This window comes from Hydractinia symbiolongicarpus, chromosome 2 (genome assembly GCF_029227915.1).
Source record: "Hydractinia symbiolongicarpus strain clone_291-10 chromosome 2, HSymV2.1, whole genome shotgun sequence".
NCBI classification, from domain to species: Eukaryota; Metazoa; Cnidaria; class Hydrozoa; order Anthoathecata; family Hydractiniidae; genus Hydractinia; species Hydractinia symbiolongicarpus.
Genome location: NC_079876.1, coordinates 11,558,276 through 11,662,231, shown reverse-complemented (window position 1 = coordinate 11,662,231; position 103,956 = coordinate 11,558,276). Strand labels below are relative to the sequence as shown.

Genomic DNA, 103,956 nt, shown 5'->3' with positions numbered 1-103,956 from the left:
ATTCTGCAGTTGTGTGGAAAAACCTTCCAGTGGCAAAAAAATTTTCTTTTTAGAGGTTTAAATGATTTCGATAACACTTTGCAAAAATTCCAGACGGATTTATAGAGTTCAGAAAACATCTTCGGCGAGTATTGAACGCCATTTGCATTATGGGCGTAACGCTGACACACAACCTCGATCCCAGGACGCGTTGTCTCTTTTTTGCGATCGGACGGCGAGTATTATTAAGCGTTGATGAGAGACAAAAAACCCTGGGAACGAGATTGGCTGCCACAAACACCCAGAGAGCGGGAAAAGAGAACAGCAATATATAACTAGTAATATATTTTCTATACGAGCTTCGTTTTTATACTATTTGATTCTGTTAAATGTAAACATAGCATTTTCTAGACATAAAACAAATAAGATGTACGCAAATGAGATTGTTAGCAAGTTCAAATATTTATCAGTATGTTGCCACACATCAATCAACATAAGGGAGACATACACATCAAACTGTTACTCAAAAAATCACATGTAAATAAAAATCTATTAAGATGAAGAATTAAATTTTTTTCTAACAAATTCAACGTGCTTATTGTTTCTTGAAATATTCTTCAGCGTTGTCCGTTTTGATCTAAAGAAAAAAGAGAATATTATATTACGATATTGCACGATCGCGAACAATTTTCCGTAGACGCCGAAATATTTTTTTAAAAACCAATGATTTTTTCGCCGACATCTTTTATTATTAAACCCGATAACTGGCAACGTCGATGGAGGTGGGGGGGCCTGAAAAGAAGCTCCTTTATATGGGTCTTCATTTTGATATTTTTAAAGTTGAGTGATCGCTAGTCATGGCTAATGGATGGCGTGTATTTCGGTCTTCTTTGACGAGAAGGTGAACTTTGCGTAATGGTTAAGATAATTCTCTATACAATTCTAAATTATAACTCCAACTTAAATTCGCGTTTTCGATCGCAATATTTGCTTTCCACAACTGAATGGACAGCTTTCTTTGAAACTGATGGAGTGTCAAAAATATTTTTTTACGATGCGTGAAGTAAGAAACAGTGACTTACAGTATCTGCACCTGGCTTCCATCCAGCAGGACACACTTCACCATGCTTGTCAGTATACTTCAAAGCTTGTACAAGTCGCAAAGTTTCATCGACTGATCGACCGACAGGTAAATCATTGATAGTGATTTGTCGAAGAGTACCTTTGTCATCGATGATAAACAGGCCTCTAAACACGGAAACTTTTACATTACTAACATATCACGGATTTAAAATAATTTTTGGAGGTGAAATTTTTTGGGGTGAAACTTTAGCAGCTCAATTATATGTCAGGTTACTTAGGAGATATCAATATTTTCTATTCTAGGAGGTTCTCATTTCTTAAAGTTACTTTAAGAAAACACGCGGAGAGAAAATTTTGCGAATTTGTCCTCAAATTAAAAACCTGCGAAATTTTATTTTAATTTTTTTGTCTGAAATCTGAAATCCTAATATAGTTTACTTACAGGAGTCAGTGGGTCGTTTATAAGGAACTTATCAAAAGTTGAAAAAATTATTGATTATTCAGAACTGACAACTTCTAAAAAAATTATACCTGAGCGAAATTCCTTGATCTTCCAAAAGCACGCCATAGTCACGTGACACTTGTTTTGTCAAATCTGAGAGGATTGGAATTTTCATTTTACCCAGACCACCTTTGTTTCGAGGCTGCTCAGTCCTGAATATAAATAAAATATAAAACGTGTTTTTTATGTTCTGCAAAATTCTAACCGAAAATAACGTGACCATTTGAACAAACATTTCAATGACAGTACTCTATGTAAAACACACACAAATAAGAAATATTTGGACACAAAACACAATGAATCAAGGTGTCTGAAATTACGAAAAATGTTTGTGTATTTTGCGGATTGCCTTGAGTAATTAAATTCTGATAAATATTTTTTGTTCATTAAAAAAATTTTTGCCAAATTTTAAACTGATTTATGAGATCAAATCTGCAAAATCTATATACATCTATATGATAGTTAGGTTCAAAGCTTACGCAAATTCATTTGTTTTTATGCAAAATTCCAACCATCATTTGGTAACGGAAAAGGAGTATTTGCAAAAAAATCCCGTGAAATATGTAATTTCGATTTATTTGCAGAAATTTAAAAACATGTTCATGATTAGGAAGCTATACTGACCATGCTAAATGTGAAAACTGTGAATCAATTGAGCAAGCCAAAACTTCACAACCAATTGCTTGAAACTCTTCAACACGGTCACTGTATGCAATAATTTCAGTGGGACAAACAAACGTGAAGTCCAGTGGATAGAAGAAAAACACGAGATACTTCCCTACAACATAAAGCAACAACTATACATATGTGGAGGAGAGTGTTACAGGTTTAATGGTGTTTTTGTCCTTTTAATACTTACATCTTTTTTTTTGAGTTTTTTTGTGTGTGTTGTAAGAGGAAAGCTAAGCGAAATTGTAGGCACAGTCATGCAGGTTCAGGGGCACAGGCATGCAGGTTTAGGGGCATAGGCTTGTATGCAGAGGTACTCAAAAACTGCAGGACACAAGCATTCTTTTTTGGTTAAATAGTGAGCATCAATCAGATCTTTAAATTGGTTAAACAGATAACTAGATATTGAAGAGAATCAATATACATCAATATCAACAACAATAAATGGAATAAAGACAACATTTTTTTTTCACCATACGTTTTAAAACGGCTTTTTTTCTGAACGCATGGTTTCTGCACAACTACATTCAGCATACATTAAATTCAAAAAGGTTCCCGATTTTTTTTTTCTAATAACGTAGTTATGAAATTATTTGTAATTATATATATTTATTTCAAAAATGCATATTTTTTTCTTTCTGTCGTCTTAAATCGCACTTTTTGCATTTTTTTTGGTTCAACCATCTCTTTTTTCAATGGATAAAAAATTATTAATTTATGTTGCAGTGTAAGAATCTACATTAAAACAAATCCCTATACAACAAGAAAGTGAAACTTGTGACATAATTAAAAAAACTATCCCTCACAACCACACAGAATCTGAAACTCGTTTCACTAATTCTCTGCCACTTAACAAGACATTTGTGGACATTTTGTGGAAATCTTCTATCATAAAAGATAAACAGAAATGTTTTTACAAACCAGAAAAAGTAAACAGAAAACTTTTACTTAGAAAATCACGATCACTGTTTAGTAATACTCCCTTAACATCTTGAGTAAATAAAGCAAAAACACAAAATCATACCTTTGTAATCTGAAAGCTTAACTGTTTTGAATTCTCCTTTTTCTGTCACAGCAGTGCCTTCGAAATCAGGGGCAGGTTTTTGGATAAATGCCTTGCTCATTTTTACACTAAAAAACAGTATGAAAAACCCTCAAAAGAATGATAATGATCAGGCGGTCCTTCAGGTTTACTCTGGATAACAAACAGGCTTAAACAACACTCAACTAAAAACAAATATATACCGAATATGCATATGTATTTCTTAACTACTGTATTCTCTGTTTAAGAAAGAGTTTAACGAAATTTATTGTTAGTTTTTTTCCCTTATATTTTCCAATCATTGCAGTCTGTTGTTTATACTTTTTTTTACCTGTGTATATTGTATATATGGTAATATTATGTGAAAAACAGAAGTAAACAGAATACAAAATTTTCTTGCAATTTAAACTTTTCCTCTTAAAGTTTCAACTAAGGAGTCACTATAAATTGTGTATGGCATTATACGAAAATATATGTATTTAATTGGATTACTTTTCCTTGTCTTCTTTTTTATGTCACGGGTGCAAATTAGAACCTATTAAATGTTTAAATTGTTTTAAGAATAAAGGCACGAAAATTTATATTATATTTAATGGCAGAATTTAAATATTTAATGGCAGAATTTGCCAGTATTTTCACCTAAATTAAAATTTATTAAATATAAATTTAATGTATATAAATGAGTTTTACATACGTACTTATTAGCAATATTGATGTAAAATATATAAACAATATATATATATAAAAAACATAGATACATCATTTTGAAGATCCAGCAGCTTATAATGGTTTCTTGTATACAATTAGCATATGAAATTAGCTCTACTTCATAACACAAGAATTGGCTGCACAATCTTTGAAACGGTTTATTTGATATAGAAAGATCATTGCTTAACCAAGTTTGAAAAAAAAATCCGCTAGGGATTGAGATATTTCAAAAATTTGTTTACGGCCTGAAAAGTCTTTATCGTTTGTGAGCCTAATTCCTCTTGTCATCAATTCCGATAACTTTTATCTACAAAACACGCCCCTGAGCCTTCCAAGATTTATCCAAACGGACGGAAATCTGCTAAAAGAGGGGGGAGGGGGTTTGAATCTTAGCAGCGATATCACGCTAATGGGGCCCGAAAAAAAATTTCTAAAACCCTTAAGAAAATATCATTTGTCTTTGTAGCTTATATACAATCCAGCTAGCTAGGTTTAAAAATTATTCTGCCCATAACAAATCCAGTTCAAAATAAATAAAAAAAAACAGTTAAACAAAATGTAAAAAGCTAACTATAGCTCGCTAGCTCAGCTAGCTACACACCTGCACATGTTACTTTTAAACAAAATCTTATTTTAGTATTGATGATCAACATGAGAGCACAATAAATTAATAATGAGAACTGTAAAATTACTTGTAAAAGCTTGTTTTTTGCTTAAAAAAAAATATTGGTTTCACACGTTTTCCAAAAAAACCGTACAAACAACATTGGACTGGCCTGGTCCGGCTGCTTTATGCTATAGATAGCAGATAGCTAGCTAGAGCTGCTATCCATAGCGCTAAAAAACCAATATTTTAATATTTTTATAATTACCCAGACAACAGAAACACGAGTAAAACATGTTGCTTTTAATTTTACCTTGTCTATAAATGCGCAAACAATCGCTTTAATCGTTTTGTTGCTCGGTGAATATGAAACTTCCCTGTGGCTGTGGCTTTTATAATATCGTGTAGTACATTTTAAGATCACGTGAAAGACATGAAAGCGAAAATTACAGAACTTACAATACAAAATACAGACCATAAAGCCAAGTCTACCCTGCGCTCGAACACGCAAAAGTTTGTGGAGCCTGACCTTGGCGTCAATTTATTACCATCCTTTCTTCCAACCTCGTCCCTAGGGTTTTTTGTCTTTTTGACACCAGGTAAGCGCTAGCGGGTTTGGCATAGAAAATAAACCCTGGGGACGATTTTTTACAATTTCGCGATAAACTCTTACAAACTTCTTCCTTATAAAAGATTGTTTTTTTTCCTTTTAAACAACATGCTACCAGTATCACTAAAAATTTAAATAAAAACGGGCAAAAGCCTCCTAAATATTGCACAATAATGAGCACAATGATGCGTTCGCCTCCTTGAACCGACGGCTAAAGGTGCTTTTACCTCCTAAGTTAAAAACGCTGCGTCGTAAAAAAAAGTGTCATGCTGCACCAGAGAAAACCTCTATTTTAAGTCACGCGCGCATAAACGGAATATGCTTTGGTTGCTACATGATATTATAAAACTTAGCTGCATCTGTTTCGTTACATACACACGAGGGTTTGTAAAAGTTTCTTCCGTGCATGGTTTCTTGGTTAAAACCTAAAGGCACTATAATACAATAAGCGAGAAATTTGGCGTAGAGAGGTTTTCTCTGGCGTAGCATTGGCACAACGTATGAGAGATTTAGCAGGGCATTTTTGCATTTGCATTTTTGATTGACGTCTAGAGTGAAGCTTCAGTGGCCTGTAATATATATCACTTAGATTTGGGTTCAAAAACAAAATCCCTTCAGTTTCGAATTTTGTGAGTATTTGTCAATTTTGCGAAAGTTACTTATTGCGAATATTTTTGGAGAACTTACCATTCGCGGATTTCATGAATATTAATTCTCGCGGAATCGCTTTTTCTTCATATTTTGATAAAACCGATTTAAACAACCGTTTTGTTTTTTCATTTACCAAGCACTTATACTTCAATCCGAGAATTTAAGCGAACTTTCGCGGGTGCAGAACTCGCGAATTTTGTGGATAAAACTTAGCAATTCGAAGGTAATATGAAAATTCATTATTAATCCTTTCGTGGATAAACTTTCGCAAATCGATTATTTAAAAAGTTTGTACTAAATAAACTTTCGCGAATGAACACTTTTGAAAGTTTCAAAGTTTCGAAAAAAGGTCAAAAATGCTATAGCCTCAGCCTAAGCCTTAAGTTAATAAGTAACATTATGTTTCTTACGAAATCAGATGTATATTCGAGAAAATAGAGCTGTTTTGGTACCACGCATTGTCAAAATTAAGTTGCGCAAAAAATTTCTTCATAATTTGCGCTCTCAAGGCAGATGAAATGTTGAATATACTAAATTTAAAAAGTTGATGTATATGAAGATCTTAATGTTGATAGTTGGTGTATATGACAAGCTTAATGATGGTAGTTGGTGTATACGAAGATATTATTGGCAGTAGTTGGTGCATATGAAGATTTAAATGACAGTAGTTGGTGCATATGAAGATTTAAATGACGGTAGTTGGTGCATATGAAGATTTTACTGTTGATAGTTGGTGTATATTAATATTCTAATCTTAGTAGTTTGGTATAATGAAGATTTTACTGTTGGTAGTTGGTCTATATGAAGATTTTAATGAAGGAAGTTGGTGCATATGAAGATTTTAATGAAGGTAGTTGGTGTATATTAATATTTTAATGATGGTAGTTGGTCTATATGAAGATTTTAATGAAGGTAGTTGGTGCATATGAAGATTTTAATGATGGTAGTTGGTGCATATAAAGATTTTAATGATGGTAGTTGGTGCATATAAAGATTTTAATGAAGGTAGTTGGTGTATATTAATATTTTAATGATGGTAGTTGGTGCATATGAAGATTTTAATGAAGGTAGTTGGTGTATATTAATATTTTAATGATGGTAGTTAGTGCATATAAAGATTTTAATGATGGTAGTTGGTCTATATGAAGATTTTAATGAAGGTAGTTGGTGCATATGAAGATTTTAATGAAGGTAGTTGGTGTATATTAATATTTTAATGATGGTAGTTGGTCTATATGAAGATTTTAATGAAGGTAGTTGGTGCATATGAAGATTTTAATGATGGTAGTTGGTGCATATAAAGATTTTAATGATGGTAGTTGGTGCATATAAAGATTTTAATGAAGGTAGTTGGTGTATATTAATATTTTAATGATGGTAGTTGGTGCATATGAAGATTTTAATGAAGGTAGTTGGTGTATATTAATATTTTAATCATGGTAGTTGGTGCATATAAAGATTTTAATGATGGTAGTTGGTGCATATAAAGATTTTAATGATGGTAGTTGGTGCATATAAAGATTTTAATGAAGGTAGTTGGTGTATATTAATATTTTAATGATGGTAGTTGGTGCATATGAAGATTTTAATGAAGGTAGTTGGTGTATATTAATATTTTAATGATGGTAGTTGGTGCATATAAAGATTTTAATGAAGGTAGTTGGTGTATATTAATATTTTAATGATGGTAGTTGGTGCATATAAAGATTTTAATGAAGGTAGTTGGTGTATATTAATATTTTAATGATGGTAGTTGGTCTATATGAAGATTTTAATGATGGTAGTTGGTGCATATAAAGATTTTAATGATGGTAGTTGGTGCATACAATTTGTGAAATTTGTCTATTATTTTTATAAGTAAAATTTATTACCCATCAAATTAATGCTATGTTAGTTTTTAAAGGCATTAATCAAATTGTTCTTAAGTATATGCAGTAACAATTTCTATTAGCGAGATATAATATCAATAAAAATGCCATGATAAAAAGTTGCTCATTATTATTTTGGAATTTTTGAAAAATCTCGTTGTCAAACTTCCAGAGTTCTGTAAAGGTGGAGAATAATCTTTCAGACTAAGTTATCTAAAAGCTGTCTAAATATTTTCTCTCAAATACTTATCTTTTTAAGCTTTTTCAGAATATTTATATAAAGTTGATATATACTATGTGCTAAGGAGAAGGCAATAAAGGGTAGGTTTTTGTATGAAGCCATACTAACCGATTTAGGTAGCTATTATTAAAGTGGTAACATAAAATCGTAAACAAATAAAAAACATTTTCAAAGCACACAAAAAATATAAAAGTAGGTTACTTTCTTTTCGTTTCAATTCACATAAACAATGTTTCGAATTTGTTTTGTGTACTTACAAACTTTTAAAATCGAATGATCATGAATTCGAAAAGTATTACAATCGAACATGTGTTTTTTTCCTTGGTGCCTTGAGAATAGCAACTTAAACATAGCTTTGTTTATTTTGTTCATAAAGAAATATTTAATTGCAGACTAGATACAGTCAGGTAATAAAATGGATACTGATGATACCTCCAGGTGGACAAAAGGACCAGCTAAACATAGACAGACAGACAGACAGACAGACAGGCAGACAGAGAGACAGGTAGATGTGCATATATTACAAATATCGAGGGATATACCCTCTCTATTATTTCCAGGAGGGGCCATGCTAATCAGATTATAAAGGATGTTGCTATTCCGAGTGAGTGGCAGTCGAGTATAATAGTGAATTGTTTCAAGGGCAAGGGTGATGCATTAGAAAGGCGTAACTATAGAGGTTTGAAGTTGGTTGGTCAAGTAATGAAAGTTATTGAAAGAGTAATTGATAAGTTACTTAGAGAAAGAATTGATATAGATAAGATGCAATTTGGTTTTGTTCCAGGGTGTGGCACTACAGATGCCATATTTTTACTCAGACAGCTCCAGGAAAAGTATCTAGGAAAGAGAAAGAATCTCTATTTTGCCTTTGTAGATTTAGAGAAAGCTTTTGATAGAGTGCCACGTAAAGTTATTTGGTGGGCAATGAGAAAATTAGGTCTGGATGAGTGGCTAGTTACGATGGTACAGTCTATGTACAGCAATGCTAGAAGTCGTGTCCGGATTAACGATTCACTTAGTGATGAATTTAGTGTAAATGTTGGTGTACACCAGCGTTCTGTACTTAGTCCTTTCTTGTTTGTTCCAGTCTTAGGAGCGCTGTCAATAGAGTTCAGAACAGGTTGTCCAGGGGAGTTATTGTATGCGGATGACTTGGTTCTCATAGCAGAGTCGAAGGAAGAATTAGTTGAAACGTTTTTGAAGTGGAAGAAAGGACTAGAAGAAGAGGGGCTAAGTGTGAACACAGCAAAGCCTAAAGTCATGATTAGTAGCATTGCAGGCAAGTGTGACCTTGTAGTTGGAAAGTGGCCTTGTGAAAAGGGGTTGGTAGTAACTCAATTTATTGTTAGACTTGCAAGCATTGGATACATAAGAAGTGCAGTAGTATTGGTGGAAGGTTAAGAGCTGACATTCAGTTTGTATGCAAGCGTTGCAAAGGTGAGATTATAGAGAATGAAGTATTTTCAGCTTTAATATAGTACAACAGTGTCTTGTTAGAGATAGTTATGAACTTCTGTTACTTAGGTGAGATGTTGGGCAGTGAAGGAGGTACTGGAAGAAGTTTTACTTGCAGGATAGGTTCTGCTTGAAAAAAGTTCAGAGAGTTACTTCCTTTGTTGACTAGGAGAGTCTTGTCAATTGAGGTAAAGGGTAGGTTGTATGAGGCCTGTGTAAGAAGTGTTATGTTGTACGGTAGTGAGACATGGGCAGTGAAGCAGGAAGATCTTGACCGTTTAGAAAGGAATGATATGAGAATGGTTAGGTGGATGAGTAACGCCACTCTGAGAGACAGAAAGAGTTCAGATGAGCTAAGAAGCAGGCTATGTATCCGTAAAATTAAAGATGTTAACCAGATAAGAAGATTGAATTGGCTGTGGCACTTGGAAAGAATGGAGGAGGATAATTGGGTAAGAAAGTGTGTAGACTTGATAGTTCCTGTGGCAAAGCCCAGAGGCAGACCGAATATGACTTGACAGGATGTTATAAGGACAGACTTGATACAGAGGAAGTTGAGTTTAGATCTAACACAGTCCATATCAGATTGAAAGAGGGTCATTAATATACCCCGTCCAACCCATACTAGCATGCAAAACGGGTGTTAAGCCAAGAAATGATGATGATGACTAACCAGTTTTGAAATTACATTGTAAAATAAAATGCCCTTGGTCAAGGGTACTTTTGACCTCAGGCTTTGTGTTACAGTACAATATCAAAACCGGTCAGTATCCTTCAACTATTACTTGCTTCTTGTTTGCAGGAGTCCCTAGTAAGTAAAAATTATGGTTTTCATGGTTTCTGGATAAAACACTTTCATAAATTAAAGAGATGGTAACAATTACTTACTGATTCGCAATTCTGGGGTTTCCCTATATTATCATAAAAATTATTATGTTATTTTAAAACAAAATAGCTGAATTGATAAAAGACTGCAGGTTTTAAGGTAGCTGAAGGCTTTTTACATATCCCTTTGGGCGCAGCCGCTTTATCGAAAGTGAAAGTAGCTCATCCCACCACCACGTGGGCATTTTAAAAATTAAGACGGGGGTAATTAAAATTATTAAATTATTACCTGCTTATTGAAAAACATTTCCGTAGTAAAGAACTTGATGCTGAACTTTTAACAATTGGTGGAGATAATATGCTTCTTCGTGTCGTTTTAGCCAACAAATTAGCGGTCTGTTTCAACAAAAAAGCCATTTTGCTTAGCTACGTCCTCATCAAAACACGTTCGAAACTTCTTGTACCTTTTTTGTAAAAAACGACTTTGCCTCTGAATAAATCACAGAACAGGTCAGCACGGTCCACAACAAACTTGATATTTTTTCAAGATGGTAAACAAAACATGGTACACTAGTTACGTAAAGGACGAAGTACCCTCTCACTTAATCTTTCAATTTCTTTCTTAAAATCAGAATTCTTAGAATATGTTTTTTTTTTGCTTGATCCAGGTGGCCTGTCTATTAACTAAAACTTTTCCTGAGCTGGTATGAGGACCATAATATATACTCACAATAGCAAATAGACATGGTCTGCACAATCTTTGGTCTGTTTCTCTTAGTCCCTGTTATTTTTAATTTATATAAACGATCTACACTCTTCAATTTTCCACTCAGATGTTTACCATTTTGCAGATGACATAAGTCTTCTTCAAGTAAACAAATCCTTGAAGAAACTCAATGCCCTAAGAAAACCATCAGTGAACACCTCACTTTTAAAAAAGAGGGTGCCGATGCCGCAAACGCCCGCACTTTTTACGGCGTATGCGGCTTATTGGCACCCTCGTTTTTAAAATAAGTGGACAGAAAATTCTTCCAATTAGTTACACAAAAAGATGAGCCTCAGTATGAGAAACATAAATACACACACCTCAAACCTTAGTTGAGCCGTCAGTATGTTAGCTAAAATGAGGCACTTTGTCTCGCAAGAAATTCTCATAAATATCTTTTATGCAATCTTCCAATTGCATCTAACTTTCAGACTTCAAGTTTGGGCACAGATTAACATTATACTCAAACAAAAACTATATGTTCTTCAAAATAAAGCCCTAAGAATAATACATTTTTAAAATCAATGAAAATCATCCAATCCACTGTATAAATAATCAAACATCTTAAAAGTATCTGACTATTTAACCACTCTAAACTACTTGCATATACATAACCTTTTCAATAACAAGCCTGCTATTGTATTTAAGGATTTTGCACAACCCATCTCAAGTTTTCATTCCTGTGGCACCTGATCTGCCCTCACAAATGTTTCTATTTCATATTCCAAAACCATTAATTATGGCTCAAACTCAATCACACATAAATGCACTCATGACTGGAACAATCTGCAATTAACCAATAAGAACTTTAGGTCCTTGTCTAAAGCCCAATTAAAATCTCTTCTCTTTAAACATTATCTAAGTAACTATTTATAATTCTGCTTTTTTCTGCATCCAACTTTGAAATACCTCCTTATTACCATCAATACCATGACTCCTAAGGGTAACTATTGCCATCACCAACCCTTCCTTGTACTGTGTCAATTTCCTGCTGAATCGTTGGTTCATTTTGATTTATTGAAAATCCCATCGGTTTCCATGGGCTTTCTAGCCCTGCTAAATCTATGGTTTTCCCTGTGTGGAGCTTATACAGTCCAGTCCAGATGTAAGCGTACGCGTACGCTCAACTTGGAAAGTTAGTTGCTTTTATTCAAAAAAACAATAGGATAGCGAGTTCCTTTCAAATTGCGCAAAAATAATTGCTTCGTGTTAAAAACAAAAGCATAGCAAGAAACATTGTTTATAAACAATACTCTGCGCGAGAAAAAATTAAACGCGAAGGCCATTGAATTTTTTTATTTTTTTTAACAAAACGAAACTAATTATAGTAACGCGATTTTAATCTGATATATTTAAAAAACACAAGCTCTTTTAAAAAACAAGAAATGCAATGATCTTAATATTTAAAAAAAAACTAATGCTACTTTTAAAACTTTTAGTAATATTTCTTTATTGTCGAAATATATTTTTTAACATGCGAAACTTTTAAAAGTTCTTTTTATAAAAAGCAATGTTTAGCAACGCAAACGGGAAACCCTACGTTCGGGACTTTTCCCTTCGCGATAAGATTTCGAAAACAAATTAAATTTTAATACCGAAGAAAGAAAAAATCTAAAAATATAACTTTTGACGTTTTATAGTATCACCTAAAATCATCTCTTAAAAGATTTAAACAATGCATCTCGCTGTCTATTTAGTTTTCGCGCAAATCTTTTATTTTATAAAACTATCAATTAATGGATCGCCATGTCACATTGATAGAGTTGATAACATTTTAAATACTTAAAACACTATCTAACGAAGCTTTCCTATCGCCGTTCTTCATTATTAAACTTTTAAAATGTGATATAACGAATCTTTTCTATCACCGTTTTCCGTTTTAAAACTTTAAAAATGCGATCTAAAAAAACATTTCTATCGCCGTTTTTCGTTTTTAAAATTTTTAAATGCGATCTAAAAAAACATTTCTATCGCCGTTTTTCGTTTTTAAAGTTTTAAAATGCAATCTAAAAAAACATTTCTATTAAAATTAAAGTTTCAATCTTTGTTAAAATATAATAATTTCTATCTCTTAAAAGCTTTATTTAACCCGCGCAACCAACAATGCCTTCTCGCTAGTTTATTTAATTTCCACGCAAAACATTTGTTTAATAAAAATATTAAACAATGGCTCTTTGTGTCACATTGATAGAGTTGATAACATTTGCAATTATGCTATTGGGAATAGTTATGTTAACACTATTTAACAATAGTTACGCGCAGTTATAATAAGCTTTTTTTCTTCGATAATCTTTTTTTTATTACGCGCAAGTTAATGACTTATAAGACTCGCAAGATAATTAATAAGAACAAAAGACAAACAACTACCGCCTCCGAGAAAAAGGTGTATAACTTGAGCGTACACGTACGCTTACATCTGGACTGTACTGTAGTTAAATTATGCTTAAAAACTTTTGTATTTACTACTAGCATATTTACTGATATTATATATACATTTTAAATATAAAATTTTAATTTTTTTCCAAAAAAAAAAAGTTTTGAATGGACTAGTCCACGGTTTACCACCTCCATTGTTTTTCCTGTCGATTTTTGTAAGGGGTCTGAGATTATAAACAACTTGCGCCACAACGAAACTGTTTTTTTGATTGGGTATCCCTACTCTCCAGTGAAGGATCCGAAGTATCGTATGTAGAGAATGTTGTGTGGGTAAAAAAGGCATGACCTAAGAAACAAGGGCTTCATCAGACGCCCAGGGCTTGCTTCTTATACCGCTTTCCACTCGTGTGTAGTGAAATTGATCCATGATAGAATCAATCCACCCGACCTGGCATAAGGGGTCGGTCATTATGAAGGGTCTGTTTATAACGAAAGAGTTACCTTGATATAAGTTTTTCTTGACTTGTTTGTTGGCCATGCTTAACAGATTTGGTTAATGATGATTGATAACAAACCACATGCGATTATTAGTGAGGTGAAAAAGGAAAGGGAAATGTGTGCTATCTTGTTGCTAAGGAAGACTAAGTCACATGATTTTATGGGTAAATATAATTGGTAGGTGAAAGACACCTGTAATGGTAAGATCATCATATCATTTTAAAGACGGTCATATAAGAATTTGCTTATCCAAAGTTAGTTTATTATAATTGGACTATTATCTAAAGTCTTTATATTTCAATGTTTTAACAATTATAATGTTCGTTTTCAAAACAGCACAAGAATAATTCTTGCTGTATATAACTTTCAAACCACACCAGAAAGACTCTTGAGCATAACTTAAAAACAAGTTTTTGAGCATGCAAGTATTTTTTTACCTTTTCACCTTGGTAGCTAGTTTTTTTTAATAATTCGAAACAAGAGAACAAATTTATCTAAAAAAATTTTGGTGACATAAATTATTATTTTTCTTTCAGAACAAAAAATATTAACTGGATGCATGATGCCAAAGTACATAAAAAATAGGCTTGTCGTAACACCCTTCTCCATGGTAGACACGTATTGAAGAATTAAACTTAAAATTATTTAATTCTAGTGCAAGCAATATGATTTAAACTTATTATTTAGTTTTCATGGAATAAAGTTTAGTGTTTTTTATAACAAGATGCAATAAGAGTATTTTGAAAGTTTTTTTATAATGAGCACAAATAATATTTGTTAAACGAACTTGGTAGTATGTGAAACGAACTTGTTAGTATGTGAAACGACTTTTGCCAGTAATAAAAAATATTTGAACATAAAACTTAATAAATTCAAATAAAATAAACGAACTTTGTATATACAGCAAGATATACTTGCATGTTCTTTTAATGTTTTTTGCACAGTCTGAATTGAAAATCAAAATCGAAATGCAAAATGATTTCACGGACTATAGTTTAGTTGACAATGATTAAAGTCTTTCGCAGCATTAAAATTACAGATTTGAAATTAATAACGAAGGAGGATGTTACGACAAGCTTGTTCAACCTTGTTTTGATTATATATAATTCTTAAATGGTATTAATTATAATGTGTTGTGTATTGTACGTAATAGCAGATGTTCAAGATATAAGTGAATTGTAAAAGCAGTTTGGCTGCCCAATGACTCTTGTATTGCCTGTTATATAAACTTACATCTGCAAGTTGGTTTCCAATAAAAATTTGTCAATAAACACCTATATGATCTTACATTTTAGAAATTTAGAAGGTTATGAGCAACATATATATTCAAGAACCTCCAACAAATGGAAAGGTACATTTGTTTTGTTTTTTTTACCAGAAATAATCATGCTTGTGTCCTTGAACTTGGTAGATCTGTTCCTTACAGCATTTAAAGATCATTCAGGTAAAAATTAATATAAATAATGACAGTAGGATCAGAATTTACTTCATTTAAGGACATATGGTAATGATAATTAGTACTGCTTATATGTAACTTACATGTGCACAATATTTATCACCTTCACACAAACCTTCGTTAGCATCAAAACCTTTGTTCTTATTGTTAACCTATTGTTAAATACATGCACTATTTTTAAATAGAGTTCAATTCAATAGAGTTAATGTGTCACATGCAAAATATAATTAGCTCATGTAAACTTCCCGTAACTCATTGTTATATTTAATTGCTACAGCCATCAAGGGAACAACAGAAAAAAAAATTAACAAAGCCTTAGGTTTTTATTGTTTCTACTCATGAATGACAATGTATTGTTTTTTGTTTTTACATGTGAATTATTATGATACTTTGATAGAATCTCGTGCTTTGCGCACAATTTTACTGTTTTTACATAAACCTAAATGTTGTATTTTATTTAGGGACCGTCTCCACCATCGTTTTACATTTTATACGAATTGAAACGATCATTTCTACGATCCCGATTTTTAAACGATTTACAGTGATCTTTTCGCTTCTTACAATTCATCTGTAACAGTTGCTTGAGTCGATAATAGTACTTCTTCAGTTTCGTTTATCTCAACAACAGGTTGCCAGTCACTCACACATCTTTTGAAATCTAACCAATTTATTTCACCTGTGTCTTCATTTTGGACATTTAAACAGCTACCATACTGTCTGCCTTCTTTTCCTTTTCTGCTCACTTTTCCTGCTCTGCTGTGGACTAATCCCCTTGTCCATTCACTGTCGGGAGTTAGCTTGTAAACGATTTTTGTCTTCAATTTTGCTATTCCTTGGACTGTTGACGAATTGCTAACATTTCGATTGGTTGTGATTTCATTTGTTGATATCTTGTGTGTTGTTGTTTCATTCATTGAGGCACCGTCTGATGTTGTTTCTTTTGTTGTTTGCAAATTTGTTGTTTTCTCATTTTCTGGTTCTTCTGTATTGCTACTGTCAAAATCATCTGCACCAACATATTCACCAAAAACATCATCGCGTTCAAGCGGAATGCAATTGTTCACTTGTGTAGTTGTCACTTCAGTACTCCTTTCTGTGTCTTGTAAAGGTTTTTGTGAATGCAAAACTTGGTCCAACTTCTGCAAGCGACACATGTGTACTCTAACATAACTTCCACCATGTTTTACAAGGACTTGCTTATTCTCCTGTCCAATTACAGTGCCTGGTCCATGCCATTTTTCACTGTCTTTTCTCTTATAAAAAACTCTATCTCCATTGATATATCGCTCATCATTGTAACACTGAACATTATGTCTCAATGCTCTTCGTATACGCTCAGAAGACTCTGCTGCTATAAAGGCTCTTCGTGATGCATGCATTACAGCAAGGTTATGGGCCACGGTTTTGCTTGAAACTGTGTCATTCATAGCTGGCAAATGATCAGTGAGGATGCAGGGATAGTCGTGATTTTTACCATAAACAAGTTGATTTGGTGAGAATCCCTTGTTGTTTGATAAAGAATTCTTTGCACTTATAGCCCAGAATAGTGCCCGATTGTGTGTACATTTTGTGTCTTCAATAATTTTTTTCAGCATTTCCTTAATCATACCATTGTGTCGTTCACATAGTCCATTTGACCAAGGACTATGTGAACGACATTTCTTCATACACTTCATACACAACATTTCTTCATACACTTTGTTAACAAATTCTCCACCATTATCAGCTTAGAAACTTCCTTGGTTGACCAAATCGGGCTAACCAAATTTCAAAGATAATATCTGTTATTACATCTTTGTCTTTCGTCTTTGTCAATTTTGCTGATGAAAATCTGGTAAAAACATCTATGATATGGATAAACCATAATGATTGCGAAAGTTGCACAAGATCTAGAGCCACACACTGGTTAAATTCTGATGACATTGGTAAGCCAACAATAGGGCGCGGTCTTGGTTTTCTGTATTTGATGCACATTTTACAAGAGTTTGATACTTCATCGATGACTTTCATAACTTCACTTCGGTCATTTAAGAAGGAATTAGATGCTTTGATGAGAGATTTTAATTTTTCAGCACTTGGATGGCAAAATTGACGATGAAGTTTGATAATCTTACTTTTTCTTGATTTTGTACTTGCACAAACAAAGGCAACCTGGGGTAACAAGTGGTCATGTTTCTTTTCTTTTCATCCATCTCTTATGTTGTTGTTCAAAGGTATGCAATAATGGCCTGTAGTGGTAAATTTTAAAGGATGGTATTCTCCAAACATTGTAACCGAATCGTTGATAAAATCTAAAACTGCCTCTGCTTTTTTCATGGAAGCTTAACTCAGTAACAAAGGAATTTCGTTTGGGACAATTTCTGTCTCCAGATAAACTTCTTTTGAGCCAATAATTACAGGTAAGAACACTCTTTTCATAGAACAAACTGCTTCACTATCTCCAAATTTAAATCTTATTTGGCTGGGATGCTCTTCGGGCAATCTATCATTTTCAAGATTATCAATAAAACATTGATACCAAGTATTACCACAAACGGTCTTTGTGCAACCACAGTCTAAAACTGCACATGACAGAGTTTCACCGACCAGAGATTGCATTTCATCTTCTCTGATTTTTGCAAAAAACGTAACCTTAGAATGACTGTCATCTTTTCTAACATCCTCAGGTTCCTGGTTCTCATAAGAGTGTGGACAGTTTGAAGCCCAGTGATATATAGATTGGCAAATATTGCATCTTGATGGACTTTCAGATTGATCGGATGGATTCATTCTTCTATTGTTAGGTCTGTTTTTTTTTCCTGCATATCTCTGATTTGAAGCAGTTGCAGGTCTTCCTCTTCTAAACCTTGAGCGTTGATATCCCCCTCTTTGAGTGAAGTAATTTTGCTCAATTGTATCTGCACTTGCCTGAAGAACTGGTTCTATCTTTACTTCAGTATTTGTTCCTAATGAGGCCACCGTATCCCCAAATATTTTCTTTAACTGCCGTACCATTGCATCATACCGTAGTTCATTTAAAGTTGCTCTTGCTAACTGTTGCTGCTCTGGTGTAAGGTTGGCACTTTGTAGAACTCTATATGCCAACACTCCATCAGGAAGTACCATATTATGTCCTTGGATCTTATGGTATAACCGTTCAAACTCTATAAGATAGTCATTCATACTCATCTCAGGCGGTCGCTTAAATCTTTCAAAGGTTTCATAAGCTAGGTAAGCAGTTTGATTCTCATCTTTTAAATATATTTTGTCCAATCTGTTAGTAATGGCTTTTACTCCAGTTGCTGCACTTATCTGTTCAATGTCTAATTCTAGAACTGATTCTTTAGCTTTCCCTCTTAAGCCCATGAATATAGCTGGCCCTTGTTTTTCTGCCTTTGATTCTGTCAGTGCTTGCCATATTTGCACTTCTTTTTTCCAATCTTTGTAACTCGTCTCTTTGTCTAATGATGGTGGGGGGACCCAACTTTTTGACATTTCACTTTTATTCCTCTGCTACCATTGTTAAATAGGAATATATATATATAAGACTAACCTGTAGGTTATCTTCACACTAGTTCTTTACTGTGTATAACGCAACGCTAAATTAGTGTGATTGATTCAACTCAACACTATTGAACATCACTCTGACTAAACACAACGAATTACCAATGATACTGGTTCAACACAATTAAAACCCCACCACCAAGTGATTCTTATTAGTAATCGCCTAGATAGAAGATCAACATTACCTCTTCCAGTCTGATCTAGACTGTGTTAGATTTAAACTCAACATCTTCTGTATCAAGTCTGTCCTTATAACCTCCTGCCAAAGTCTTTCTCGGTCTGCCTCTGGGCTTTGCCCCAGGAAAGTCACGTGAGTATCAGGAAAGTCATGTGAGTATCAAAACAGTGCTCTCAAAATAGAAATAATAAAACAGGTAGCAATGCACAATGTACAAAGCTATCATAAAAAGTTTTAGTAAATTCCCTTTGATTTTACATTCTAGCCATAAACATGATTTTACATTAAACACAAAATCTTCAACACTATGCGTGTTCATTTTTTCTTTTTTTAAATATATATATTTTTGCTTTTGTCATCGTTAACACTTTTAAACAATAGCATGCAATTTACATGTAAGAACAAAAGGATTCATTTTATTGTTATGACTTGCACACGATGATAACAATAGAAAGCAATTCAGTTCATGCATAAAAAAAGGTTTGCTAAGGTTCTTTATGTAGGCATGGATCTTTACACGATGTCATAAAACTCACGTACACGTAAAGTTACATTTAAGTGGTACTGTAACATATAAAAACCATTATAAAACACATGTTTGCCGTTTTCGAAGTGCAAAAATACAATAACCTTAAATTTAGATTTTATCTACTGTAGAATAATACAAATTTTTCAGCACCAAATTGCAATTAAAAAAAAAGGTTATGGCTAATGAAAGAGGGTACAGGCACTTTATTTGTATCATGTATTGTACCAGTGCTTACACTCTACAACACATGTAGTTTCACACCATTTACAGCCTTGCCTATGATGACTGATAAATCTTGTTGTGGGTTACCCAATCAGCGTAAATTTCAAAATTAAACAGAATTTATTTATTAGGTTCTTTTGAAGACATCACTTGGTGATATTGATATTGAGCTGTGGTCCAAAGAGGCACCAAAAGCATGTCGAAATTTTGTTCAATTGTGCATGGAGGGGTATTATCACAATACTATCTTTCACAGAGTTGTAAAAGGTGAGTGCGTTCAGCTGTGCATGAAGGTATATTAAATACTTTAAAATCTGACTATTATTATAATATTATTGTGACATATGCCAAGTACATATAAGTTTTAAATTTGTGCCAGTAAATTTGCAAGCACAAAAAGACAGAGAGGTGGTGACAGGATAGTGATCTCCCCCTTCCAATGGTTTATGTACTACAGGCCCAATCTATATTAAAATTTTTTATTGTCTGTCTGTGAGCCAATAGTAGCCTTGAGTAGCCATGTGAACATTCCTGTGGATTTTACCACACAGTGGTCATTGCCTGAAAAATTTGAAAAAATTGATTTAGTTCCTGATTGATTGATTTAGTTTTAGTCCTAAAAGTACTGAAGAACCAGTCTTTTCAGAAAAAAGCCTAGAAAACTTTTAAAGAATCTTTGTCAATACCGTTTCTCCTGTGTACATTTTACACCTGAATGTTTAAACCAATATTGTATTGTGACAACCTGAATCAGCTGTTAATTCACTTGGTTTAAAACATTTATTTAAACCTTGTCCTTGAAAATCACAAAATCTGCCTGGTCTTTTTAGTGAATTTGTCTAAAAAGTCCTTGTAGGTTCTGGATTTTTTCTTTTTACGCTTACAACTTACAACATACTAATCATCCGAAAGTTCTTGCTTCTTTTAAAAGCATCCCTGTTGAAAAGCCTCTCTAATTCCATGCAAAAGGATTAATTTCACTAAAATTACATTATTATATTTTAGGTTTTATTGCACAAGGAGGTGATCCAACTGGCACAGGAACAGGTACGGTTTTGGTATATGGTTTAAAAAGGAGATTGTACCAGATGCAAAAAGATTTATTAGCTTAATCTATCTTATCTGAATTGAGGTTGAAGCTCGTCAAATAAATTTATTGTTTCTAAAGCGATTTAGCAATTATAAAATTTAAAATTGTCATGCCTTTTTAAAAACTATGCTTATGTAGTTACATGTAAAAATAAGTTTAAGCGCAACATTTGTTTTGTCTTACTCCGAAGCATTGTTATAGTGGTTTGTCTCAATTGGGTTTAAAAACAAAATAAGTCCAATATGCTATATTTTAAAATTATTTCTTTACAAGGCATCGTAACCATTAGAAGTTACACTTTAAACACAATATTAAGATGTTTACTTACAATTCTGTTTCTTTTACTCATTCAGGTGGAGAGTCTATTTATGGAAAACCATTTAAGGTAAAAGATGTATAGATGCCATGATGCTAAAATGTAAAAAACTTACATCGCTTATTTATCAATGTGGTTGCGATACATACAAAACATTTAAAGGCATTTTTTAGTTTTTGCTATTATGTTTATATAATTTATAAAATGCAAACATGTGGATAAATTCACATGTTCGCCTGTCTTTTATGCATCAAGTTTCATTTTTCTGTGGCACAACTTATTTCTCAAATACAAACAGACAGAATATGGCTATTATTAGAGAAATGTTGTTTTTAACCGCTGTGTAAAGTGCTATTTCCTTCTGTTCTAATTTGCGTGGTTCACAATCATTTTTATTAGGATGAATTTCATCAACGACTTAAATTTAATCGTCGTGGTTTGGTTGCTATGGCAAATGCAGGTGCTGATGACAATGGAAGTCAATTTTTCTTCACACTTGACCGAGCTGACGAACTTAATAAGAAACATACAATCTTTGGAAAGGTAGATTTACTTTTTTGTGAGAAAACTCAAAAATCTATTATTTGAATTTCAAATGATTTAATGTTTTGTTTAAATCAACAAGGTTTATTGTTACCTCTTCTTAAGTCACCACTTTTTGCTTTTTTTATAATTTCATGTTATTGATTACATTTGTAGATTTTTTATACTTTCTTATACAGGTTACAGGGAACACAATCTATAATATGATACGCTTTAACGATCTTGATATTAGTGATGCAGATGACAGACCATATGCACCACCCAAGATTATTAAAACGGAGGTAGACTATTAATGTGCATCCGTGACTTTGTTTCTAAATAAGTGTCCTTTTATTGCTCCTTTCCATATAGCTTTTAAAATATTTGGGATTTTTAGTGAAAGGGAAACAAAATTATCATCTGGAAAAATTTGTTGTGGTCTTGTTACGTCTTATAAATAATAGTTTTGTGGTTAATTTTATTGTTTTATATAGAGATACCGCCTTTTTACCCGATATTAAAAAGCTTGCATCATAGATCTAAAGTATTACATGCAATTTCTTAATCGTGCACAAACTGATTAAAATATTTTTATTATTTTTATTGAAGCTCCTTTTTACAATCCATTATCATGTTTTAACATAAATGCAAACTTTATTTTCTTTAAATTCATAAATCTCTTAATTTTTCTGTTCAGGTCCTTTCAAACCCGTTTGATGATATACAAGCAAGAAAAACGAAGAAGCAATTGGAAGAAGAAGAACAAGAAAAACAAAAAGGAAAAATTAAAAGCAAATCAAAAGCCACAAAGTAATTTCTCATCTATTTGTTAACAGTTACAATTTATTTAATGACTGGATTACCTAAAATAGAACGAGAAAAACGTTTGCTTATACAATAATCAACTCTTTACTGCTGTACACAATAGTCAGGGAAGTTAATCTTGCATATCAGGGACACAAATTTCATCTAACACGCCAGCATGTTCTAGGTCATTAAAACCCAAGGTTAAAAAAGTTGGTCTTAGCCATTCTAAAGTTTTTCGTAGGTGTGTATCTTAAGGACCGTTATAATAAAAGTTTACTTTATCTACTCCCCCCTGTATAAGTAAAAGTTTGAAAGTCTTTTAAATCAAATCAAAAAGCTACTTTTACTAGGACAGAGCTTGAGGAAAGGGTGAAAAAAGAAATTACCGTAAGTACTGACTTACGGTAATATCTAAAAACTTCTAGCATATTAAAGAAAGGTTTCGCCTTTAGATTTAATTTTTTAACTCAACGAGTTTTTGTTTTGTGTTATTGTGTATATTTTCAAATGATAGTCTACCCTTGCACATTTTTTAACTCCTCCTTCCCTCTAATAAGCCCCCCCCCCCCCTTCCAGTAAACCAACACCCTCAAAATCGCTCCTGGAGACTTGTAAGTTTTCAGAGTGTATATAAAAATTACTTGCTGCTTTACAGAAGAATAATTTTTTTCCTAGAAAACAACCACCCACTGAGTTAGTATTAAACAACATGTTATAAAATTCTAAATTGTTCATTTATTTTAGAAATTACAAGTTGCTATCGTTTGGAGAAGAAGCGGAGGAAGATGAAGATGAAGCTGATCAATTTACAAAGGTAAACACACCAGTTAAATACATGCAGTAGCCTTTTTTTAAAAACACTATTACGTATTATATCTCCTTTATAACTCCACCACCGCAAGTGTAGTGGAAAGTATAAACCTTTAGTAACAGTGCATGTGAATATGAGAACAGGTTGGATTCTAATTAGCTTGCTGATTTTTTTTTCACATGGTGGACAGCCTTCTTCAACCTCCTTTGGAATTTGCTTTAAAACTCCCTGAATTACCTAAAAGTTTTGGACAAATCTCAAGGCAAGAACTTTTTGCAGAAACAAATGTTTGTGGAATTATTTTTGCGTTTGAGTGTCTGGAAATAAAAGGAAATATTTGTAGAATAAATTTTTGCTCAAAATCTTAAATAAAAATTACATAAATATAAGGTCTGGAAAAGTTTTTTACTATAACAAATTCTTTCCCTAAGGTAGTGACATCCCTAAGGTTTTTTTAGAATTACATGGAATTTGATTTTAGGAAATTTGATTTTGACTGTAGTAAATCTAAGAAAATAACATGTCTTTAGATTCATGTTCATCTGCTTTAAATTCGTTTTAAAACTTACAGATTCTGCGAGGAATTTTCGTAAAATTCTTCTCCTTCAATATTGTATAACAAAAAGCAATGTTATAACACAATCTTTCTAATACATTTTTTAAAGTCAGAGGATATTCTTTTAATAACAGCTAGAGTGAGAAAGTATACTTTTCAGAAAACATAGAAGTAATTTAAGTTCCTGAATGCAAAGTCTTGACACAAAGCTAAGGAAAATTTGAAATGATCAGACATCTTGCATACCTTTATCATCTGATATTTTCGTTTTACTGCAACATGTATTGAACCTGAGACATATTGATTGAAAATCGTTGAGTTAAAACACCATAGGTTCCTGTTGTGCTCAGACTGTAAATGAAACAGTTGATTGAAGCAGCTTTTCTCAATTTTCTGTTCTGCTTTCGTGTTGAGAAATAACATTAAAATAACAATCATTTTATTAATTGTTATTGGCTTTCTTTTTGTACTACCTTTCAGTTCAAATCAGGTATTTTTTTATTTCCTTTCTGTTAAAAGTATGTTAAAATCATGTATAAGTATAATGAAAATCTTGGTTTGTTAGGAACATCACATTAAAAGTAGCCATGATGTTTTGAACGATCCAAAGTTGAGTTCACAGCCAGCGATTGATCCTACGGAAAAAAGGAAAAATGTAAGTCCCTTTGTTTTTCATTATGCTTTTTATACAAGTCATAAAACTCCATTTTATTGCACACTCCCTAAAGAATTGTAGTGTTTGCACGTTTATCGTTTAGTTTTAAGTCATATTATGCCAGCCAACACAAATTGTTAATTATTTATGGAAATTTGCTTCTTTCCGAAAAACTAATTAAATTTTCGAATAGAGTGGGATTCAAACCCACGTACTTTAAACTTCCCGGCTTCAAGGGGCAGCTTCTCTAAGACTTGCGCCTTAGACCGCTTGGACATCTATCCATGGGACGAATCGTCATTCTGACCTAGCTAACGGATCAATCTTTGTTGACCATGCCACTTCGTCAAATTTTTTATATTTGTGTTTTATGACATTAGTGATAATATGCGGAAAGACGAAATATGTTTCTCTTGCTCTTCTTCCTCCCATATCAACTTATGGCTGTAGAAATTGTGGTAACTTTTTGATAACGCGATACTTTTGATATGTTTTATACTTATGTACCAAAACAAAAAATGACAAATGTATTGAATCAGTATGAATTAGAAACAGTGGTAAACATGGCTGCCTTTTGTGTGAAGTTAATATTTCAATATTGTTACTGCTGCGTATGTTATGATAAACTTTTCACAAAATAAATGAGAAGATGTACAGCCACTCACACTGCGTAGTTGACAGGTAAATTTTTTATTTATTTCAGGAGAACAGTGAAGTATCAGACAGCATTCGAAAAAAGCTAAAAAAAGATGAAAAAGAAATTATTCAGAAAGAAGAAGAACTAGAAGATATTGAAGATAAAAAGAAAAAAGAGCGAAGGTGCTTTTAACATTGAATAACCAGTTAACTGTTTGATAAAAACTCACAGAGAAAAACCAGGGGCAGGGCAAGGCGTATTTAGATTTTTCCTAAGCTTTCATAATGGGGGTCATTACAAATTGCTATCAAAGGAGGGGGGGGGGGGAAAGGGCGGGGAGAGAGGGGGGGGGGGGAGATTTTAAAATTAGGCAAAAAAGAGTAATTATTTAGCCCAACATTGGTTTTTTTCGCTGTCATGTTGAAATGCTTTGTTACCCTTCTTTGTTTATGAAGCTACTCTTCTATATCTGCGTTTAGCAAGCTACTCTTCTATCTTGCAAATAGTTTTAGGAAAGTTACTATTTTCATACAACAGCCAGAGTAAATTGAAAACATGGCAATATTCAAAGATAACTTTCACGATGGCGTGTAGATATAAGTTATACTTATATATTGCAGCTATAATTTCTAGTTGATATAAGTATGGCTTGTGTGTAAACATTCTGTTTGAGGAAATTTGTTAGTCAAGATTGTTCTTCACTTTATTTCTATTTAAGGCGCGCATTACAAGAAGAAGCTAAAAAGTTAAAGAGAGAATTAAAAGCAAAAGATAAAATAGAAGTTGATAAAAAAGAAGAAGTTGAAAAACCAGGTTAGTGGTTGAAATGTGTTTGTAAATCTGCTGGTTTTATGTGATTTTATTGACATGAAAAGAACAGTGAATCTTTTTAGTAAAGTAGAAAGCAGACTAAATATTCTTTTTAAAAGAATATGTTTCTACCCCCTTCCCCCTTTTCTTTTTTTGTAATATTAGAAAAAGAACCGGTGAACGATTTGATGCGAACACTCCTCGACGAGCGTAAAACTTTCATAGAAAAGAAGAAAGAAAATGTACTACTTAAAAAAGGCGGTAATCGAGAAAGCCAGGTGAGAAAAGAACCCAGATATGTTTATAAAATTACAAAATGACGTGAAATTTGTACCTGGTAGAAATTTTTTGGAATTGTGTTATGGAGGATTTCATAAAATTGGCTTTTAAGTGAATTAAGTTGGATGAATCAACTTTGCAGTTATGTCATTTTTACAGACCTTGGAACTGCTCGCTGGTTTTGAACAAAAGCTTTCTAATATGATTGCAGCGGAACCGCCTTCCGATAGTAAACAGAAGGAAACGAAAAAAGATAACGATAAAGAAGATGATGAGAATGATGAGGGATGGTATGTAGTCTTTTAGTAATGCAAGTTTGTTCTGCGTTAAGATTCCTTTCAAGATTTTAATCCTAAATTTTAAAGAAAAACGAAGTTGCTTGAATTTTAATGTGATTACTGGCGCATAAAAAAACAGAGTTCCCACGCCTTCTTTAATCGCCTTAAATTCACAAGGTCTCCTCAATTCTCCTCAAATATCCTCAATTTTTTTCGAAATTTAGGTTTTGTTCTCAAATCTCCTGAAAGAAATTTAACATTTGGTTATTTTTTATATATGCTATTTTTATACTATTTATTTCGAATCACCACAATTTGTGGTTGCTGTGGCCAGCAAACATCAAACTTTTTTTGTTGTGTTTGTATTTGAAACAAAGAAAATATTGGGATGCCAGGTTGTATGTTCCTTCATTGTTACAAGTGCCAGTATTTTACCTTAACTCTTCACAATTTTTTTAACAAAACCTCCTCAAAAATCACAAAAATCTCCTCTAAAGTCCTCTTCTCAATTTTGTTTTTAAAAAAAAGTGGGAGCCCTATAAAATGTCTATATATACGCTTTCTAAAAAAGAAAAAAGTGTTGACTTGAAATGTTTGAACTGTAATTTGTAAAAGTTACAAGATTATCGAACTTTTTTTGTGCTGAGCAACCTACTAGCAACTTGAGAATCAAACAAGTTTATAGTTTACAGACAAAATAAAACTATGCAATTTTAAATCACTTTAGAAATTATTCTCAAATAAACTCTTATGAAGGGAAAAAATGTAATTGAATACCCAAAAAGTGTGCTTTTTTAACTATCGAGGAACTAGAAAAGCAAATTTGTAAGTAAGTATCAAAATCTTTCATTTTAACCTTAAAACAGGGCAATCCGATATAGAAGACTCAAGGAAATTTACCTAGCAATCCCCAAAGAAGTCCATTAATAAATGTGCCTATGTATGATCAACAAGATGTGGCATGCCAAAATATATTTTTTTCTTTCTAAAACGATTTGTATTTTATAGGATGAGCCACAAACTTGACTTTGAAAGCGAAGAGAAAGCGAAAGATGCAAACATGAAGGGTGACGATTGGTGAGTCGAACTAACATTCCATTTTTGAAATACTAATGTTTCATTATTTGCCTGAAAGAATTTATTTTCTTATAACATGACTGCGCTGACTGAAACTCATCCCCTTTTTTGACGAAATGTATCACACAAAAAAGTATACTGAATATGATGGCGACATCAAAAATTATGACCTTTTTGTGATCCACAAGCCAAAATTAGTAACACTAGTCGTTAGCCCGTGGAAAATCCACGGGTTCGCCCTTGCTTTTTATACCGAATTGCGTGCTTCTCGTTGTTGCGCAGCTAAGCTACCATTTTGCGTGACAGACAGACAGACGTATACGGGTATTATAATATAGATATTTCTCCTTTTCACAACAAATACTATTATTGCTTCAAATTGGGCCAGTGTGTTTATTTTTCCAATTGTCGTTTCCTTATTTGGATATTCGGTAGAAATGTGCGTTGGGTTTCGTCGGTGTAACAAAATTGCGATTTTTCGTCTACCGGTGTATTTACAAATTTTAAATGGGGATTTTAGGCGGCGGTCACACTCGTTCGACTGATCACCAGCATAATCTCTTCTCTTTATCTACTCTTTTATTTTTCTAAAATTGACAAAAAAAATGGCAGACCAAAAAAAAAGAAATTAAAAAAAATATATTTAAAAAAAAGGGAAAAAATGTCAACCACATGGTTTAAACCTTTTTACCTTCTAAGCAAGAAAATAAACTACTCGACCACCAACCACTTCCACCGGAGTGGTAAAGTTGGAACTTTAAAGTGTTGTTTTTCCAATATTTATAACTTTTCATACACATAATTCTTTTTATATTTTAGGTATGACATTCACGATCCCCGCAACCCAATCAACAAAAGAAAGCGAGAAAAATCAAAAAAAGACCACAAGGAGAAGAGATAACATCTAAGAAGGGGCGTAAAAGTGTTAGCAGGTGAATTGACCACTGAAGATGATTAGCGACCTGGATAGAAGAAATAAACTTTCCCGCTGAAATGAAATGTCCCGATGCTTGGTTTCACGTATCACGCAAACTTCGCAGAGTTAATATTGTGACTGGACTGTATGGAGAACGTAATTCATAATCACCTGAGATCATGATATCATATAGATGACGCCTTGCGTGATGCATCTACCGACGGTGACGTTATTTTAAATTTCATGTAAATACGGTGACGATTTATACATATATGTCCTCTATTATCTTTGAAAAATATGCTGACGTAGCACAACGCAAGTAATATGTCTTTATCTATGATGAACAAAATCTTCAACTTTAACAAACAAACGATGAAACGCTACTTATTTCCATGTTTGCTTTTTAATAGCGCCCTGCTTTAATAAACGGCCTCCTTTAATAAACGCCCTATTTAGAAGAGATTTGAAACAAAAGGGGTTTTTCATAAAGATTATTCAATATGTCCGATGAAGATATTGTCAATGCTGCAGCAGCTTCTCTTAAATAAATAGTCGGAATCTACTCCATCTTTTTTTGAGATAAATTGCTCCTAAAAAATTAGACAAGCTACTATTTTGAAGTACGCCTGTGAAAATCATTTAGCCGAAACACGTGCACTCCTTCACAGTGCATGTGTTTGATTTGCGTGCTTGATTCGGCTCTGTTTTTGTTATTACTGGACTGGAAGTTTCAAAGAATACGTAAATGAATTCTGGTTATGTCATTTTTTGATGGGGTAGCATTACCTGGAGAAAAAAACGTCGCACGGATGCACGCAAAGCTCTTTTCCAGGATATACTGTAGCGGTTATAGTGTCACGAAGAAGAAGAAAATAGAGTTTTTAGTTTCGAAAAGTTTTTAACAATTTTTAACAATGTTTTTATTTTTTTGCCTCCTTCATCTTTCAGCATTCGTTTGCTTGCCTTAAACTACGTACTAACGATCATAATGTATCAATTGACAAGTGCACGAAAATCTCGTTCCAACACGTGTGATTTTCTCACCTTCGAGCAAGTTCTATACTTATCCAATTGATTTATCCAATCTCTATTCCCTCGTCCAAAAAGTCAATTAATAAAATAAAAACAATACAAGAGTTTCGGGACATACTTCATGTATAACCGATAAAAACATCCCTATACACAGTATATTCTCCATTGATACTATGTGAGAGAAATCCCTGAGATCAGCACCACCTTTGTGTTTTTAAATGTTTTCTCTATTCATTGCTGTTTTGACAGGTTATCAACAAATTACTTTTAGATTATGTGTCTGCATTTGCAATACTTTACCGTCGCGTATATATATATATATAAAAAACAATGCTAAGAAATAAATTAAAATTACCAAACGCAAAATTACGCCTAGGTAATTTTTCGTAAACAAAGAATAGTACAGATAGCGATTAAAAATGATATGGTTAATGTGAATAGGAGATAAATATTTAAAAGCAAAATTTGGCTGCGTTTAAACGCTTTTTTCTTTACTTGTTTACCAAGAAGTTATCAAATTTTATATCTTTTATATAATTTTATTTTTTCATGCAGTTTTAAATGTCCTATATCTTCGTGTCGCAATGATAAAGTTTGTTTGATGAATAAAAAACATCTTTTAAGAGTAGACTTAACCCTTAAAATGAGGCGCAATTTTTGGTACGACTAAAGAGCAAAAGAGCATTCCCTGGTCAGAATAACTCAATCTTATTAAAAAATTATTAGACGCAGTACCATAGATATGAGAGTAACTGGTTGGCGCTTTTACAGCTTTTGTTACAGCATACGTAAAGGAGATGCCAGAAGGGCATAGAACACGGATTTGTTATATTGTTTTCCTAAAGCGTTCAACCCGGTATCTCTCGTGAATAATCTATATTAAAATACCCGTATACGTCTGTGTGTCTGTCTGTCACGGAAAATGGTAGCTTGGCTGCGCAAGAAGCAAGACGCAAGCAATGCGGTATAAAAAGGACGGGCAAACCCGTGGATTTTTCCACGGGCTAACGACTAGTTTTTAAATATTTACGTTACTCTTTAGAACAAGAAAATGCTGTCCGAGTGTTTCTGCTTTGACTGTGCTTTTTATTTTAACTGAAGATGCGGAAAAGTTTTTTTAAATAAATTTGTTCCACCCGAAATGCTGTATCGCTGTGAGCGCTTCTTTGGATCTGCCACGTACTGTATACCCGCACTACAGCGTTCGACCTGGATGTGCGGTATGATTAACCTGTTTAAGCGCTCAACCTTGGGTTCAACGCCGGGTCACTCGGATATTTCTTAACAAGTAACCGTATATTATATTTTCAAAATGGCTACGATAGCTTTATTCCCCGGGTCTCCCGCAGAAAAGATAATTTGTGGGCGACCCCGTGAGTTTTTTCACGAGTGTAAATATGTACAGAATAGAATACATTTTTGTGTTAATAATATTGCATTGTTTAAGCACCAGGGAGTTGCCAAAGAAACGGTACTATTTAATGGTTGATAAGTTACTTCCGTATTATTTGCATGTTTACTCTTACTAACAAACCCAAAAAATATTGAATGTTGTGACGGTTTTTTCTTCAGTCATTTGCATTTGACATCTGTCGCCTCCTCATTTTCAAGCGAGTGAGCTTTCTGCGTTATAGCGAAAAATGCTGTCAAATGGAAACGAACTTTAGTGTGTCCACATACTTTGGGTAAAAAAGAAGGACACGAAATGACGTCCAATTACACAAATGCGTGTTGCTTTATATATGTGATGCAATATACCGGGAAACGTTTCTGACAAGCCCGTTTGTTGAAAAGGTATCAAAACGGAAAAAGTTTCAGCTCATGTTTTTTTTATTAATATCATGACACGATTTTTTATAGATTATTATTTTCGCAATTTCGAAAATCATTATGATATATGTACATTTTACAGATCACATCCCCTGGACAGCACACCATTAACTGTGTAAGCCCAGGTGGTTTTTTACAAAAACTCTTTTATTTTAAAAAATGCTAGCTATGCTATAATAAATATATACAAAGAAAAATAGAACTAGAAAAATAATTTATTTAGTCCTAAGATCTCTTTTTTTTGTTAGATTCAAACGAAAATATAAGCCGGTGTGGTTGATATGAAACAAACTGGTATCCAATTTAACAGAGACGTTTGCCTTGCTTGTATGTTTCTGCAAGTACTGAATAATCGGGGCAAAGTATCCTATGATGTAAAAAATGCTAGTCAAAAAATTAAATACTAAAAATATGCGAATAAGGATATAACAAACAAACGAACAATTCGTCACCAGGATCTCTTTTAAGGCCTGCAAACGAGACAGGGGTTAAATCTGCGCGTGCGCGTATAGACCTCTGTGATGCAAAATAGTGTAAAATAAATATGTTTATGAAAAAAATATATATGTGTGCAAGTAAACCGAACGACACACATGATTGGTTGTCAATCAGCCTTAGCAACCAATCAAATCTTACAAGAACAGCATATGAGAAAATGTAGTAAGTGAAAAGTATTCAACAGTTTGCCAAATGTCGTTTTGTGTGTAAAGATAAATGATCAGATCTTGAGAATGTTCTATGACAACGTAAACAACGAAAAGGTCTTTGACCAGTGTGTTTTCTGAAATGTCGAGTCAGCTCGTCTGAACGTGCAAATCTCCAGGAACAGCCAGTCCAAGAACATGCGTATGGTTTTTCACCTGCAGAGAAGGGGAAAAAGTTAGAAGAAAAATAGGGTTTAATGTGTTTGTCAGATATTAGGTTCGTTTGAAATACTCCCCAGCTCTGATTTCGAATTCCTCTTTTGGCAGGCATTTTGCATTGTTAAAAAGCTGGGGCTGGGGACTAAGGTGCTAATTAACATTTTCTTTTTTTCAGAGAACTAAACATTTGTATTACAATAAATTTGAATTTGAATAAATGCTTTTGTTGAAATTTATTAAAAGCGCAGAAATTTTAGCAGTAGTTAAAAATCTAAAAAACTGTATTCTCTTGTCCTCAACTTAAATGACGTCAGATTTTAGACCGAAATAATACATTCAAAAGGATTGTGAAATAGATTGTACAGTTGTACCGCAAGTCATTTGTTGAGAAAGATGATCTCAATGTTTGGCGCAAACTCGAAAGCATTGACGACAAAACATATTTGCAGGGGAAGAAAACAAGTCAAGATACGCAGTCAGTGTAGATAAAAAAATAATTGCGTAACAATTTCAACTCTATCTTCAATAATGTTTAACCGGATTAACTTATTGATAAACAGTTCACATTGTTTTGGCTTAATTACAATCGCTACCATTATTAAATTACAAATTTTTATCCGATTTGATAACGCTATACCTAGAGATTATTGGCTCAATTTGATCCAATCAGCAGGCAACAATGTTGAAATATTAAGAACGGACGTACATAGACAAAGTCGCTGTTTGTAAACAAAACACAGACGTAAAAAAAACAACAACACAATACCATATAAGGAAATGTGTGTTATGATGTCATTATTAAAAACTTTACTTAAATTTTGTCTAAAACAGTCTTGGATGTAAAATCTGTATTCAATTTTTAAAATTCTATCCTCCAAAGTTTTGCTAATTATGAGGACAGCCTAATACGAACTTTTGCCTTGTTAGTAAATTTGATAGCAGCCGCGCCGTAATAACGGTTCAGGGGCCACATGACCCAGGAAGGCGAGGTTGCGCCTCATATTATCGAGCTTTTACCTATCTTGAAACGGTATTGCTTAGTAGAGTAAGAGGAAACCAATGAAACTACTCTTATGACATACCTGTATGAGTTCTTTGATGAGCTTTTAAGTGTGACGACTTCGTGTAACTTTTCGTACAGCCTTGATGCGTACATTTGTGAGTTCTCGCTGCTGCACGGCGCACTTGATTGTTCGTATTAGCCTGGGCAGTTGTACTTATTGTTCTAGGTTTGGTTGTGTATAAAGCGCTCAGTCTAGTTTGCTGAGGTGATCGTATTTGAGTTAAATGTCTGTCAATAAGATGCGGGTCAATATCAGTGGGGGAGATAATTAACGGTCTCGCATGGTTTTCCTGAGTGACCTGCGTGACATGAGTAAACTCCGACAAGTTTAACGCCACGGGGCCACGGTTGGTCATGATACAATAATTCTTGGGTGGATAACTATCAAGGCGTACAGTACTTTGTGGCGTCACTATCTGATAGCACTCAGAGGGACCAACGCCAGGAGTAACGGTGGTTAATATCAGTTGGGGCGGCACGGCTGCTAATGAATTCGTGCACGTTGGATTTATGTTCAACAAAGTTTGTGAATCTTGAATCACTGTTGTTACGACTGGTCCTTCGTAGTTCATCGAAGAGGTGTTCACGTTAGTCCAATGATTAATACTGTCTAAAGCAGATGCAGTTTCTAACTTTGGTTCAACGTAATACGGTGTGGGTGAGGGTGGTAACCCGTCTACATTACTCTCCATCGTATTGCATCGATCGAAATCGTCGTCCAAGTTTTCCGTTTTTATCCGAAACGGTTTCATTTCATAGTCGTCAATAATATGAACCGTGGGCGGAGGGTCATCGATGACTTCTTGTTTGATTTTTGCATTCGGGAGAAACGTATCCTTCGAAAAAATTTCATCAATGTTGGCTGTAAAGTTATTTTCAACGCTATCTGGAAGAGATTCTTCACTAGAAGAACCGTCGAACTCATCCCAAAGCTGAAACAAAAATTAAAATTTATTTACATACACGTAATCTCTTTTCACGGTTGTATGGAAGTGGTTGTTTTGAGTAATAAATTATAGCGCTCTGAAAGCATGTCTGATATTAGCGTATAGGTTGTTTAAAGAGCGTGTACCGAACATCATGTGCAAACCTCGTACTTATACTCCTTTTTCATTCGATCACCAAGTCAAGTCAACTATAATGAGGTGTGACTTAGTCAAAATTTATTTTCCGTATTAACAGCCCTCACAATTTTTTAAAACCAACATTAAGTTGATTTTTGAGACTGTATGTATTAAAAGTTATACAGTGCTGTATAAAGCCCGTAGTGAAGGTTTTTTAGCCAACCAACGCAGCGAATTTTCCGTATAAACCGGTCAAACATAGCTATTAGTGTATAAAGCCTAATTTAGACTGTATAGCCTAATTGCCTAGTCATTTTTAACTGATTCTGTCAAAAATGCGACATAGGTTTATCACCATAGATTTTTCACTGGTTAACGATTTCAAATCACCAAGAAAACGTACATATGTTTTTCTACGCACACAAAAAACAACGTGCTAAACGAAACGTTTCCAACCGTACAACAAATGTATGACTTGCTTGGCGTGTAAAGAAACCGGAATAAAATATGGCAGTTGCATGTCTTGTGGCAACCGCAAATCGGAAATACGGATATTTATTACGGATACTTGAGAAGAAGATATTGCGTTTTGTAATCCCTTACTTAGCTGCATAGAGGGAATCGCCATTAACCGCATGCCCGAGGAATCACCAATACTTTGTAAACAAACTACAGTCAAGGCTACGGTATAAGTCATTTCTAAAGCTGTATATACACGGTGTTTTTTTAGAAACCTGACAAGGAGAGTTTAATCGCAGTTTTATAATTTTTAAATGAAAAAATTTGGCTTGTGTTTTTTTAGTTCTGTTCAAAACTGTGTTATTTTTTATAAAATCGAAACTTTGTGAAGTGTTTCTTTGCTCACATATTAGACAAGATAACACTTGGAAACATCTCCACGACAAATTGTATCCTTTTAATGCTGACGCGACTTAATGAATTTTTGTCAGTTGTTTCAAGCCTTCTAAATTAAAATTGCACTCCTCTCGGAAAACATTTTAAGAGCTTGCGATAACTTATTGGATATAGAATTTATATAGAGTTCAGAATCTTGTTTTTGTTTTAACGAGGGATGAACTACGATAAAGAGGATTTTTTTCTAATCAAGTTTAAGGTGTTCTATTGTGCTCTCCAAAATTACCATGTGACCACGTGCTTCTTAACTTCTTGACTTAATATCCAGAAATTCGAACGGGATATGTTCGCAAATAAATGGTCATGTGAACCTGGAAAGTGTCGAATATGTTCAACATGTCTGTCCTGTTGAAGCCATCGTCTCTAATTATTTGTTTGTTTTAAAATAATAAAATGTGGTAAGTGCAACCAGGTATAGGTTAAGTCTTCGCTTCAATAGATTATTATAAAAATTAACCATTTATTGTCATTAGCATCAACCAAAAGATTTCCTATCGGATGATATAATTTGGTCGTGTAGCAACCACTTAACATCGATAATTAAAACAAACATATCCTTAGCCATTTTGCAAAAATATTACCATATATGGGCATATTTGATCGTTGATAAGACAATCTGATTACAATAAATTGTTTTATTTATTTATCAGATATAAAGAAGGCTGCAGGATTACATTTACATGACCTGGTTTCCATATCAGCCGATCTCTTACAGCCTGGTTTCCACAATTACTAAGCCTTATGGAGTTTTCGTAGGAGCATGACCTTACCCTTTTTCTAAGTAAATTTTCCCTTTCTACAACGAAAGTTAAAAACACACTTTAACAACAAAATTGTGTCTTTCATTATTAATTGTTCTCTGTACGGAAATACAAATATATGAGCACGCTTAGGGCAATAATTACAGGTATATATCTCAAACTCAACACTTCCTCGCTTAGGTTAAAAATTTTGTTTTAATTAGTGACAAATGAGCGTACATAAAGAGAGCATGTCATCTGAATAATCCAACATTCTGAATGTGCAACCTGCAAGCACCGATTCTATTAGATATAGTACAGCCCTAATTTTTTATTTCTACTTATTTCTTGTTAATTCTTTGTTAAGCAAGTAAGATAGAGCTTAACTGACATTTTTAATCTCCATCTCTTAATTTTTATGTAAACAAAACTCCCACCATTTGCATTTAGAAGAACATTATAACATTCTGAAAACAAAATTAAGTTTTAAGTTCTCTTTTAAAAACTATTAACAACTGAACGACTCTTAATGCCAACCTCGTGCCCAGGTTAGGCTTGCTGTTACGTAACTGTGAAGATACTGCGTGCAAAGGAGACAACCTGCTTTTTCACCTGTAAATATTTTTGAACAGCATTCTCCCGTTTTTTAAACAATATTCATATGTTTGCTGTGACGACTATGTGAAGGACTAACTACAAATTTCACAAGGAAAATATTTTGTAGCATCATTGTGTTAAAAGGGTGTATCTTTATGAGAAATAAACACTTTTTAGTAAAGCCGCCTTTCTTTTCTAACATATACATTTAATGTACATAATTTATCAATCGTATGTTTGACCACAGAAATTCCGAATTTCAATTTTTATACAAAAAGTTTGAATATCATTCCTTCTATTTCGGTTCTTAATGTAATGCTTTCTCCAGCGGGTGTCACCGGCATGGAGAAATGTCCACTTTCTAATCCATAGGCAAACAGGTTATTGAAAACGCCATGAACACCGGTTTATAAGGCACCAATCAAAAAAGCCAATTGTAGCTTGCTTGTGTTTTATGTTCAATTTTAAAATTGAAGTATTTATATTATAAATCGATGTAAACAAACAAAATGATTTTAAAATTTAAAATGGCCACTAAACTTGAAAGACACCGCAACAAAGTTGTTCTAAGTTCTGTTCTAAAAAGAATATTTTTTTTCTCAGAGATATTCTTTTCACGAGTGCAATGTCTTCACAGGTGTGTCAAGATGAATGCGTGGAAAGGTAAACACACTTAATGTTTTAACTTGTCGAAAATATTGTTGTGATACAGAAGCCATAACAAAAGGGAGTGATAAAGCTTGCCATCATCTGTTGTCAATATGTTAAAAATCTCCAAATGAAAACGAGGACACAAACCCTGACCGTTGGGAGATAATAAAAAAATCACTCGCTCAAAAATCTCTCAAACTCATAGGTCACAAATAAAATAAACAAACAACCAAATTAAGATTCACTGATCTTGTTTATAAAATGATTTAAATCTTTCTTTCAAACGTCGAAATGGTTTCTTCTTTACTCCTCACTCTCCCCTTCAGTTATCTCTTCAAAATATTTATTCCAAGTCGATAGCAGAGAGGTAAACACAGGAGGGGATAGAAAAAAAACAAGATTCAAATCTGAACGTAGTGAATCGTACTGTATGTAAACTTGCCGCTGTGAGTTTCTTAAGACAACTTAACAAAACACTAAAAAACAGATAGATACTTGTTTTAACAGCTTTGAAAGCTGCATATAACATTACACGGATTAGTGAGGGTTAAACAATGTTTTTATATCAAGGTTAGACATAAATTCCATTTCAAAACACGTGACTATATTGTGAATTAACAAAATATATAATCACATATTGAGAGAAAGGCTTTAAGAAAATTCCAAGAAATTTGAATTTTCTTGGAAATTAGTTTTTTGCGAAATTTATCTATCATATGATAATAAAAAAATACTTTAGCATTAATCTATGGCTTCATTTGCTAATCAAAACCAACAAAATATAAAGGGAGAAAACACAAGAGATGCGCGCAACCAAGGTTCGCATGTACAATTATTGTGACGTCACAATCCATTATAAATGTGGTCACGTAACAAGATCACTAAAATAGCACGTAGTTATAATAGGTGAGTTTTTTATTGCTTTGCTCATTTCACTAAACAATGTGACAAAAGGCGGAAATGACTAGATAGGAGTATGTGCCTGAATACAAAAGTTATGTGCCCATACAAGTCGTTCACGGTAAAATTGCCATATCAAGCGTGAAATCTAACCTCTGCTGCTCGAGGGAGAATGCGAGAAATTATTAATAACACTAGACTGGTGGTTGTGTAATAAGGTTTTCCTGAAAGGCTAATTTTAGCATTAAATTGATCCGTACGAAGTTCAAAATTAGGTAAATTAAAAGTTGATGAGCAAATAAAAATTAGTTTCCGTTGTTATGGTGTAATTATTTTACACAAGAAAAGCGTTTGTTCACTGTTACACATTCTCGTGTGTGTTTTAATGTTTGTTATGATAAAACGTTGGCCTTAGTGACAGCGCGACAGGATAGCGCGACGGGATAACGCAACGTGACGCTACATTTTTCGTTTGCTCGGAGTTAAAAACTTTGTTGTAAACAAGAGAAAATCAAAAACATAAACACCAAAGTAACACGTTGTTGAAATATTTTACAGAATGGTATTCAAACTCGACATAACTCTTTGTTTGTCGATTTCTATATTCATCATCGGAGCCTTGTGAAGTTTTTTTTCTTTATTTTTTCATATATAACTTCTAAGTTTTTCTTCACACACTTCTTAACAAACAAGACTTTTCAATTCTTGGGCTTTTGTTAAAAAAAATATTAAAGGAAAAAATAAAGTGAATATTCTAGCACCTGGAAAATTAAATGAAAACTTACAGCTTAAAATAAAAACACATTTTCTAGTAATGAATTTTTAAAGAGAAACTACACACTAACCTCCATCCCAGGAAAAAAGGTTAAACTTTGGATAACCTCTTGGGTTCATAACCGAGTCACCCATGTATTACAATGACACGAAGAATCCGAACGGATTAGATTGAAGTTTGATGGTGGATGTATTATCATATTTAACTTATTCGTACCCAGACTCTTTCGCTCAGACGTGGAGTATGGAGAAAGAAACTTTATTTCAGATTTTTGATTTTGTGATTTACCGGCTGAGTATGGGAGCCAAGTTGGTTCAAAGATGTTTGTGTTTTTATTTGTTTTAATTTTTTAGCAAAAAAACAAAAAAAAAACGGCGAAAAAGTCAGACATTAAAAAGTCAGACACGCTACTATGTAAACCGAGTCAAGAAGTTTGCAAAGTTTAATTGAAGTTGATTTTAAATGTTGATTTTTTAGTCGCAATCTGATCTCTGCTGCTAAAATAATCAATTTCGAAAACAACAATCCTTTAAAAATGGAACAATGAAACTGATATTTATAATTATTAAACAATTTTAATTAATAATAACATGTTTAATTGCTTATAAGTCCCTTTTTTTATCGAATTATATATTTTATTCATAAAAAAAAGTTTAGCCAAAAACTATCGAAATTTTATTTGTTTTGATAATGTTGTAAAACTGCTAAAAAAATATTAGTTCATAGCTTTACTTTGCGTCATAGGGGGAGTGGTGTACAGAAAAGTTTGAAGCTATGTTTTCTGTTAAATTATCTTTTGCAAAAAAATCAATCTTTCGAGTTTTGTTTAAAAGGAAACATGACTAATTAGTCAATTACCCCAATTTAGAAATGGGATCAAAAAAAATAAAAGTAAGAAAACAACAATAAACAAATCAAGAAAAAATATATACCGGAAATACAAAGAAACAATCAAACAACAAACAAACAAACAAACAAACAAACATATAATCCAAAAAATATAAAAAATGTAAAAGCAATTCACGTTTAGTACATCGTAAACAAAAAAAAAATTAAAACATGCGACTCTTTCGGGAATACAATATAATCGATAGCTAAACTTAAATTTTTTTTTGATTTAACAACTGTACATACCGCTTGAAAATCATAACCCCATTCCGAATCTTCTACTGAATGTTTTCGTTTTGTAAAAACATTAGCTGTTGAAGCTAGAACTGGATCAGCTACGCTGTTCATTGTTCTCAATACTTTTCCAAAACAAGAAATTTCTTTAATCGATGATTACTTTGTTTACAAAAATATCTGTTGCAAAGATTATCCAATTTTTGTAAAATTATCTTGTTCTTGTTGATGTAAAATCTGTAACTTGCAATTATTCTTCCTCTGTTGAAATAAAGTTGAAGAAAGTTGTACAGAGATCTGTCTGTCCGACTAAGTTATGATGTAAAGTTAGATGAAAGAAAAGTCAAAGATAAAGAGAAGATTCGAAAAGGAAAATGTATAAGAATATATTATTAATGTTGAAAGAAATCTCCAAAAGTAGCTCTAACACAAAACGATGCCAAGTCCGACCATTAACAAGGCCTTGAGAAAGAGGAATGTCAAGAAAGATAGAATGTAGAAATTTTCTATACTATAGCGATTAACTGTGAATTGTTTTTAATGGGGGAATCACCATATTAAAACAATGAAACCCAAGCGTCTGAACTTCACCGCAGTGCTTTTTTACACTAAGCGTTTTATTTGTTATTTATTGTAGCAATTAATGAGAAGGAGGAGAGTTTAATGTTTTTCCGATAGCACAATAAAAAAGATAGAGAAATGAATGTTTTGTTGTGTGGCTGTCTGAGAAGTATTTTTTAAATTTTTTGTGTTGGATAAACACCCGAAATTCTACTTGTAACCATAAGAAAATAAATAAAAATGGCTACCTGAGAAGTAACATTTATATTTTGTAAACAAACTGTTGAATAATTAAAAAATATTTTAAAATCATTTATCTTAAAATTAGACAAATCCCTAGCATGAAAAGAACTTTAATTTAGATTGTGTTCTTCAAAATAGATTCTTTGTAAGATGTAATTGCTTTGCATGGAGATAGGACCTTGCATTGATGCACATGTATTTTTGTGCGTTTTTCTGATGCGTTTAACCATCAATAAATGTCTGGTATCATGTTTGAAGTAACGTTTTTATGAATATCGACAAAAAGATAAAATAGAATAAATCTGACGAAACTAAAAAAAAGGTTCAAGCGTAAATACTTTTAAAACTTTTAATATATTATTTTTCTCTATTATTCTTTCACTACTCATTATTCTTTTTCTTTCTTTTCAGAATTTTTAATTCAAATTTGTTTTTATACGTTTTGTATACAAAACATCTTCAAAACACCTTCTATGGGAAAATATCTAAAGTGTTCTGAATAATCGAGCAAACTGGTGTTACAAAGGTAATATATTTTACTCTCAGAAGAACTGTGAATTGCTTGACAATTATAAGATAATTATGACATTAAGTTAAAAACTTACACGAAATGACGTATGCCTTATAATGAAAATTTGAACAGTCTCTCCATGACCTCTGAAAATGGATTTTAGAACAGAAATAATTTTTGCGAAAGTGAAAACTTAGGAGCATGTTAATAGAAGTATTGAGTGCCTACAAAAAAAGATGACAACATACAAGCAAACTAGGGTCCCTAGGGTTTTTTTTAGATAAAGCTGATGTTTATTTCAAAAAGAGGCTTAGGGTCGAGAATGGAAACAATACAAAACTTAATCAAAATTGTTCCAACATTGTTCCAACATTGCAAAAATGAAACAACTATTGATACTATCATGGGCACACTTGTGTTGAATGTTATGGGTATTAACATAAATCGATAAAGAAACCGATGTGTAACCAAGCCTAGTCACAAAATACGTCAAAAAAATTCATGGCACAATTTATTTGTTGTGGTGTACCAGCATTGAGACAGGGTAACCTCACCCGCTGTTTTGTTTGATTCTAATAATTGTCTTGGGGACGGGGTTGAACATACTGGAGAAGAATCACCTAAGATAAGGTTTAAAAAGGAAATATGATATATTCAAAATACAAAAAACCTTTTTTTAACGGTTTCTTTACTAAACTGAAACGTCTCGTGAGGTTAAGTTCATCTCCAATGAGATTCACAGGTCAAAGTTTGACATTTCGAAATTCGTCCACTAAAGTTTTTTATGGTCAATAAATTTGTCGTTATATTTTGTCGCTTAAATTTGTCGAGTAAAGTTCTACCTAGAAATTCTATTTTCACTCATTAGTCAAATTGTGAGAAAGGTAAAAGTGATTTTGTGTATCAATGTTTTACTTGTTGTACTAGTAGATTTAGCAGATAAAAAGTAGGCAGGCGCTTCGTACAGCGTTACCAGGTGTGCACGAATAAAACGTATTTTCTGTCAATATAGTATTTGCTTGATGCTAACTAATAGTCACTCCTGGAAACACTTTTAAAGGATCAACATTTAAAGAGGAAGATTATTTTAATAATATCTAAAAAGTAAACAAAAAATAAAGATTACGGAATTAGATGAACATAAAGCATGTATTTTGATATGCAGTCACTTCACATAAACAATAAATATAAATATTTGTTTGATCAATATAAACATGTTGACCTTTTATGTACAGTGTATTCGAGAAATCCAACACAGATTTAATATTTTTGCCAACCTTTGTCATTTGTCTGCCCTGTTTTAGTAAAAAACAGGTTTAGTAAATTTTAGACAGACAGCTAGGTAGATAGCTTAGCAAAAGAAAAAATATGTTGTTTTAACTTTGTTCCCAAAACATTAGGTGTGATGTATGACTGACTGAATTACTTACTTCAGTAAAAGTTAATTTAGTCAGTATTATCGTCGTTTTCTATTGAAACATTTTAACCTTCCTGGACACACTCACAATACCTGAAACAATCTAAATATTTAAAACTTACAAACCATTAATAAGGTCTCAGACGAATACGGCTGATGCAAGCTAAACCAAAAAGAAAAGTAACACAACCTAACATAAATGAGCTAGCAAAGCTGAACGCTAAAATAAGTTGTAAGCAACAAGGTCAAAGAGATATCTTGCTCTTAGAGTTATGTAAAAGGTATGAACAAAATAAATTCATTTTTAATGGATGCATTAGCTTTACTAAAAGTAGATAACCACGTGACTTTATTTTACAACAAAAGTTCCAACTGCAAAAGTTTTTTCCATTCTAAACAAGTTCCAGTAACTTTTAAAAAGTCAGTGGGAAGGGTAGCATAAGATCTGTAGCTAGCGTCTACCATTTTTTTGTTCTGTTTGCTGCACGGTGACAACAATAGCTCTTAATAAAAACGGAAGAGCAGAAGTTAAAAATCCTGATAAGGAAGGATTAAAAGTTATGTTAAATCGCATCGCCATTTTTCTCCAGTACATCCTGGATGATTTCGATACAATACGAAATTAGAAAAATCTGCCTTCTGCATCGTACAAAAAGGACACAAAAATTTAGAAAACAATTTTCAAAATTCCATTGCAACTTGAGTGTGTGCATCCAATAACAACACAGAAAAAATTGAACATTCTAAAAAATGCGCTGTGTGAACCTGACAAGACTAAAAAGGTACTTGCTTATCATGTTATCTAGTGATAAAAGTAAACACATATGGACGATATAAAAAAGATTGCATTCTGCTTGAGATGCGCATTTTTGTTTTTTCTTATTTTTCAGATACAAAACTTGGCGAATAACCACTGATGTTAAAAGTAACTTATTGTTAAGAATACAGTTGTGTTTCAATGACAACACCCCATCCATAAATGAAGACGAATTCATCAAAATAAATGTTGTTTCTGTATCACTATCGGTCATTCCCTTGACACAACGACACAACACTACGAAATGACATCATTTGACGCTAAGAAACTGTCAACACGAAAACGAGGTGGATACAGACCCGAATAAAGCCTGGCTGAAGACTTTACTTAATTTCTAAACCATACAATGAAAAATTTAAATTCTTGAAATATTATTTTTGCACCACAAGGCTAGAATTTTACCATAGATTGTACCACCTAAAAAATCGGGGTCATATCTCTGACAACTAAAGGTTAGGGTTGTTATTTTCTCTCAGTTACATCACAACCTTCTACGTACGAAGAAAGAAAAAGCACGTAATCCTCTAAGTACACGGAATATTTATGATGCGATCATGCGATGACGTCATTCTAAATGACATTTCCTAATATGGTATCAAGAAGTAATATGTCGTGTCCGTTATTCATGGCAAATATCACTTCATCGAAGATGGTTTTAAAAATATCCCTCCACCGTGCATTCAGCTAGATGCGTTTAACAAGAACGATAGAAAATGATGAATGTTTTGTTATCAAGTGTCACTTTCTTATGATATGCAGACGAAAAGGTTACGATGGCCTACATTTTATTATATGCGATGGAGAGCAAGGTGTGGACAGGTGTATTACGGACTTCTTATGTTTATATCTAGATATTCTTGGACAGTTTTGAATACGAACTATAAAAGCATTGGAATTTAAGTTATTTAAGAAATTCCAAATATCTTAACTCAAGTGTTTTTCTTTAATCGGACATGCAATGTTTTAAACGAAAAAAAATATATGCATATCGGTTGGAGGTTATTATCTTAGGTCGTCAATGTTCTGTTTGACAAATACTGCAGACTTTGTGTCTTTTGCTAACTTTTATCGAAGCTTGTAATGTATGCTTTGCGAAGTATTACATTCTTCAGACAGGGGTAACTTTTGTAAATTTTTGAATGTGCTGATCTGCTTGTATGAGTGATGTAATTATTTATTGCATATATTTCCGTTACCAGGTGGTTACTAAGGTGTACTAAGCTAATGAGATAGATGGCTCACAGGGCTAACAGACATTTAAAGGAAAGATCGTTCCATTCCAATAACGTCATAACAGTGTATCCATTACTTGGAAATCTACAAATGCCATATTCCAACTTTGTAGCTACCAAGTTTAATGACATGAACATAAATATTCAAGAACATCAGATGTTTTCACCTTTATCATTCAAAAATAACAAACTTTATTACAAATATGATATCATTTTTAATCCCAATAACAACATAAATTTATTGTTTTACTTTAAATATGTTTGTAGTTAGACTTTTTACAAATATGCCAAACTTTATCATCTAGGCATAAGTATTTCCGGATTTATGAACCGCGGGCACTTTATGCCCCCCTCTCCCCTGGGTACAAGTTACTACAACAGCAGAATTTAGATACCAATAAGCACGTTTAACTCTGCACATAAGCGCTATTGGGCACTCTCTGGTATTTAAATATCAGAAACTGAATAATTTTTTCGCATTTTAATTAAATTATTTTAAAATACTTTTACATCATGTAGACATTACCGATGATCATTACTTAAATATTCAGTATTTTAAGAGTTTGATTCAAAAAAGTAACTCTTACATGTAGATATTATTTCAGTGCAGACTGTTTTATCCCAGTACGCTCTTGAATTTAAATTGAGATAACTTAAATCAGAAAATATTCAAGTAAACTCAGAATTTTTCTTCGAGAATCAATGTCCCTTTAAACCAGTCTGTTTTTTGCTTACATAATTGGATTTTCTCATTCCTGTTTTGCTCTTTGTTACAAGACTTACATTTTCCATATTTGTAGCTGGTTATCGCTTTTTCTAAAGATATTTTACAAGTTGTATGACTGAGCATGACTGTGCTTATTGTAAAGTCAAAGTCCAGTAAGTGTATACTTTGATGCCCTTAAGCTTACATAATGCAAACAAGCAGTAAACCAAGAGAGATGAATAACGTGACTGTTTATCAGAGCAGGTATATTAAAAGAGGATGGCCTGATGGCCTATAATAAAATATCTACAACTCTACACTTATCTTACGTTCATAATCTGCAAATGTTTGTTATATCATCATAAGTCATATTTTGACATAATTCTTCATTTGATGCTCCAAATTAATTTCTCTAATCATTCTTATCAAACTAATAGTTATTATGGTCTAATACAAGTCGAAAATTCATTTTAAAAAGGAGTAAACCAAATAATCAACCTAGAAATATTTTGAGCTTCGACCCAAACTTCTGCAGGAATCTTTTATCCTGAGGTGCTCCTAGAATTGAATTTCGGAAATTAAAGTATTCAAGGTTATCATTAGTACACAAACTTGTCCAAAACAAACATCTGAGGATTTGCAAGGACAAATGCACAAAAACAGCCATTTTGGAATACTGCTTCCTTAAGACCTCCTAACATTGTAGTCATTGTAGTTTTTTAATTTACTTCCTTGTACAATGTAACATTGTACAAGGAAGTAAATTAAGAAAATATAAACTCCTTTTTTTTTGCGAAGCGAAATTGTGGTGCACGTTTGCTACACGCGAAGTATACCAAGAGAATTATTGAGATTCTCAAAATTTCGATAGCAAAAAAATCATATAAAATCAGCGTAAAAAAATAGGACTGATATTTTTGCACATAAAGCTAGGGTATTTTTTTTTCTAATAAAACAAATAAGTTTGGACCGAGGGGTTAAAGTATAAGTCTAGTAAAAAGTGCAATAGGTACGGCTCGTACCCCCCCCCTCCCACCTCCGGATTTTGCCCCCCCCCGTCTTTTGGTCCAGATTATACATCCGCCGAACTTGAACACACAAAGAGGAATATGCTGTGAACAAGAAACGGTAGTCAGCATTTTAGACACGTATATTTTACAGACCTAAAATATGTCTTTTTTCTTTGTATTATAGCTAATTATTGTATAAATAATTAATTCATTATTTTGCAATTTTGCTTCTAATACTATTATAGTTGTATTTTAATGAAAAATAATAGTATTAAAACGGTTTTCTTCTTTTGAAAAAAGTTATTGCTAGGCCTGTTTCTAATCAACTTTACTTTTGTATTTTAACCTTTTTTGTTGCTGTGCTTTTTCTGGAGATTTGAGTTGGATTGGAAAGCTCCTGTGTAAGCTACCCTTTTCTAAAGAAATATTGAAGTAATTTGTACAATTATAACGCGCCGAGCTGTGTTTTATTTTATTGTTTCTAAGAAGATGTAAGAATACAATATTATCAATTTTAATTGGATTTATCCAAATCAAGGTAAGGCCCAATCACACGAAAGGTAGCTAGCTAGAGCTCTGTTTTTTATAAAAGAATTAAAAGTAATTTGTGGTTGTAAAGTTCTTAAAAGAACTGTTTTTGATAAAATTTACTTGATAAATAACTTATAAACTTTATTAACTCCTTTCTTTTAAAGCATCTTTTTCCAACTATCGTCCACAAGGTATGTTACAAGGAATTGAATTTTGGAAATGCTCCAGGCAAGTTCGGGAAAGTGCGGGCGGTTTTGGAAGACAACCGCTAATTTAATTCGAAAAGTTGCCCGAACTCGCCCTTATATATGTGGGCGTTTGTAGCTTATTGACACCCTCTTATTTTAGAATATTCTCAGGAATAATAGACCAAGAGAAATTACAACACAGTTTCTTGTCCACCGCCCACGTGTGTTTGAGAACAACCCACATAAAAAAGTTCGTTATTTTTTAAATTATTTGTGTAAAAATTACTACTTTATTCACGATAAACCATTTGTCAGTCATTTTATTCATCCAACAAAGAATCCTATCCAAGGTGCCTTTCTATTAGTGCTGAATTTAATAATTGACATAATTCAGCATAGTTTTTAAAAGGGTCTGATTGCAAAATATGATTGTCAAAGTTCAGCACTTGTAGTCTTTCTAATAAAATAAATAAATAAATAAATTTAAAATAATTTTGTCAGATTTGGAAATTGTTGGTATGGTTGGAACTTTGCATAAAAAATTCGTAAAGTTGCCGGATTGTTTAGTTTTTTCTTTTATACTTTTCCGAATTAGCCTTAATTATTTATGAGATGAAAAGCAGCGCTTTCAATTCCATTGACTTGCCCATCCCTTAAAGGCACTGGAAGCTTCACTATATGAAAATGTTTTCTTTTTCTTTTAGATTGTGTACAATGGGAGTGAGTGATGTAATCCTCCAATGCGTGTGGTGAAAAGAAGACGAAACCGTTATTGTTTTTCTGCCCAAAATTGAAGCTATTTAATAAATCTTGATAAAGTTGTTTTGTTGTAAGGTCATTTACGAAATCGTTAACGTTAGGACCAACTACTGCGGGTTGTACAACTCGATGTATTTTTCGGAATACTTTTAAAAGTGTAATTTTGTATTGCGCTCTTTACTTTTATCATTCTGTGGGAAAAGGCGGTACAAAATTTTAACACGCGCTATTCGTTTTTGTTAGTTTCGTGTAATTTAATTTTCTCGCACATTTTGAAAAGAATATCCCACACACATCAAATAATCGCGCAGTCTATTCGCAAAAAAAAAAAAAAACTGTTTTTGCGCAATGAATTTTTCTGCAGAGCGTTCATTTGCCTACCTCGTCCCCAGGGTTCTTCTACGCTATGATATTCAATTTTGATGTATTTCGGAAGATGTTAGCGCCAAAGAAACAAGAAGCGCTAGGGACAAAGTATTGGATAGTTTTATTTTTGCGAACTTGCGAAATGCTTCGCAACCTTTTTTTTAATTTCTAGTTATCATTCATGCATAATCCTACATAATATAAAATAAAATAAAATAATATTTCGGTAAATTATTACTAGCAAGTAAAAATAAACAGTTTTCACAACTTTTCTTCCGGTATACGGATTGTTAATCGTCGCAAAGCTTTAAATCGCAGTACTGCCATACAGTACCAGTTAATGTCGTAAAACACCATGGCCGTTCTTTCTGACCAAAAGGGTTGCGACAATAGTTGTGTCTTCCAAGACCTTCTCTTTTCTTTTTGCAAGTATAATTATGGGAGTGTGGATATTGATGGTTCCAAGATTGGCACATAACTCCATGTTCTGTGTAGTCTAACTTTCCTCTGTAATCACGGCCTTTAGTTTTCTTGCTAACACACACTTTTTTGCTTTCCAGACTTGGAATCTTGTTACATTTGTACATGCCTCTCATTTGAGCATGGTCTAGTAAGCTCAGATAAGATCTTTGTCCCATTTCTTTCGCGAACTTACGATATTTCCTTCTTGCCTTTAATGTTTTCTTCCCATTTTTCGAAAAAAAATACTTGCCATAATGTGTAATTGACTGAAAGTCATAAGCATAACCCATGCTGTCAACGGCTTCGTCAGATGATTTATCTAATCAGAAAAAGATCTATTTATTTTGCGACTGCTGACATTCCTTCCCTTTTTTTACATTTATTTTAGAGTAAAAAACTCGCGTAAATATATTTTTAGCAACATTACAGATAAATTTCAAATGGCGAATTTTTTTAATTTTTTGTCAAATAAGTAGTAATCTCTAGTGCGTTCAAGGTGATAAATTGGAAAAAGCGATACGTAGAAAAAAATTGATGTTGTTTTCTTACATTTTTCTTTAATTTTATTTCGCGACAGGCTTTTCTTAGTTTCCAAAAAAGTTCTTACGTTAAAGTTTATGTCCTTAATCTTGCACCTTTTTCCTCATAATTTTTTTACCGCTGCTAAAATTGAATCAAAGTGCGCTAGTAAAATTTGGGCACTTGTTGAGAAATTTAGTAAACAAAAAAATATATATCATAAGCTATTACTGAATTGTCCTTTGTATTCGTCCTTTATGTTTCCTACCATGACTCTCACATATTTGTCGCGATCTGGTCTGCTCTGCTCATGCCAAAATCCAACAGCATGAGCGATCTCATGTAACATACTATCTTCGCAACCGTTGCCAGCATGTAGAATTTGTTGACCGGGAACTTTACCGGTACTCTCAACTCTTCCAGCGTAAGACCAACACCCGCTACATCAAAGCAGGAATAGTAGGTTTAAAATTAACTTTGTATAAACACATCATACAAAAATTGTTTTAAAACGAGATATAAACTTTCTTCTTTTTGTTAGCAAAGGTATATAGCACGTGCGTTTGTTTGCTAATTATGCGTTTGTAATAACAACATAATTATATATCACGATAAAATTGAAAAAACTGTTTACAACTAAACATAAAAGTTACGCAAAAGTAATCACAAATGTAAAATAGGTATTTCTAGAGTATTTAAAGCCGAATTTCCACCACGCGTTTCTAAACGCGCTGAGCGTAGCGGCTATTGTTCTTTAAGTTCCAAACCCGCTAAAAGCGGTCCGCTCAGCGAGGTTTCAAAAGTCGACTCATACTTTTACGCTCGTTTTCAAAGTGGTATCCAATTAAAATGCTCCAAGCCACGTCATATAAACAACTTTTTGCAAGAGCCATCCAAACTATCATTTTTAATTTAAGATGGATGGTGAACACACAAATATGATCTAGGTGACATACGAAAATACTGAACAAAAGTTGACTGTCATACAGTTTTATATCTTAAACGAGAAAATTGAATTATTTTTTCAGTTTTCCTTCTTGATACAGTCGTTTTACTTTTTGCATACTTCTTTGGTTTGTTTTCTTTTTCTTCTTTCAGCAACTATAATAGTTTGAGAAGACTTATTTTCTTAAACAGAAATAATTTTTTACGTCCAACGTTCATGCTTACATGCTTTTGGCCTTTAAAAGTTTACGCGCCCCTTTTGCTGCTTTTGACAATTGGAAATCGAAAAATAACATTCGAAGTAGATTTATAAGCGGCTATTGTTTTAAAACGTGATAACTTACGTGTCATTTATATGATTTCTTGTGAAGAAGATGTGAGGGACGGGTTCACCATGATACTTTTCCCTACTAATTCTTTGTTCCAATGTTTTATTATTTCTCAAGTTAATAAATTCTACACAGTTTTTCAATGCCTGTTGGAATTTGTTTATTGCCCTTTTTATGGATCTTCTCATGTCTTTGGCTAAAATAATTTATTTTGAATAGTTAACATAACCTTTATTTATTTTTTAGAATTTTTTTAGAATGTCGCACTTACGCAATTTCTTTTGGTCAATTTTGTAGCAGATAGTGTTTTGTGTCCATAAGCCTGTTTTTCTTGCGGCCCTCTTCTGATTGCGATTCATGATCCTTTTTTTCTGTTCTGAAGTTAACCGAATATCACCATTAAACAAGCCTTTATCTAAAATGATACAAAGTTTATTTTACAAACCGGGGATTATTAAAAAATATTAAAAATAGTATAGGACCGATTATCGATCCTTGCGGCACTCCATTTACGACATTAAAACTTGCTGATGTTCGATTGCCAACTTTAACAACTTGTAATTGGTTAAAAAGATAATCTGTAAACCACAACAATTCTACATTGTCAACACCGTAAGATGAAAGTCTTCTTAAGACTACATCGTGACTGATCGTATCGAACGCTTAAGTTAAATCCAGGAACAGCGCTCCAACTAACTTTCTGTTCTCGGCAGCTTGTCTTACTTCGTCAACAAGTAGGGTTGTTGCAAGATATGTTGAACGTTTAGCTCTATAGCCAAATTGGAAGTCATTTAGTAATTTCTCATTTTCTAAAAATTCCATTAATTGTGTGTGTGTGTACTGCTTTTTCAATAATTTAGAGAGTATTGGCAACACTGAAATTGGACGATAATTTTCAGGTTTGTTTGTGTCTCCTGATTAAAAAAGGGACAATTTTTGCTTGTTTCCACGCGTACTGGAGCGTAAAGACTGGTTAATAATGTGATGTAACGAAACAATTAAATGTTGCGCACAATCTTACCGTAGAGTAACTTAGACCATTTATTAATATATTTTAACCTGTCAAGTAGATTAATCAACTTAAAACTCTGGTATGGATAAAACTGTAGAGTAGATAAACACTTCTTGTATAAAGTTCTTCGATATTTTTGACCTTTTTTCTTTAAATTTTTGAATTATAAGCAAGAACTTATCATGGTTATTTAATCATGCTCAATAGGATCAGCATTTCCTAAAAAAATGTTTTTGCGAATGTTTTATCAACAATTTTTTATCAATTTTGTTAGAAAATTGTTGAATCGCTCATTTGAGGTCATAACTGAGTATAGCTTTAAAAAATGTGTATATATTTAAAAAATAGAATCCGACAAATTTTCCCGGTAAAAAATAGTATAGTCGCGTGAATTACTAAATCAACCCTATTTTAAATACTAAGCCTTCTAAAATACGCTACTAACATATTTTCCCTCTTCTTTGGTCATGAAACTGACATCAGCATTTTGTATATGTATATGTATTTAGCTCTCTATAAGCCTACAATGAGATGAGGGTACTTACCATGACCAAGATTCATTTCTGGAGATGGTACATAATTGCTTTCAACTTCGTCGTCTTCGTTTTCATCTTCGTCATCATCCTCTTCAGCGTCATCATCCTCTTCAGCGTCATCATCCTCTTCGGCGCCATGATCAGCGCCATCATCAATGCCATGATCAGCGCCATGTTTAGCGCTATTTTCAGCGCTATTTTCAGCTCCATCATCAGCAACAACCACTCTATCACCGTTTTGAGCAGAATCTGGCGAACCGTTCGAACTTAAATATTCATCTGGTTTTGTATCCACAATTGGTACACGTAGCCACATAACCAGGAAAATAATTAAAAAGCCGAGAGTACCAACATTTGATTTCATCTTGGAATTAGTATTATTTCCTGAAATGGACCTTTTTTTGATTATATATATGAAATATATATCCAATTATTTTATGTAAAATAATATTATTTGTAATAATAGGGAAAAAGATTATTAAAAGATTAAATTACGTTTTGCGTCAAAACAAAGCCAGCTGATGAACTACTTCTTCTGTGTTTCAATTACAAATACAAAACAATTTGCATATCTTTCTCAAAAGTAGTTTATTGTTCTTCTATTTGCTTCAATAGCATTACAACCAACCTGTTGCACTTTCGGTTCCGCTTTACGACATTTTTTAAAATTTCAGTACTTTCTCTGTGTTTTCGTTACAAATACAATACAATTTACATATCTCTAAAGGCAGAGATACATTTGAAATTTTTATTTCGAAACTGTCTGAAATTTTTATTTCAGAAATATTTCGAAATACGTTTTCCATTGTTTCGAAATTAATATAAAGTCTTTTAGCATTATTTTAAACATGAGTCAAAAGGATCAAAAAAAGGATCAAGCAGGTTCAAACTCCATCGTGTCTGCTTCGTATTCACTCATTTTTATGTTTTCTTCTGTTTATCGCCAAAAAAGAAAATGCGCAAAAGCTTCTCATAAACGTCAGAAAATTGCGCACCTGTTGTCGGCAGTTTCGAACTTATTTCGAAGTATAGAAAATTATTCAAATCGATTTGCAGAATTTTCTTGCTCTGAAATACCTGTGAAAGTTTTGCAGCATGTCTTGAAATTAATTTCTGAGCAATTTAAAACACTTTCGAAAGCTTTCGAAAGGTTTCAAAATATTTCGAAATATTTCTGAAATAAAAATTTCAGACAGTTTCGAAATAGAAATTTCAAATGTATCTCGGCCTTAACACTCTCGAAAGTCTTTTATTGATCTTCTATTCGCTTCATTAGCTTTATATCCAACTTGTTGCGCTTTCGATTCCGCTTACAACATTTTGTCAGAATTTCTTTACTTCATATCACATTTGCTGCACAATTTCTTCCACCAACCTAGTGATACGGCGTCTCTTTCAGTGCAGAAGGTTCAAACTTTGGTTTGTTTCAAACTCCGACCAAGTCAGGCTGGAAAAGTGAGAATCGATTATCTCTGCATAGCTTCCAGTATAAAAACAGGTGAGCGATTATGGCTACAACCGATATAATTTCAAAAAGTAGAAAATTCCATGGTTTAATCCAACATTGTATAAAAGATTTGACAGGTAGATTTGGTTACCGTTTTATTAAAACTCATTCAAATCGACACGATTATATAAAAAAAGACAAATATAAAAAATGAGATAATAAAATTAAAAAGAGCCTTATGGCGCGAACATGGTTGCAATTTCCCAAACAAAGATGGCGGATCAGATGTCCTTGAATTCTCTGTAGTGTAATGATACCACACGTCAAAAAAAAGAAAAAAAAAAGAGAGAAAAACTTTAAAGATGTTAGAAAAAAAGTTTCATTGAGGGGCTGTTTACATGGAGAATTTCAGCCCGGGTCGAAATTTCTACTCGGGGCAGGGCTGAAAAATGTTTTGCTATCACATGGAGATCAAATACATGCGCATAGTTGTTTTCAATTCCGTTTAAAAATGATTTTGCGATTATATGACATTTCCGCCCCGGGGCGAAAATCCTAGCCTGGTTAGTTAGATCTACGCAAGTTGAAATTTAGCCCCTAAGTTAGGAATTTGACTTACGGCAGACTTACTCCCGCTGATTTTCTTACCATAAAACCTAGCCCTAACCCACTAACATGCGGGGAGTGACCCGGCGTTGAACTCTTTAACAAGAGCCGTAAACTGTGCCACACGGTCAGGTGGAGAGCTTTATTACAGGTATACAGTATGTCGTAAATCAAGTGAAGCGCATGCACCATTATAGTGTTGCGAATGTAGCATATTTTTCAAAAAATAAATTTTTCGCAACAATAGGTGAAATAAAAGTAGAGTTTACAAACCGTTGTTACCCTGTCATAGCAAAAACAATTGGTCAATATTATTCTATTGTGCGGAATGAGTTTTTGTGAATGTTAGGAAATTAGTTGTGACACCGGGCTGAGCCCAGCGTTGCACAGCGTATATGGATAAAACCTTTTCAAAAAAAACTTTCTCGCAGACTCAGGGCTGAGCGGTTAGTCCAGGGAAACAGTGTTGCACATCCGTACAGGCGTGATTCCCGAGAAATTTTAAAAATAAATTGTCACAGTGGGCTGACCTTAGCACAGGTAAACCGTGCTGCACATGCCCATAGGCGTAACAGTCTTTACCAATAAAGCAGACTGGGCTGAGAACTTAGTACAGTTAAACAGAGCTGAACAGGCGGATAGAGGCGTAATACCTTTTTCCAAAAAAACTTCATTGCAACTTCGGTTTAAATAAAAACAAAGGCGTTACCTATCCAGCTAAAACAATTAATCAACCATTTTATTTGCAGAAAAAGTTTTCAGGAAAATAAAGAAAGACGTAGCTAGCCACCTAGCTACATCTGCATTCAGCATAAGAATTATTGCTTAAGAATATTACAGTAGCCAAACTGCTTTTTTTAATCTCACTTTTAGCCAAAGATAGGAGCTAGCTAAATGGCTACAGTATCAACATAAAAATAAATTTTGGGTAGGATAAAAAGCTCTTTATACCATACAGAATAGTAATAAGTAAAGCTCTAACTAGCTAGCCTTCAATAACTTCGTCCCTAGCCAAAAATCCTAAAACTGGCGCGTTTAAGATCTGTACGTTGCTAAAAAACGTGACAATATATTTATGTTAAGATTTAGAACATACAAAAAACAAATATTACAAAATATAAAGGTTATAGAAGACAAAAAGGTGAAAGACGTTTTTTGTGTGTTTTTTTGTGTGTTTATTTTGTGATCTGGCTCACGTACTTTAAATTCCATAATACACATAGAAAACGTAAATGCCTAAGTTCGATCAATGATTCAGCATGTAGCCTCGACCCCGTTAAAGGCTAACACACAGGCTACATTCCCATTTCGCGCGTCGTAGTTGTAGGAGTTTTCCGATGATTTTAAACTCAATTCCACTGCGTTGCAACCGGGAATTAGTGAACCAAAAATGACGAAGACAGTCGCAGTTACGACATTTCAACTATTGCATCATTTTGCATAAAAACTTCATTGCAAGTACAATTAAGGTAGAAACATTACCTCGTACTTTATATTAAAGTTCAGAAATACAATAGTAAATAAATATAATTAACATTTAAGTGAAATTTTTACGGTTTTTGTTTTAATATTTAAAAAGATATGTACAAAATATATATAAAAGCTGGAGGAATTCAGCCTTACTTTATAAATTAGCCTTTTAGATCAGAAATATAACCATTTAAAAACAACCTTGTCATAACAATGCCTACATCAACATATCCACATTACTCTATATGTATGTGATTTAAAAATGTACGCAAAAGAACGGTTATAGTGGACACTTTTAATCTTGACTCTCTCACATGGCTTCTGTCTATCTCGAACAAAATTATCAGTCCCTCTTTCCTCTCTTCATCTCGAACTTTTCCATCTCGAAAATTTCTCTAATTTTGAGATTTTGCTATCTCGTATCCGGGTCGCTTACGACTTTTTCTCCCTCTATCTCAAACTTTTTTTGCCTAACTAAGGTTTCGTCTGCATAGATAAACAAATAGATAAACAAAGTTCAAAATTGGAAATGTGGATACAAACAAAGAAAACAATATATTTGTTTTGTTCGAGATGAAACCAAAAGATTGTTTAAAAGTGCAACATGATTCAGAAAATTGAAAATGGCATGTCCAACAAGTAGGCATAGAAAGAATAATCAATAATTGTTTTAATCTTTGGGAAAAAATCTCTTTTGGTTTGTCAATAAATTTCTTTTATGAGAATTTTTGGCCATTCCCCATCCGGAACAATTTTTTGGACCGTTGCGAGTTGAGATAGGAAGAGACAACTTTGGTATACATTAAGAACTAAAATTTTCGGCGGAAAATATTTCGGCGAAAAATCTTTGGCGGAAATACTTTTTAATTTTTTATTTCAGCGGAAAAAATTTCGGACCAGATTTATAAAGTCTAAAAATGTATGGGTAAGTCTTTTAAACGAATTTTTTTAAACCAAGTTAATAATTACGGGAAATGTCACATAAAGAAAGCTACGAATATTTATAGTGTACATATATTTAATCAAGATCTAAGAAAGGGTCTTCAGGATCCAGCTTTATAGATAGAGTCAAATGTAAAAATAACGAAAATAATAAGTTCAAAAACTGCAATTTTTATTGATTTTCTGATTACATCATAATATATATTACACTACATTAATAACACTACTTATTACACTATAATAACTGGCCCTTTCTTAAAACATTTATGAAACCAAAATTTTCGGACAAAAAAACTTTCAACAGACACAAAGTTCGGACGGAAAAAATTTCGGACAAAAAAACATCCAAAGTTTTTTCTGTCCGAAAATTTTCGTTCCCAATGTAAGTTTTCTGGCTAGCGCAGAGAGAAATTCTGAACTTATTTTTGCCTATTTTGACTTTAATATGCCAAGAAAAAGAATATAAGAAGAGATGCTTCTTAAATGAAAATATGTTTTTCGTCTCCAAAATGTTTTCAATCAACTTCTAAAAACATTTAAAGGAATCGTACTTTTAGTGACGTGAATAAAGCCTTTCACATCTGTTCATAACGTGTTATTATGAGTTTTTATTTTTAGTGAAAATAAACTAAAGAGGTAGTAGAATCACCCTCACGTCGTATAAAAAATATAGTTTTTGATACATGATTTGAGTTTTCGATTTTCAAATTTTAAATTCGATAACTCGGGTTTTGTGTCATACGGAAATCGTTGTTATGTTTCCCACACTTTAAAAAACTTAAAACGGTGTAACTCTGTTTACCTAAAGATTTTAACCAATCAAAACGTTTTTTTGTTAGTCGAGTGTGTGCGCAGTGAAATGCTCATCAAAAATAAACAAAATGCAGGACGGTAAAAAAACATGATATATACAATTAGAATCTCACAAACATTTCTTGATTAAGTGATTTAGAGAGAATTATACAGCAATAATATATAAATAAAAAAGGCAAGTTTAATAAGCAGAAGACATTCAAATAAAGCGAAAATAATCTTCTTTCTGTTCTAGCCGTAATTTATTTAACAAAGTACTTCTTTCGTGCCGACATTTTTGTTCCACATACGGCGTTTTCCACGTTTCCTTTTTGTTGATGTTAGAGCAGTTGCTATTATAACCACAATAGAAGCGAGTTCATAACCTCTCTTACTACATTTTGTCAAAAGAAAAATTATTAAAATCTATTCGCATACATCACTTGTCAAGCTTTTATTTCATTTTAACCATGTCGAGCTTTTTAGGGAATCTTTAGGTCTCTAAGACGGAAGGGACTCCCCCTATTTATCTCCTAAACAAAAAGTGCTATAGGCATAATAATATTTGCATCCTTATAGCCCCGACAAATTTAATAAAATTTAAAAGAAAAGTTTTGACGACATTATTAAAATCAAGACTTTTCTTAACATTTTGCAGGTCATTTAAAGGGAAACTCAGAAAAAGCAATGCAATATCATATAAGAAATATACACCACCACCACCACCTCTCCGGCCTGAATAGGGTAATTTTCAATATAATTTTGACAAATCAAATTCAATTAATGTAATCGTGTATCAAGTCTTACTTTAACTTGTGAATAACTATGGCATCAAAGGTATGTGGAAGTGCCCCTAAAAAACCAACAACGAAAGTTTAATAAAATAATACAAGGCGATATATAAAATACAATACAATTTTGTCCCTTAACAACATAGTTGTTCAACTAGTCCAAGGTCTCAACGTATCAAAATGTCTTACTGGTTATCTTTCAGGGCTACAATCCGTGTTTTTACATCGTAATTCACAATTACTACGCACATCTACGCCGAGTATTGGATATATAATTTTCACTTGTTTACAATGCAATCCAACAAGATCTTTTTCTAACTTCGAGTTTTGCTGTTTATCACACACATACTCCCAATGTACAATTCGATGTTGTACTTGCTTGCACGCACATGGCGCAATTGTGTCGTTAAAACAAGGTGCTACTTCCAGATCTATCATCCACGTTGCATCATTTCGTTGCAATGATTTGTTTTCTTGAATTATTGTGGTTTTCTTCGAATAAACTAATGGTATTTGTGGAATGATGTAGAGAAACAAAAATAATTTTACTGGCGTGATAAACATACTGTAAAAAAGGAATACACCAATTCCTAACAACAATAATAATAACAACAATAATAGTAGCTAATGAAGTAAAATCTTAAATGCAGTTTCTATTCAATTCTTAGACATTTTGTATCTCGAAAAATATTATTACATTTTTTAACGTCTTTAAAATTTTTATTAAAAAAACCGTCAAATGCTTTTAGTACGTATGTTCTTGCTGTTATTTTTTTACTGATTTTATTTTGCAGGTTATATGATCAAAATCTTTTTTGTTTTGTGTGTTTGCAGTTATAAGTATCAGATGTAATATGTTTTCTGTTCGATATATTTGGTACACACTCGAAGTCTGTTTTCTGTACGCTATTCTCCACTTGAATAGATAGGAGTGGTACAGCATATGTATTTGGTTTATGGCATTTCATTAAGCATGCGCAAAGAATATAAATTACCGTTTACTCCCAGCAAACCTCGCGCTTCATTGCGCTATAGCTATTTGAAAAAAGTTTAACAAACTCTACTTTTTAATGCCACATTTGTGTGATCTAGCTTTTAAAAAAATGAGTATTGAGAAATGTAATTATTCGTACAGAATATGATTAAAATATTACATAATATGAGCAAAAGGAAAGAGAGAGAGAGAGAGAGTGAAGAAATTTTCTTGTAAACATGCTAGGTAACAAACTACCTGATGTATTCAAACATGTTTAGCTGCTCTTGCCTTTATTTTGCGTTAAAGAACCATATTGTTAACATTCTGGTCTTTTTATTTGTCAATACGAAATTCTTCTTCGTTTAAGAAATACTTGAGTTTACACAACAACCTTAATTTTGACGAGATTTTTGTACACGCTATAAAAATGTGAACCAACATTCAGAGTGTGATCAATTACTGTACCAAGATATTTATGTAGTCACATTTAACAAAAGCAATGCAAAGTCAGCTTTTGACATTCTTAATCTTTTTTCTGGTTTCAAATTAATCAAAAGTTTTATTTTTATTTAGTTTGCGCCACTTAATTTTGTGAAAATATAATCAATGTATTTCTATTTAATGCCAGGTAAGTCAGATTACTAAACCAAACATTTATCACAGTTTCTTTAACCGTAATGTAAAAATAAAATATTAAGGTGCAGCCGCAGGTATCCATCTAAACAGTGGGATCAGGATTAATCAAGAGAAATTACAATGCCGATAAAGATGTAACAAATTTTATATTTATTTTATGAAACCTCTGAAAATTATGTTAACTGAATTTTCTGTTACTTAGAAGCGATGTTTCCCGATTTCGAAGATTTCGAGAAACAAAGTTTCTCTTCAGATTCTGCACTGCCATGAGGGCGTAAATTGCGCCCATGTGCTGTTTGAAGCGCGTTTAATATCTATTCAGCAGTTTAATACTGGCACTTTTCCCAACCAACAGCAGCCCATAGCAACCATTTTCGCATGTTTAGACGGTTTTCTTGCCCCTCCGTCGATGTTTAATTCTTTGTAATAGCTGGATGATACTTTATGGCCTCCTAAGGCAATATATGACAGTTCTGAATGTTAAATGTGGTGTTCCACACGCAGTCAGAAAGCTGTCTTAACGATGCACCCCCTCGAAGTGAACATGTCATCAATTAGACCTAAAAAGATCTTAGGTATTTGGTGCTTTTCAGGTCGAAATAGTGCTGCCGTACATCTTTTGTCCATCCACCAGTCAAGAATGTCCATGATGATGCAGTCATTAGTACCACTTGTTGTTAAAATAAAGTTTTGTCTTTCAGTTACTTTGTCCAGATATTGCTTGTTTCGCGCTGTTTTAGCTTTTTTTTGTCCAAAACATACATTCATTCTCTGGAAGACAATTCATCCTTGCAAAAATGCGTTTCACTCAATCCATACACGTGACCCGTGAGGAACATACGCGGCCAAATATTCGCTTGAAAAAAGCATGTTATTCAGTTATTTGGTTAGGTCTGCCTATAATTCTCCTAGCAACGGGTACCCATGGCAATCAATCAAAGAAACTTTTGACTTAATTCTATACGAATCAAGTAGACAATCTTCTGCGATATAATTTTTTCTAGGGGAACCACCTTAACTTTAGCACTTAACTATTGTTTTCTTTTATAGACTACATCGAACTCGACGAAACAAGACACCACCCAATCAATTTAAAAGCAAGAGGCATCTCGCAAAACAAATCTTTGAGATGAAGGATGACGCAACAAACAACGATAGTTCAATATTTATTGTTCTGTCTACACATTGCTAAATATGAAATTATGTTAGTAATTCCTTACGTCCTCATTGAGTAGCAATTTCAAAGGTTTTCCTAACCGAAAAAAACATAATAACCTCTACTTCGGCTATTACAGAGTACGGTGGTTTTTATCCTGGAGTAGGAGGCGATTACAATAAAAGTGATCGTTTTTGGTCAATGATCTCACATCGACGTTTTGTTGTAAACTTTACTTGTATTATTTTTACTTGTACATTATTCACGACGACGGATCTTGACGAATTCAGCCAGCGCGAAATACCAATGTTCACCAAAAAGTAGTTTTTTGTGTTTGCCAGGAAGATGTGAAAAGAAAATAATAAAAAGTTATACATATTCATTGTACCGGTTGTTCACATATAAACTCTTTTACTAAGACGAGGTGAAGGTGATTTTGGAACTAACATATTCCTACTCAAGTACAAAATACCTACATAAAATCTAACAATACATATGAATCTGACTTTCGTCATTTGAGTAATTGTGACGTCCGTTGGTTGACCTTTTGCCCCTAAGACGAAGTTATAAGCCTTTTTATTTGATGATTTTTAAGAGATGCTTACAATAAAGAGATTGTGCATTAGATGTTGATAGTGAAATCAAATTTTTCGTTTTAAAAAGCGAAGTTTGTTTTTTGTTAAACAAGTGTTCATCATTATTTTCCAAAACCTTGTTTTGATGATTTGTATGTTGAGAACAACGCCAAAAATCGTAATTTCTTTTAGAAATGAAAGCTTGAAAACATTTTTTTTGTCCTGTCACGAGTTATCCGAATTTAGTGAATAATGTATATTACAAAGAGATGCCAAATTTCAAAGTTTATCACGAAAAGTAGTTGCATAGGTTAATCCTATATCTGATTCACGCATTTTGACAATTGTCATTATTCTGGGTGTTCGCAAGCTGGACAGAATGATAATTAGTTGTTTTTACACGACCTAAGAACTTTTTTTTTTTGATAAATATCTAAAAACAAATTAAGAGGCGCTCTTTTCCTACAATTATCCACAAATTAAGAAAGATTTCCATAATCTAAAGTTTTGTAATAGTTGTTTTGAAAATAATGAGAAAGTTAACTAGGTTTGCTTTAACCATTTAACTTAATCACGTTAACAAGTAATTGCAATAAAAAGCTGTTTTTGCATGTCGGAAAATATTCGAAATATTGAGGCATTTTCTATAATAGCCACAAATTGTTCATTTTTATGCAACATCTTATCCTGAACTGTGTGAAATTTAACAAGGTGTTGCTTAAACGACGCAACTAGAAATGTGATATGCTATTTACTGTTTCATTTGATTTTTATTTTAATTCGGTTTCGATTTTATTTAGTTCGTGACCCTTAATTTTGCAAAAATATACTAAAACCATTTTTTATTTTAATGAACGATAAGTTAAGTTTCTAAAACGAGCATTCATCACAGTTTCTGTACTCGTATTTTAAAAATTTAATACAAAAATGCAGTCAAAGGTATCATTTAAAAAGTATAAGTAAGTTTTTTCGTAATATATTACTCCCTCACAACATATAACTTTGGCGATAAATGTAGTACTTGTACTTCAGAATCAATGATTCGTTTGAAAGGAAAAAGACTTACGATGATAATACGAATGTAAAAAAAATTGTATTTATTTTGTGGAACTTCTTCATGTTGTGTTAACTCTTTACAGTTGCTGTTACTTAGAAAGTAATAATATGTTATACAAATACATTGTACCTGTTATCAACAAATTAGTAAATATATGCTCTGTCACTAAGACGAGGTGGCCGAGTGGTTAAGGCGATAGATTGCTAATCTATTGGGCTCTGCCCGCGTGGGTTCGAATCCCATCCTCGTCGCAAACTATTTTTACATTGTTATTGTATTCTTTTGCAAATTGTTAGTGAACTGCAGACCATATAACGTTTAAGAAAGAGTATATTTTGTATGAAAATTTACTTGAAGAACTGAGAGATAAGCTCCGATGACCATTTATATTTTTAGTTTTTTGGAAAGCGTATAGTTATCTTTTGTTTTGTGTTCTTCGCGTTATAGTAAATATCAAAGCGGTGATAAAAAGTTGCGAAATTAAGCGGTAAAGCTTGGCTTTTGAAAAAACTTTTAAACAATCATCAAATAACGCGGCTCATAACTTCGCCTTAGGGACAAAAGGTCAAACAACAGACGTCACAATAACTCAAATAGCGGAAGTCAGATTCATATGCATTGTCAGATTTTATAAAGTTATTTTGTACTTGACCAGGAAAACATTAGTTCCAAAATCAACATCAACAAAAACTATATTTGATGGTTTTACCCTTTTTTAAAAAAAAAACTCAGAAAAATCATCGATCAAGTCTAAAACAAATAATTTGTCAGGCAAGTGTTCATCGTTATTTTCTATTAACTCAATTCATTGTACATTGAGAGATGCCAATTTTCAAAGTTTACTACTAAAAGTAATCACATAGGTTAATTCTATTATTTTCACATCTCGACAAACACAAAAAGCAACTACTTTTTTGGTGAACATTGGTATTTCCCGTTGGCTGAATTCGTCGAGATCCGTCATGAATAATGTACAAGTACAAATAATACAAGTAAAGTTTACAAAGAGAACGTCGACGTGAGATCATTGCACGAAGACGATTGCTGTTATTGCAATCGCCTCTTACTCCAGGATAAAACGCACCGTACTATGTAATAGCTGAACAAGAGGTTCTTATGCTTTCTTCGGTTAGGAAAGCCTTTGAAATTGCTACTCAATGACGTCGTAAGCAATTTCGAACATAATTTCCTATTTAACAATTTTTAGACAGAATAAAAACATTGAACTATCGTTGTTCGTTGCGTCATCCTTTATCTCTTGCCTTTGCACTGATTAGGCGGTGTCTTGTTTTGTCGAGTTCGACATAGTAAATAAAAGAAAAGAAACAATTGTTAAATACTAAAGTTAACAATAACAGCTTGTTGCGAGAGAGAAAAAACAGTATTTAACTGCTAAATATATATTACACGCGCTTCAAACAGTGCATGCGCGTAATTCACGCAATAATCGCAGTGCAGAATCCGAAAAGAAACTTTGTTTCCACAAATCTTCGAAATCGGGAAACCTCACTATCTGATTCAGGCATTTTGAAAGTTTTCAAACCTGAGTTGACAATGTTCAGAATGGTTTTAGTAGTTACGCTATTTTGGTTACATCCAAAATATAGAAATGTGCTTAATGTAGGTAAGATCAACATGTGCATATTGTACAAATATTGGGGTCTTCGTGATCTCCGACGTAAAAGAAAAATTGTGTTTCTTGCATGATCTAAGAAAGTAAAAAATTATTTTCAAAAAATGAAAACAAAGAAAATAAGAGAGGCTCTTGTGCTACAATTATTCACAAATTAAGCAAAACTTCCATTATATCTAAAGTTGTGTAATAGTTTTTCGTAAAATAATTTACAAGTTTTAACGCTGATTGTAAACGATGTTCATGCGTAGAATAAGTAGAAAAGGTACTTGCAAAAAGAAGGTGTCTTAGTGCCTACATGTTTAAAAAATTTCGAAATAACAGGTGCAATTTTTATTATAGCCACAAATTGTCGATTTTCATGCAAAATCTTTTTCTAAACATCGTGGAAATTTAGCAAGTTATTGTGGTTAAAAATCAAGGAATTCGACATCTTGCTTCATATGAAAACGATTTAGTGACTTTATTGAACTACGCAACTGACAACATGGTCAGGCTTTTTTGTTGTTTATAATTTTTTTTCGGTTTTTTTCACAGCAGAATAATATGGTAATCTATCGTCTATTCATTTTAATTTTAATTTTGATTTTGTTTCATTTTTTTTAGCCTGTGCTATCCGAATTTTCCAAAATGTACTCAATACATGTTTATTTTAATGCATGTTTCAGGTATGCCAGGTCGCTAAACCGAACATTTTCATAGTTTGAGGAACTGCAATGTAAGAATTAGGTACAAAGGTTCAATCGCAGGTAATTAAATGTAGGAGCAAAAACACTTCGAATTATGTCACTCCCACGTAGGTACAACTATGACGATAAACATAGGACTAATACTTTTCAATCGATGAACCGTTTAAAAATAAGAAATCTTACGACGCTGATACGAATGTAACGTGTTTGTATATAACTTAGCGAACGCCTACACATTGTGGTAACTCTTTAAACTGCTGTTACTTAGAAAGTAATAATAAGTCATACCTATTCATTGTACTGTAATGCACATATTACTAAATATATGCTATTTTAAAAAGACGAGGTGGCCGAGTGGTTAAGGCGATAGATTGCTAATCTATTGGGCTCTGCCCGCGTGGGTTCGAATCCCATCCTCGTCGCACACTATTTTTTACATTGTTATTGTTTCTTTATGTCAAATGTTGATGAATGTTGACGATACAATGTTTCAGAAAGCGTATATTTTGTAAGCAAGTTTCCATAAAGAACTGAGAGATAAGCTCAAATGATCATGTGGGTTTATAGTTTTTTTGGAAACGCATAGTAAACGCATATTTTTTGTTTTGCGTTCCTCACATTATAGTAAGAAACAAATCGGTGATAAAAGGTTATAAACTTCAGCGGTAACGCTCGGATTATTGAAACTCAAAATTCGATATCACTAGCAACATCATACAAACAATCTCTTTGTTGTCATCTACTTTCGAACAATCATTAATTAACACGAGTCATACCTTAGTCTAAGGGGCAAAATGTCAAACAATGGACGTCACCATTACTCAAATGGCGGAAGTCAGATTTATATATCTTGTCAGATTTTATGGAGGTATTTCTTGTTTGATCAGAAATACATTAGTTCCAAAATCACTTTATAAAATATTCGCAAAATATTCAGTTGTTCTTGTTCAAATCCAGGAAGTCGACATAAGCATGGTCATGTCAGGCCTTTTCATTGTTTATATTTTTTTTGGTTTCGTTCATAGTAGAATAATATGGCTAAACTATCTTCTAGAAATGTGATATGCTGTAAACTATCCATTGTCATTTTCACTTTTACTTAGTTTGCGCCACCGGGTTTTGCAAGAATATACTCAAACCATTTTTGTTTTAATGCCCAGTAACGTAAGTTGATAAGCCGAACATTTATCACAGTTTTTATACAGGTAATGTATAAAATTGAATACAAAGGTGCAATCACAGGTATCCATTTAAAATGTAGAAACATGATTTTTTAGGTTTTTAGGTTAATCCTATGATTCACGCATTTTGACAATTGTCATTATTCTGGGTGTTTGCGAGCTGGACAGAATGATAATTAGTTGTTTTTACACGACCTAAGAACTTTATTTTTTTAATAAATATCTAAAAACAAATTAAAAGGCGCTCTTTTCCTACAATTATCCACAAATTAAGAAAGATTTCCATCATATCTAAAGTTTTGTAATAGTTGTTTTGAAAATAATTTACCAGTTTTAACGTTGTTTTTTAACGATGTTCATGAGTAAGTTAACTAGCTTTGCTTTAACCATTTAACTTAATCACGTTAACAAGTAATTGCAATAAAAAGCTGTTTTTGCATGTTCGAAAAATTGCGAAATATTGAGGCATTTTCTATAATAGCCACAAATTGTTCATTTTTATGCAATATCTTATCCTGAACTGTGTGAAATTTAACAAGGTGTTGCTTAAACGACGCAACTAGAAATGCGATATGCTATTTACTGTTTCATTTGATTTTTATTTTAATTCGGTTTCGATTTTATTTAGTTCGTGACCCTTAATTTTGCAAAAATATACTAAAACCATTTTTTATTTTAATGAACGATAAGTTAAGTTTCTAAAACGAGCATTCATCACAGTTTCTGTACTCGTATTTTAAAAATTTAATACAAAAATGCAGTCAAAGGTATCATTTAAAAAGTATAAGTAAGTTTTTTCGTAATATATTACTCCCTCACAACATATAACTTTGGCGATAAATGTAGGATTTTTTACTTCACAATCAATGATTCGTTTGAAAGGAAAAAGACTTACGATGATAATACGAATGTAAAAAAAATTGTATTTATTTTGTGGAACTTCTTCATGTTGTGTTAACTCTTTACAGCTGCTATTACTTAGAAAGTAATAATATGTTATACAAATACATTGTAGCTGTTACCAACATATTAGTAAATATATGCTCTGTCACTAAGACGAGGTGGCCGAGTGGTTAAGGCGATAGATTGCTAATCTATTGGGCTCTGCCCGCGTGGTTTCGAATCCCATCCTCGTCGCACACTATGTTTTACATTGTTATTGTATTCTTTTGCAAATTGTTAGTGAACTGCTGACCATATATCGTTTGAGAAAGAGTATATTTTGTATGAAAATTTACTTGAAGAACTGAGAGATAAACTGCGATGACCATTTATATTGTTAGTTTTTTGGAAAGCGTATAGTTATCTTTTGTTTTGTGTTCTTCGCGTTATAGTAAATATCAAAGCGGTGATAAAAAGTTGCGAAATTAAACAGTAAAGCTTGGCTTTTTGAAACAAAAACTTTTAAACAATCATCAAATAACGTGGCTCATAACTTCGCCTTAGGGACAAAAGGTCAAACAACAGACGTCACAATAACTCAAATAGCGGAAGTCAGATTCATATGCATTGTCAGATTTTATGAAGGTATTTTGTACTTGACCAGGAAAAAATTAGTTCCAAAATCAACATCAAAAAAAACTATATTTGATGGTTTTACCCTTTTTTTTAAAAAAAACTCAGAAAAATCATCGATCAAGTCTAAAACAAATATTTGTCAGGCAAGTGTTCACCTTTATTTTCTAATAACTTAATTCATTGTACATAAAAAAGCTGAAAGCACTTCCTTTTCATCTTATCACTAGTTTTTCAAATTTCGTCAATAATTTATATGATAAAAGAGATGCCAAATTTCAAAGTTTACTACTAAAAGTAATCACATGGTTAATTCTATTATTTTTACATCTTGACAAACACAAAAAGCAACTACTTTTTGGTAAACATTGGTATTTCGCGTTGGCTGAATTCGTCGAGATCCCTCGTCGTGAATAATGTAGAAGTACAAATAATACAAGTAAAGTTTACAACGAGAACTTCGACGTGAGATCATTGCACGAAGACGATTACTTTTAATGTAATCGTCTCCTACTCCAGGATAAAAACCACCGTACTTTGTAGTAGCCGAACTAGAAGTTCTTATGCTTTTTTAGGTTAGGAAAAACCTTTGAAATTGCTACTCAATGACGTCGTAAGCAATTTCGAACATAATTTCCTATTTAACAATGTTTAGACAGAATAATAAATATTGAACTATCGTTGTTTGTTGCGTCATTCTTTATCTCCAAGATTTGTTTTGGGAGATGTCTCTTGCTTTTGCATTGATTAGGTGGTGTCTTGTTTTGTCGAGTTCGACATAGTATATAAAAGAAAGGAAACAATTGTTAAATACTAAAGCTAACGATAACAGCTTGTTGCGAGAGAGAAAGAACAGTATTTAACTGCTAAATATATATTACACGCGCTTCAAACAGTGCATGCGCGTAATTTACGCAATAATCGCAGTGCAGAATCCGAAAGAAACCTTGTTTCCAGAAATCTTCGAAATCGGGAAACCTCACTATCTGATTCACGCATCTCGAAAGTTTTCAAACCTGAGTTGACAATGTTCAGAATGGTCTTAGTAGTTACGCTATTTTGGTTACATCCAAAATATAGGAATGTGCTTAATGTAGGTAAGATCAACATGTGCATATTGTACAAATATTGGATCTCCGACGTAAAAGAAAAATTGTGTTTCTTGCATGATCTAAGAAAGTAAAAAATTATTTAAAAAAAATGAAAACAAAGAAAATAAGAGGTGTTCTCGTGCTACAATTATTCACAAATTAAGCAAGACTTCCATCATATCTAAAGTTGTGTAATAGTTATTTGTAAAATAATTTACAAGTTTTAACGTTGATTTTAAACGATGTTCATGCGTAGAATAAGTAGAATAAGTACTTGCAAAAAGAAGGTGTTTTCGTACCTACATGTTTAAAAAATTTCGAAATAACAGGTGCATATTTTATTATAGTCACAAATTGCCGATTTTCAGGCAAAATCTTTTTCTTAATCTTAATCTTTCTTCTTTTTTTTAAACATCGTGGAAATTTAGCAAGTTATTGTGGTTAAAAATCAAGGAATTCGACATCTTGCTTTATATGAAAACGATTTTAGTGACTTTATTGAACTACGCAACTGACAACATGGTCATGCCAGGCCTTTTTGTTGTTTATAATTTTTTTTCGGTTTTTTTTCACAGCAGAATAATATGGTAATCTATCGTCTATTCATTTTAATTTTAATTTTGATTTTGTTTCATTTTTTTTAGCCTGTGCTATCCGAATTTGCCAAAATGTACTCAATACTTGTTTATTTTAATGCATGTTTCAGGTATGCCAGGTCGCTAACCGAACATTTTCATAGTTTGAGGAAATGCAATGTAAGAATTAGGTACAAAGGTGCAATCGCAGGTACCTAAATGTAGGAGCAAAAACACTTCGAATTATGTCACTCCCACGTAGGTACAACTATGACGATAAACATAGGACTAGTACTTTTCAATCAATGAACCGTTTAAAAATAAGAAATCTTACGACGCTGATACAAATGTAACGTGTTTGTATATAACTTAGCGAACGTCTACACATTGTGGTAACTCTTTAAACTGCTGTTACTTAGAAAGTAATAATAAGTCATACCTATTCATTGTACCTGTTATGCACATATTACTAAATATATGCTATTTTAAAAAGACGAGGTGGCCGAGTGGTTAAGGCGATAGATTGCTAATCTATTGGGCTCTGCCCGCGTGGGTTCGAATCCCATCCTCGTCGCACACTATTTTTTACATTGTTATTGTTTCTTTATGTCAAATGTTGGTGAATGTTGACGATACAATGTTTCAGAAAGCGTATATTTTGTATGCAAGTTTCCATAAAGAACTGAGAGATAAGCTCAAATGATCATGTGGGTTTATAGTTTTTTTGGAAACGCATAGTTAACGCATATTTTTTGTTTTGCGTTCCTCACATTATAGAAAGAAACAAATCGGTGATAAAAAGTTATAAACTTCAACGGTAAAGCTCGGATTATTGAAACTCAAAATTCGATATCACTAGCAACATCATACAAACATTCTCTTTGTTGTCATCTACTTTCGAACAATCATTAATTAACACGAGTCATAGCTTCGTCTAAGGGGCCAAATGTCAAACAATGGACGTCACCATTACTCAAATGGCGGAAGTCAGATTTATATATCTTGTCAGATTTTATGGAGGTATTTCTTGTTTGATCAGAAATACATTAGTTCCAAAATCACTTTATAAAATATTCGCAAAATATTCAGTTGTTCTTGTTCAAATCCAGGAAATCGACATAAGCATGGTCATGTCAGGCCTTTTCATTGTTTATATTTTTTTCGGTTTCGTTCATAGTAGAATAATATGGCTAAACTATCTTCTAGAAATGAGATATGCTGTAAACTATCCATTGTCATTTTCACTTTTACTTAGTTTGCGCCACCGGGTTTTGCAAGAATATACTCAAACCATTTTTGTTTTAATGCCCAGTAACGTAAGTTGATAAGCCGAACATTTATCACAGTTTTTATACAGGTAATGTATAAAATTAAATACAAAGGTGCAATCACAGGTATCCATTTAAAATGTAGAAACATGATTTTTTAGGACTCTGTTAAATTATTTAAGAAATTGCTTAAGTCGTCATTGAGTAGCAATTTCAAATGTTTTCCTAACTGAAAAAAAGCATAAGAACCTCAACTGCGGTTATTACAGAGTACGGTGGTTTTTATCTTGGAGTAGGAGGCAATTACATTAAAAGTAATCGTGTTCGTGCAATGATCTCACGTCGACGTTTTCGTTGGTACTTGTATTATTTGTACTTGTACATTATTGACGACGGATCTCAACGAATTCAGCCAATGGGAAATACCAATGTTCACCAAAAAAGTAGTTGCTTTTGTGTTTGTCAGGAAGATGTGGAAATAATAGAATTAACCTTAACATTGTGGTTAAAAATCAAGGATTTCGACATCTTGCTTCATATGAAAACGATTTTAGTGACTTTATTGAACTACGCAACTGACAACATGGTCATGCCAGGCCTTATTGTTGTTTGTAATTTTTTTTCGGTTTTTTTTCACAGCAGAATAATATGGTAATCTATCGTCTATTCATTTTAATTTTAATTTTGATTTTGTTTCATTTTTTTTAGCCTGTGCTATCCGAATTTTTCAAAATGTACTCAATGTATGTTTATTTTAATGCATGTTTCAGGTATGCCAGGTCGCTAAACCGAACATTTTCATAGTTTGAGGAACTGCAATGTAAGAATTAGGTACAAAGGTTCAATCGCAGGTAATTAAATGTAGGAGCAAAAACACTTCGAATTATGTCACTCCCACGTAGGTACAACTATGACGATAAACATAGGACTAGTAATTTTCAATCGATGAACCGTTTAAAAATAAGAAATCTTACGACGCTGATACGAATGTAACGTGTTTGTATATAACTTAGCGAACGCCTACACATTGTGGTAACTCTTTAAACTGCTGTTACTTAGAAAGTAATAATAAGTCATACCTATTCATTGTACCTGTAATGCACATATTACTAAATATATGCTATTTTAAAAAGACGAGGTGGCCGAGTGGTTAAGGCGATAGATTGCTAATCTATTAGGCTCTGCCCGCGTGGGTTCGAATCCCATCCTCGTCGCACACTATTTTTTCCATTGTTATTGTTTCTTTTTGTCAAATGTTGGTGAATGCTGACGATACAATGTTTCAGAAAGCGTATATTTTTTATGCAATTTTCCTTAAGAACTGAAAGATAAGCTCAAATGATCATGTGGGTTTATAGTTTTTTTGGAAACGCATAGTTAACGCATAATTTTTTTTTTGCGTTCCTCACATTATAGTAAGAAACAAATCGGTGATAAAAAGTTATAAACTTCAACGGTAAAGCTCGGATTATTGAAACTCAAAATTCGATATCACTAGCAACATCATACAAACATTCTCTTTGTTGTCAGCTACTTTCGAACAATCATTAATTAACACGACTCATAACTTCGTCTAAGGGGCCAAATTTCAAACAATGGACGTCACCATTACTAAAATGGCGGAAGTCAGATTTATATATCTTGTCAGATTTTATGGAGGTATTTCTTGTTTGATCAGAAATACATTAGTTCCAAAATTACTTTATAAAATATTCGCAAAATATTCAGTTGTTGTTGTTTAAATCCAAAAAATCGACATAAGCATGGTCATGTCAAGCCTTTTCATTGTTTACATTTTTTTTGGTTTCTCTCATAGTAGAATAATATGGCTAAACTATCTTCTAGAAATGTGATATGCTGTAAACTGTCCATTGTCATTTTCACTTTTACTTAGTTCGCGCCACCGGGTTTTGCAAGAATATACTCAAACCATTTTTGTTTTAATGCAGAGTAACTTAAGTTGATGAGCCAAACATTTATCACAGTTTTTATAACCGTAACGTATAAAATTGAATACAAAGGTGCAATCACAGGTATCCTTTTAAAATATAGAAACATGACTTGTTAGGACTCTGTTACTCCCCGTAAAAGATACAACTTTGGCAATAAAAATATGATTTGTGCTTTACAATCAATGATTCGTTTAAAAGGAAAAAAACTTACGATGCCGATGGGAAAGTAACAAATTTTGTATTTAATTGGTGGAACCTCTACATATTGTATTAACTCTTTAAACGTCCTGTTACTTAGAAAGTCAAAATAAGTTATACATATTGTTATCCATTAATTACCAAATATATACTCTTTCACTAAGACGAGGTGGCCGAGTGGTTAAGACGATAGATTGCTAATCTATTGGGCTTTCCACGCGTGGGTTCGAATCCCATCTTCCTCGCACACTTTCTTTTACATTGCTATTGTTTTCTTTTTTCAAATATTGGAAAGTGTCGACGATATAACGTTTAAGAAAGAGCATATTTTGTATGCAAATTTCCTTAAAGAACTAAGAGATCAGCACAACGGATCATTTAGATTTTTTGTTTTTTTGGGAGCGCATAGTGAACGCATAGTTATGTTTCGTTTTGCGTCTTTGACATTATAGCAAATATACTAATTTTTAGACAGAATAAAAACATTGAACTATCGTTGTTTGTTGCGTCATCATTTATCTCTTGCCTTTGCATTGATTAGGCGGTGTCTTGTTTTGTCGAGTTCGACATAGTATATATAAAAAAAGAAACAATTGTTAAATACTAAAGTTAACAATAACAGCTTGTTGCGAGAGAAAGAACAGTATTTAACTGCTAAATATATATTACACGCGCTTAAAACAATGCATGCGCGTAATTTACGCAATAATCGCAGTGCAGAATCCAAAAAGAATCTTTGTTTCCAGAAATCTTCGAAATCGGGAAACCTCACTATCTGATTCAGGCATTTTGAAAGTTTTCAAACCTGAGTTGACAATGTTCAGAATGGTCTTAGTAGTTACGCTATTTTGGTTACATCCAAAATATAGAAATGTGCTTAATGTAGGTAAGATCAACATGTGCATATTGTGCAAATATTGGGGTCTTCGTGATCTCCGACGTAAAGGAAAAATTGTGTTTCTTGCATGATCTAAGAAAGTAAAAAATTATTTTCAAAAAATGAAAACAAAGCAAATAAGAGGTGCTCTTGTGCTACAATTATTCACAAATTAAGCTAGACTTCCATCATATCTAAAGTTGTGTAATAATTATTTGTAAAATAATTTACAAGTTTTAACGTTGATTGTAAACGATGCTCATGCGTAGAATAAGTAGAATAAGTACTTGCCAAAAGAAGGTGTCCTCGTGCCTACATGTTTAAAAAATTTCGAAATAACAGGTGCAATTTTTATTATAGCCACAAATTGTCGATTCTCATGCAAAATCTTTTCATAAACATCGTGGAAATTTAGCAAGTTATTGTGGTTAAAAATCAAGGAATTCCACATCTTGCTTCATATGAAAACGATTTTAGTGACTTTATTGAACTACGCAACTGACAACATGGTCATGCCAGGCCTTTTTGTTGTTTATAATTTTTTTATGTTTTTTTTTTCACAGCAGAATAATATGGTAATCTATCGTCTATTCATTTTAATTTTAATTTTGATTTTGTTTCATTTTTTTTAGCCTGTGCTATCCGAATTTTCCAAAATGTACTCAATACATGTTTATTTTAATGCATGTTTCAGGTATGCCAGGTCGCTAAACCGAACATTTTCATAGTTTGAGGAACTGCAATGTAAGAATTAGGTACAAAGGTTTAATCGCAGGTAATTAAATGTAGGAGCAAAAACACTTCGAATTATGTCACTCCCACGTAGGTACAACTATGACAATAAACATAGGACTAGTAATTTTCAATCGACGAACCGTTTAAAAATAAGAGATCTTACGACGCTGATACGAATGTAACGTGTTTGTATATAACTTAGCGAACGCCTACACATTGTGGTAACTCTTTAAACTGCTGTTACTTAGAAAGTAATAATAAGTCATACCTATTCATTGTACCTGTTATGCACATATTACTAAATATATGCTATTTTAAAAAGACGAGGTGGCCGAGTGGTTAAGGCGATAGAATGCTAATCTATTGGGCTCTGCCCGCGTGGGTTCGAATCCCATCCTCGTCGCACATTATTTTTTCCATTGTTATTGTTTCTTTATGTAAAATGTTGGTGAATGTTGACGATACAATGTTTCAGAAAGCGTATATTTTGTATGCAAGTTTCCATAAAGAACTGAGAGATAAGCTCAAATGATCATGTGGGTTTATAGTTTTTTTGGAAACGCATAGTTAACGCATATTTTTTGTTTTGCGTTCCTCACATTATAGTAAGAAACAAATCGGTGATAAAAAGTTATAAACTTCAGCGGTAACGCTCGGATTATTGAAACTCAAAATTCGATATCACTAGCAACATCATACAAACATTCTCTTTGTTGTCATCTACTTTCGAACAATCATTAATTAACACGAGTCATAGCTTCGTCTAAGGGGCAAAATGTCAAACAATGGACGTCACCATTACTCAAATGGCGGAAGTCAGATTTATATATCTTGTCAGATTTTATGGAGGTATTTCTTGTTTGATCAGAAATACATTCGTTTCAAAATCACTTTATAAAATATTCGCAAAATATTTAGTTGTTGTTGTTCAAATCCAGGAAATTGACATAAGCATGGTCATGTCAGGCCTTTTCATTGTTTATATTTTTTTCGGTTTCGTCCATAGTAGAATAATATGGCTAAACTATCTTCTAAAAATGTGATATGCTGTAAACTATCAATTGTCATTTTTACTTTTACTTAGTTTGCGCCACCGGGTTTTGCAAGAATATACTCAAACCATTTTTGTTTTAATGCCCAGTAACGTAAGTTGATAAGCCGAACATTTATCACAGTTTTTATACAAGTAATGTATAAAATTGAATACAAAGGTGCAATCACAGGTATCCATTTAAAATGTAGAAACATGATTTTTTAGGACTCTGTTAAATTATATAAGAAATTGCTTAAGTCGTCATTGAGTAGCAATTTTAAATGTTTTCCTAACCGAAAAAAAGCATAAGAATCTCTACTTCGGCTATTACAGAGTACGGTGGTTTTTATCCTGGAGTAGGAGGCGATTACCTTAAAAGTAATCGTGTCCGTGCAATGATCTCACGTCGACGTTCTCGTTGTTACTTGTATTATTTGTAATTGTACATTATTGACGACGGATCTTAACGAATTCAGCCAATGGGAAATACCAATGTTCACCAAAAAAGTAGTTCTTTTTGTGTTTGTCAGGAAGATGTGAAAATAATAGAATTAACCATGTGATTACTTCTATTTATCATATAAATTATTGACTAAATTTGAAAAACTAGTGATAAGATAAAAAGGAAGTGCTTTCAATTGAGTTATTGGAAAATAATGATGAACACTTGCCTCATAAATTACTTGTTTTAGACTTGATCGATGATTTTTCTGAGTTTTTTTTTAGAAAGTGTAAAAGCATCAAATATATTTTTGTTGGTGTTGATTTTGGAACTAATGTTTTCCTGATCAAGTACAAAATAACGCCATGAAATCTGACAATGCATGTGAATCTGACTTCCGCCATTTGAGTAATTCTGACGTCTGTTGTTTGACCTTTTTGCCCGTAAAGCGAAGTTATGAGCTGCGTTATTTGATGATTGTTTAAAAGTTTTTGTTTCAAAAAGCCAAGCTTTACCGTGTAATTTCGCAACTTTTTATCACCGCTTTGATATTTTCTATAACGCAAAGAACACAAAACAAAAGATAACTATACGCTTTCCAAAAAACTAAACATAAAAATAGTCATCGGAGCTTATCTCTCAGTTCTTTAAGTAAATTTTCATACAAAATATACTCTTTCCTAAACGTTATATGGTCAGCAGTTCACTAAAAATTTGCAAAAGAAAACAATAACAATGTAAAACATAGTGTGCGACGAGTGTGCGAGCCCAATAAAATAGCTATCTATCGCCTTAACCACCCGGCCACTTCGTCTTAGTGAAAGAGTATATACTTGGTAATTAATGGATAACAATATGTATAACTTATTCTGACTTTCTAAGTAACAGGACGTTTAAAGAGTTAATACAATATGTAGAGGTTCCACCAATTAAATACAAAATTTGTTACTTTCCCATCGGCATCGTAAGTTTTTTTCCTTTTAAACGAATCATTGATTGTAAAGCACAAATCATATTTTTATTGCCAAAGTTGTATCTTTTACGGGGAGTAACAGAGTCCTAACAAGTCATGTTTCTATATTTTAAATGGATACCTGTGATTGCACCTTTGTATTCAATTTTATACGTTACGGTTATAAAAACTGTGATAAATGTTTGGCTCATCAACTTAAGTTACTCTGCATTAAAACAAAAATGGTTTGAGTATATTCTTGCAAAACCCATTGGCGCGAACTAAGTAAAAGTGAAAATGACAATGGACAGTTTACAGCATATCACATTTCTAGAAGATAGTTTAGCCATATTATTCTACTATGAGAGAAACCAAAAAAAATGTAAACAATGAAAAGGCTTGACATGACCATGCTTATGTCGATTTTTTGGATTTAAACAACAACAACTGAATATTTTGCGAATATTTTATAAAGTAATTTTGGAACTAATGTATTTCTGATCAAACAAGAAATACCTCCATAAAATCTGACAAGATATATAAATCTGACTTCCGCCATTTTAGTAATGGTGACGTCCATTGTTTGACATTTGGCCCCTTAGACGAAGTTATGAGTCGTGTTAATTAATGATTGTTCGAAAGTAGCTGACAACAAAGAGAATGTTTGTATGATGTTGCTAGTGATATCGAATTTTGAGTTTCAATAATCCGAGTTTACCGTTGAAGTTTATAACTTTTTATCACCGATTTGTTTCTTACTATAATGTGAGGAACGCAAAAAAAAAAAATTATGCGTTAACTATGCGTTTCCAAAAAAACTATAAACCCACATGATCATTTGAGCTTATCTTTCAGTTCTTAAGGAAAATTGCATACAAAATATACGCTTTCTGAAACATTGTATCGTCAGCATTCACCAACATTTGACAAAAAGAAACAATAACAATGGAAAAAATAATGTGCGACGAGGATGGGATTCGAACCCACGCGGGCAGAGCCCAATAGATTAGCAATCTATCGCCTTAACCACTCGGCCACCTCGTCTTTTTAAAATCGCATATATTTAGTAATATGTGCATTACAGGTACAATGAATTATTATTTTCTAAGTAACAGCAGTTTAAAGAGTTACCACAATGTGTAGGCGTTCGCTAAGTTATATACAAACACGTTACATTCGTATCAGCGTCGTAAGATCTCTTATTTTTAAACGGTTCATCGATTAAAAATTACTAGTCCTATGTTTATCGTCATAGTTGTACCTACGTGGGAGTGACATAATTCGAAGTGTTTTTGCTCCTACATTTAATTACCTGCGATTGAACCTTTGTACCTAATTCTTACATTGCAGTTCCTCAAACTATGAAAATGTTCGGTTTAGCGACCTGGCCTAACTGAAACATGCATTAAAATAAACATGTATTGAGTACATTTTGGAAAATTCGGATAGCACAGGCTAAAAAAAATGAAACAAAATCAAAATTAAAATTAAAATGAATAGACGATAGATTACCATATTATTCTGCTGTGAAAAAAAAAACATAAAAAAATTATAAACAACAAAAAGGCCTGGCATGACCATGTTGTCAGTTGCGTAGTTCAATAAAGTCACTAAAATCGTTTTCATATGAAGCAAGATGTGGAATTCCTTGATTTTTAACCACAATAACTTGCTAAATTTCCACGATGTTTAGGAAAAGATTTTGCATGAGAATCGACAATTTGTGGCTATAATAAAAATTGCACCTGTTATTTCGAAATTTTTTAAACATGTAGGCACGAGGACACCTTCTTTTGGCAAGTACTTATTCTACTTATTCTACGCATGAGCATCGTTTACAATCAACGTTAAAACTTGTAAATTATTTTACAAATAATTATTACACAACTTTAGATATGATGGAAGTCTAGCTTAATTTGTGAATAATTGTAGCACAAGAGCACCTCTTATTTTCTTTGTTTTCATTTTTTGAAAATAATTTTTTACTTTCTTAGATCATGCAAGAAACACAATTTTTCCTTTACGTCGGAGATCACGAAAACCCCAATATTTGCACAATATGCACATGTTGATCTTACCTACATTAAGCACATTTCTATATTTTGGATGTAACCAAAATAGCGTAACTACTAAGACCATTCTGAACATTGTCAACTCAGGTTTGAAAACTTTCAAAATGCCTGAATCAGATAGTGAGGTTTCCCGATTTCGAAGATTTCTGGAAACAAAATTTCTTTTTGGATTCTGCACTGCGATTATTGCGTAAATTACGCGCATGCACTGTTTGAAGCGCGTGTAATATATATTTAGCAGTTAAATACTGTTCTTTCTCTCGCAACAAGCTGTTATTGTTAACTTTAGTATTTAACAATTGTTTCTTTTTTTATATATACTATGTCGAACTCGACAAAACAAGACACCGCCTAATCAATGCAAAGGCAAGAGATAAATGATGACGCAACAAACAACGATAGTTCAATGTTTTTATTCTGTCTAAAAATTAGTATATTTGCTATAATGTCAAAGACGCAAAACGAAACATAACTATGCGTTCACTATGCGCTCCCAAAAAAACAAAAAATCTAAATGATCCGTTGTGCTGATCTCTTAGTTCTTTAAGGAAATTTGCATACAAAATATGCTCTTTCTTAAACGTTATATCGTCGACACTTTCCAATATTTGAAAAAAGAAAACAATAGCAATGTAAAAGAAAGTGTGCGACGAAGATGGGATTCGAACCCACGCGTGGAAAGCCCAATAGATTAGCAATCTATCGTCTTAACCACTCGGCCACCTCGTCTTAGTGAAAGAGTATATATTTGGTAATTAATGGATAACAATATGTATAACTTATTTTGACTTTCTAAGTAACAGGACGTTTAAAGAGTTAATACAATATGTAGAGGTTCCACCAATTAAATACAAAATTTGTTACTTTCCCATCGGCATCGTAAGTTTTTTTCCTTTTAAACGAATCATTGATTGTAAAGCACAAATCATATTTTTATTGCCAAAGTTGTATCTTTTACGGGGAGTAACAGAGTCCTAACAAGTCATGTTTCTATATTTTAAAAGGATACCTGTGATTGCACCTTTGTATTCAATTTTATACGTTACGGTTATAAAAACTGTGATAAATGTTTGGCTCATCAACTTAAGTTACTCTGCATTAAAACAAAAATGGTTTGAGTATATTCTTGCAAAACCCGGTGGCGCGAACTAAGTAAAAGTGAAAATGACAATGGACAGTTTACAGCATATCACATTTCTAGAAGATAGTTTAGCCATATTATTCTACTATGAGAGAAACCAAAAAAAATGTAAACAATGAAAAGGCTTGACATGACCATGCTTATGTCGATTTTTTGGATTTAAACAACAACAACTGAATATTTTGCGAATATTTTATAAAGTAATTTTGGAACTAATGTATTTCTGATCAAACAAGAAATACCTCCATAAAATCTGACAAGATATATAAATCTGACTTCCGCCATTTTAGTAATGGTGACGTCCATTGTTTGAAATTTGGCCCCTTAGACGAAGTTATGAGTCGTGTTAATTAATGATTGTTCGAAAGTAGCTGACAACAAAGAGAATGTTTGTATGATGTTGCTAGTGATATCGAATTTTGAGTTTCAATAATCCGAGCTTTACCGTTGAAGTTTATAACTTTTTATCACCGATTTGTTTCTTACTATAATGTGAGGAACGCAAAAAAAAAAATTATGCGTTAACTATGCGTTTCCAAAAAAACTATAAACCCACATGATCATTTGAGCTTATCTTTCAGTTCTTAAGGAAAATTGCATAAAAAATATACGCTTTCTGAAACATTGTATCGTCAGCATTCACCAACATTTGACAAAAAGAAACAATAACAATGGACAAAATAGTGTGCGACGAGGATGGGATTCGAACCCACGCGGGCAGAGCCCAATAGATTAGCAATCTATCGCCTTAACCACTCGGCCACCTCGTCTTTTTAAAATAGCATATATTTAGTAATATGTGCATTACAGGTACAATGAATAGGTATGACTTATTATTACTTTCTAAGTAACAGCAGTTTAAAGAGTTACCACAATGTGTAGGCGTTCGCTAAGTTATATACAAACACGTTACATTCGTATCAGCGTCGTAAGATTTCTTATTTTTAAACGGTTCATCGATTGAAAATTACTAGTCCTATGTTTATCGTCATAGTTGTACCTACGTGGGAGTGACATAATTCGAAGTGTTTTTGCTCCTACATTTAATTACCTGCGATTGAACCTTTGTACCTAATTCTTACATTGCAGTTCCTCAAACTATGAAAATGTTCGGTTTAGCGACCTGGCATACCTGAAACATGCATTAAAATAAACATACATTGAGTACATTTTGAAAAATTCGGATAGCACAGGCTAAAAAAAATGAAACAAAATCAAAATTAAAATTAAAATGAATAGACGATAGATTACCATATTATTCTGCTGTGAAAAAAAACCGAAAAAAAATTATAAACAACAATAAGGCCTGGCATGACCATGTTGTCAGTTGCGTAGTTCAATAAAGTCACTAAAATCGTTTTCATATGAAGCAAGATGTCGAAATCCTTGATTTTTAACCACAATAAGTTGCTAAATTTCCACGATGTTTAGGTAAAGATTTTGCATGAGAATCGACAATTTGTGGCTATAATAAAAATTGCACCTGTTATTTCGAAATTTTTTAAACATGTAGGCACGAAGACACCTTCTTTTTGCAAGTACTTATTCTACTTATTCTACGCATGAGCATCGTTTACAATCAACGTTAAAACTTGTAAATTATTTTACAAATAATTATTACACAACTTTAGATATGATGGAAGTCTAGCTTAATTTGTGAATAATTGTAGCACAAGAGCACCTCTTATTTGCTTTGTTTTCATTTTTTGAAAATAATTTTTTACTTTCTTAGATCATGCAAGAAACACAATTTTTCCTTTACGTCGGAGATCACGAAGACCCCAATATTTGCACAATATGCACATGTTGATCTTACCTACATTAAGCACATTTCTATATTTTGGATGTAACCAAAATAGCGTAACTACTAAGACCATTCTGAACATTGTCAACTCAGGTTTGAAAACTTTCAAAATGCCTGAATCAGATAGTAAGGTTTCCCGATTTCGAAGATTTCTGGAAACAAAGATTCTTTTTGGATTCTGCACTGCGATTATTGCGTAAATTACGAGCATGCATTGTTTTAAGCGCGTGTAATATATATTTAGCAGTTAAATACTGTTCTTTCTCTCGCAACAAGCTGTTATTGTTAACTTTAGTATTTAACAATTGTTTCTTTTTTTATATATACTATGTCGAACTCGACAAAACAAGACACCGCCTAATCAATGCAAAGGCAAGAGATAAATGATGACGCAACAAACAACGATAGTTCAATGTTTTTATTCTGTCTAAAAATTAGTATATGTGAAATTATGTTAGAAATTGCTTATGTCGTCATTGAGTAGCAATTTCAAAGTTTTTTCCTAATCTAAAAAAGCATAAGAACTTCTAGTTCGGCTACTACAGAGTACGGTGGTTTTTATCCTGGAGTAGGAGGCGATTACAATAAAAGTAATCGTCTTCGTGCAATGATCTCACGTCGACGTTATCGTTGTAAACTTTACGTGTATTATTTGTACTTCTACATTATTCACGACGGATCTCGACGAATTCAGCCAACGGGAAATACCAATGTTCACGAAAAAAGTAGTTGCTTTTTGCGTTTGTCAAGATGTGAAAATAATAGAATTAACCTATGTGATTACTTTTAGTAGTAAACTTTGAAATTTGGCATCTCTTTTATCATATAAATTATTGACGAAATTTGAAAAACTAGTGATAAGATAAAAAGGAAGTGCTTTCAGGTTTTTTATGTACAATGAATTGAGTTATTAGAAAATAACGATGAACACTTGCCTGACAAATTATTTGTTTTAGACTTGATCGATGGTTTTTCTGAGTTTTTTTTAAAAAAAGGGTAAAACCATCAATAGTTTTTGTTGATGTTAATTTTGGAACTAATGTTTTCCTGGTCAAGTACAAAATACCTTCAAAAAATCTGACAATGCATATGAATCTGACTTCCGCTATTTGAGTTATTGTGACGTCTGTTGTTTGACCTTTTGCCCCTAAGGCGAAGTTATGAGCCGCGTTTTTTGATGATTGTTTAAAAGTTTTTGTTTCGAAAAGCCAAGCTTTACTGTTTAATTTCGCAACTTTTTATCACCGCTTTGATATTTACTATAACGCGAAGAACACAAAACAAAAGATACGCTTTCCAAAAAACTAAAAATATAAATGGTCATCGGAGCTTATCTCTCAGTTCTTCAAGTAAATTTTCATACAGAATATACTCTTTCTTAAACGTTATATGGTCTGCAGTTCACTAACAATTTGCAAAAGAAAACAATAACAATGTAAAAAATAGTGTGCGACGAAGATGGGATTCGAACGCACGAGGGCAGAGCCCAATAGATTAGCAATCTATCGCCTTAACCACTCGGCCACCTCGTCTTAGTAAAGGAGTATATATTTAGTAATATGTGGATAACAGGTACAATGAAAATGTAAAACTTTTCTTTACTTTCTAAGTAACAGGTTATTTAAAGAGTTAACACAATATGTAGAGGCTCCACCAATTAAATACAAAATTTGTTACTTTCCCAACGGAATCGTAAGTATTTTTCCTTATAAACGAATCATTGATTGTAAAGTACAAATCATATTTTTATTGCCAAAGTTGTATCTTTTACGGGGAGTAACAGAGTCTTAAAAAATCATGTTTCTACATTTTAAATGGATACCTGTGATTGCATCTCTGTATTTAATTTTATACATCACGGGTAAAAAAACTGTGATAAATATTCAGCTTTTGGCAAACGGTTGCAGAGATATTGGGGTTTGTAGGTTTTGTGATGACGTCATCAACCCGTCCATTCCGAAACCGATTCGGGGACCCAGGTTTGGGAAACTTACCCAAATTGGTCCCAGGTAGTCCCTAGTTACCCGCGCAGGAGATAACGTCAATTATTTCCTACTGTTTCCAAGTTATTTAGCCTTAAATTTAAAAGTGCAGTGCAATGGGTTCACTAATCTTAGTATACTTTCTTTTGACGTCAATATTGCTCTAACGTCAAAGTTTGCTAATTGACAGAAGAAATTTATAGGCGATGTTTTATAGACTTTATCAAAGAATTTTTATCCACTTTGCAGAAGTCACAGACAGAACTGCCGTATTATTATATAGACTAGTCGATAAGGCCCGTGGAGAAATCCACTTAGGCAGATGGGCAATGCAAAAATAGGTTGTTTTAGATGTTTTGCTGAAGTCAGCAGTGAAGATCCCAAAAGAATTAGAGAGATTTATTTTATTCCTTTATTGTAATGTGTAGAGGTTGAAACACTGATTAAAAAAATGTATAGGATGATATGTTTTCGAGGACTGCAAAAGCAGATACAAGGGTTTATAATATGTGCTGACGTCAGCAAAGACACGTGAAAACACAAAACATTTCTTTTAGAAATTTATATACCTGTTGCCTTCCTCGTATAGATCTTGAAGCGCTGACCAAAAAAATGTATAGGATCATGTACTTTTGCCAAACGTTTTTGGATGACGTCAATACCGAAACGGATTTGGAGACCTAATTTTGGGAAATTTACCCAAAAGTGGTCCCAGGTGGTCCCTAGTTACCCAAGCGGGGTAAAATCATTGACGTCACCAACTCGTTTCCAAGTTATTTGGCCTCAAAAGTTTTAGGTGCACTGTAATGGCGTCATTAATTTAATATAAGAAATTGACTTTAAAGTAGTGTTATTTACATCGGGCCGTAACGTCAGAAAATTTAACTTGTTAGACATGCAGTTTTCGGTTACTTCAAAGAAAATTTCGGAAAGATCAAAGGAAAATGAGCACATCCACTTTGCCAGTCACAGAGACGCGGAACTGGCGTATTATTATATAGATTGTTGTTTGTTGCGTCATCTTTTATCTCTTGCCTTTGCATTGATTAGGCGGTGTCTTGTTTCGTCGAGTTCGACATAGTATATAAAAGAAAGGAAACAATTGCTAAATACTAAAGTTACCGACAACAGCTTGTTGCGAGAGAAAAAGAACAGTATTTAACTGTTAAATAAATATTAGAGGCGCTTCAAACAGTGCATGCGCGTAATTTACGCAATAATTGCAGTGCAGAATCCAAAAAGAAACTTTGTTTCCCGAAATCTTAGAAGTTACGCTATTTTGGTTACATCCAAAATTTAGAAATGTGCTTAATGTAGGTAAGGTCAACCTGTGCATATTGTACAAATATTGGATCTTCGTGATCTCCGACGTAAAAGAAAAATTGTGTTTCTTGCATGATCTAAGAAAGTAAAAAATTGTTTTTGAAAAATGAAAACAAAGAAAATAAGAGGTGCTCTCGGGCTACAATTATTCACAAATTAAGCAAAACTTCCATCATATCTAAAGTTTTGTAATAGTTATTCGTAAAATAATTTAGCACTTTTAACGTTGTTTGTAAACGATGCTCATTAGTAAAATAACCAGTGTTGCTCTAACCATCTAACTCAATCGCGTTAACAAGTATTTGCAAAAAGAAGGTGTCTAAAATGTTTAAAAAATTTTGAAATTACGGGTGAATTTTTTATTATAGCCACAAATTGTCGATTTTAATGCAAAATCTTTTTCTAAACAGCGTTGAAATTTATTTAGCAAGTTATTGTGGTTAAAAATCAAGGAATTCGACATCTTGCTGCATATGAAAACGATTTTAGTGACTTTTGAACTACCCAACTGATAGCATGGTCATGCCAGGCCTTTTTGTTGTTTATAATTTCTTTTCGTGTTTTTCACAGCAGAATAATATGGTAATCTATCGTCTATTCATTTTAATTTTAATTTTAGTTTTGTTTCATTTTTTTTAGCCGTGCTATCTGACTTTGCCAAAATGCCAGTTTGAGGAACCGCAATGTAAGAATTAGGTACAAAGGTGCGATCACAGGTATTTAAATGTAGGAATGAAAAAACTTCGAATTCTGTTACTCCCACGTAGGCACAACTGTGACGATAAACATAGGACTAGTACTTTTCAATCGATGAACCGTTTAAAAATAAGAAATCTTACGACGCTGATACGAATGTAACGTGTTTGTATATAACTTAGCGAACGTCTACACATTGTGGTAACTCTTTAAACTGCTGTTACTTAGAAAGTAATAATAAGTCATACCTATTCATTGTACCTGTTATGCACATATTACTAAATATATGCTATTTTAAAAAGACGAGGTGGCCGAGTGGTTAAGGCGATAGATTGCTAATCTATGGGGCTCTGCCCGCGTGGGTTTGAATCCCATCCTCGTCGCACACTATTTTTTACATTGTTATTGTTTCTTTTTGTCAAATGCTGGTGAATGTTGACATTACAATGTTTCAGAAAGCGTATATTTTGTATGCAAATTTCCATAAAGAACTGGGAGATAAGCTCAAATGATCATGTGGGTTTATAGTTTTTTTGGAAACGCATAGTTAACGCATATTTTTTGTTTTGCGTTCCTCACATTATAGTAAGAAACAAATCGGAGATAAAAAATTTAAAAATTAAACGGTAAAGTTCGCCTTTTTGATACTAAAAATTTCACTAGCAACATCTTACGCACATTTTTTTGCTGTCAACTACTTTCGAAAGAGCATCAATTCACACGACTCATAACTTTGTCTAAGGGGCAAAAGGTCAAATATTATTACTCAAACAGCGGAAGTCATGTATTGTCAGGTTTTATGAAGGTACTTCCTACTTGATCAGAAATACATCAGTCCCAAACTCGACATCAACAGAAACCATATTTTTCGGACGAGTGTTCATCATTATTTTCAAATTACTTACTATATTGTACACGTTTTTTTATGATTTGTATGTTAAAAACCACGCAAACAATCCAATTATTTCCAAAAATAAGGAACTAAAAGCATACCTTTTTCATCTTATCACTAGTTATTTAAATTTAGTTAGTAATTTATAATATAATTTCAAATTTTATCACCAAAAGTCATGCATATGTTCTACAGATTTCGACGCCGTCGTCATTTCCAATTTAAAAAGAATCGGAGTTTCTTGCATGACCGATGATCTTTTTTTGTCAATGAACAAAGGAAACAGAATTACACGCTGTCATTGTACAATTATTTACAAATTAAGAAAGATTTTGACCATATTTAAAGTTTTGTAATAGTTGTTCGCCAAATGATTTACCAGTCCTAATGTTGTTTGAAAACGGTGTTCATGAGTAGGATAACTAGTGTTGCTCTAAACCATCTTACATTAACTAGTACTTGCAATAAAAACTGTTTTTTGTTGCTTGTATCCTGGAAACATTTTGAAATAGTAGGTGTGTTTTAAATATCAAAAATTGTTAATTTTCTTCCTCAAACCTTAACCATCGCAATATAAAGGTTTAATAAATTGTTGTTGTTGAAATCAAGAAAATTGACTTAAGGTGACTTTAATGAAACAGGCAACTGACAGACAGGTCGAACGACGCCATTTTTCTGTCAATATTTATTCTCCGTTTTTGTCATAATAGAATGATATGACCATTCTATAGTCTCGATGTGTGATATGCTATATCTTCCTTTACTTGCATTTAGTTTCATTTTTTAAGATCGTGCCATCCGTTTTTTTGTTAAGATGTACTCAATACATGCGTATTTTAATGCATATGTTATGTGAATCAGGTCGCTTAACCGAACATTCTCATAATTTTGGGATCCTCAATGTAAGAATTAAATACAACGGCACAATCACAGGTATTCGAGTAAAATGTAGGAGCGGTAACTCTTTCGAACCCTGTTACTTCTACAACGTTTCTTTCATAATAGAATAATATGACCATTCTATAGCCTCGAAGTGCAATATTCTACATCTTTGGCAATAAAAATAGTACTTGTACTTCACGGTCTATAATCCATCATAGAAAAAACTTACGATGCTGATACAGATATAACGATTTTTGTATTTAACTTGTGGAACCTCCACATATTTTGTTAACCCTTTAAATTGCCTGTCACTTAGAAAGTAATAATAAGTTATACGTATTTATTGTACTAGTTATTCACATATTACTAAATATACACTAGTCTAGTTAGACCAGGTGGCCGAGTGATTAAGGCAATGAACTGCTGCTCTATTGGGCTCTGCCTGTGTTGGGTGAAATCCAACCCTCCTCGCATGTTTTTTTGTTACAAATGTTGTTGAGTCAAGTATTGGCAAATGTCCGGAATCACAAATGTGCGTGGTATCATCTTTAAAATGTAAGCTATTTACATGAAATGCTCAATGCTTTAGGTAGAGTAGTGTTAAATAGAATAAACACGACACAGTTTCCTTAACACTATTCGCTCCGGGGGGTTTCTAACATAATATGACCGCCCCCATCCCTTTTCGATAATTTTTCATAGGCCTGTTCATATTGAATCAAACTTGGGACACTTATAGTACATTACAAAAGAAACAAAATGAAGGCAATAAATTTTTGCTTGCGTCAGCATATTTTCTGCCACCGTCTGCTTAAAATTCAATTATTGTATTTCTAGAGCGGATTTTTGCATCAGTTTGAAGTTTCTGAAAGCGAAATAAAAGTTATTTAACATATTTTCTGGTTTCTACATAGATCGTATGAAAAGTTGCCAAAAATTGCCCGAAAATCCGTTTTTTTGCGATTTTCGGGTAAAATCCGAAAAAATCCTGAAATCGGATTAGTCACGTGTTTAAATAATGAAAAATGATTCTTCTTGATAAAAAAAGCTGTGTTGTAAGTTTCAAGTTCTAAGGATAATGCTAACAAGAGTTATTATATTTTCCCAGTTATAAAGTTTTCATAGCGATTTTTAGAGGTAGTTTCGATAATAGCCAATATCAAAGCCTCTGAGAGGCATGGGACCTAAAAATTTGGCATACAGGTGTGTAATGGATGAATACTGAAACTCAATACGTATGATAGCCATTTCAACGTAGCGTTAGAGCAATATTCATTAATATTCATTAAAATAAAGCATTTTTTTGTTTCTGCCTCCTAAAGTTAGATTCTAACAAATACGTTACAGTTGCTATAATGATACAATGATCGGTGAAGTTTTGCCTTGTTGCTAGAAAGCTAGTTGGTCAATCTGATGATGTCACGAGTAAAACAAAACTATGATGATAAAATAATGTGTTATTCCACCCATTGCTTTGCAAATTTCATCCTTTTTATAGCTTTTTTCAACTTTTTTAGCTTTCTTTAGTAATCATTGTACATATGTAGATCATTTTGTCATTCACCGTCAATGTCGTTGCATAATTTAGATTTTCCTTTTAATATGGGCTATTTTGACCCTAGTGGGTATGGGGGGACATTAAGTCCCCGCGGCCTGTAACTTTTGTTCTGTTTGATTACAAGTAATGAGACTTAGTACAAAGAAGCATCAATATGTTGTGACGTAATACTGAGACAATGGTCAAAGAAAATATGTCTTTTTTGGAAATTATCTGTTTTTATCTTTTTTAGAACTATTTACAGTACAAGTCATTAAAAAAATATATAAATGTAAGACATTATTAGGAATGTTTACAGGTGAAGGCAAATGATTTTTCTAGGAAGAAAACGGAAATCGATCAGAATTCAAATCTTGAATCAATAATTTTTTTAAATAATCGATGTTTGAGAACCTTGGTGTTAATAGCTGTCATAGAATAAAACTCGGTATATCTATGCACATTTATGTCAGTAACTACTTAATCAAGACAAATTGGATTGGCATGTGACAAAACGACATATGACGTCATCATATAATAATAGAAAATAATAATATTGCCAGATGTAAATTACCAATGTTCCGGTCTGCAAATTAGACAGTATGCATGTCAATATTGTATGTTAACTTATTGTCATTATCACATACATAATCACATACTCATACCACTTGTTAGTTTAGAGTACATTCATTTTTAGCACTACACCAAAAGTGGATATGATCACAAGACAGTAAAGGACAAAGTGACATTGACAGGATAATTTTTTAAATAAAAGTTAGGAAAAGTCACAAAATTCCTATTAATTTCATCCAATAATTAAAAAGTTATGAGACTTTATGCGCCCATACTAAATCCGCTAAAGAGGATTATTAATTGCTCAGATATCCCAAAGTTTATTCTCACGAAACAAAATATGTATTTCTCCAGCGATAATTCCTAAGAATAAATATAAATTGTTTCGTTTGGCTGACTTCTGACCTTCATTTGATGCTTTCTGATTTTACTTGTTTTTGTAGCAAAAGGTACTTATTATTGATGATTGAAATGATTTATTGAAATTATTTACCTAGCATATCTTCTTCAGTTCCTGTTTGTACTGCTTTCCAAGAGGACCAGCAAACTGGGTCCATTAATGCTGCTACTCGAATATTCTTCGGACAACTTGAAATGGTACCTATGACTGATATAAAATAGAGTTTTCCTAGGGATGTTTGTTACTTTCAACGATCTCAGGATTATTTCATTTACTTCAGCAATTGCACACCAAAAAAATTCTGGACCATGTCACCACATCTGGTTAATGCTACGTCAGCATGATTTTTGTCAGAATTGACATAACGTTTTTTATGTAAACGAGACTTAATTTCTGTGAAACTTGAAACTACTTCACTACCGGGCCAGTAGATTTCAGATTGTATTGGAATGTTAATCTCCTTTCTCAGCAAAAACACTTCGAATTATGTCACTCCCACGTAGGTACAACTATGACGATAAACATAGGACTAGTACTTTTCAATCAATGAACCGTTTAAAAATAAGAAATCTTACGACGCTGATACGATTGTAACGTGTTTGTATATAACTTAGCGAACGTCTACACATTGTGGTAACTCTTTAAACTGCTGTTACTTAGAAAGTAATAATAAGTCATACCTATTTATTGTACCTGTTATGCACATATTACTAAATATATGCTATTTTAATAAGTCGAGGTGGCCGAGTGGTTAAGGCGATAGATTGCTAATCTATTGGGCTCTGCCCGCGTGGGTTCGAATCCCATCCTCGACGCACACTATTTTTTACATTGTTATTGTTTCTTTTTGTCAAATGTTGGTGAATGTTGACGATACAATGTTTCAGAAAGCGTATATTTTGTATGCAAATTTCCATAAAGAACTGAGAGATAAGCTCAAATGATCATGTGGCTTTATAGTTTTTTTGGAAACGCTTACTTAATGCATAATTTTTGTCTTGCGTTCCTCATATTATAGTAAGAAACAAATCAGTGATAAAAATTTAAAAATTAAACGGTAAAGTTCGCCTTTTTGATACTAAAAATTTAACTAGCAACATCTTACGCATATTTTTTTGCTGTCAACTACTTTCGAAAGAGCATCAATTCACACGACTTATAACTTTGTCTAAGGGGCAAAAGGTCAAATATTATTACTCAAACAGCGGAAGTCATGTATTGTCAGCTTTTATGAAGGTATTTCCTACTTGATCAGAAATACATCAGTCCCAAACTCGACATCAACAGAAACTATATTTGTCGGACGAGTGTTCATCATTATTTTCAAATTACTTACTATATTGTACACGTTTTTTTTATGATTTGTATGTTAAAAACCACGCAAACAATCCAATTATTTCCAAAAATAAGGAACTAAAAGCATACCTTTTTCATCTTATCACTAGTTATTTAAATTTAGTTAGTAATTTATAATGTAATTTCAAATTTTATCACCAAAAGTCATGCATATGTTCTACAGATTTCGACGCCGTCGTCATTTCCAATTTAAAAAGAATCGGAGTTTCTTGCATGACCGATGATCTTTTTTTGTCAATGAACAAAGGAAACAGAATTACACGCTGTCATTGTACAATTATTTACAAATTAAGAAAGATTTTGACCATATTTAAAGTTTTGTAATAGTTGTTCGCCAAATGATTTACCAGTCCTAATGTTGTTTGAAAACGGTGTTCATGAGTAGGATAACTAGTGTTGCTCTAAACCATCTTACATTAACTAGTACTTGCAATAAAAACTGTTTTTTGTTGCTTGTATCCTGGAAACATTTTGAAATAGTAGGTGTGTTTTAAATATCAAAAATTGTTAATTTTCTTCCTCAAACCTTAACCATCGCAATATAAATGTTTAATAAATTGTTGTTGTTGAAATCAAGAAAATTGACTTAAGGTGACTTTAATGAAACAGGCAACTGACAGACGGGTCGAACGACGCCATTTTTCTGTCAATATTTTTTCCTCGTTTTTGTCATAATAGAATGATATGACCATTCTATAGTCTCGATGTGTAATATGCTATATCTTAGTTTACTTGCATTTAGTTTCATTTTTTAAGATCGTGCCATCCGTTTTTTTGTTAAGTTGTACTCAATACATGTTTATTTTAATGCATATGTCATGTGAATCAGGTCGCTAAGCCGAACATTCTCATAATTTCGGGATCCGCAATGTAAGAATTAAATACAACGGCACAATCACAGGTATTCGAGTAAAATGTAGGAGCGGTAACTCTTTCGAATCCTGTTACTTCTACAACGTTTCTGTCATAATAGAATAATGTGCCCATTCTATAGCCTCGAAGTGCAATATTCTACATCTTTGGCAATAAACATAGTACTTGTACTTCACGATCTATAATCCATCATAGAAAAAACTTACGATGCTGATACGGATGTAACGATTTTTGTATTTAACTTGTGGAACCTCCACATATTTTGTTTACCCTTTAAATTGCCTGTCACTTAGAAAGTAATAATAAGTTATACGTATTTATTGTACTAGTTATTCACATATTACTAAATATATACTAGTCTAGTTAGACCAGGTGGCCGAGTGGTTAAGGCAATGAACTGCTGCTCTATTGGGCTCTGCCTGTGTTGGGTCAAATCCAACCCTCGTCGCATGTTTTTTTGTTACAAATGTTGTTGAGTCAAGTATTGGCAAACTAATAAAAAGGATCCACCATGCCCTAAAATTCTAAAAAAAGAATATTAGGACATAACATATAAAGTAAAAACTGTTGTAATACAAAAAGATTTCAGATATATTAAGGTCCTTAACAAATGTCCGGAATCACAAATGTGCGTGGTATCATCTTTAAAATGTAAGTTATTTACTTGAAATGCTCAATGCTTTAGGTAGAGTAGTGTTAAATAGAATAAACACGACACAGTTTCCTTAACCCTATTCGCTCCGGGGGGTTTCTAACATAATATGACCGCCCCCATCTCTTTTCGATAACTTTTCATAGGCCTGTTCATATTGAATCAAACTTGGGACACTTATAGTACATTACAAAAGAAACAAAATGAAGGCAATAAATTTTTGCTTGCGTCAGCATATTTTCTGCCACCGTCTGCTTAAAATTTAATTAATGTAGTTCTAGAGCGGATTTTTGCATCAGTTTGAAGTTTCTGAAAGCGAAATAAAAGTTATTTAACATATTTTCTGGTTTCTACATAGATCGTATGAAAAGTTGCCAAAAATTGCCCGAAAATCCGTTTTTTTGCGATTTTCGAGTAAAATCCGAAAAAATCCTGAAATCGGATTAGTCACGTGTTTAAATAATGAAAAATGATTCTTCTTGATAAAAAAAGCTGTGTTGTAAGTTTCAAGTTCTAAGGATAATGCTAACAAGAGTTATTATATTTTCCCAGTTATAAAGTTTTCATAGCGATTTTTAGAGGTAGTTTCGATAATAGCCAATATCAAAGCCTCTGAAAGGCATGGGACCTGAAAAGTTGGTATACAGGTGTGTAATGGATGAATACTGAAACTCAATAAGTATGATAGCCATTTCAACGTAGCGTTAGAGCGTTATAAAGACAAAACCGTTAGGGGGGGGGCAGTTGAATCCGCCCCTCCCCCCACCACCCCCGGACCGAACAAGGTTAAAACTTTTTGCAATCAACAGTAGAATTAATACTCACTAATTTAATATAATTTAAATTAATATTCATTAAAAAAAAAACATTTTTTTGTTTCTGCCTCCTGAAAAGGTCAACAACAAAACCTGACGTATTCGTCGTATCATCGTTTGAACTTAGCTGGAAAGATGACAAACGTAGCAAATAGTATTACTTATTTTCTTATTCACTTTGTTCAAACGAAAATAAGAGAGTCTTATTTTCTACAAAATCTCGTTCATAGTTTTTATTTGAGAAATTTAACTTTAAGTGTGGAGTTGACTGAATTGATTTATAGCTAGAAAATTTGTATTCAAGCATAGGCTTGCAAGCCCATGCGTATCTTGCTTTGATTGCTGCGAAAAAGAAAGTTAGATTCTAAAAAATACGTTACAGTTGCTATAATGATACAATGATCGGTGAAGTTTTGCCTTGTTGCTAGAAAGCTAGTTGGTCAATCTGATGATGTCACGAGTAAAACAAAGCTATTATTTCAGATAACATCTTGAAAAAAAAATATAATTAAAAAATCAATAAGCGTATAACAATATTCTTTTTATTTCTTTTCGGTAAAAAGCTTTACATCCATGCGTTATTCGGAATTGTCTTACAAAATTACTTTTGATACTGCATATTTGCATGCGTTAGTAAAAAAAATAATCCCAGTTAATTTTAAAGTTATTATTTAGTTACTTTGAATGAAACTGAATAAATTGTTCAAGTACCAAACTAACTCTATTGCGCCTTTATTCTTGGTAGCCTTCTGGCTAGGTCTACAACTTATGTTTATATATTGTCCAAGTGGTAAATCAACTTGAACATCTTCCCACCAAACAAGCTCTGTTGCGCCTTTATTCTTGGTAACCTTCTGGCTAAGTCTACAAGTTCCCTCTTAACATTTTTCACATTCGGCCATCAATTTCTGGATGATAAAATAATGTGTTATTCCACCCATTGCTTTGCAAATTTCATCCTTTTGATAGCTTTTTTCAACTTTTTTAGCTTTCTTTAGTAATCATTGTACATATGTAGATCATCATTTTGTCATTCACCGTCAATGTCGTTGCATAATTTAGATTTTCCTTTTAATATGGGCTATTCTGACCCTAGTGGGTATGGGGGGACATTAAGTCCCCGCGGCATGTAACTTTTGTTCTGTTTGATTACAAGTAACGAGACTTAGTACAAAGAAGCATCAATATGTTGTGACGTAATACTGAGACAATGGTCAAAGAAAATATGTCTTTTTTGGAAATTATCTGTTTTTATCTTTTTTAGAACTATTTACAGTACAAGTCATTAAAAAAATATAAGAATGTAAGACATTATTAGGAATGTTTACAGGTGAAGGCAAATGATTTCTCTAGGAAGAAAACGGAAATCGATCAGAATTCAAATCTTGAATCAATAATTTTTTTAAATAATCGATGTTTGAGAACCTTGGTGTTAATAGCTGTCATAGAATAAAACTCGGTATATCTATGCACATTCACGTCAGTAACTACTTAATCAAGACAAATTGGATTGGCATGTGACAAAACGACCTATGACGTCATCATATAATAATAGAAAATAATAATATTGCCAGATGTAAATTACCAATGTTCCGGTCTGGAAATTACACAGTATGCATGTCAATATTGCATGTTGACTTTTTGCCATTATCACATACATAATCACATATTCATACCACTTGTTAGTTTAGAGTACATTCATTTTTAGCACTACACCAAAAGTGGATATGATCACAAGACAATAAAGGACAAAGTGACATTGACAGGATAGTTTTTGGATTTTACTTGTTTTTTGTAGCAAAAGGTACTTTTTATTGATGATTGAAATGATTTATTGAAATTATTTACCTAGCATATCTTCTTCAGTTCCTATTGGTACTGCTTTCCAAGAGGACCAGCAAAGTGCGTCCATTAATGCTACTACTCGAATAATCTTCGGACAACTTGAAATGGTACCTATGACTGATATAAAATAGAGTTTTCCTAGGGATGTTTGTTACTTTCAACGATCTCAGGATTATTGCATTTACTTCAGCAATTGCACACCAAATGAATTCTGGACCATGTCACCACATCTAGTTAATGCTACGTCAGCATGATTTTTGTCAGAATTGACATAACGTTTTTTATGTAAACGAGACTTAATTTCTTTGAAACTTGAAACTACTTCACTACCGGTCCAGTAGATTTCAGATTGTATTGGAATGTTAATCTCCTTTCTCAGTTGGCTGAGGGCTTTGCCGCCAGTGCTGCCGCCATGAGCTCTGTTCATGGCATTGATACTGTTTATTTGACTGGATTGATTTGTGATCTTTGCTAACGAAAACTCAATTGATCTGACCGGTTGAATCTTCAAAGCAAATATAGCAAAGGTAACTATGACCAACGTCTGATGCGAACTTGATATAAACTTGCTTTTGTGACATTAAAGCCAACGGGATAAAAACAACGAGGCATGGTAATCATTGTATTATATATGCAGCTTCTTCCATTATATTATGAACTAAATAAATGCATACAAAATTTATCACTTATAGTACGTCATGAAAGACACTATATAACCGCAGGGAGGTAGAAATAATTTTACTTGATATTTCTAACTCCATGATAATAGCAACACATTTTATCTGATATTATTACTTTTTCCATTACGTCACGACAAGCCTAAAATTTATCCAAAATACCAATATCTGCTGAAATTCAACTTCTTCAGTTCTAGTTGGAAGTACAGCTGAATAAAAGTTATCTAACATATTTTGCTGTTTTTGCATATTTCACATAAAAAAACTACGCTAAAAATTGGAGAACGTAGACATTTTAAATTGGCAAAAATTACCCATTAGGCGTTAAACTCAGTATACTGGCCTTCTACATGTCATTTAGATGTTAAAGTGCACATAAGAACAATGCGGAACTCTGATAAACGTATTAAACCGTCGGTTATATCATGAAATTTCCAAGGTTTTGCTAGTAAGTTGTTCAATGAGGTTCCACCAAAACTAAAAAACGAAAACGTTCATTTCACTTTCTGCAAGAACGTTAAAGGCTACTTGATAGATGTTGCAATAGCAAGATCCCTTGTGAGAGACCGATATTTTATTTATTTATTTTTTCTTTGCATGTTTGCTCCATTCTTGTGTGTTAGTTTCTCGTCTGTCTCATTTTATGCTGATGATCTCGCATGATGTTCTTCTGTTTATCATACTTAATTCTTTCAATAATATTTTTATCATTTATTTGTATTTTATCTGTAATATACTTCTTGTTAAATTTTATTGGGATGAAGAGCCATTTTATTGAAAATGGATAAGCCCTGAAAATATATTTTACTTACTTACTTTACTTACTTGCCCTTCATTTTCGGTTTAAATCGGAAAAATTCGGGAAATTGGATTAATCATGTGTTCAAAATAATTACCTTTAATTAAGTAGCTTTAAACTCTTAGGATAATCGTAACGAAAGTTATTGTACTTTCCCAATTATAAGATTTTTGTAAAAATATTTAGCGGTAGTTCAAGTAAAACCAGAATCTAGACTTTAAAAGGTATAGGAGTTAAAAATTTGGCATGCAGGTGCCTAATAGGTAAATATAAAAAACTCAGTAAGTTACACAACCAAGCACCATAGCATAAAGTAGTTCTTAAAAAAACCCAAATGGGTTTCCATTATTTCCAAACTAAAATTGCTTATTTAACATTCAATAACAGTAGCGGCCGTTATGAAGTTTGCCTCAGTGTCAATATTCGCAACGTGGTGTGATTTAAAAGCACGGGCACTTCCTTATATGTTAAATTGTGGATTTTCAACAATATAAAAATTTCCAATATGATATTTAAGCTTATTTATTGTACTCAATCCTCGTAAAAAATTTTACTGCTCAAAGCTTAAACTTCTTATCACAGTTAAAAACTGAAAGCTGATTTGTAGCTCTAACAAATCGTTTATGAAATATTGGTGAAACATGCCGAAGGTGATATTGACAATCTCACTGAAACAAATAAAACTATGCTCAATGATCCAAAAAGAGGAAAAGTGTTTTTCTGAAAATAATTTTCATGTTCCTTCAAGCGAGCTGATCTTTTTTATAAATGAAATTGTTCGATGGAATATTTCTAAAAGAATGGCAAAACAAATGTGTAATACGAATAATAAATGACGTCACAAAAGTTATATGGCTTGATGTAGTAAATGTCAACATATGTGTAACAATGCAAAGTAGCTATGACAATTAAACACTTAATACGAAATGCTAACACACGACATTTCTACACAATCACTAAGTTTTATATTAGTTTTATTTCATATATATTCATATATATATATTCTTGTCACATAACCTTTTAATTTTGTCAAAAATAAAAGAGCTACATATACCATGCATACTTTTAGTTGTTTTATATCTGTGTTAGTGAAGTTTTAGTTAAATTGTTTTATCGGTGGTTTCTGTCAAGTCAATGACAGTGCCAGATCATACATCCATCTTTAGTAAAAAGTTAACAAAGTGTGATCAACAGAAATAATCAACAGAAACCTTTATCTTTAGATAAACATGTCACGACATATGCTATCAATATTCATTCTACTGTTTGCTAAAAGTTGTTTATTTCATAAAAACCATCAAAAGAAATCGTTTCACACTCCGAAAACAACACTTTCTCCCCCTCTCCCACCCGTGGTACACCCAACGCGAGTGGGAACAGGTGACACATTGCAAAAAGACGAAGGGAAGATTAAAGTAATGAGCAAACTTTCTTTACCAAATCCAGCGTGTTATTACGATAGAGCTGCACCATGTAAATGCAAGCAAGTGAAACACTGGATCGTTCAAACAGAGTATGTTTGTGATTATGATGCAAGTTCGAAGCTAGCTTTAAGTTATGAAGGGATGGAATGCACACAGATTAAAACTGTGATACCTGTTCAACCAAAAGTCGAAGTTCGAAGTAATTGTGAATTAAGGTGTACCGAACAGCAATGTAAACTTAGAATTAGAGTAAAACAAAGTGAATAATAATCTTAATCGTCTTCTTTTTTCTGCAGACACTTCTTGCAAAGATATATCATCACAGATCGGTTTATGCAGAATCTCATTAGACATATTAGTTTCAGTTTCAGCATTAGTTTCAGTTTCAGCATTTTGCGCAAACCTCTCTCAATTTTAGTAGACAAAAGACGCCGCAGTTAAGCAAGCTATAGGGACATAATTGTGGTCAGATAGTTAATGGTGTTTCAGTTTTACGACAATCTAATAGCGAATACAATTTGTTAGCAAAGCGCAATCTATCTGCAAGCAAATTTCGATGATGCGATTTTTTGCGCTATATGTCATGAAGCGCAGGGGGCTGTTAAATTTGATTTCCATAACGCGGGTAAAATTGATACAAATTGGAAATACATGCTGTAAACAGAAGAACCGTGTTGGTGCAAGGTAATTTGTATTCTCTGCAAATGCTTAATGAGATGCCGTCTGCGCTTTTTCACAGCATGGAAATTTCGCTCTTATGAAAAACACATAAGCGTAAACAGCTGTATAAACCATGTAACAAAACATATATGCTCTACAACTGCTATTTAGTCAAGCGTAAAATAGCATACAGAAAACAGACTTCGATTGTGCAGCAAGTATATCGGACATAATACATCCGAACAAAAAACATACTACCTCTAATACTATAGCTACAAACATACAAAGGCAAAGAAGGAAACATACATCTAAAAGCAGTAGAAAAACAATAGCAAGAACAAACGTACTAAAAGCATTTGGCGGTTTTTTAATAAGAAACGTTTGAAGTTTATTAAAAGCTTTTATTAATTTTGGCTCAAATCTCGACGTTTTTAAGGTTATTCTAAAAAACGATACATGAACGATGGTAAGTGTATAAAAAATGTATCATTTCAAACCCTGTTTTAGAATATTCTCCTGCAAAAATTAAACCGTCAAGGGTTTCAGTTCGGCATGCGAATGTGAGTTCCATTACTTCCTCTTTTCTATGCATAACATTCACAACATTTTAAGATGTTAAAAATGTAATATAGTTTTACGAGATAAAAAATGTCTAAGATTTTGATGAAAGCGGCATATAATATTTTGCTTAATTAGTAATTTCGCTGTGAGGAATTGGTGTATTTCTTGTTTACAATATGTTTATCACGCCAGCAAAATTATTTTTGCTTCCCTATTTCATTACACAAATACCATTAGTTTATTCAAAGCAAACCACAATAATTAAAGGCAACAAATCATTGCAACGAAATGACGCAAAGTGGATGATAGATCTAGAAGTAGCACCTTGTTTTAACGACACAACTGCACCATGTGCTTGCAAGCAAGTACGACATCGAATTGTACATTGGGAGTATGTGTGTGATAAACAGCAAAACTCGAAGTTAGAAAAAGATCTTGTTGGATTGCATTGTAAACAAGTGAAGATTATATATCCAATACTCGGCGTAGATGTGCGTAGTAATTGTGAATTACGTTGTAAAAACACGGATTGTAGCTCTGAAAGATAACCAGTAAGACATTGCTATACATTGAGACCTTGGACTAGTTGAACAACTTTTGTTGTTAAGGGACAGAATTGTATTGTATTTTATATATCGCCTTATATTATTTTAATAAAATTTCGTTGTTGGTTTTGCTTATTCCCGTTAGGAATAGTATTAGGGGCACTTAGACATACCTTTGATGCCATAGTTATTCACCAGTTAAAGTGAGACTTGATACACGATTACATTAATTGAATTTGATTTGTCAAAATTGTATTGAAAATTAATTCCTATTCAGGACGGAGAGGTGGTGGTGGTTTTTGTATAATTCTTATATAATATTGTATTGTTTTCTCTGAGCCGCCACAACACGGTTAAAATGAAATATACACTTGACAAATGATACATGCGAATAGAATTTTTTGATTTTACTTACGACAAATTGTAATAAGAAATTACAGAAGGTTATGAACTCGCTTCTATTGCAGTTAAAATAGCAATAGCTCTAACAACAACAAAAAGAAAACGTGGAAAACGTCGTGTGTGGAACAAAAATGTCTGCACGAAAGAAGTACTTTGTTGAATAATTTACAGCTAGAACAGAAAGAAGATTATTTTATTTTTCTTTGAATGTCTTTTGCTTATTGAACTTGTCTCTTTTCTCACTCCTGTGTCTTTATATTTTATTTCAGAGAACCTTTCTAGATCACTTATGTTTTGAACGTCCTAATTTTTCTAATTTTCGATGAACATTTAACTGCACACACACACACACTGGACTACCAAAAAAAACGTTTGATTGGTTAAATCTTAAGACTCACTAAACAGAGTTAAACCGGTTTAAATTTTTTTATAATCGAATTTCTGAGAACGATATAACCATACGATTTCTATACAATAGTAATAATAAAATTATATGTGACCAACTTTATTTTTCATGCAGTGTGGGGGTGATTTTGCTATCCCTTTTAGTTCATTTTCACTAACTTTTTACTAACTTTTTATAAACGTCAAAACACGTTAGAAGTCTTACGAATAGATGTGAAAGGTTTTATTCCCAATATTTCAAGTACGGATGTTTTTAAAAGCTGATTGGAAACATTTTGGAGACTCTTTTAAGAACAAAAAATTATCTATTTAAGAAGAATCTCATTAGATCTAAATATTCTTTTCTTGACATATTAAAGTCATAATTCGCAAAAATAAATTGTAAAACCCGATCTTTGGAGAAAAAATAATCAAACACCAATCTAATTAAATTAAGGTTTAGAATTTCTCTCTGCGCTAGTCAGAAGATTTACACCCAAAAATATCGACACCTTATCAGCTGGAGCTAGGTTCTCTGACAAAAAACGCTAAAAATACAGTGACCTAACCCTATCTCGAATGCGCAACGGACCAAAATTTTTTTTCACGATAGAGAAAGATCGATATAGAGAAAATTCTCACAAAAAAGCAGAAGGTTTTTTTCCTAAAAGTTAAAACAATTATTGATTTTTCTTTCTATGCCTACTTGTTGGACATGCCGTTTTCAATTTTCCGAATCATGTCGCACTTCTAAACCACCATGTCGCACTTCTAAAACCGAAATCTTCAATATAAAGAAATCTTCGAGATACAGAAATCTTGAAGATAGAGAAGCTCGATTTAAAGGGAGGAAAATAACTTAGAGCGTACACAATGCCTAAGAGAAAGAGTCTTTTGTTTGAGATAGATAGAAGTCGAGACAGAGAGTAGACAAGATAAAAAAAGTCCGCTATAAACGTTTCAATGCGTAAAATTGTGCTGCCTAAGTTGCTTTTTATTAAATCATACATATAAATTGATGTGGATATGTTAGTTCAGACATTATGATGACAACGTCTTTATAATGATTATATTTTTGATCTAAAGGTTGATTGATAAGACTTTTATCAATCAAGCTGAATTCGCCAAGCTTTTATCTACATTTTTGTGCTTATCCTTATATATATTATAAGAAAACCCGTAAATTTTTGCTCAAATGTTGACTATATATTTTTTGTATTGTATTTCAAAACTTTTATTATTAAACATTTATGTTTTAAAAATTTATCGACTATTCATGTAGCCATATCCCTCACATATTTTCATCTTAAAAGTTAAGCAGAGATGGTCAATTCACACTTTTCTGGCTGACTCGGTCGGACTTCGTACCAAAGATTTTTCTGCAATGGACGGGACGGCCTATCACTAGGTCAATAGAATAAATTTATGTAGAAATATAATGAAGTAACGAAATTTTACGAAAATGTCGTAAAGCGGAAAACCAAGGTCAACGAGTTGGGTATAAAGCTATTGAAGCAAATATAAAAGTTTACACAAGGATGCTGCTGCTTCACGGATCAAAGGTCACAAAAGTTAGATCATGTTCAATGAATTTTGAGAGTTTTAAAGGTATGCAAATTGTATTGTATTTGTAATTAAAACACAGAAGAAGTAGTTCATCAGCTGGCTTTGTTTTGACGCAAAACGTATGTTAGTCTTTTAATAATCTCTTTCCCTATTATTACAAATAATATTATTTTACATAAAATAATTTGATATATATTTAATTTAAAGATGAAATCAAATGTTGGTGCTCTCGCCTGTTTACTTATTTTCCTGGTTATGTGGCTACGTGTACCAATTGTGGATGCAAAACCAGATAGATATTTAAGTTCGAACGGTTTTCCAGATTCCGCTCAAAACGGTGATGGAACCGTTGTTGGAGATAATGGCGCTGAAGATGGCACTGAAGATGGCACTGAAAATGGCGGTGATGCTGGAACTGATGATGGCGCTGACGAGGATGATGACGAAGATGATGATGAAGATGAAAACGAAGACGACGAAGTTGAAAGCAATTATGTTCCATCTCCAGAAATGAATCTTGGTCATGGTAAGTACCCTCATCTCATTGTAGGCTTATAGAGAGCTAAAGAAGGCATATGCCTAGCGTACTTTCGTTAATAACTTTAGAACCATAATACCTTGTTATTATATTAATTTGCGATAAAAATATTATGAATAACAAAACAAATAAAAACAATTGGAAAACTCTTAGCCAGCAGTACGTCACGCGTGTTTAAAATTTCCTAGTAGCGTATTTTAGGTGGCTTAGTATTCAAAATAGGGTTGATTAAATGATTTACGCGACTATACTATTTTTTACTGTGAAAAAAAGATATATACATATTTTTAAAGCAAGACCTCAAATGAGCAATTCAACAATTTTCTAACAAAACTGATAATAATTTGTTGATAAAACATTCGCAAAAAGATATTTTTATGGAAAATGCTGATCCTATTAAGCATGATTAAGTAACCATGCGTGTAAATTTGACATTCTGGCTTGTTGACTTCGAAAGATGCGTCTAAGTTTGAGCAAGAGGTATGATGTAATAAAGTGAACACTTGTACCAGCACATCTATAAGCTTTTGCTTATAATTCAAAAAGTTATGCAAGTGTCTATCTATTCGGCAGGTTCTATCCATACCAGTATTTTAAATTGAACTTTCTACTAATAGAGTAGTATACTAATATATTTAGACAGGTTCTAACTATATTAAAATTTCTTTCAAATAAATGGTTTAAGTTACTTCAAAACATTGTTAAAGGTGAGA

At 32.8% G+C, this 103,956-nt stretch overlaps 4 protein-coding genes, 1 long non-coding RNA gene and 10 other non-coding genes across 16 annotated transcripts; 10 read left to right on the top strand and 5 right to left on the bottom strand.

The window, feature by feature from the left end:
* Nucleotides 1-309: 309 nt before the first annotated feature.
* Nucleotides 310-10,698, bottom strand: LOC130629420 (peroxiredoxin-1-like). 2 transcript variants are annotated; one of them, XM_057442599.1, is made up of 6 exons: nucleotides 10,527-10,698; nucleotides 3,258-3,364; nucleotides 2,189-2,342; nucleotides 1,594-1,716; nucleotides 1,062-1,227; nucleotides 310-616 (listed from the first exon to the last, which is right to left on the bottom strand). In XM_057442599.1, the coding sequence occupies exons 1-6, from the start codon at nucleotides 10,652-10,654 to the stop codon at nucleotides 575-577; spliced, it is 720 nt and encodes a 239-aa protein (XP_057298582.1). In that variant the 5' UTR covers nucleotides 10,655-10,698; the 3' UTR covers nucleotides 310-574. The 2 variants fall into 2 exon arrangements, with proteins under 2 accessions (XP_057298582.1, XP_057298584.1); XM_057442601.1 differs by lacking the exon at nucleotides 10,527-10,698 and adding an exon at nucleotides 4,901-5,032.
* A 4,355-nt stretch (nucleotides 10,699-15,053) lies between these two features.
* On the top strand, nucleotides 15,054-28,878 carry LOC130629416 (spliceosome-associated protein CWC27 homolog). Its single transcript, XM_057442596.1, has 15 exons — nucleotides 15,054-15,228; nucleotides 19,937-20,072; nucleotides 20,811-20,852; nucleotides 21,249-21,280; nucleotides 21,611-21,754; nucleotides 21,934-22,035; nucleotides 22,431-22,543; nucleotides 23,285-23,354; nucleotides 24,473-24,562; nucleotides 25,266-25,381; nucleotides 25,918-26,012; nucleotides 26,175-26,287; nucleotides 26,448-26,578; nucleotides 27,575-27,643; nucleotides 28,463-28,878. Exons 1-15 carry the CDS (start codon nucleotides 15,187-15,189, stop codon nucleotides 28,542-28,544), a joined length of 1,377 nt encoding a protein of 458 aa, XP_057298579.1. The 5' UTR covers nucleotides 15,054-15,186; the 3' UTR covers nucleotides 28,545-28,878.
* Nucleotides 28,879-31,425: 2,547 nt separating this feature from the next.
* Nucleotides 31,426-40,594, bottom strand: LOC130629415 (Krueppel-like factor 12). The gene is made up of 3 exons (XM_057442595.1): nucleotides 40,124-40,594; nucleotides 33,367-34,279; nucleotides 31,426-32,281 (listed from the first exon to the last, which is right to left on the bottom strand). Exons 1-3 carry the CDS (start codon nucleotides 40,223-40,225, stop codon nucleotides 32,097-32,099), a joined length of 1,200 nt encoding a protein of 399 aa, XP_057298578.1. The 5' UTR covers nucleotides 40,226-40,594; the 3' UTR covers nucleotides 31,426-32,096.
* Nucleotides 40,595-41,131: 537 nt separating this feature from the next.
* LOC130626717 (uncharacterized) lies at nucleotides 41,132-46,298 on the top strand. The gene is made up of 3 exons (XR_008981826.1): nucleotides 41,132-41,237; nucleotides 41,327-41,441; nucleotides 43,734-46,298. It is a non-coding gene; the product is annotated as an uncharacterized LOC130626717 (long non-coding RNA).
* A 2,331-nt stretch (nucleotides 46,299-48,629) lies between these two features.
* On the bottom strand, nucleotides 48,630-53,114 carry LOC130626701 (blastula protease 10-like). Its single transcript, XM_057441338.1, has 5 exons — nucleotides 52,265-53,114; nucleotides 50,979-51,122; nucleotides 50,723-50,903; nucleotides 49,665-49,873; nucleotides 48,630-49,233 (listed from the first exon to the last, which is right to left on the bottom strand). The coding sequence occupies exons 1-5, from the start codon at nucleotides 52,617-52,619 to the stop codon at nucleotides 48,743-48,745; spliced, it is 1,380 nt and encodes a 459-aa protein (XP_057297321.1). The 5' UTR covers nucleotides 52,620-53,114; the 3' UTR covers nucleotides 48,630-48,742.
* A 9,758-nt stretch (nucleotides 53,115-62,872) lies between these two features.
* Trnas-gcu (transfer RNA serine (anticodon GCU)) lies at nucleotides 62,873-62,954 on the top strand. Its single transcript has one exon. It is a non-coding gene; the product is annotated as a tRNA-Ser (tRNA).
* A 2,411-nt stretch (nucleotides 62,955-65,365) lies between these two features.
* Nucleotides 65,366-65,447, top strand: Trnas-gcu (transfer RNA serine (anticodon GCU)). The gene has a single exon. It is a non-coding gene; the product is annotated as a tRNA-Ser (tRNA).
* Nucleotides 65,448-67,261: 1,814 nt separating this feature from the next.
* On the top strand, nucleotides 67,262-67,343 carry Trnas-gcu (transfer RNA serine (anticodon GCU)). Its single transcript has one exon. It is a non-coding gene; the product is annotated as a tRNA-Ser (tRNA).
* Nucleotides 67,344-69,879: 2,536 nt separating this feature from the next.
* Trnas-gcu (transfer RNA serine (anticodon GCU)) lies at nucleotides 69,880-69,961 on the top strand. The gene has a single exon. It is a non-coding gene; the product is annotated as a tRNA-Ser (tRNA).
* Nucleotides 69,962-71,787: 1,826 nt separating this feature from the next.
* Trnas-gcu (transfer RNA serine (anticodon GCU)) lies at nucleotides 71,788-71,869 on the top strand. The gene has a single exon. It is a non-coding gene; the product is annotated as a tRNA-Ser (tRNA).
* A 2,869-nt stretch (nucleotides 71,870-74,738) lies between these two features.
* Trnas-gcu (transfer RNA serine (anticodon GCU)) lies at nucleotides 74,739-74,820 on the top strand. The gene has a single exon. It is a non-coding gene; the product is annotated as a tRNA-Ser (tRNA).
* A 2,986-nt stretch (nucleotides 74,821-77,806) lies between these two features.
* On the bottom strand, nucleotides 77,807-77,888 carry Trnas-gcu (transfer RNA serine (anticodon GCU)). The gene has a single exon. It is a non-coding gene; the product is annotated as a tRNA-Ser (tRNA).
* Nucleotides 77,889-80,745: 2,857 nt separating this feature from the next.
* Nucleotides 80,746-80,827, bottom strand: Trnas-gcu (transfer RNA serine (anticodon GCU)). The gene has a single exon. It is a non-coding gene; the product is annotated as a tRNA-Ser (tRNA).
* A 5,336-nt stretch (nucleotides 80,828-86,163) lies between these two features.
* Nucleotides 86,164-86,245, top strand: Trnas-gcu (transfer RNA serine (anticodon GCU)). Its single transcript has one exon. It is a non-coding gene; the product is annotated as a tRNA-Ser (tRNA).
* A 4,634-nt stretch (nucleotides 86,246-90,879) lies between these two features.
* On the top strand, nucleotides 90,880-90,961 carry Trnas-gcu (transfer RNA serine (anticodon GCU)). The gene has a single exon. It is a non-coding gene; the product is annotated as a tRNA-Ser (tRNA).
* The last annotated feature ends 12,995 nt before the right edge of the window (nucleotides 90,962-103,956 follow it).

What these genes read in the sequence shown, in the direction of transcription:
- LOC130629415 (XM_057442595.1), bottom strand. Translation starts at nt 40,225, where the DNA reads ATGAACAGCGTAGCTGATCCAGTTCTAGCTTCAACAGCTAATGTTTTT. An exon ending in GGGGTTATGATTTTCAAGCG is followed by an intron (nt 34,280 to 40,123) that starts GTATGTACAGTT and finishes TTTTTGTTTCAG; the next exon opens with CTTTGGGATGAGTTCGACGG. An exon ending in TCATCAAAGAACTCATACAG is followed by an intron (nt 32,282 to 33,366) that starts GTATGTCATAAG and finishes CCTTCTCTGCAG; the next exon opens with GTGAAAAACCATACGCATGT.
- LOC130629416 (XM_057442596.1), top strand. Translation starts at nt 15,187, where the DNA reads ATGAGCAACATATATATTCAAGAACCTCCAACAAATGGAAAG. An exon ending in TCCAACTGGCACAGGAACAG is followed by an intron (nt 20,853 to 21,248) that starts GTACGGTTTTGG and finishes TTACTCATTCAG; the next exon opens with GTGGAGAGTCTATTTATGGA. An exon ending in TTTATGGAAAACCATTTAAG is followed by an intron (nt 21,281 to 21,610) that starts GTAAAAGATGTA and finishes CATTTTTATTAG; the next exon opens with GATGAATTTCATCAACGACT.
- LOC130629420 (XM_057442599.1), bottom strand. Translation starts at nt 10,654, where the DNA reads ATGGCTTTTTTGTTGAAACAGACCGCTAATTTGTTGGCTAAAACGACA. An exon ending in CAGTTTTCACATTTAGCATG is followed by an intron (nt 1,717 to 2,188) that starts GTCAGTATAGCT and finishes ATTTATATTCAG; the next exon opens with GACTGAGCAGCCTCGAAACA. An exon ending in GGAAGCCAGGTGCAGATACT is followed by an intron (nt 617 to 1,061) that starts GTAAGTCACTGT and finishes TTTTTTCTTTAG; the next exon opens with ATCAAAACGGACAACGCTGA.
- LOC130626701 (XM_057441338.1), bottom strand. Translation starts at nt 52,619, where the DNA reads ATGAAATCAAATGTTGGTACTCTCGGCTTTTTAATTATTTTCCTGGTT. An exon ending in AGAAATGAATCTTGGTCATG is followed by an intron (nt 51,123 to 52,264) that starts GTAAGTACCCTC and finishes GTATCATTTTAG; the next exon opens with ATAAAGGCTTGTTTAATGGT. An exon ending in AGAAATCATATAAATGACAC is followed by an intron (nt 49,874 to 50,722) that starts GTAAGTTATCAC and finishes GCTTTGATGTAG; the next exon opens with CGGGTGTTGGTCTTACGCTG.